This window comes from Condylostylus longicornis, unplaced genomic scaffold, assembly GCF_029603195.1.
Source record: "Condylostylus longicornis isolate FDR11 unplaced genomic scaffold, ASM2960319v2 ptg000232l, whole genome shotgun sequence".
Lineage (NCBI taxonomy): Eukaryota > Metazoa > Arthropoda > Insecta > Diptera > Dolichopodidae > Condylostylus > Condylostylus longicornis.
Genome location: NW_026578199.1, coordinates 53,717 through 197,895, shown reverse-complemented (window position 1 = coordinate 197,895; position 144,179 = coordinate 53,717). Strand labels below are relative to the sequence as shown.

The 144,179-nt window shown below is 31.5% G+C and overlaps 2 protein-coding genes across 5 annotated transcripts; both read left to right on the top strand.

The window, feature by feature from the left end:
* The first annotated feature begins 4,929 nt into the window (after positions 1-4,929).
* Positions 4,930-9,212, top strand: LOC129616507 (uncharacterized). The gene is made up of 3 exons (XM_055532163.1): positions 4,930-5,179; positions 7,735-8,335; positions 8,408-9,212. Exons 1-3 carry the CDS (start codon positions 4,930-4,932, stop codon positions 9,210-9,212), a joined length of 1,656 nt encoding a protein of 551 aa, XP_055388138.1.
* Positions 9,213-30,374: 21,162 nt separating this feature from the next.
* On the top strand, positions 30,375-121,141 carry LOC129616506 (SITS-binding protein). Of its 4 annotated transcripts, none has more exons than XM_055532160.1 (6): positions 30,375-30,506; positions 69,418-69,513; positions 69,565-69,660; positions 69,721-71,116; positions 71,176-71,643; positions 120,791-121,141. In XM_055532160.1, the coding sequence occupies exons 2-6, from the start codon at positions 69,496-69,498 to the stop codon at positions 120,925-120,927; spliced, it is 2,115 nt and encodes a 704-aa protein (XP_055388135.1). In that variant the 5' UTR covers positions 30,375-30,506; positions 69,418-69,495; the 3' UTR covers positions 120,928-121,141. The 4 variants fall into 4 exon arrangements, with proteins under 4 accessions (XP_055388135.1, XP_055388134.1, XP_055388133.1 ...); XM_055532159.1 differs by having other exon boundaries at positions 30,379-30,636; XM_055532158.1 differs by having other exon boundaries at positions 30,379-30,670.
* Positions 121,142-144,179: the final 23,038 nt, after the last annotated feature.

The following is a 144,179-nucleotide window of genomic DNA, read 5'->3' as shown; positions in this document are numbered from 1 at the left end:
AGTAAGGTATGCTACGGTAAAAGAAGTAAGCTCCTATTTTTCTGCGTCTGCGAAATTTGAAAAATGCTTAATTTTGAAAAAAAGTGATTATTAATATCATTCTGTCCGTCGGTCTGTCTGTCCGAGTGTCTGTTTACAAAACTTTTACACCCTTGAAGACAAGAAGCTGAAATTTTATACATATATAGATTTCTAAAATCCGTTTTTTTCAAAATTTTTGATTCCGTTTTTCTCCTAAACCCCAGGTTGCAAATGTCTGAAATTTTAACAGCTTTTAGACACTAATAGAGTTATTTTCGTTAGAAGAAATTTTTTTTCCATCTCTACCCCTCTCTCAAGTTATCGACACTCGAAACTTGTAAAATTTGAATATTGGGCACCTTATAGTTGCGAAACCGCAAGCTTTATCAAATTTCTACAAACATGGGAAGGTAACGGTAGATTCTATGTCATTAAAAAATATAATTATTTTTCTAAACTCACGCAATTAACCCTTAAAATCGACCATTATGTTAATAATTTTTTAATTTACAGAGGGTTTTATTAATTGCTTTATTTCAGAGACTGCAGAAATCGTTCATCGTAAAATAGTTTCGTGTATGCATGAAAATAATTTCAATGGTGTGGTAGGTATACATATATTATTTTTAAAAGAAGTATTTTCACTTGTTGAAGGGAAAAGTGCTACAATACAAACCATTGGTTTGACCCAACTTTGTTTATTATACAAAAATGCAATTAATTTACACCAGGGAAGATCATTTGGTAAATTTTGTTTTCTTCTTATTTTCAAAACGTTTTCTTTTATATAAGAACAAAAGTAAAATTATTTTGAAATACTATAAATAGGATATTCAGTTATTAGTAAAATTAATGTTAAGTTCCTATTTCCTATTTCGACCCTATTTATACAAATATTTTTAATTCATATTCTTAATAATAAGTGTGTATATGAATTTATATTTGTAAATTTTCGCAGTTTGCTAAGATCTATTTAACTGATTAATTTATTGATGAACCCGGCCAATTCAAAGAGGAAGCTACCTAATATATTTGGAATAAGATCGTTTAAAAAACGATTGTAATTTAAAAAAATAAATTTTAAATATTTTGTATATAAAATTGAATCTTAATTGCATGTAAGTTATTTCTAGTCGTAAATTAATGAAAGTGAACATAATCAATGAAATTACAAATGCATAATACTTCAACATTAGTGCTTCAAAAAATATAGTTTAATATCATCGGAAATGTGGCTATTAGTAACTAAAACTAAAACCGTCATCACTTACAGAAGGAAAGGGGGGGGGGGAATAATATTGGTAGTATTAATTTAATATTAATATAAAAAAAAATTTAACAGCTAAAAGAACACAAGTTGAAAAGCGTTACATAAATTGGGAATAAATTAAACAAAATCATTACTACTGTATAACCTTAAGTACATATGTTCGTACAAAAACCACACGAAAACAAGTTAATTTTGCGTTTACATACGCTTCGCTGTCTTGTGCATACCATAGTCAGTACTATGATGCAGAATTGTGAGAAGCTCGACCAACCTAGTAATTTTAGGTTTTAGGGACCCTCCCTGTAAGAAATTCTATCTAATAAAACTGGAGCATTCACCTTTCCCACTCCAAGTTGATAAATGAAAATTATATCGAAAACCACCCTACGACAAATCACGCGACCTTATGACCAAAAACTCAAGCCTACCTTCATAAGGGAGTAATGTAAATGCATCCGACCAATATATACCGCGAAAATCGGAAAGTAGGAAACGCCTCTACACAGCTTCAATACGATCAATATCAACATCAGGAAGAGGGAACCAAACCTGGGATGCGTACTCTAAAACAGGCTTCACTAAAACAACATAACGATAATTCACCACAAAATGATCATCAAACATCTACACCACCTCAAAACAAAAACTAGAGTAGAACACACCCTATTAGCCATCAAATTCAGATGATCCTTAAAATCGGGCCTACAATCTAACTTAGCACCTAGACCCCAAATTTAATCAACCTTATACAAAATTTGCGCATTAAGACTATAATAAAACCTATATTATACCTTACACAATAAAAAATCACCAATTTTTACCGACCGTATTGTGTATACAATAGGTAGGTTATGTGACGGCAACAAATTTTGCATATCGAGTTTTCGGTGGAAGTGCACTTCTCCAAAGTAGGGAAGTGTACTACTCCAAAGTAGGGAAGTGTAAATAAACTATTTTTGGCAACCTGTCGGTCTGTGTGTGCACGCGTGTATTTCAAGTTCTGCTGAGCCGATTTTGATGAAATTTTATATGTAAGTTTATTTTCAACATGGCACGGGTTGATCAAATTTTTTATTATGTCAGGCCTCGGGAACTGTACCTTTTAGCGGGCCTGTTTTACATTTTTGAACATTTTGAAGAAAATATTCAACCGATTTCTTTGAAATTTCATATATAAGCTCAGCTCGACCGTCCGCAAAACTTCCTAACTTTAGGAAGAAATCAGGTGTCAGCAACTGGACGTTAACTACAGGCCAAATATACATTTTTGCGTTTATAAAGAGAAATAATCAACCGATTTCATTGAAATTTAATATTTAAATTCCTCGTATTAAAACAATGAACATATAAATTTCTTGGATAGATCAGGGCTCGAAAACTGATCTGCAGGGCGGTTTTACATTTTTCACCATATCTACGGAACGAATTGATGGAATTTCTTGAAATTTGATATTTGAGTTCTGGTTGTTACCGAAACTAATTGGCGAGCATTTCAGGGAATTCGGGTAGCACAAAGCGAAGCTCTACTAAGAGCGAAATTTACATTTTTCTTGGTATGTTAACTATAAGCTTACTAATGTCCTAAAAATTGGAAAGATACACATTGCGGTCGATTATGTGCTGACCACATCAAATTTTTTTTTTTGCTAAGATGTTAAAAATCATCTAAAGAAGAAGATAGGTTGACTCAATTTTTGTCAGAGCTATTTACAGTGGGGAACTTTAACCGAACCAAAAACGCACCTGTATGGTTATAAACTCCTAAATTTAGTCAATCTAATATTTTATGAGGGAAGGCACCGAAATGCTATCTCAGCACTTTAGGGTAAATAGAGAGGTCATGTTCATTTTAGTCTTTCTGTTCTATTGCTACAGCCCACGTTGAGAGGTCTCTATATTTACAATACATGCTGTTCCAAACGCACCCTATATTTCATGGCACAGTTTCATTCCTTGCAAATCCCTGTGAATGTCACCGTTGCACACGTACTCTATTCTTTTGAAGGAGGCATTGCGCTAAGACCTTGTTCTGCAAAGTTTATATTTGTTTCATGCGTGACTACACTGAACAACCCCATAGCCGTAAACCATACGTACAATGTTGTATTATATAATTATAAACCAACACCTTATTTTTTGTTGACGACCTAGATCTACGACCTAGGAACCAGTAGTATTCGCTATATTTGTTTTCTAATTCTATTTTTTTGTTCTTTACATGTTCTTCCCGTCCGAGCTTAACATCCAAAGTCATACGTATCCAAAATCAAAAGGTATTTCGCTGTTTGGATTGATACTTTAGCACCATTTAAACTCAAATGTAATGGGTTTACTAAATTTTTGTTTTGTGAAATACACATATACAGATTAACTTTCACTTAGCCTTATGTTCCATGTATTTGTCCATTTACTTATATTGTTACTTGCTTCCTGTAATTTTTTTTCAAGTAATTCCACGAATTGCAAAGCTACCAGCTTGAATAATAAATCGTCGTACTAAACTTTATCGAACAAGTGTGCCACGTCCAGAAATATTGTCGCTTATATTTGAAACTTCTTTAGGTTTTTGCATTATAATATTATCAATTCCTTTAATTTTCTTGCCATTCTTAGGTTTTTGTAAGACAAAAGAGCATAGGTAACTAGCAGGGTGTGCCTCGTTCAAGTTGGCACATCTGACCTGAAAATTATCTTTCTTATTACGTTCTGCCGTCATATGATTACCAGCATATTTATCACATTTAGTCCCTTTTTGGAAAAATCTTTGTGTATATTCGAACCTCTGGCATCTCTTGCATCTACGCATTTGAGTGCTCTTTGAATTAGTTCCACTTGATGTGCTGTGGCTCAAATGATGGATGAAGATTTGTGAGCGTTACTTTAATTGACCTCGTCAAATTATTTTCATAAGTATGAAATTTGGCTTTGTTAACAGCTTCAGTTAATTAACTATATTCATTTTTATTTTCAACATTTATTTTTGGTTGATCGTTGTTCATAATGTTTATTGATAATTTGCTCTTTAAAAATCCTTATTAGCTTCATGTAATTATTTATATCACTAACTATTACCGGCGAAGATTTATGTTTTTTAAGTTCAGCATTTCGCCTTGGTGGAGATTTTTCTACTTTAGTGTTATTAAATTCTATTTAATTTAATGAATCTATTTCTGGTGAACTCTTGCCTTTTCTCTTCTTTGAGTTCCTTACGGTTTTATAAATCGAATCAGTTTCCCTAGCCAACTCTTTCTGTCTGTTTTATACGCTGTTTAAACTCTTTCTGTTTTTTGTCTTTCTCGGTGCCATTTGAAGGTGCATACTGCTGTCCCAAAAATATTAGATTTTCTGTCATAAATTAGCAAATTTCTTCTTTCGGGTACTTACGCAGCTTTCTGATGAAACATAGGTCACTTTCCTGATGTAACGAGCCTTTTGCATCACCTTCAGAGGTCTTTTTTGTAGATTTGTAGATTTCAAGGGTAACCGAGTGGGACAGGAGTAACCCCCCAAGCCATTTTTGACTTATTGCAGGCTCCCCAAGCTACCATCTATAATATCCCCGTCCCAACCACAGAGCCGGAGATATCCCTGAGCGAGTTGGACAACAGTTCCCGAACACTTAGGGACCTATGTCCAAGATGATTACAGCGCCGAACAGCCACTGCCGGACAGTCGTAGAGAATGTGGACGACTCATCGCCAACAAAATCTGCACAGGGGGGAGCCCGACTTCCCCGTGAAGAAATTTGTAATAGTGCGGATCCGGCTCCTGCTCATCTCCAGCAACTCTGCTGTGAATCCGCTGGAGTACGCCGAAAGAAACACCTTCGCATGGCGGCACCCTTTCGCGTCCCGCCAGTGACGACCGCATCACGCCACAGGCAGGCAGGCAAGTCTGACCTCCATGGCGGAAGAAGGCAGACCGCAGAAAGGCAGCGGCTGCACAAAGTCAGTCCCACATCCCCTCCGCCGCCGAGAGCAGCGATTAGATCATCCACTACAATGGACCACAGGAGGGGCGAAAGAACCCCGCCCTGCGGACACCCTTTTGCAGCGGAGATGAAGAGTGTATCGTCAGCTATGGTGGACTTAATTATCCTATCCTGTAGCACCCGATTAAACCATCCCTCGTTTGTGCAACGACTCATAGATGACATGATATGGGGTGTTGTCAAAAACTCCCTCTATATCAAGGAAGTAGCCAACTACCACCTCCCGCACTTCCAGTGAGTTTTCTAGGACCTCTACCAGAGCGAGTACAGTAGACCTTCCCGACTGATAGGCGTCCTGAGACTCATGCAAGGGAATGCTTCCCAGTGCGTCGTGTCCATTGCTTTTAATAGAAAAGAAGTACGGCTGATTGGACGGAAAGACCTTCGGTGGTTGCTTGGTCGCTTGCCCGCCTTCGGAATATACGTCACTTTAGCCACCCTCCATGCCTGAGAGGTGTAACCCCATGCATAGCTGGCACGAAAAATTTCCAACAGTGTTCTAGCGATATGTTGAAAACTCCTATGCAAAAACGCAGGATATATCCCGTCATCACCAAGAGATTTGTAGGGCCTGAAAGAGAAAACAGCCTATCTAATCATGCCATCTAATAAGACCAAACGGGATCGTTGCCAATCATCCCTCCTGGGCCAGGATGCCCTCGGTTCAATGAACACATTTGAGTAATTCCGAAGAATCTCCATGTCTGTACCCTGCACTGTGAAGACGCGCACTGCTGGAGAGTTCAGAACGCCCTCCACGAAATTCTTTTCGCTTTCCTAAATTCCTTATTGTATTTCGTGAGTGAGTTTTTATATTCTTCCCACGAACTCGACGCCTTGGCCTTGTTGGATAGCCTTGAAAGCTCTCCATTCCGCCACGGGCACTTCCTATTGCTCCGCCTCGATTTAGCGCGGCAGCTCCCATGATAGGCACTAGTAATAGCCGCCGTCAGGGCCTCGCTGGCCGGTTCGATATCTATCATCGTTCTGACAGAAGCAGGAATGGATACACTCCCATCCAGGAGGAGTGTTTCGAATTGACTCCAATCTATGGATTGGGGCACCCGATACATTTCTTCTGCCAGGCCCCTGGAGACCATGACATCCATTGAATTTGAGACATGCCATCCACTAACCCTACTGCCGATAAACTCAGTGCAAAAGGTGATGTCAAGGACCTATTCCCTAATTTCATTTATGAATGTCGGCCTATTGCCTTCATTCTAATTAATTTATTGCTATATAAAAATTCAAGTGGGCACTCACCTCTTTTGTTTATATTACTGCTTCCCCAGACGGTGTGGTAGGCATTGGTCCTATTCCTATTATCTGTTGGAAGTTCCTCCATCCACAAAAGTCCACTAGATCTTTCAATTGTTCGTCCGGGTAGTCACAGTTTCCCGGGAGGTAGGATGAGCACACAAAAAACTATGTCCAACCCCCGGAAGACTTCACCTTCACCAACGCATCTACCTGATCCTTAGAACACTAATCTGGAATGGGAAAATACGTTAGCCTTTTACTAAACAATATGCAAGCCCTAGGCCTACCTCCAATTGTATTATCATACAATAGCTCACCTGTTAGGCCTATAACCTGATCCTTCACTATGTAAGGCTCTTGGATAAGGGCGATATCGAGGTGATCCTTTATAAATCTATGAGCTAGAATATCAGTAGATGCCCTAGCATGTTGTAGATTTATTTGGATGCACCTGACAACTAGATCATTTCCTACGCATTTTGGTGGGCGCTTGCCCTGCCACAGCCTCTTTTGCCGTCCTAGGCGCCACACTAGCCCTCCAACAGCAAATACCGAAGCAGTTTCGGGATTCCCAATGGGCTTGAGCCGTTTTGGTTCACCCGGTGTGCTTGTATTTGCTGTGCTGGTCGATACTCCTTCCGTTTCCCTTGCCACCATTTTCGGAGAGACTTCAGACTTTCCAATTAGTTTTAACTCTTTTGGTTGGCATGAAGTGCTCGTTGTTGTCGCGTTGGGCGTTGGTTTTTTATTTTGTCCTGCCCCGCCGCCAGCACCTTGAGAGGATTTCTTTCTTTTAATCCGAAAGGTAACATGGAAGAAGTTCAGGAAAAGTCGAAATTCCGCTTTCCGTAGATCTTCCAATCCGGAATCCTTTTCCTTATCCATCCTCAGCACCCTCCAAGAACTCACCTTGAGGCTGGGATTTTGCTTCCCTATCCTGCTTAGAAATTTGTCCCTGGGGAGACTGACGGTTGTCTCGTCCTTTGGTACGTAGGTGACGCAGACATGCTGTTTGGGCATGTTGTTGCCATCCAGTACCACGACGTTGCAGCCGTCCCAAGGCCTGGTGTTTTGGCTACCCCATCTGGACTTCGGATCCAGATTCCCACGAAACGGAAAAAGATTATTTTTATGATAAATTGGAAGAGATATGTAACAATGTAACTGGGCGACTTCAATGCCAAGATAGGCAAGGAGCTCTTTGCCAGGGAAGTTGCTGGCCAACACTCCCTTCATGATACAACATCACCAAATGGGGAAAGACTTTGCCATCTTGCTTCGGGTACATCGACATATATAGTTAGCACACATTTTCCGCATAAAAATATACATAAGGGTACATGGACGGTATCAGGAAGCAGTACTGTGAACCAAATAGACCATGTACTCGTATCTAAAAGATGGATGTCATCAATACTAGACGTAAGTGCCTGCCGAGCTGCAAACTGTGATAGCGATCACTACATGATCCGAATTAAAATCAGACAAAGGATCTCAAACGTTGGAAAGAATAGGGGTCAAAAAAGAAATAAATACGACACAGATAAATTAAAAGACGAGAACACACTCACAAGATATAGAAATAAAATTGAAGAGCAGCTCAACAACATCCAACAAACAGCGCAGGCCAATAACAGTATCAATCAGGAATGGGAAAATTTGAGTAAAACATTAGTAACTTGCACAATGGAAACGGTAGGAAGGAAGCAAATGCAGAGAAATCAAGAGTGGTATGACGAAGAATGTGCCAATGCTATAAAAGAAAAAAATATGGCTAGGGAAATCATGCTGCAAAGAATGACGAGAAGAAACGAGGAAAACTACAAAAATAAGAGAAAAATTGCCGACAAAATATGTAAAAGAAAAAAGCGTACAGCCATAAAAAAAAGAGTAGAAGAAATCAATTCAGCGCATAATAGCAAGAGCATAAGAAAATTCTATGCTAAATTAAAACATGAAAAAGCTGGCTTCCAACCAAAATTAATAAATGTTAAAGACAAGGACGGTATTATATTAACTGAAAAAATGCAAATACTTAACAGATGGAAGCAATATTTTCAAGAGTTATTGAATACAGAATCAAGGGAAGAAACAACACAATGGGTGGCAGCGGGGGATCAGGAGGAACGTGTCGATGAGCCTTCTATGGATGAAGTGCTCAACTCCATTGATTCTCTAAAGGCACACAAATCACCCGGAGAAGATTCAATAACAACAGAGATGATAAAAAACGCAGGCAGTCGGTTTCATGAATCTGTTCATGGGCTAGTACGCAGAATTTGGAGTGAGGAAATAATGCCCGAAAACTATAACGTCGGTATTATTGTACCCATTTTGAAAAAAGGGGATAAAACGATATGTGAAAATTATAGGGGAATTACTCTCTTGAATGCTGCATATAAGATACTGGCTAGTATCATTTCGAAAAGATTAAAAACATTTGCAGAAGGCATTTTGTATGAATACCAACGCGGTTTCAGGGAAGGCAGATCGACTATAGATCAAATTTTTGTGGTGAAGCAAAGTATGGAGAAACTATACGAATATAACCAGGATGTTCATCTGCTATTTTTAGATTTTAAACAAGTATTCGATAGTATCAAAAGGAATACAATTATAACGGCTCTGTCGAGTCTTGGTATTCCATCAAAATTGATTAGACTATAGTCATGATGACACTAGATGGAACCAAAGCCCGAGTAATGGTGCAGAATGAAGTTTCAGAGGTTTTTACGTTTGGCGCTGGCGTCAAACAAGGTGATACTCTTTCACCGACTATTTTTAATTTGGTACTACATTATGCGATTCGACATTTGTACAGAAATGGAAATATAATATATAGATCAACTCAAATAGGCGCATATGCAGATGATATAATTATAATGGCGAAGCGATTACAGGACCTAAAAGAAATCTTCACGGAATTGGAAGAATCTTGTTTAAATATTGGTCTAACAATAAACGAAAATAAAACAAAATATCTTAAAGTATCGCGATCGAATAGTAGAAGAACCGTATAAAATATTGTTATTGGGAGATATAATTTTGAAGGCGTAAGCGAGTTTTCGTATCTGGGTGCTCAAATAAATAATATGAACGACACAAATAGATGCATCCAAAGTAGAATATTGGCAGGAAATATATGTTACTACGCTTATGAGAAATTGTTTAAATCCAAACTACTTACCAGAACCTGCAAACTTCAAATGTACAAAACATTGATTAGGCCGGTCGTAACTTATGGTGGCGAGGCATGGACGCTCACCGTGGCAGATGAGAATATGTTACGTATATTTGAAAGAAAAATTCTAAGAAAAATTTATGGACCCAAGAGGATGATACTGAAAACTACTACATGAGATCAAACGCAGAACTACTTAATCTAATTAGGGGTGAAGATATTGTACGCTTCGTCAAAAGTCAAAGAATCAAGTGGGCCGGGCATGTGTATAGAATGCCGGAAGAAAGACTACCAAAATCAATAATGAGGGCTATACCAATGAATACGCGCAGCAGAGGCAGACCTAGGCTCAGATGGAAAGATAATATAGAACAGGACTTGAGAAAAGTTGGCGTTACCAACTGGAGAAGCTGTGCAGCCGACAGAAATCTTTGGAGGATGATTGTACAACAGGTCAAGGCCCACCCCGGGCTGTAGCACCATATGATGATGATGATCTGGACTTCGGATAGCCTTTCCTCTGAATGTAGTCTATGAGTGATGCCCACTTGACCTGTTCTACTGCATCCCTATAAGAAGTCATTTTCCGGTTTCGTTGAGGAATGTTCTCAGGAACCTTTCTCTCAACATTGCCCTTCATCGACCTCTTTTTTGAGGGCCCTGCATCAGAGGTGTTGCTTTCTGACCTTCCCCCCTCAGCTTTTCTAGCCTGTCCTTCTCATATCTGCGAGCTTCCTCTGGGAACATGCCATCCCTGATATATGCCGACATACGCCGCTTGGATGCACCAGAGAAATATTGTTTTTTTCCCCTCATGTCCAATCTTTTCAGGTCCTCCTCAGTTTGTTGAATAATAGGTCCAAGAGGATCCTGATTATATGTCTCCATCGGAAGCGCCGCCTTTTCCTTTACTGGCGTAAGAAGGAGATCCTCCTCTGCGTTGTTGTTGTCGTCGTTGTTGTTGCAATTGTTGTATTTGTTCTTGTTGTTGCTGTTGTCCCGACCCGACATGCCATGGGAAGGCTTGTTTACACTGGAGGGCGCGTGGTATCCAGAGTACGCATATTAACGACTAAGCTCCCCCTTAGCCATGCAGTTATCGGCATATGCTGTTCCTTCTTGACTTGGGACGCCTGTCGTCAGCTGACGTATAGATATAGGGCTGAAACTCACAAATCGAGAGGTTCGCCGCGAGACATGACCACGACACGATCGTAACTTTGATCGTTTCAATCACCATTTTATCCTCCGCCATAACCGGGGCCCACCACTAGGAGGTGATAGAGCGATTTTTGGTCTCTTCAGAGGTCTGACTTTTGTTCTTTTCTTCAGGCCTTCTCTCTTTACAACATTCTATTTCAACAAGGTTTTTGTTTTAACTTTCCCCCTTTTTTCTTGTTTCTCTTTGTACACGTTATTCTTACACATAATTATTAAATCATGGGGTTAACATACAGAAATAAATATTTCAAATAAACAAAAGGTCTAGGCATAAATAAAATAATATTTTTATTCAAATATATGTATGAAAATATGAATATATTAGAATCGAACATTTAAAAGATTTTCGTTCAAACAATTAAAAATAAAATTTTATGTACAAACATACATAATTATGAATGTACATCTATTTTTTTAAAACTGTGGGTGAACACATAAAATTAAATTTTTCAAATAAAGAAAAAAGTGCACGCGTGTATCTCAAGTTTTACTGAACCGATTTTGATGGAATTTTATATGTAAGTTCATTTCGGCTATGGCACAGATTGATCAACTTTTGGGATATATCAATCCTCGGGAACTACACTTTTTAGTGGGCCTGTTTTACATTTTTGATCATTTTCAAGAAAATATTCAGCAGATTTTCTTGAAATTTTATATATAAGCTTCGCTCGTCCGTCCGCGAAACACCCTAACTTTTGGAAAAATTCAGGTGTCAGCAACTGAACGTTTACTACGGGCCAAATATATTTAAATTCTTCGATAAAAACAATGAACCTATAAATTTCTTGGAAAAATCAGGGCTAGGAAACTGATTTGGGGGGCTATTTTATATTTTTTACCACATCTACGGAACGAATTGGTGGAATTCCTTGAAACTAACTGACGAGTATTTCAATGAATTCGGGTAGCACAAAGCGAAACTCTACTAAAAGCCAAATTTGCATTTTTATACATATGTTAACCATAAGCTTACTACTGCCCCAAAAATTAGAAAGAAATTTTTATATTCCGTAACAATTTCACTTAACTATACAATACACGTGACGCTCGGTTATGTTCTCACCACGTCAGATTTTGTTTTAATATATAACATACAAACATTATTATAAAAGTTTAAGAGAAACTTCCAAACACATTGTTATAATAGTTTGGAAAAATTGTCGAAAATTTTAAATATATAAGCATTTATGTATGAATATTTTTTTAAAAACTTTTTAACTAATTTTTTTAAGCTTTACATATGAATTCAAAACTGCTTCATTCCATTCAAAACTGTGGTTTGGCTTATAGAAATAAATTTTAAGCACATAAATATTAAATCATGAGGGTAAACAATCAAAAATAAAATTTTCAAATAAAAAAAGTTACAGGCATAAACAAAATAAAAGTTTTAATCAAATATATTTATTTATATATGAATGTATTTGAATTTATCATTTTATAGTTTTTCGCTCGAACAATAAAAATGAAATTTTAACTTCATACGTACATAAATTGTGTATCTATATTTTTTTAAATCTAGCTGACGAAACATAATATTCAAAACAATAACAAATGAAACATTAATATACAGTTGCAATAAAACTACTGATGTCTTTGATTAAATCTGACATTTATTTAAGTTTATATCGTATTTTCGAACTTCAAGTGTGTGAGATCATTACGTTATATTTTCGAATATTGTTTAATTCTCGTTTTCGGTTTGTGTTTCTAGTAATATAAAGGACAAAAGAAAAACGTGCTTTTGATATAAAACAATTTTTTCAGAAAATGTTAAAATAGAGCTATTTTAGGGCTTAAAAGTTCCAATGTAAGATTATTCTAGGACTCCAGTGCCCCATGCCTCTAGCCCTTCTAGAAGCGCCCGTTCTTTTTGACACCTGAGAAGTAGCTATATAATATATATAAAGTAAAATAGGGTGGTTTTTTAAAGAGTTTTATGAAATATGAATAAAGGCAAATTCAAGGTACTGCGATGCATTGTGGGTAGTGTGGTAGTCTGATAACCAGAAGAATATTAGATCGACGCTTCATCGATATTGTCGTATTTTTCCTTTTTTGTATTATTTTAAATTTTTTTTTATTGAATTTCGTTTAGGCTGGTGTAGATGCGAAAAAACCACAGTAGAAATGCTTGTGATAAGAGTCCACTAAGATCTAGGACAAATCCAGAAGCGTCTGATCCAGAATGAACGGCTGTCTGGTTTGCGACTGATCCCTGAGGGACTGTAGAAATTGGGAGTTCTGCCTTGCACGAGCGGTTCATTCCCAAAGACTAGGAGAAGTTAACTCCGAAATAAAGCAAAATCAATGAAGTGAACAAAGGAAAAGGGTTTTATACCACACGTGGTAGTCCAGTAAAACTGGAAAATCCAGACTCTTAGGAGGCTGACCTCATGGACTCTGGGGGAGACCAATTATTGCACCCACTACCGATCTTTTAAAAGAATATCTCGGGTCATGCGGACACCACCATGTGGTAAAAGCAAAGAAAATAAGTCCAAAGACAAACAGAAAAATACCAATATGGGTGCAGTTAGTGAAATAAAAGTTCATAAAACTGATAACTGCCACTTTAGAGCTAGAGTGAGCTAGGAGCACTTTGTAAAGGATTAAAAAATTAAATCCAGTATCTAGAGATGAAAATAATAAGTTAAAATTGGAACCAAGCTATGTAAGTACAATAGAAGAAATAATAGAAGTGGAATACTGCACAGATGAGGAGGATCTAGCTCCGATTGGATTCTCAAGAGAAAAAGCAAAAAGCGAAGAGCAGATATGTCACCTGAAATAAGTCCTGAGGACAAGGTGAGCAGAATTGAAAAATCTGTGCAGATAAATGCATTACAAGAAAGATCAAACTCCCTCCTGTTATATTAAGCAATGTGGAGGAATATCCAAAAATAAAGAAGATGCTCAAAAAAGCCAAAATAAACTTTAGATTCAACATGATGAATAATAATCAACTTAAAATCAATGTTGATGAAGAACAAAATTATAGAGGATTAATACAAAAAGGAAAAATAGCCTTACAAAACATAAACAAATAAAAATGATACCAAAAAATGCTCACAAAATTCCCAAAACCCCAAAAACAACTACATTGAATAAAAGAGTGCAGAAAGGGAAAGAAACATATAACCATACCGTATGTAACTATACTGTACATATCCCAAAGAGAATAAAAAACAATGGTCGAAGACAAAATAAGAATTGCGACGTGGAAAAGAGTATATTAAAAATATTCCTAGAGACCCAAAATATTGATATATGTTTATAACGGAGACAAATTTAAAATAGCAAACTGATACAAAAATAAATGGTTGCATAAAACATAAAGCGGGGCATCCTTATAATGAATCAAAAGATGGTTGCACAATTTTGATAAGGAATAATATAAAACATAATGAAATAAGTAAAGTAGAAAGAGATGATAACTAATTTGTTGTTGTACGAATAGAGTTTTATAAACAAAATTTCGACCTTAGTATTCTTCACTGCCCTGCCCTGGACGTGTTATAAACAGTGGTTCATTCAAAGATCTCCTGAATCTCCTGAAAGAAAGGTTTATTCAGGGAGATGACTATAATGCCAAACATATTGGTTGAGATTCTAGATTGACCTCAACAAGAAGAAGAGGGCTAACAAAAGCTGTTAAAGAGATTGGTTGTCACTGTTATTGGTCCACCAATTCACTGGTGGACCAATATATTGGCAAAGTATTAGAAATAAAATACCAGATCTGCTAGACTTCTTTATTGTTGAGAAAATCTTGCCAAATTTCAATAGTTTAGAAGATAACTATGATTTGGATTCGGATTATTCTGCAGCTATATTAAGTTTAACTGAAACAGTTACCAAGAAGCAAAATAAGTCCACGTTGAAAGAAGAGATAGAAAATAAAATAAACTTAAGAATTAAATTACGAAACCTGATTTAGATTCTAAGGTAGAGAATTTTAATAAAATCATACAAAGCGCTGCCTGTAATAATACAAAAAAATATGAATATAAATCCGTGGGTATGACTTACCCGGGAGAAATACTGGAAAAGATAAGTGAAAAGTGAAGAACTAGATGCAGATGGCAAAACTCGCGAGATCCACGAGATACAACGAGGTCTGCAAAAAATATTAAAAAGCCAATATTACATGTCCCCCCTATTATAAGAGCACATGGCAAATGGGCAATATATGCAAATCATCTTGAACAAATTTTTAGGCCAAATGATATACACTTAATCATAACTATTGCAATGGGAAATGTGTGAAAAGAAAACGTTATCGCTCCATTTGCACAAAGAAAAATAGTGGTAGAAATAAAAAGTTGCTCTATAAGTCAAGGAAAGCAACGGGTTATGATTCAATTACCACTAAGATACAGAAGCAATTACCAAAAAGAGGTATAACAATGAACTTTTTTAATGAATTCTGCATTAAGGTTAAAATATGTGCCTAATGCTGTGAAGGTGGTAGAAGTTATAATGGTACCAAAACCTTGTAAACCTTTAAATGAGACGAAGTCTTAAAAACCGATTTCCCTGCTACCAATTTTATCGAAACTTTCTGAAAAGATATTACTAAAAATAATGGGACCTATAATTGAGGGGACGTAATTAATTCTGAACCACAAATTTGAGTTTAGAGCAGGAAATTCAACTACTGATCAAGTTCATAGAATAAAAAATATAAAAATATTATTGAGCAGGAAAACGAAGGATTAATAAACAAGTTAGAAAAATTCTCTCTTCTTATTTAACGGACAGATTATTTAAAGTCAAACAGGAGGGGGACTATTCCACACTTAGTGAAATGAGAGCAGGTGTGCCTCAGGGCAGTATTTTTGGTCCAATATTATATCTACTCTCGACAAGAGATGTGCCTCAAATAGAAAACACAATCGTGGCCACGTGCATCATATAGCATCAAATATTGACAACGCCACAAGAAAGTTGCAGCAGGCAAGCAATAGACTTGATGCATGGACCAAGAAATCGAAAATAAAAGTAAATGAAACTAAGTTTGCACAAGTAAATTTTACAAATAAAGTTCTTGTAAACCCCCCACGTGTTAATTTAAACGGGGTAAATGTTGTGCAGGAAAATGCGGCAAAATATCTAGGAATGACACTGGATGTCAAGCTAAAATGGAAAGAACATGTTAAGAAGAAAAAAGCAGAATTAGAATTAAAATATAAAGAAATGTAGGTGCTGTTCTAGGAGCTGTTCTCGTATAACCAAATTATTAAATCGGTTGGGTTGTATGGTATCCAATTGTGGAGATGTGCCAGACAAATACATGACCAACGAATACAAACGTTTCAGAATAGGGTTTTATGGAATATGGTGGATGCCCCTTGGTATGTGCGAATTGGAAATTTGCACAGAGATCTAAAAATTCCTTATGTAGTTGAAGAAATTAACGAAAGGGCGGTGAGACATGGAGCTCGACTGGAGTAACATGTTAATGTAGAGGCCTCTCAGCTCCTTGTTGTCCGGGATTCTCCAAAAAGGCTAAAGAGGACTTTGCCATCTGATTTAGCGCAAAATGCTCTTCGCCAAATCGGGGAACGTTGAACCTCTTTCAATCTATATTAAAGAAAATGTGATAGTTGGTCTAAGGGGACTAGTATCAGAATATAAGGAGCAGGTTTTGGTGATAAAACACAACTAACTATGGGTTGCCAGGGAACGGAATGTTAGTAGCATCCATGCTTTCCTCCTTCCTTCGATGAAAAAAAATTTTTTTTTGTTGTATAATAGATAAATATTATTATAAAGGTTTAAAAAAATTTCCAGAAAAATATTGTAATAATAGCTTGGAAGAATTCGCAAAAATTTAAAATATATAAACATGTATGCATATTTTTTCTAAAGCTCCTGTATGAATTGAATAATATTCAAAACTGTGGTTTGGCATATAGAAATAAATTTTTCAAATATAGAAAAGACTCAGGCATAAACCAAATAACATTTTTATTCAAATGTATGTATGTATATACATATGAATGTATTAGAATTTAGCATTTTATAGTTTTCAATCAAATGAAGCATTAATTTTCAGATGCCCTAAAACATCTAATGTCTTTGATAAAAGTTGACATTTATTTAACTTATTTCCGTTTTTCAAACCAAAAATATGATAGATCATTATATCTTCAATTATTATTTATTTCTCGGTCTGTGTTTCTAATAACACAACGTATTAGTTAATTCTTGGTTTTTGTTTCTAATAATATAAGGTATAAGAGAAAAACGTGCTTTTGTTATACAAACGTTTTTTCAGAATATCTTCAAAGAGAGCTAATTCGGAGCTAAAAAGTTCCAATATCAGATTTTTCTGGGACCCTACCAGCAAAAGCCTATCTAATTCGTTCGAACAATTAGAAAGTATAAATATACATTATTATGAATGTATACCTTTTTTTTAAATAGAATATTGAATTAAATTTTGCAAAAATAAAATTATTTTATTCAAATACGTGTATTACAAATAAAATTACAAACAAAATTTTAAATACAAAAAAACATAATTATGAATTTATGATGGAATTTAAAATTAAATTAAACTAAATCGATTAATTATAAATAACACAATCAATATTAAATTTTAATTTAACAAGAACATTCGACTTTATTATATTTTGTTGCAAAATATAATATTTTATAATATAATATTTTATAAATATAAATTGTATACGTTGTAATACATCTTAGTTCCAAAAATGATATGATATATATTTTATAATTACAATTGAAATTGAAAGACCGGTTTACATTTTATTGAATTATTATCTTTTAATTTAAATAGGGTTAGGCCAAATAGTGTTGGCACCAGAGTAGTTACTCCACTTTCGTCCATTCTCCTATATCATGCACCTGGCTTGTGGTTGTAGTTTTTGGGTCTTCAACATTGCCAAGTTTTTTTGCAGTGTATCTTCGTATGAACCTAAAAAATTAGCAAAAAGTTTATTATTAGAAAATTTGATTCTTTTTATTGCAACTAGGTCGCCAATTTCGCAATTTTTGTTCTTCTTTTCTTCTCAAATTATAAGTTTTTCGATTTTCATTCTGTATTTTTTCAATTTGTTGCTTTACAGCCATTCGTATTTCTCCTCTTTTATCATCTCATTGATCATATAATTCTTTTGTAATAATGTCTTGTAATTCAATATATTTTTTCTTTTTTATTTTCATACTAAGCAATACCTCAAATGGTGTTCTTTGAATAGCTCTTTGGAATGTATTCTTTGTAGCTCTTTGCACTCTACTTACATTTTGATACAATTTCTCTGGTGATTCTATAGATAACCTCTTTAAACATCAATTATTATTCGGTTGGACACTTCTGCCTGACCGTTTGCTCACGGAACTCCTACAGTAATTGTACAGTAAGGTGTTCAATGCCTTCAGTTTTATAAAATTACCAAACATTTTGAATTTAAAGGCACCATGATTATCCGTTATTATTTGTTTAGGGTTTCCAAAACATGTTTGTTGCTCTTTAAGCTTTTGAACTACTTCTTCAGCTGTTAAAGTTTTAGAAGGATATAGCCAAATGTATTACGAAAACGCACCAACAACTGTTAGGATTTATTTGTATTGTTTAAAAGTTGTGCTCATTGGTCCTATATGATCCAAATGGTAAATTTCTAGAGGTTTGTTTACTTTATTTCTACAATTTAACAAGCCTTCTTTTATACCATTTTTTGTTGGCTAGAATACAAAAAATGCAGTTGTCTAAACAATTTTGTATCATTTTCCATGCATTTAGGTACAACAAACAGTTCTAAAGCATTATCTTCTTTAATTAATATTCCATTTTTTATGAAAAAGTTTTGATATGTTGGTTTCAGTTGTTATGTATTTTTTACCGTTTTGATATACTCGTCTTCTTCTTGGGCTTCTTTTATTTTATATAAAATTTCAGTTTCTATAGTATATATAACCGGAGGTCTACTCAATATATCTATATATACCATTTTTTTCGCAGTTCTACATTCTTCTTCAAAATTATATTCTTGCATATACATAACCCAACGTTGAACTGAAGCAGGTGAATCCTTTTTATTTATTGTTTGCGTAAACGCTATACCGTCCGTTACAACTTTGAATTTTGTTTCTAAAATGTGAATTTGAATTTTTCTAATGCTTTATATACTGCAAATGTTTCTAATACAAAGCTGTGTAATTTTTCTTCTGATGGGCTATTTTTTCGACTATAAAATTGTACTGGATGTAGCTTTTGGTCAATTGCTTTTTGAAACATGATAGCCGCAATACAACTTTTACATGCATCAGTATGTATTTCCACTGGAATATTCGGATTGTAAATGGTTAAAACTGGATCTTGAGTTAAAGCATTTTTCAAATTTATTGATAATGATGGAATTTAAAACCTTGTTGTTCTTTAATTGAAAATTTAAACATGTTCTGTTTTTTAATAATTCTGTTAAAGAATGTGCAATAAATGTGTAGGAGCTAATAAATTTTCTAAAAAATCCAGTTAAACCTAAAAATGCTTGTACATTTGTTATATTTTTGGGTTCAGAAAAATTCTTTACCACTTTTATTTTGTCCTCTGATGGTCTTACATTTCCATTAGAAATAATATGACCCAAAAATCCAATTTTATCTTTAAGGAAACTACATTTTCTCCAATTAAATTCAGTTCCATATTCACTGCCTACTTTCAATACCATATTTAATCTCTTCAAATTCTCTTTTATATTCTTTGTAGGAATTACAATATCATCCATATGTATATGAATTAAGCACTTTATTATTTTTTTTTATATATGAATTAAGCACTTTATTATTTTTTTATTCACGAAAAATAAAAAATCACGTATCTTAAAAATACCGATGGTGACGTTGACAACGCAAAAAATGTAAAATTAAACTCGTATTGTCCTTCCTCAGTGACAATAGCCTGTATTTTTTACTGTTTTCCTTTATTGGTACATTAAAACACCTAATCTTCAAGTCCAATGTTGAGAAAATTTTAGCATCTTGAATATTTTCAATAATATTATCAATTATTGCTAAAGGAAATCGATCTTTAATAATTTTTTTATTAATCCCTCTAAAATCCACGCACAATCTTGGCGAACCATCTTTTTTAACAACAACAACTGGACTCGTAAATGGGGAAGTGGAGATTCTTATTAATTTTTTATCTAAGCACTCATTCACTTGTATTTTAACAATTTCTTTTTCAAAAATTGGCAATTTTTTAAGTTGACAATAAATTGGTTTTTCATCCTCTAGCAAGATTTCTATTTTGAATGGGCATTCTTTATTTTAGGTAGGTTTACAGTTCTCAATTAAATTTTTTATTAATTCTTGATAATTTTTTGGAGCATCAATTTCTTCTGCGTCGTTAATGTTTATGCTCATTATTAAATTTTCTGATTGAGCTTTTTGAAATTTGGATTCTGCTTTGGGAAACTGGCTATTTTGAAACTTGTTTTTATTTTCAAAAGATTTTTTATTATATGCTAAATCTAGTAAATCTAAAAATCTCTCATATTCACTATATTTTTCTTTTAATTAACCTAAATTTTTGGTATTGTATAACATGATTTTATGTTTCTCTCATCCATTTATTCTGTTAACAATATATTGTATTAGCGATTTGTCATCAACGTCCGCTAACTGACCAACGTCCACCAATTTGTACACATACTCACGGAAAGATTCATTTTTCGCCATTCTTTTATCCTATAATTGATTATATATATCAGCTTTACATGTCTCTTTTGGGATTAACCAATTAATTTATTTTTGCATTCTGCGAACGATTTGCATGTAACTGTTCTCACAAAACTTTTACCTGTACCCGATAATTTTTTCTTCATTAAAATTAGTTTTTCAACTTCACTGAATTCTATCGACTCTACAACACTTTCAAAATCAGCTATCCGAGTTTCCACAGCAACATCTTCACCGCAAAATTCATCAATCAAATATTCGAAATCTTTAATTCTAACTTTGTTTACACTCATCTCAGCTTTTTCTTCTTTGAATTCTTCCTCAGCTTCACTAAAATATTCTCCTCCTTGGATAAGTCCACGTGCTTTACCTAACCTCTCAACTAACACAGCTTTATTTATTGAACAATCTAAATTGCGTTTCTTCAACTCTGCTTGTAATTGGACTACTCTTAATTCGTGCAATTTTCCATAATTCATTACAACTTATATAGAAAAAAATATTTTTCTTTTGATGGTTGAGCCCCAAATATGATGGAATTTAAAATTGAGTTAAACTCAATCCATGAATTAGAAATAACACGAATTAGATACAATAATATTCGATCTTTTTTTTATTTTGTTGCAAAATTCAATATTCTATACGGTAAATTTTAAAAGATTAGGTAAATTTTATACGTTGCTAAAAATGTTAGATTAGTTAAAGAAAAGTTGTTAGTTGAAGAATAAAGAATTAAATTTTTCAAGTAAAGAAAAAGTTTAGGCACAAACAAAATAATATTTAATTCAAATATATGCATGTAGATATGAATGCATTAGAATTGACCATTTTAGAATTTTTAGTTCCAAAAATTAGAAAAAAATATTTCGAACAAACAAAGATAATTTTAAATTTATACCTATTTTTTTAAACCTTCTAACGAAACATAATATTCAAAACTGTGAGTGAACATATAGAATTACATTTTTCAAATAAAGAAAGGTTCAGGCGAAAACAAAATAATGATTTTATGCAGGTATATGTATTCATATGTATCTACATATGAATGTATTAGAATATAGCATTTAGAATTTTTCGCTCGAACAATAAAAGTGAAATTTTAAGTACATACGTACATAAATTGTGTATGTATATTTTTTTAAAACTTGCAGGCGAAACATATAATTCAAAACAATAACAAATGAAGCATTAATATTCAGATACCACAAAACATCTGATGTTTTTGATAAAAGGTTACATCTATTTAAGGTTATTTCGATTGGGTCCATGCGTGTAGAAATGGACGAAGAAATGACCGCCTTCCGCCAGCTTTGCCTCGGCAGGACCCATGCTCCGAAATTACTCACAAATGAAAGCACGGGAGGAACCGAATCAATTGACCTTACCTCGTCACCTGTGGGGCTACACGACCACTGTGATGCGGTCCCCAGGCGCATTGAAGACATTGCAGCCATCTGCTTGCTCAGTATATCTGAGGTAGCTGGTGGCCGATGCCCCAACCAATGGCGGATGGCATGCTCTGCCAGGTCGTCCCTCATCATTAATCAATCACTAGTTCATAACAGAAAATGGCGCCCAACGTGGGGCCCCCGAAACTGAGGCTTCCAACAACACCGCGAGGACTCAGGGGGGCACCCAAAAATTATTTTTGTCCCGCGATTGCGCATTGTGTTTTTTTTTTTACTTGAACCCCTTGTCTTGTATTCTTTTTGAAATTCGATTTCTTATGTTCACTTATTTGGGTGCTTTTCTGTCAGACCGCGCAAATAACATGAACACCCTGTGTGAACATTTTTTTTTAGGTTTCTGTTTGTAGGGTCGATTTGGATATTTCTTTTTTGATTACTAGGAATTACTGTTGAAAATTAACTAGATGCAGATTTTACATACCAGGATCGTAGTAGATTTATTTTAGCTAGAATTGAAGTTGTCTACAAATAATTTCGAATTAAATATTGTATTTTGCTACTCGTTTTGGATTACGTGTCTGCTTTAGCTGGAATTACTGTTCAGATCTAGCTATATGATGTTCTGGCCGATACGTATTTCCAGTTCGAGTCGCGAATGCAATTTGGTTGTGAACCGCTGTGAACTCAAGTTTTTGGAGTGTTGTTAGGTAGTGTGTGTCTCTGTACTGTCATTCATTGTGCATGTTTGTTGGACACCCATATTGGGAATTTAATTGTTTATTAAATAATTCTTATTTTTTATACCCTGCACTTCGTGAAGGGTATATTAACTTTGGTATGGAGTTTGTAACTACTTGAAGGAGTCATCTGCGGTATGGACATATACATATATTCTTGCTCAGCGTAAAATTCTGCGTTGATTTAGACATGTCCGTCCGTCCGTCCGTCCGTCCGTCCGATCGCACGATAACTCAAAAACGAATAATGCAATCGACACCAAACTTTCACAAGTTGTTTCTTTTGTGCCAAGGACGAACCCTATTGTTATTGGACCAATTCGGACAACGGGTTCGGGGAGCTGCCATACAACTCAAAGAGTTTATTTTAATTATTTCAAAAACCAATAAAGGTACAAATATAGAATTTTGTATACATGTGTAAAATTATATTCTACATATGCTCTAAAAATTTTAATGAGATAACTGCACCGGTTCGAGTGGCTGCCATACAGCTCCCAAAGCAAATTTTTTATATTCGGCAAAATAATAAAGTCAGATTAATGAAACTTGGCAGTCGTGTGTCCAATTATAGGTCAAAGATATTTCTGAAGTTTTGGTGGAATTGCTTGACAGGTTCGAGCAGCTCCCATACAAGTCCAAAAGCTTATTTTAAATATTTGGAAAAATAATAAAGTCAGATTCATGAAACTTGGCAGTCGTGTGTCCAATTATAGGTCAAAGATATTTCTGAAGTTTTGGTGGAATTGCTTGACAGGTTCGAGCAGCTCCCATACAAGTCCAAAAGCTTATTTTAAATATTTGGAAAAATAATAAAGTCAGATTCATGAAACTTGGATGTTATGTGTCCAATTATAGGTCAAAGATATTTCTGAAGTTTTGGTGGAATTGCTTGACAGGTTCGAGTGGCTCCCATACAAGTCCAAAAGCTTATTTTAAATATTTGGAAAAGTAATAAAGTTAGATTCTTGAAACTTGGCAGTTGTGTGTCCAATTATGGATCAGATATATTAGCGAAGTTTTAGTGGAATTGCTTGACAGGTTCGGGTACCTGCCATACAACTCCAAAAGCTAATTTTAAATATTTGGAAAAATAATAAAGTCAAATTCATGAAACTTTTCAGTTGTGTGTCCAATTATAAATCAGATATATTTGCGAAGTTTTAGTGGAATTGCTTGGCAGGTTCTGGTACCTGCCATACAACTTCAAAAGCTAATTTTAAATATTTGGAAAAATAATAAAGACAGATTCATGAAACTTAGCAGTTGTGTGTCCAATTATAGGTCAAAGATATTTCTGAAGTTTTGGTGGAATTGCTTGACAGGTTCGAGTGGCTCCCATACAAGTCCAAAAGCTTATTTTAAATATTTGGAAAAGTAATAAAGTTAGATTCATGAAACTTGGCAGTTGTGTGTCCAATTATAGATCAGAGATATTAGCGAAGTTTTAGTGGAATTGCTTGGCAGGTTCGGGTACCTGCCATACAACTTCAAAAACTAATTTTAAATATTTGGAAAAATAATAAAGTCAGATTCACGAAACTTGTGTGTTCAGTTATAGATCAGACATATCCGTGAAGTTTCTATAGAATGGTTTCACAGGTTTAAGTAATTGCTATACAACAATGAAAGGTGCAGGGTATAATTCAATCGGTTCATACCGACTGAAACGTTTTTACTTGTTTTATCTTGTTCTTTACGTTATTTTGATTACATCTTCTTCTGACAATCTTTCCTTTGTATTATCAGATTAAAATTTCATTTTGTTACCTTGCTCGTGTACACTCTATTGTTGTATGCGCTTACTTATCTTTACCTTGATTTATTTTGTTTAATTTGTACTTCGTGCAACTGATACTTGATGTTAGCAGGTATAAGTTTTTTAATAATTAAGTTTTGGGACTATATGTCCCAAACGGGTCTTTTGTTTAGCATAGATTATTTTTGAAACACTCTCCATAAGTTTTTTTTACTTAATAAGTGAATATCAATATATTATTACTTTATATATAATATTACTTCATTATTATTAGTTAGTAATTATTATTAATTGCATTATTAATAGTTGAATTGATTCTAATTGGTTGATTTTATATTTAAAATTATTGAATTTATTTCTAGCTTTAGTTTTAATACTTTAATATTTGTTCCTTAGTACAAGGAAATTTTGAATTATAAATTTATTTTTTTGGTTCCGAATTTGGCACCTAAATATATAATTTTTTTTCAGGCATAACTTAGGGTATTATACGGCTTGTAATACTTTCACATATTTCTTTTGGTTATACTATCTAAGTAAATTAGGCTTAAAACTTAAGACATAGTTTTTGGGTTCAGCATTGCGATCCAAAGTATAATACGAATTATTTTATTTTTATTTAGTGGGGTTTTCTTTACTCTAAGCGTTCATTAGTGTAGTCATGCCGCTTCGCCACATTGGTGATAATATGCCAATTTATGCTGGCTCGTGCACGATTTGCCGTGAAATTATTGAGTTGAACTCGGGTGCTCTGAAAACCGTATGCAACCACGTGTACCATTGTAACTGTTTGCTCACGTGGCTCAAGCGTAACTCTACGTGTCCGCAATGTAGGGCAGTGTGTAATAGTAAGGATTGTTTGGCTCTAGCTGTGAGAGCTAATACTCGTTCGCATGCGTAATCTCGAGTGAATGCTTCGTCGGAAAATTTGGCGCAGGGGACCAACGCTGCTCCTGTTGATGTGTCTGGTGGAAACCCTGGCTCGAGTCGTTCGGAATCTGTACCTGGGACGAGTGCGCACGCTGACCCGTCGGCTATGTTAGCCGAAAATTTGGAAGGCCTGGAGGCGCGTATTTCGCAAATTATCCAAGATTATTTGGCGTCCCAGTTACGCGACATCACCGCTCGGCTTCGTGATTTAGAAACTTCGAGTTCCACAAATTAATCCGCAATATATTGATTGGCTGCGTGAAGGTCCAACGTTTCACACTAATGATAGCGGTGGAAACACAAGTTTTTCGCGTTTTGGCTATTTTCGACCTAGTGATAGTTCTCTATCTTCAGGTAGTAGTAAAATTTCAGGACTGATTTCCGGTTGGGATATTAAATTTGAGGGCATCGCGTGACTTTCAGTAGAAAATTTTATTTACCGGTCGATACTCTCGGTGGTAATTTTAACGGGTTGTGTGAACACGTTCAGATTTTATTCGCTGGAGGCTCTAAAGATTGGTAACTGGCGTTATCGCCGTACTGTTGCGCGTGTTACGTGGCCCAGTCTTTGTCAAGCTCTGCGTACACACTATGGGGGGTGTTATTCCGATGCGTATCTGAGAGAAGCAATGCGTGGTCGGAAGCAAGATGCGTCCGAATCTTTTGATGATTATGGCGATGCAGTTCTTAAGATCTCTGAAAACTTGCAGGATACCTTGTCGGAATCTGAGCTGGTTGAGATATTGCGCCGTGGTCTAACGCCGCATGTTCGTCAACAATTGTAATACATACCCATCCATACTTTAGCCCAACTTCGTTTGTCTTGTCTGAAGGGGGAGAAACTTTTGAAAGAGATTGGGAGACATATTAGCGAAGTTGAAGGGAGCGACATTGGTGGTGACGTCCCGGTGCCGGTCTTGCAGCCTACGGTTGAGGCTTTGGCGGATTCCGGATTCAAATTGGTATGTTGGAACTGTCGGATAGAGGGGCATAGTTATCACGATTGTTTGGCTGATAGAAAGGTATTTTGTTACGGATGCGGTTTTCCTAACGTGTGTAAACCAAATTGTCTGAAATGTAGGCCGGGAAACTTGCGAGCTCCCGAGGGGCAAAATAATACCTTAGGCCGAATTAAAACCACCAATTCCTTTTCCTGAGCCTCCGTCCTTGATTTTGTCAAGTATTTCTTCTTATAAACCTATTTTAAAACCGATTATTCCGTACGAGAAAAGAATAAAATCGTATGAAAAGAAAAGGGCTGAAATTTTTCGATATGTAAACGAAATCCATTTTACTCATAATTTTAAGTCGCAATTTTTTGTTCTTGAACCTGCATTTGGTAGGCATTTCCTCTTCTATTTATTATGCGTATTAATAATGTCACTCGTATAATAAACAACAATGATATAAGTATTTATGCTGATAACATGAAAATTTATAGAAGAATTGATTCCGTTGCCAATGCTCTGCTTTGCAGCGTGACCTAAATTAATTTGCAAATTTCTTTTTTTTTTTTTTTTACCGAGAGGAAGAGTAAAAAATCTCGAAAGATACTGCTAGACGAAAAGCAGTAGTGTGGAACTTTAATCCACTAAAAAACACCCTCCTCAAAATAAACCACAAAATTAGTCGGAATAGATTACCCATTAATTTTGCTCTAACCTTTTTGATTATTTACAAGCTTTTGATCTGGCACAATAGCGTACTATGTACTCATTTTTCCAGATAAAAAACTTTAAACTAACTCGAGAGGTCCCGTAGGTTTAAGTCTCCTAACAAAGTTTCGACCAATCGAGCCGCCTCAATGTTGATATGTTTGGATAAACGCTGCTTTTATGATTGGCTGCTTGCTTTTTAATTTCGTCTGTGACGCTTAGGATCGTGAGATCCCTGTGTATATCGACATCACGGACATACCAGGGGGCGTTTACAATGTTCCGTAATACTCTATTTTGAAATATTTGTATAGATTGGATATGAGTCTGCGCAGCGCAGCCCCATAACTGAACACGTAAGCCCAGACAGGCTTAAATATTTGATTATATATCAAAACTTTGTTGTATATTGCCAATTTAGAAAGCCTCCCCAAGAGCCATTCAAACTTTCTGTATTCCTCCTCTAGTTGAGATCTCTTTTTCTTTATGTGCTCCTTTCATCTGAGCTTAGCGTCCAACGTTATTCCCAAATATTTCGCCGTGTTTGCGGACGGAGTCAAGACGCCATTTATCCGAACCGAAAATGAATTGTCAATTTTCCTATTAGTGAAATTTACGTGTACTGATTTCACCACGTTAAGTTTTGTATTCCGCTTTCTAGTCTATTTTGATATCTCATCACTGGGCTTTTGCAATTTTTGTGTAGATTAATTTTCATTTCGTCCTATTACGATAGCTGCTGTATCACCAGCAAATGTAGCTGTTGTCACTCCTTCCGATTCAGGAATATCACACGTATATAGCAAGTATAATATCGGGCCTAATATACTCCCCTGTGGTACCCCCGACCTGATATCCCTAAGCGAAGAGTACTTCTCTTACTGTTTAACTCGAAATACCCTATTAGTCAGGTAAGACTCAAGTAGGTCAACATACTGCCTTGGTAGTAATCGCCTAAGTTTTTTTATTAAACCACAATGCCAAACCTTATCAAAGGCCTGAGCTACGTCCAAAAATATGATAGAACATACTGCTTTTTCTTCCAGTGAATTTTCTATTAGGTCAGTTATTCTATGAATCTGATCTATGGTTGAGTGATTTTTCCAAAAACCAAATTGATGATTCAGGTGTAACCTTTTACTTTCAATTGCAGGCTGAAGTCTTCTCGAATTGCTCGCCAGTTAGTTTGGGTAACAACCAGAACGCAAATATCAAATTTAAAAAAATCCATCAATACGCAAAAATATATATCGGGTAGCTGCCATACAACTTAAAAATTTATTTGGCTATATCTGAGAAACTATAAAAGCTGTGGTATTGAAATTTCTCAAAAACAATTAATATATTATTAGGGCCAATGTGTCTGATAAAAGTCGTTGAAAATACTTGGCTCCTCCGGGTACCTACCATGCAACTTCAAAAGTCTGCTTGCTCCATTTTTCTTCTATACTAATGCTACCTTAACTTTTTACTTAATACTTAAATTTTACGCATATTTCTTGGACATACTAACTTTATGTACAAAAAACTAATTATCAAGTAAAAATTTTTTGAATTACAGTTATTTATGGGAAGTTTCTCTACCACAAGTTAATGTAGATAACGAAAATGCTTATTTTTAAAGTTAAAATTTTTTCTTAAGCCCAAATTTTGTCATTCGCGTGGTTGTCTTTCCGCAAATTTCAATTTACTCTTAATTTTTGTGTTTTATCTTGTCTCCAAGAGGTTACACAAGTTTCGGCTCTCTGATAATAGAATTATTTAAGAGATGAATATTCAGCGTATATCAAAATTGACGCAGGGAGGTTACAAAATATTGGAATTTTGTAATTTTTTTATTTTGCCAGATGGAGTTAATTAAAAAAAATGATATGAAAAATACGATGTTCTAGCTTCAACAGCTTGGAAGTAAGCGATTTTAAAAGAATTTTGTCAATTTTTTTAACTACACAAAACTAACTCTAGAAGTCTCGGTTCTCTTCCAATCTTCCACTCTTCCCCAACCACTCCGATTTTTTTCCTAAAAAACTCTAAGAAATCATACCTCGAGAGCTTTAGGACTAGAACTAGAATGTCCGATACTTCAAGTTACGAAATTGTTTTTTATGTAAATATATAATTATAAAAGCATTATAGTTATAAATTTCAAAATTACGTCATTCACGTGTTTACACTTTTTTTAAAACCTACCAAAACAACCAGAATAAAGTGCATCTTTTTAGAAAATCCTTAAAGTATTATGAAAAAATCTGATGTGATCAAGTTACGTAACACTTTCACTTATTAAAAATATTATAAAAATTCCTGTTAAATACGTCTTTCCAATTTTTAAGGCATTAGTAAGCTTACAGCTAACATACCTAGCAAAATGTAAATTTGGCTTAGTAAAGTTTCGTTTTGGGCTACTCCAATTCCATAAAATGCTCGACAGTTAGTTTCAGTGACAATCAGAATTCAAATACCAAATTTCAAAAAAATTCCATCAATTCGTTCCGTAAATATGGTATCTCAAATCAATTTCCGAGCCCCAATCTTTTAAAATTTTTAATGTTCATTGTTTTAAAACGAAGAATTTAAATGTTAAATTTCAATGAAATCAGTTGATTATTTCTCTTTGTATACGCAAAAATGTATATTTGGCCCGTATTAAACGTCCAGTTGCTGACACCTGATTACTTCTAAAAGTATCGCGGGGGGTTGAGCTTAGCTTATATATGAAATTTCAAATAAATATGTTGAATAATTTCTTCATAATGATCAAAAATGTAAAACAGGCCTGCTAAAAAGTTCAGTTCCCAAGGCCTGATATATCGCAAAAGTTGGTCATAGTCGAAATAAACTTGGATATAAAATTTCATTAAAATCGGTTCTGACGAACTTGAGATATACGCGTGCACACACAGACCGACAACTGACAGGTTATTAAAAATAGTTTGTTTACACTTCCCGACCATGGGGGGTGCGTTCCCAACGAAAACTCGATCGGCAAAATTTGTTGCCATCACATGACCTACCTATTGTGTTCGCAATGCGGTCGCTAAAAATTATCAATTATATTATAACGAAAAAGTTAAATTTTTTTAAAAAAATATTTATTCAATTTGATTATAAAAGATCCCATATTTAATGTTCACATAACTTTATTTTGAATACTAAGCTTTGTGAAAAACAAAACTTATGATAAATTTTTTTTGCTAGGATTGATTAGTTTTTTATTAGACAAATTACGTCATTCTTATGTGAGAAAAATACGAAAGTGAATTTTGAAAAAAAGTGGATATGAATTTTCCTTTAAAATAATACAAGCTCGCTGCATATTAACTAATAGTCATCAAATTTTCGTAATATTTAAAATGTAATTAAAGTTTCTTCAACAAAAACGTAATAAAATTATATATATTTTGCAAACATAAATACTTATATCACCATATAGGTGCATAGCACATATATAGAGTGTGCATGTGTAGAATACGGAATATATAAGCGTATGTATATAATATCTTCTATACAAATACTCAGGTAAAAATAGGAACTAAACTTTCAATTATTAAAATATTTAACATGGTTCATAGTGATTAATCAGTTTAATAAATGTAAATTATCATCCAAATTATATTTAATTTATCTAACGATGTCAGAAAAATGATGAAATTGTAAATTACATAATATTTAAATATAATTTTATAAATATACAATTTTTGGCAACTTTTGTGTTGTGAGTTTTTAAAAGCTACTGCAATCACAAAAATGAAATATGGTATGCCGTTAAAGCCAAAACATTTGAACCATAAAACCATATGAGAGAACTCGCTTAGATGACCTAGGTTGGTTGGTTGAAAAGAAATATTAATATTAATAAAATAATTAGTTAACAAAGAATTACATGTCATGGTTATATGACCATTAGTTGAGTTAAAATATAAAATTACTATCCATTGTTATAAAGAGTAATTCAGAATGGCATACAACAAAGTATGCAACAGTTACTGATGAGAGGAAAAAATATGGGTAATTCTGAAGCGAGTGCCAAAGCTCGAGGATTTCACTGATACTATGATGTTAACAAATTTTCACAAAATTTCTACATCCTTAAATTTTTTTTCTTATAACTTCCGAAAAAGGTAGAACCTTCAAACTAACAGTTTTTGAAAAGGTTAGCAAAACAGTTAAAACCTACGTATTACTTTTTTGTGTTTTATGTAATATCAGAACCACAAGCAATCGAATTTTAAAAAAATTTTAATTTTTTCTATTTTGTAAAAAACCTTTTTGCAGAAAATCAATCGCTTCAGCCGAAAAAAAAAAATCACATTTCAATGTATTTGATTTAATATGAAGTTTTTGCTTATCTGCTTTAGTGTCATTAATTTGCAACCCTCTTCTAAGAAACTCTTCTATATCTTTAACTTAATAGAAACCAATCGGAATATTGATGATTCTACTACCGATGACCTGACCAATGGTGCGGTGGTTATTGGACTGGTCCTTTACCTGACCAATGGTGCGGTGGTTATTGGACTGGTCCTTTAAAAATGGGTCTCGGGCTCAAATCCCAGTCAGGTTACTATAAAAATTATATTTAATATTATATAGCTGTTATATTCAATATTATATTCAATATTATATAGCTATAATGTATATAAACTTTATAATGTATACATACAAAAATTAAAAAAAATTAATATTAATGATTAAAAAAAATTAATTTAAAATTAAAAAAAATAGTATTTTAATGATATCCAATATTAAAAATACCAGCAAAATAAAATAGTAAAATATCAATAACCTTAAATATTTAATACATATAATAAAGTTAGGTCAAACCAATGGTTTGTATAGTACCACTTTTCCCTTTAACAATATTAGTGAAAATACTGCTTTAAATACAGTCTATGTATACCTATCACACTTTTAAAATTATTTTCATTCATATACAAAACTATTTCTATGATTGCATATATTTAGGATGAACGATCTATTCAGTCTTTGAAATAAAGCAAAAATTAATACAAAGTGGGGTTAACATAATGCTCGATTTTAAGGGTTAATTGTGTGAGTTAAGAAAAATAATTATATTTTTTAATGTAATGGAATTTACCGTTAGCTTTTTGTGTTTATAGAAATTTGAAAACGCTTGCAGTTTCGGAAATATAAGGTGTCAAAAATTCAAATTTTACAAATTTCAAGAGGCGATAACTTGAGAGGGGGTGGAAATGGAAAAAAATTTTCTTCTAACGAAATTAACTTTTTGTTAATGTTTAAAAGCTCCTAAAATTTCAAGGTTTTTCGGTTAATTTGAACGGCCATTTTGTTTTTCTAAAGTTTAACTATAATATACCGCGCTAGTGGAAGCAAGCCGCTGCCTTTCTGCGTTTGCAAAATTTCAAAAATGCTTATGGTTTCATTGCAACAAATAGTTAAAAAAGGCCATTTTTAGGGTTTTGGGGGGTATAACTTCTAGAGGGAGGGAGATAGGTAAAAATTTTGTTCTACGGAAATAAGTTTCTAGTAAAGATCTAACGTACAAAATTTCAGCTTTCTATCTTCAAAGGTGTAGAAGTTTTCTAAACAGACACACGGACAGACGGACGGACGGACGGACAGAGTGAAACTAATAAACACTTTTTTTCAAAAATTTTTTGGAAAAGTGCTAAAAACTACGGTAGGCCTGTCATTTACCTAGTAAACTCAATGACGTAATGAATTTGTTATTATCATTATCAATATTCGGTATTGAATTATATGTCTGGAAATCGACTAAAGCACAAACCTATAGTGCTTTACATTTACAAATGTGTAAATCTATAGGTATAATAAATCTATAGGTAAATCTGCTGTTAAGATGTAACTGTTAGCATTTAAAGTTAATGTTAAAGACATTATAGGGTATGAAAAACTAATCCATTCACTAGGATGTAACTGTTAGCATTTGAAGTTAATTTTAAAGACATCGTCAATAGTTTAACAGGTTTTTTAAATAATTTTGATCCTGATATCACAATTTTTTAGTCATTATAAATCTCAGCGTATGAAAAAAGCTCGACCTACTTTTGGCTTTCATTTCTTATCATGTTTTTTCTTGAACTTGTAATTTTATATCAATGAATAAAAAATAACAAGAACAACAAACTATTCATAATTTTTTATTAGTTAAAAAGCGTAAGCATAAATGACCACAATTCTATGTATTACATTTTTGGTACTTCTTATAATTATATGAAATTTTATCACCTAAATATTTCACAACTTCAATTGGTGGTTGTAAGTTTCCAAAACTATAATTTATATCGATATTCATCTTTTGGGTAGCAAATTTAGTGGTTTTATGGAGCTAAATATAATCTAAACCATTTTTTAATTGATTTTAATTATAAACCTTTTCCTCTAAAAGCAATAGCCTCCATAGTTTTATTGTGACGCTCATTTTCATTTAACATCTTCTTTGCATTTTTAGTTTCGTTGACAGCTCTTGCTGTACAAGCAGCACCTCCTGTAAAGCTCTAAAAGCTGAAAGACCCGCAAATATCGGAATTAATGGTAGAATACCACCAGTTTTTGGAACTCTAATTATACGTGAAATTTTTATCGATTTCTTATTTGTACCAATATTTTTAGTTGCTTAAAGTGCAATTTTTATTGCATCTTTTTCTTTTTCAGGTTCATAACCTTTAATAGCAATTTTAACTTCATGGATTAATTTTCTTAAGGGTTGTTTCTTCTTCTTTTTTATCCCATTTCTACAACCCATTCCAGTTTTAACTTTTGTCTTCATTGCGTTTGTTACCAACCAGGCTTTAACTGTTTGCCAGGCTTTTTCTGCTAATATATTATCAGCAATATGACAATCTGCAATATTGTTACTTCGAGGGTATACAATATCATGCTCTTTGCATGCTTTGTCTAATTGATTGATACCTTTATCGCCACGATCTAGCCGCTTTTCAATTTTGTTCTAGGACCACAATAGTTGTATCCAGGTAAATGTGCTTCAAATGGTAATTTATTTATCAAAGAATTCAAAAAAAATATGTTTATTACTGAGCGTCATTCGATCATTGAACTTTATTAAAATTTATTCCTTCCTCGAAAGTAAATCAATTACAAATGATTGCAAGAATATAAATTTGATAATCTTATATTAAATTAAATTAGTAGTAGTTATGAAGTTTATAAAAGTGCATGACACAATAAAAGTAAAAAAATTTGATAAAAAATCGGGTAGCAAAAAGAAAAAAAAACAAGGTGCAATGATTCCAGTTAGTATCAAGAGTTTTATTGTGGATCCCTCCAATCGCGGTAAAACTAACATAATGTTGACTATGTAATTAGATCCGAATGGGCTTAAATTTCAAAATATATACATAACAATTCTAAATCGTTGAATCAACTGAAATATGAATACTTGAAAAAGGTAATGGGTCCTATTAAGGAAATGGGATATAACGAATTTTCAAATGACGCAGGTGTAATTAACCCTGCTTGTAAGTAACCCTGCTGAATCTCAACCTAATTCAATATTTATAGTTGATGATTTTGCTTGCGATAGGCAAGATACCATAAGGAATTATTTTTGCATGGGATGTCATCAAAATGTGGATAGTTTTCATTTATGTCAATATTATGACATAATCAAACAAAATGATTTAAATTTAAAGCATATATGCTCTATAACCAAATTATTTAACCGTTTTGGTTGTATGGTATCCAGTTGTGGAGATGTGCTAAACAAATATATGCCCAGCGAATACAAACGTTCCAGTATAGAGGTTTGCGGAATATGGTGGATGCCCCTTTGGTATGTGCGAAATGGAGATTTGCACAGAGATCTAACAATTCCATATGTAGTTGACGAAATAAACGAAAAGACGGTGCGATATAGAACTCATCTGGAGCAACTTAGCTCATCTGTTAATGTAGAGGTGGCTACTTATTATCCGAGATTCTCCCAGAAGGCTAAAGAGGACTTTGCCTTCTAATTAAGCGCAAAATGCGCTTTACCAAATCGGGGAGCGTTGAATATCTTTCAATTCAATATTAAAAAAAAATTGATGGTTGATCTAAGGGACCAGTATCAGAATATAAGGAGGGGGTTTTGGTGATAAAACACAGAACTAACTATGGGTTGCCAGAGAATGGAATATTAGTGTTTTGAATGCTGGTCACTATAGAAGAAAATTTGGTGAATCAAGCTATGAACATATATGTTCATATATATACATATATACATATATGTTCATATATATACATATATAATTATAAATTATTTCTATAACAAATCAGATTAACCACCGCAACAGATCAAATCAACAACGGCAATAGACCAGATCAGGTGGGTTGCAATTCAATACCAGTTCATTATCAGATCAATAATAGCGATTTCATTGAATAATCATGAATAAAAAAGTATTGAAAGATTTGAATAAAGTTAGAAAAGACTTAAAAAGAAAATACAAATCAATAAAAAGCGGTCAAATTATGCAAGATGAAATTTTGGAAAATACATTCAAACAAATTTTCAAGCCAATTGAAAACTTAACTAACGTTGTGAAATACCAATTTCCCTCCGCATTTATAAAGCCGGAAGTAAAACAGGAAGAATACAGTACTAATAAATTAAATATGACTTCATTCGTTGAAAATAAAATAAAAACACCAAAGAAGGAAAAATCCGAATTTGAAAGCTTTTCAACATCAACTCCTAACAATCACATTAACAAATTCAAAAAGTGGCAAGTCAGAATCATTATTGCCACCTCTACGGCCCTTGTTTTGATCATAATTTGGGAATCAAGAAATTAGGTAATGCAATATTTGGCATAGATGAAGAAAACAATCACATAATTAACAGACAGATCTTTAAGGGAACCGAAGGTTTATATGATTTTATATTTAAGCTGAAACCTGAAAACTATACCGAAAATGATTTGAAGTAATATCAAAAAATATTGGAAAAAACCAATCGGAAAAATTATAATTAATTAAACCAAATTAAAAGTACTAGAGATTTAAATTTCAAAATATTATTAAAAAGCTCTAAATTCATGAATATAATATAAACCCCTAGATATCATCTATGATGTATTGAAAGCAACCAGTTCAATATACCTATTGGGATGATCTTAATGACCTGGTTAATAGATTGAGACTTTTGATTTCTTCGGAAATAGCAGGTAATTATAATCGCAATAATGAAATTAATTCCATAATAGAAGAACTAAGGGAAGCTAATATAATCGAATAATATTTGAATTACGTTGTCATAACGTAACATAATAGAGCTCTCAATAGAGTGATTATTATCCAGAGAGAAGATGTATAGCAACAACTAAGGAGTGAAATAACAAGAGTTTATGGAATGGTCAAGTCAGAAAATAAAATAAATCAAGAACATAACACTAAAATAAAAATATTATATTATAAAATTTAACACGAGACGACTTAACAAACGGAGAAGCATATTTTACGTATTTCATAGAAAAATCGATGAAATTGTAAAATTGTAAAGGGGAAAAAGTAAAATAAATCAGTATACATTGAACAGCAGCGGCTTCAAAATGAATATACTACAAATAGGATATAAATTAAATATTTTTTTAAATAAATATGAAGACATTTTATTGGAGGAGCATTACAATTAATTGAAGGATCATTTCAAATTTTTACTGAAATTCAAAGACTCGTCTCAGGTAGTTGCAGAGGACTGCGGATTCCATTGTACAATATGTCCATATTCTTCACATGACTCCGGTTCCTTACTTGAAACTTGTCCGTTCATATCAGCTGAAAATATTACGATTAGAATTGTAAAGCTAAAGCATTGATTTAATTGAGCACATCAACACACCTGATTGTTGGAAATAATTAGGGAAAGATTTTTCAATTATTAATCAGTAATATGAGTAAGAAAGCTGTTTTTGAAGAATTGCATCAACCTGCAAGAAGAAATTTTAAAAGACGTAGAGTTATTATATAGGACTAAGACGACTTATGGCAAGCTGATTTAGTTGAAAGGGAAGCTTATGCAAAGTAAAATAGGGGACATAAATTCCTTTTGACTGTGATAGATACTTTCTCAAAATATGCTTGGGATACACCAATAAAAAATAAAATTTCTGATGCTATCACTGAAGCTATGGAACTAATTTTCAAAGAAACCAAGAGATATCCAAAAAATCTTCAAACCGATGATGGTACAGAATTTTTTAACAAAATTTATAAAAAGTTAATGAGTAACTATCAAATAAATCATTATTCTACATATAGCTCATTAAAAGCCTCTATTGTGGAACGTTTCAACCGAACTTTAAAAGAAAAAATATGGAAAGAATTCAGCTTGTAAATGAATAGGTATTACTGATAAATTATAGTTATTAGATTTAATTTAATAAAACTTCTTTTATTTGCAAAGTATATTCAGAAATACAATAAAAATTATTAGAAAATTTAAATATTTTAAGATATTTCCATATGATAGGTGATAAATTTAATATTGTATCTGCTGAAGATTGATAATCAGTACTAAAAGCGGTATATGTCGCTAATTCACCACTGCTTGTAATTCTTTTAGCAGTTAGTTACGATATACTCTTGACAACCAATTTTTAAAGTTTTTTCTTGAAAATTGGAATCATAAGAACATCGTATTTTAATATCTTCATCTTCACGATATTCCAATCTGAAATGTCTGTAGGAAACTTGTGCACTTTGTATTATTCCACCGATAGTCACTTCTTTCGCAATTACATCGTTTTTAAAAGCTTGTATTGCTTCTTCTACTGATATAAATTGCGGAACTGAGTCAGCTTTCAAATAGTTATCTGGATCAAAAGATAATTAGTTCTTTTTTTTTGTTATTGTTGTTTTTGTTGCTCAAGATTCAGATACATACTTGAGGAATTGTGCCGATAGATTTACTTTTACAATTTCATTATTAGGGAGAATTATATTGAAATCAGTACCTCCGTTAGCTGAATCATCTAACCTTATATTCGGCGTAGGTGCTGCACCAGTGATAGCCAAAAATAAATACGAAATTAAATAAATGCATCTTGTTTTGTTATTTTAACTATGTTAATCCCTCGAAAATTGATAATCAAATCATAATGATTTTACTTATTTGTTTTTATTTATTGATTTCTTTTGCATGTCTTGATAAATATAATTCTGTTCCTTTTTGAAAACCATCCATATAATCTATATTTTGCTCATTGAATTTTTCAAGAGCTTTTCTTAATTTTGATAATAACTCCCCAATTTTATTATTCTTTTCATTATAATATTCTCTATAGAAAAAATAATACAATATACCTTCTTCAAGTTTTTGTCTAAATGTAGACTTTTTATTTTGATTTCCTTCCTCTTCAAAATCATTCACTGTCCTAGATTCTAATAATAAATTTTTCTTGTTTATTTCATCAGGAAATATATTTGAAATATTGCGTTCAATGACTTGGTTCATTACGAACCAATATTTTGGTTCATTACTGACATTAGATTCATGCAGGGCATAATGTTTTTCTCACGAAACAGGGGTATCCCCACCAGAAACCTCAATTTTTAAATGTTGCCACTTCAGTCTCTCCATAATTTTTCTTTGCGAATCTGAAACTGATTCACCGTTCTTTAATCCTAATACACAAAATATTTCTTAATTATCCCAAAATGTCTTGAGATTTGTAATCTTCATGGATTTCCACCTTTTATCACAAGTACAGTACTGTTGACCATGTGAATTTTTTTTCAATCCAAAACATTATAATTGCTATCAAATTAAAATCTCGAATGAAGATTACTTGTATTTATATAACAAAAATAAAAACAACCAAAAAAAAAATAAAAAGTTTCTTAATAAAGGTTAAGACGGGGAATTGAACCTTAATTAAATAATCACTGCCTGATTATGGAAAGAAATTTTACTTCACAATTTAACCATTAAGAAAATTTAAATACTCGTAGGCTTACATTTTTCTAAGTGTAAACAAAATATTATTATAATAGGTTTTTAATTCTTTCATTCTATATACAGTTTGGATAAAATTTCATTTCTTTTTCAAAACAAAAACTATTTTAATTAAACCAAACCGCAAAAATACTTTCTTATCTCAAAACTTTTTATTTCGCATTTTTTAAAACTCAGTAGGGTACTATTAACAAAATGAACGATTTTCATTTTTATGATGATGAAAAAATGTACTTTCATCAGACAACCGAAAATTTCAATGCCGCTGCTACCGCCGCTAAAACTCCGGCGCTTATCCTACAATATGTTTCAGCTGAACTCCTTGAGTCTTGAAACGTGCTACAACTCTGACTCTCCTTCTTCGGATCCTACAACCTGCTACAACTCACTCTGACACTACAATTTCCTACCATTCAACTTTTCTCACTTTTAGAACTTGCTTGAACTCAACTAATCTGACTCTTAGAACCTGTTACAACTCCGTCGCTCCTATCCTGCCTCCTACAAACTCCAACAGCCCAACTCCTCTGACTCATACAATCTCCTGCCACTCAACTGCTCAAACTTTATCATCATTTCAATCGTCATTTCAATTTCATAATACCCCTCTCAATATTTAAACTCATAATACTAATTCTAATTTCAGCTGTCAAAAAATTTGTGACGTCGTTTGACAGCGCCAGAACCCGCATATCTATACTACTCACGCAAACCCAATAAAATAAAAGCTGTAGTAACTTTGAATATTTTCGCAACTTTTGTTGGTATCTATGTAAATTAAGTAGTTAATTTCTAGAGATAATTTTGTATGTACAATTTTTCTTTATCAGTGTGATGCTAATTTTTAGCACTTTTCCAAAAAATTTTTGAAAAAAAGTGCTTATTAGTTTCACTCTGTCCGTCCGTCCGTCCGTCCGTCCGTCCGTCCGTCCGTCCGTCCGTCCGTCCGTCCGTCCGTCCGTCCGTCCGTCCGTCCGTCCGTCTGTCCGTCCGTCTGTCCGTGTGTCTGTTTACAAAACTTCTACATTCTTAAAGATAGAAAGCCGAAATTTAATACGTATATAGATCTTTACTAGAAACTTATTTCCGTGGAACAAAATTTTTACCTATCTCCCCCCCTTTAGAAGTTATACCCCCCCAAAACACTAAAAATGGCCTATTGTAACTACTTGTTGCAATGAAACCATAAGCATTTTTGAAATTTTGCAAACGCAGAAAGACAGTGGCTTGCTTCCCCTAGCGCGGTATACTACAGTTAAACTTTAGAAAAACAAAATGGCCGTTCAAATTTACCGTTATCTTAAGTCGTTTTTTTCCAAATTTTTGATGTCATTTTTCTTCAAGACCCCAGCCTGAAGAACTTTGAAATTTTAGGAGCTTTTAGACATTAACAAAGAATTCATTTCGTTAGAAGAAAATTTTTTTCCATCTCCACCCCCTCTCAAGTTATCGCCTCTTGAAATTCGTAAAATTTGAATTTTTTACACCTTATATTTCCGAAACCGCAAGCTTTTCCAAATTTTTATAAACGCAGAAAGCTACTGGTAAATTCCATGAAATTAAAAAATATAATTATTTTTGTTAACTCACACAATTAACCCTTAAAATCGAGCATTATGTTAACCCCTTTTTATATTAATTTTTGCTTTATTTCAAAGACTGCATAAATCGTTCATCCTAAATATATGCAATCCTAGAAATAGTATCGTTTATGAATGAAAATAATTTTAATAGTGTGGTAGATATACATAGAGTGTTTTTAAAAGCAGGATTTTAACTTGTTGAAGGGAAAAGTGCTACAATACAAACCATTGGTTTGACCCAACTTTATTTGTTCATCATTATCATTTCATAAATTGTACAAATAAAAGAGTTTTTTTAATATTATTGTTCTTTAAAAACGTATATGATTATGGGTTTACAAAAATTTGGGACCCAAATTTTTAATACAAGCCTTTATTTAATATATTGTTTGAAAGTTGAAAAACTTATTCCATATTGTTATTCCATAGTTCTTGTTAATAAATGTTCTTGTTATTTGCTACTGCAAATTATGAATTTGCATTAAATAGGATCTTTTTTTTTGTAAATTTCACACAACAAGAAATAAATTCCAAAAAAAAATTTGTGTACTTAGGTAGAAAATTCTAATTTTGTAATGAAAAATTCAATCAGTATAAAATTCTAGATACTAGTACTTGATAGTCGAAAAGAAATTCTAAAAGTCATTTCTGTTTTTTTTCGTAATAAGTAAAAAAGTTAATTGTAAAATTTTCATATTTTTAATATCATAATTTAAGGCAAATCTTAAAAAGTGGTATTTCTTTGAAGAAATCAGATGATGTTTTTTATATGTATAAAAATATGAATAAAATTCGTAGTATTAATTAAAATTTTTATAAAAGTATTTTTTTTCCTACAAGGTGAAAAAATCTCGAAAGACGAAGAAGGACGGCAGATAGCCTTTTTCCTCCGACAGTGGGGGAGCGTGACTCCTACCCTAAAACATCACCTAAACTCTGAACGGATAAAACTGGTCCTACAGACTAACTATTACCTCTGCGCTAATTTGGTTTTTCCGTACAGGAATTAAATACCTTCCTTGAGGGAATTGGTATATCGTGTTAAATCGAAAAGTCTTGTTCTAAAAGTATGAATCATTTTACTAATATTTATAAACGTAGTTATTAATTAATAAATTTTTCATTAATATTATAAAATGTTTTACCAATTTCTAACTGGAAAAGTGAAAATATTTTATATCAATAATATTTATGATTTTGTTAATTTATAAAATTAACAAAATATAATATTATTGATTATAAATTTTTTGGAAAGATCAGGGCTCGAAAACTGATCTGTGGGCCGATTTTACATTTTTCACCATTACGGAACGAATTGATGGAATTTCTTGAAATTTGATATTTGAGTTCTGGTTGTTACCCAAAATAACTGGCGAGCATTTCAGTGAATTCGGGTAACACAAAGCGAAATTCTACTAAGAGCCAAATTTACATTTTTCTAAGTTTGTTATCTATAAGCTTACTAATGTCCTAAATATTGGAAATAAGTATTTAACAGACATTATAATATGTTATTCTGTAACCTTTTCACTTAACTAGACAACACATATCGCGGTCGGTTATGTGCCGACCACATCAGATTTTTTTTTTATTATTAACCGGCACATTATCCAAATACATGTTAGTTAAATTATCAAAAAAATTATATAAAGTGAAAAAAGTTAATAAAAAACGTTTCTTCCAATTTTTGCTATGTAACAATTAATAAAATAACATATTTCATAAAAATAAAACAATTAACGCAATTAATTGTTTAAAGTAATATTCTGTGTTGAATTGGTTGATCTTGTTACAATTTAGAATAATGGGTTTATTAAGAGACAGTGATGAAAGTACAAAAAAATCTGAGTTAGGTATGTAATTTCGATTTTTGAAAAAATAACAAGAAAATTATGTAATTTATGCAATTTTAGATGAAGATTTTGACAGTGAGGATTTTGTGCGAGACCCAGATAAAAAATTTGGTAAAAATTACTCAATTGGTAAATTAGTTACATTTCAGGTACTTAAAGAAATTTTTGTTTTGTACTATACATTTTTACGTATACTTTCAGCCTCCTCAAAAAAGTGTAAAGAATAAAGAATTTAAGGAAAATCTTGTATATTATTAGAATATATTATAAAATAATATGCTAAGACTTTACTAAACAAAATCTAATAAAAGGGTTGAAATTTAATTATAAGATGTTAACTTATGATATAGAATTGAATACCTATCATATTATAAAGAATATGTTACAAACTATAGAACTTTAACTTATAAACTATAAACTACTATTTTTCATAGTACTTTTGTTCTAACAAGTAAATTTGCTAAAAACGACAAATTTTTTACCAAATATTTTGGTAAAAGTCTTAAAATTAAAACTTCACACTTATACTAATAAAAATGGTAGGACTGACGAGCATTCATGGTAAAAGTGACAAAAACAAATGGTAACGAGAAAAAATAGAGTTGACCTTGTCAACTTTGCGGTACCTGTACGAATTTGTTATCCTATGTGCGAATAAATATGCTGTAACTGACTATGGGATGGACAATGACTTTAAGTTGCCGTATTACTATATTAATTTCAGTACAGTGTTTTTCAAAATACTGTGTGTGCCAAACTGCTACTAAAGTTGTATGGCAGCTACCAGACAGAGCCAAGCAATTTTAACGAATTTTATCAAACACATCGGCCCTACTAATATATTCGTTTGTGTGAAATTTCAATACCATAGATTTTATAGTTTCTGAGATATAGCCAAATAACTTTTGAAGTTGTATAGCAGGTATCAGAAGCAACTAAGTAATTCCAACAACTTTTATCAGACACATTGGCCCTACTAATATATTCGTTTGTTTGAAATTTCAATACCACAGCTTTTACAGGTTCTGAGATATAGCCAAATAAATTTTTAAGTTGTATGGCAGCTACCCAAACCGGTGCCCCGATCATGTCCAATTTAAATAGGGTTCTGGCACTTACTACAATAAATCATTTGTGAAAATTTGGTCAACTAAGCCTAATTGGTTTTCGAGTTATCGCTGGGACGCACGGACGGACAGACAAAGCTAAATCAACTCAGAATTCGACGGTGATTAAAAACATACACTTGAGTCTATGTCTAAGACCGTTATTTCTTAGCGTTACAAACGGTAAGGCAAATTTAGTATACGCTTCGAACATACGTTCGTACGGGTATAATAATTACCAATACACTTTGGTAAAAATAAAAAATGGCATTGGTAAATTTTACAAGTACATGTGACAAAAAGAACTAGTAATTATTGAGAATATACTTTGGTAAAAAAAAAGAAATGGTTTTGTTAAATTTTATAAAAACATATTGTAATAATGACAACTAAAAATTGTCATTATTACCAAACGTTCTAGGATAATTTGGTATAAGAATCGTCTATTCTTATCTGAAATTATAAAAAATTAAACTATTTTTAGTCATTTACAAATTTAATAAATATTAACTGGAATAATGATGACTATGAAATTTGAAAAATACTTAATAAAACATTTTAATTAGTTGTTTTTCTAAATTTTATTAAATTTTGTAATTTACATTAATTTTTTTAATGAACTAATTATAATTGAGTAGCAGGTCCAGTATTAAAAATAAATATTTATATGTTTGCAAAAATAAATTTTTTAATAAATTATACAAAAAAATGGATTAGAAAAATTAATCTTAACAAATACATACTACAAAAACACTAAAAAATATTTTTCAGTAATTTTACTTCTCTAATTTATTTTATCAATTAGAATGTTAAGTTTACCTTTACCAGATATGCTATAAAAAAAAATTGGCACGAAACTCCAAAACAAGTTTTAATGTTGCCCCTGGATTAGAAATGGAATGTTGAATAAACATAGGTTGAATAGAGGTCTTCCGATTGAATTCATTTTTGAATAAAATCATCAACGTTTTGGTCTGGTCTTCTAATTATCACGACTGCATTTTGTGAATCTCTAAAAATCAATATAAAATATTATACAATCATCACATAAAGAATTTAATATAAAATAATAAATATTGTTGTATGATTACTTACCAGTTTATATCCCAATGGATCTTTATATTGTATTATATAATTTTCTTTATATTTTATAAGAAACTTATAAAACACTTCTTCGTTGAATATCGCTCACGAAATGACGTGTTATAACAAGCCGTTACTTATCGAAGTAATTTGGAAATTATATTGTAATATTTACAAAGTTATTGTAAAATCTACTGAAAGACAATGTAAAATTTATAAAATTAGTGAAATTTATCAAAGAATTATAAAGCAAGTAATTGTTACCAATTTTATTTGGAAATTTTACCAAAAATTGTGTCCTTCTAGTAAAAACCAATAATATTTTACTAAACTATTTTGTGGAAGTAACAAATTCGTTTGTAAGCACGTTACCAATAATTTTTGTCGTTTATACTAAGAAATTTGTTTCCTTTACCAAAACAAAATTTATTTTTCCCAATTTTTTCTGCATAATTTACTAAGCTAATCGTAAATTATATTTCTACCACGTTTTTTTATCTTTTTTACCAAATTTTTTTGTTATCATAACCAAAATTTAGGAAAAATGTGGTAAATTTGACAAAAAAATTGTAAATATTACCAAAAAATCTGATGTGGTCAGCACATAACCGCCCGCATTGTTTATTGTCTAGATAAATGAAAGTGCTATTGAATATTATAAAAATGTCTGTTAAATACTTCTTTCCAATTTTTAGGACACTAGTAAGCTTATAATTAACATACCTAGAAAAATGTAAATTTGGCTCTTAGTAGAGTTTCGCTTTGTGTTACCCGAATTCTCTGTAATGCTCGCCAGTTAGTTTCGGTAACAACCAGAACTGAAATATCAAATTTCAAGAAATTCCATTTATTCGTTCCGTAGATATGGTGAAAAATGTAAAATCGGCCCGCAAATCAGTTTTCGAGCCCTTATCTTTCCAAAAAATTTACATGTTCATTGCTTTAATACGAGGAATTCAAATATTAAATTTCAATGAAATCGGTTGATTATTTCTCTTTAGATACAGAAAAATGTATATTTGGCCCGTAGTAAACGTCCAGTTGCTGATGCCTGATTTGTTCCAAATGTTAGGAATTTTTGCGGACGGTCGAGCAAAGCTCAAATATGTAATTTCAAGTAAATCGGTTGAATAATTTCTTCAAAATGGTGAAAAATGTAAAATCGACCCGCAAATCAGTTTTCAAGCCCTGATCTTTCCAAAGAATTTATATGTTCATTGCTTTAATATGAGGAATTCATATATTAAATTTCTATTAAATCAGTTGATTATTTCTCTTTATATACACAAAAGTGTATGTTTAGCCCGTAGTAAACGTCTAGTTGCTGATGTCTGATTTCTTCCAAAACATTGGAACTTTCGCGGACGGTCGTGCTGAGCACATATATAAAATTTCAATTAAATCGGTTGATTATTTTCTTCAAAATGTTGAAAAATGTAAAACAGGCCCGCTAAAAAGTGCAGTTCCCGAGGCCTGATATATACCAAAAGTTGATCAATCCGTGCCATGGTGGAAATAAACTTACATATAAAATTTCATCAAAATCGGTTCAGCCGAACTTGAGATACACGCGTGCACATACAGACCGACAGACCGACAGACCGACAGACCGACAGACCGACGGACCGACAGGTTGCTAAAAATACTTTACTTACACTTCCCTACTACGGAGAAGTAGGGAATTCCCACCGAAAACTCGATATGCAAAATTTGTTGCCATCACATAACCTACCTATTGTTTACACAATACGGTCGGTAAAAATTAATGTACAGCGTTTTTTACCAAATACTTGGTAAAAATTACAATTATTTTTTTCTTAGTATAATTTAAAAAACTATTTTATTAATCTAAAATAATAAAATGATTAATAATCTAAACTTCATATGTTATTATTATTATTTTCATTCTTATTTTGATTATTATTTTATTACCACTATTATAACTGTTATTATTATTGTTGTAATTACTATGATCCTTACTATTATTATCAAGTTTAATTTTTGAACCTGTCTTTTTGAATTTTAATTGAAATTTAATTTTAAACTTTATTTTGTCCAAACCTTCAGAATAAATTTTGGTAAGTTTGTATTTTTTCTTCCATAATCATTTACATTATTGTTTTTACGCTCTGACTAAAGTCATTGTTTAGGTTATTATTATCACTATTGTTAATCGGTTTTTTATTACTTTTTTTATCCACATTGACACTGCTATTGGTAATATTGCCTTTGGTATTTCTGCATTGTTTTTTTTTTAGAATTTTCCATAAAATTATTGTCATTGTTACTGTTACAAATATTATTATGAATCATTTCTAAATTATTTGTTTTACTAATTATCTGATTTATATTTAAACCTAAATTTAATCTTTTGTTTAATTTTTGCAGTTAACACATATTTTAATTTTCTCTTCTTACCACTCACTTGTTTTATAATTACTGACCGTATTGTGTAAACAATAGGTAGGTTATGTGATGGCAACAAATTTTGCATATCGAATTTTCGGCGAGAATGCACTTCTCCATAGTAGGGAAGTGTAAATGAACTATTTTTAGCAACCTGTCGGCCTGTTGGTCTGTCGGCCTGTGTATGCACGCGTGTATCTCAAGTTCGGCTGAACCGATTTTGATGAAATTTTATATGTAACTTTATTTGCACCATGGCACGGATTGATCAACTTTTGGTATATATCAGGCATCGGGAACTGCACTTTTTAGCGGGCCTGTTTTACGTTTTTGACCATTTTGAAGAAAATATTCAACCGATTTACTGGAAATTTTATATATAAGCTCAGCTCGACCGTCCGCAAAACCTCCTAACTTCAAATCAGGCGTCAGCAACTGGACGTTTACTACGGGCCAAATTTACATTTTTGCGTATATAAAGACAAATAACCAACCGATTTCATTGAAATTTAACATTTGAATTCCTCGTATTAAAACAATGACCATATAAATTTTTTGGAAAGATCAGGGCTCGAAAACTGATCTGTGGGCCGGTTTTACATTTTTCGCCATATCTACGGAACGAATTGATGGAATTTCTTGAAATTTGATATTTGAGTTCTGGTTGTTACCGAAACTAACTGGCGAGCATTTCAGTGAATTCGGGTAACACAAAGCGATACTCTACTAAGAGCCAAACTTACATTTTTCTAGGTATGTTAACTATAAGCTTACTAATGTCCCAAAAATTGGAAAGAAGTATTTACCACACATTTTTATAATATTCTGTAACACTTTCACTTAACTAGACAATACACATTGCGGACGGTTATGTGCTGACCACATCAGATTTTTTTTTGTATATTTTCAATATGCCTCTTTATTTTTGCACTCATTAGACTTGTGATTGAAACCATTACATTTAAAATATATTTCCACTTTAATTGCATCAAAAACTCTACATATTTCCGAAACAGTGCCTAATTCTTCCATGCCCAATATTTTAGGAAAAGATTTCTTATCGACCTTTATAACAGCACTGTGAAATTTCTTATTAAATTTCTTAACCACATGCAAATTAATTATTTTCATTTCTGTCTGTTTTAACATTCCACTTTGATTTTTGATTTTTTAAATAATTAATCTTCACTAAATTTATTGTTCATGTGCACAATTTTAATTCTTTAGGTTTCTTAATCTCATAAACACTGTTTGCTAGTTTAGTTTAACTAGGTATTATTATTAAAAAAAAAATTAAACTTTAAGTATAATTTACATTAACAGTGATTTAAGCAATTAGTTTTATAAAACGAAATGTTTATTAGGTTTCGAGTTCGAAACTTACAAAACGATTATCATGAATTTACAATAAAGTTGAGCCAAACCAATGGTTTGTATTGTAGTACTTTTTCCTTCAACGACTGAAAATCCTTCTTTTAAATACAGTCTATGTATACCTATTACGCCATTAAAATTATTTTCATTCATATACGAAACTATTTCTAGGATTGCATATATTTAGGATGAGCGATTTTATGCAGTCTTTGAAATAGAGCAAAAATTAATATAAAGAGGAGTTAACATAATGTTCGATTTTAAGGGTTAATTGTGTGAGTTAAGAAAAATAATTATATTTTTTAATGTCATAGAATTTACCGTTAGCTTTTTGCATTTATAGAAATTTGAAAAATCTTGCGGTTTCGCAAATATAAGGCGTCAAAAAATCAAATTTTACAAACTTCAAGAGGCAATAACTTGAGAGGGGGTAGAGGTGGAAAAAAATTTTCTCCTAACGAAATGAACTATTTATTAGTGTCTAACAGATGTAAAAAATTCTGGCTCCAACAACGTAGGGTGTTGAAGAAAAATGTGATCAAAAATTTGAAAAAAACTGACTTTAGATAACGGTACATTTTGGCGGCCATTTTGTTTTTTTTTAAATTCAAACCAGCCAATATATTTCTGCGTTTGAAAAATTTAAGAAATGCATATAGTTATACTACAGTAAATAGTTCAAAAATGGCATTTTTAGGGTTTTGGGGGGGTATAACTTTTAGAGAGGGGAGATAGGTAAAAGTTATGTTCTACGAAAATTAGTTTTTAGTAGAGATCTATTAAGGGTATGAGATTTCATTAAATTTCATCGATTCACGAGAACTTGATATACAAGCGTGCACACACAGACAGAGAGACAGACCGACAGACCACACCTCTCTAAAAATAGTTTATTTATGCTTCGTTTATTATGCGATATGCAAAATTTATTGCCATCACATAACCTCTCTTATTGTATCCAATCCGGCCGGTAAAAACAATAGTTATAATGAGAGTCATCTTAATTTCGAATAAATTACTGTATAAAATAAATATAAAAAATAAAAAAAAGACAAAAAATATACGATAAATGAAATCTATGTTATATTATACAAGCCAAATGCGATGGCGCAACCATCGAGTATTTTCGCTTATATTTTTTATCTTCGGAAGAATAACATAGTAAAAGAAAACGAAAAAACTTTTTTTTCAATCAAAGAAAAATAATTCTGAATTCTGCCAACATTTTAGATATGTAAATCATATTATAAATTGCATACAGATTTCTTGCAGAACTTTTTTATTTTTCTGCTATGTTTATTTTCTAATAAGTTTAATAAGCCTTTTACGCATCGCAGAGAACTTTGTATTTTTGTTTTGAAACTTAAGTTCATGTTCATTTCAAATCATTACTGATTGATTCACTATAATTAGCACTGCCGCAATATGGATGTAATTTTTTATATTTTGCGAGCCAACGACAAGCCTTATCTAAGTTTTAGCTTTCCTTCCTTTATTAAATTAATTACTAATATACATGCATTCATAATTTAACACGTTAAGTCTCAATGTATTACCAGTGCGCAAATCCAAAATACCAAAAATGGTGAACATAAGTAAACGTATATGCGTTAAATCGTTGCTGAAGATACGAATAACGCAGAGATAACGCAGAGATAAAATTGATTTCTCCGGAACGAAAGGCTAAAATTTTATATATCTAGCATTTTTACTTATACATATACTCAGTTTCTCTAAATTGTAGGATTAGCTTTGTGTTATAGAGACTTAAAGTAAGTCAGCACTGGTGAACACGGACTCTACGAAGTCTTTTGGAATTGTTTTTAAAAATTTGTTTTCAAAAATAATTAAAATTAGTGCGATTCGCGCTAGGGGCTTCTAGTTATGTGTTACAATTGAACTCAAAATTACTACAATTATAAAGCTATGATGAGTTTCATATTTCTCTAATTTATGATGGCATAATATTTAAAAGCTGAGGTGTGAATAAGTACCCTTCATTTTTTTTCCAATCCAGTTTTAATCCAACAATTGATTTTTTAGTTATTTTCCAGAGAGCATGTTTCAATTATTATCATTCCATTATATCTACTTTCCACATTATTATTTTTTTTTGGAACAACCTTTGTATTTAAGTCTTTTTTGGCTTTGTCATACTTTTGTTTTTTCTTAAATCTCACAATTATTGATAAGGTTTTATTCGGCAAATGACTTCGTTTGACCTACACTATTATTATTTGTAAAAATTTTTAATTTTGAGCACACTTCATCACTTTTATTTTTGAATACACTAGTGAATCATTTAATTTTTCTGTATGCTTGTTGATCACTACAGTTTTTCACTCTCCTTAGTAAAGACTTCGGCGATTGTAACCACTTTCTCCATCTCATTTTTGTCCATTCTTTAAGTCTTTTTATCGCTCCATATATTTTTGTTGAATAGTCTTTAGTAGTCCCATCATTTCATTTAAGTTCCGTTGCAGAGCGTTCTCGAAATCACTTTTATATTCTTTTAGATGTTTCGTATCTCTGCGTACCGCGCAGTCCATTTTTTTAAAAACCGAATCTATATTGTGGATGTATAAAACAAAATCGTCACACAGAAATTTTAAGCTCTTGTTTGTTTCGAAAATACTGCTTTGGTACTTATCTTAACCAGAACATTTTACTGAAACGTGACATATTCTATTACGCACACCGGCACGTCTAATACTTTCACCGTTAATACTGCTTATACACGTGTCACAGTCAGCCATCGTGTAGTTGACGGCAATAAACGTTGCACTAAGACAATAATTTCTACACGCAATTATAATGTAATTTAAATATTATTTTTAATTTTACCGTAATTAAAGTTTCAACCGATGCACTTGTCGATTTAATTAGAACTCAATCTTCAGTTTTGATTATACAATTTTATAGCTGTATGAATAATATTTCTTAACGTTACCGTTTGTAACGTTAAGAAATATTAGCCTGAGATATAGATTCAAGTATATGTTCTTGATCAGTTTCAAATTCTGAGTTGTCCGCCGTCCGTCCATTTCAACTATAACTCAAAAACTAATTGAGCTAAGTTTTCCCAATTTTTAGCCCTATTTAAATTGGATATGATCGAGGTACTAGTTCGGGTAGCTGCCAAACAACTTCAACCACAAGCGCATATATTATTACGTCCATTGTGTTTAATAACAGTCATTGAAATTGCTTGGCTCCTTCTGGTAGCTGCTATACATCTTGAAAAGTTGTGTGGACATATCTTAAAAACTGTTCAACAGTTTAAATTTGCAAAATAAAATACGGTTAAAAAGTTGTTGAGATTTCATAAGAACTTGTAATGGCTACCATAGAACTCCAAAAGATATTTGGCATTATCTCAAAAAATATTCAAGCTATAACAAAGGAATTTCGTGAAAACAAGTGTATTAATAGGGTTGTTATATGTGATAAAAATTGGTGAAATTTCTTGACTCCTTGTGGTAGCTGCCATACAACTTCAATAGAAATTTGGCCATATCCTAAAAAATATTGAAACCACAGTATTGAAGATTAGCATAAATTAATAATATGGCAACTTAAAGTCATTTTCTGTCGGCTATGGCATATTTACTCGCACATAGGATAACAAATTCCGACGGGTATCTCAGGTGAACACTGGTAAAGTAGGTCCTAATAAGCACTATAAATAGGTAAAAATCTAACAATCGGTTTCCTAATAAAAACCATCTGGTTAACAAGCTGACCCACTATCAACTAGGCTAACAGTATCTTGAATTTACTTTTCTAACTCTTTATTTTATTTATATTTATATTTTACATTAAATATAATATAGCTTCTTCAGAAGTGTGAACAAGAAGACCTAAAGACTTGGGGCAAAAGGCATTCGATTGGGTTTTGCGAGTACGGTCCCAGAACAATCTACCTTTCAAACTTTTTAGATCCAAAATGGCCCTATTTTACGATTTTCTGTGAAAATTTTTTAGTATAGTAAAAACACATTTTTCTTTTATTATATACGAGTATACATATTTATTTTTAATAACCTTAAAAACTTCAAAACTAATAAAAATTATTTGAAAAATTCTACAAGTATCTTTCAAATAACTGAAATGAGATAATTATTCAAATTGTTGAAACATACAACATTATATTACTTTCATTACTATCTTTGTTAGCCGAAACTACTCAACTTAATTTATTGGAAAATTCAAAATGTCATAAAAATCATACATCCTGCCTTATTAATATTTGAAACCATACTAATAACTAAACTGAAATATGAATATGAAAGATTGTTGCTTTTTTTCTTTCTCCCTACATTTACTTATTTTTCGTTCATCAGAATTTAAATGGGAAAATTCTTAAAAAATCGTGAGATTTTTAGATATATTAAGTTCTGTTTTACTTAAAGAAAAGGAAAAAAATTATAAAATATATAACGCGATCAATGGAATTTAAAAACAAGAACGACGGCGAAAAAAATCGAAATACTTAAGTAAAATTTGACAATGATTTTTATTACGAGTGTGAATCATAGTTACTCTATTACAATTAACGAATTTCGGAATACAATTCAACTTCTTCGGAATTCGCAATATGAAATTTCGTAATTTCTCCGAATTTCAGTGTTACGAGTCAGATTTGCAATAAGGGTGAATATTTTTCAGTTGTGTCGTTATTCTTTCCAATGCAACTTATATAATTCTTTTTATATTAAAAGTCCATATACTTAATAATTCTTAAGGATATGTGAATTTAGTTACGTTAAAAAAATTTTCATACAAAAAATAAAAGAAATACATATGCATATGTTATTTATGCATGTACATGGCTGACAGAAATACAGGCGTGGATCGTAAGAGAGAGTGACAGTTAACAGCTGACGAATTTACACGTATTCTTATCTTTCTTTTTCTACTTTACTAGTGTTAACATTCCTAAAGTTTTGTGTTATTAAAACATAAAAAAAATAATTTAAATAAAACCTTCCAGGTTCCATTCATTTTATTAAGATTTCAATAATTGCTACACTACTTATCAGGTGCAAAATAAAAAAAAAATTTTTAATATAATCCAAAAAAAAAAAAAAAATACGACAACATCCTAGGCAAGCATTGATCAAATAATCTTCTGCGTATCAGACTACCACGCTACCCACTAGGCCACGCAGTACCTTGAATTTCCCTTTATATATTCTATATTTTATTCATATTTCGTATAACTCTTCAAAACCATCCTATTACATATAGCTACTTCTCAGGTGCTAAAATGTACGGGTAGGGTTTTGCCTCTAGTGTCTCAGAAGAGTCTGACATTGGAACTTTTTAGCCCCGAAATAGCTCTATTTTAAGATTTTCTGAAAAAATTTTTGTATAACAAAAGCAGCACGTTTTTCTTTTATACTTTTTATAATTAGAAACACAAACCAAGCAATAAATGATACGTTTTACGTTATTACGAGTATTAGAAACACAAACCGAGAAATAAATAATATTTGAAAATATAATGATCTCACATATTTTTGGTTAGGAAAATCGAATTAATCTTAACGTAAATAAATGTCAGCTTTTATCAGACATCAAATGTTTTGTTGCATCTGAATATTAATGCTTCATTTGTTATTGTTTTGAACATTATGTTTCGTCAGCAAGCTTTCAAAAAATATACATACAGAATATATGTACGTATATAGTTAGAATTTTATTTTTATTGTTCCAAGCGAAAAACTGTAAAATGCTAAATTTTAATAAATTCTTACGTACATACATACATACATATATTATTTTGTTTTTGCCTAAACCTTTTCTTTATTTGAAACATTACATTCATTTGTACATACGTACATATATTTGAACACAATTATTATTTTATTATACCCGTACGAACGTATGTTCGAAGGGTATACTAAATTTGCCTTACCGTTTGTAACGCTAAGAAATAACGGTGTTAGATATAGACTCAAGTGTATGTTTTTTATCAGCGTCAAATTCTGAGTTGATTTAGCTTTGTCTGTCCGTCCGTCCGTCCGAACGAACGATAACTCAAAAACTAATTGGGCTAAGTTCACCAAATTTTCACAAATGATTTATTGTAGTAAGTGCCAGAACCCTATTTAAATTTGACGTGATCGGGGTACCGGTTCGGGTAGCTGCCATACAACTTCAAAATTTATTTGGCTATATCTCAGAAACTATAAAAGTTGTGGTATTGAAATTTCACACAAACGAATATATTAGTAGGGCCAATGTGTCTCATAAAAGTTGTCGAAATTACTTGGCTCCTTCTGGTACCTGTCATACAACTTCAAAAGTCATTTGACTATATTTCGGAAACTATTAAAGCTATGGTATTGAAATTTCACGCAAACAAATATATTAGTAGGGCCAATGTGTCTCATAAAAGTCGTTGAAATTGCTTGGCTCCTTCTGGTACCTGCCATGCAACTTCAATAATAGTTTGAAAAACACATAGTACTGAAATTTTGCATAAATTAATACGGTAATACGGCAACTTAAAATCATAGTCTGCCCCATAGATAGTTATGGCACAATAGTTATTCGCACATAGGATAACAAATTTGTACGGGTATCACAGAGTTGACAAGGTCAACTCTATTTTTTTTCTCGTTTTTTTTTAAATTCTAAATTTAGCATGGTCGATGTTTTACATTAGTTTTAGATTAGGTTCTCCCAGAACAAGCTGTGAAAATTTGATTTCAAGAAGAATGGTTTACTTTTTGTAGAATGACTCGTGTCACATGAATTATGGTTTTGCGAAATTCTAAATTACGAGTATTTTTTTCATTTTACAACTTAATAAATTTTCGTCAAGTTGTAATTTGAAAATAGATTTTAAATTTTTAATTTTAATTAATTTTTAGGGTCCCGAATTGAAGCACCTAAGTTAATTTGTTCATTTGTTTGAAAACTTTTAAATCTTCTCTAAAAATTATATCAAAAGTTTTTAAGTATTTAAACGTACAGTTTATTTGCACATTTGTTTTACAATGCCACTTACTTAAAATTATGAAAATTAATATTACGGAAGCAAAAATGCAGCTGAGTAAACTAAAGTTTTCATAATACAGGCATTAAACAATACCAAATCACTATTCTAAAAGCATTACAACTTTGTATAAACACGTGTCTGTGATCAATATAAAAATATTTGCAATTTTCTACGCCTCAGAAAAAAACTTAATATAGTAAAATACCTTGCATCTATTTGCATGAATTATTAAAAAAAAATTAATTTTCTGTTTATATAATATTTTTAAGAATTTTTACTCAAATTCAAATATAATTTTTAGCACTTTTCCAAAAAATTTTTCAAAAAAAGTGCTTATCAGTTTCACTCTGTCCGTCCATCCGTCTGCCCGTGTGTCTGTTTACAAAACTTCTACACCCTTGAAGATAGAAAGCTGAAATTTTATAGGTACATAGATCTTTACTAGAAACTAACGGTGAATTCCATGACATTAAAAAATATAATTATTTTTCTTAACTCTCGCAATTAACCCTAAAAATCAAGCATTATGTTAACCCCTCTTTATATGAATTTTAGCTTTATTTCAAAGACTATATAAATCGTTCATCTTAAATATATGCAATCCTAGAAATAGTTTCAGTTTTGAATAAAAATAATTATTATACCCGTACGAACATATGTTCGAAGGGTATACTAAATTTTCCTTACCGTTTGTAACGCTAAGACATAGCGGTCTTAGATATAGACTCAAGTGTATGTTTTTGATCAGCGTCAAATTCTGAGTTGATTTAGCTTGGTCTGTCCGTCCGTCCGTCCGTCCCAACGATAACTCAAATACTAATTGAGCTAAGTTCACCAAATTTTCACAAATGATTTATTGTCGTATTTAAATTGGACATGATCGGTTTACCGGTTCGGCTAGCTGCCATACAACTTCAAAAGTTATTTGGCTATATCTCAGAAACTATAAAAGATGTGGTATTGCAATTTCACACAAGCAAATATATTAGTATGGCCGATGTGCTTCATAAAATTCGCTAAAATTTCTTGGCTCTTTCTGATAGCTGCCACACAACTTCAATAGTAGTTTGGCACACACAGTATTTTGAAAAACATATAGTGCTGAAATTTTGCATAAATTAATATGGTAATACGGCAGCTTAAAGTCATAGTCTCTCCCATAGTCAGTTATGGCATCTTTATTCGCACATAGGATAACGTACGGGTATCACAGAGTTGACAAGGTCAACTCTATTTTTGCTCGTTTTTACCTAAACCTTTTCTTTATTTGAAAAATTTATTTCTATATGTTCACCCGCAGTTTTAAAAAAATAGGTATACATTCATAATTATGTACGTTTTTGCTTAAAATTTTCTTTCTAATTTTTTATACAAAAAATTTTAAAATGTTCAATACATTCATGTACATATACATATATTTGAATAAAAATATTATTTTATTTAAGCCTAAACCTTTTCTTTGTTTGAAAAATTTATTTGTGTATGTTACTCCATGTTTTAATAATTATGAATTTCTATATGCCAAACCACAGTTTCGATTATAATTCATTTCATATAGAAAGCTTAAAAAAATTAGTTAAGAAGCTTTAAAAAAATATACATATATATTTTATGTACTTAACTGTCATAAAAATATTTTTTTGGAAAGTTTCTTTAAACTTTTATAGTAATATTTATTTGTTATATATTAGAAAAAATAAAACAAAAAATTTAAACAAAATAAAACAAAAATTTTTAAAATAATGGAAAAAAAGAAAAATACGCAACATCCAGGCAAGCATTGATCCAATAACCTTCCGGCTATCAGACTACCACGCTACCTGATAGTCACTTCGTGAAGGGTATATTAACTTTGGTATTGAGTTTGTAACTACTTGAAGGAGTTATCTCCGGTATGGACATATATATATATTCTTGCTCAGCGTCGAATTCTGCGGCGATTCAGACATGTCCGTCCGTCCGTCCGCCCGATCGCAGGAGAACTCAAAAACGAATAATGCAATCGACACCAAACTTTCACAAGTTGTTTCCTTTGTGCCAAGAACGAACCCTATTGTAATTGGACTAATTCGGACAACGGGTTCGGGTAGCTGCCATACAACTCAAAGAGTTTATTTTAAATATTTCAAAAACTAATAAAGGGATCAATATAAAATTTTGTGTGCGTGTATCCAATTATATTCTACATATACTTTCAAAATTTTAATGGGATAGTTGCATTAGTTCGGGTGGCTGCCATACAACTCGAAAAGCAAAATTTTTATATTCGGCAAATAATAAAGTCAGATTCATGAAACTTGGCAATCATGTGTCTAATTGTAGGTCAGATATATTTGCGAAGTTTTAGTTGAATTGCCTGACAGGTTCGGGTACCTTCGGGTTCGAGTAGCTCCCATACAAGTCTACAAGCTTATTTTAATATTTGGAAAAATAATAAAGTCAAATTCATAAAACTTAGAAGTCGTGTGTCCAATTATAAGTTAGATGTATTTGCGAAGTTTTAGTGGAATTACTTGATAGGTTCGGGTACCTGCCATACAACTCCAAAAGCTAATTTTAAATATTTGGAAAAATAATAAAGTCAGATTCATGAAACTTGTCAGTTGTGTGTCCAGTTATTGGTCAGACATATTCGTGAAGTTTCTATAGAATGGTTTCACAGGTTCGAGTAATTGCTATACAACAACGAAAGATGCATAGTATAATTCAATCGGTTTATACCGACTGAAACGTTTTTACTTGTTTTTTATACTTTTTATAATTAGAAACACAAACCAAGAAATAAATGATACGTTTTAATGCTTCATTTGTTATTGTTTTGAACAAGCGAAAAACTGTAAAATGCTAAATTTTAATAAATTCATATGTACATATATATATTATTTTGTTTTTGCCTAAACCTTTTCTTTATTTGAAAAATTACATACATATATTTGAATACAATTATTATTTTATTTTTGCCTAAACCTTTTCTTTATTTGAAAAATTTATTTCTACATGTTCACCCGCAGTTTTATAAAAACAGGTGCACATTCATAATTATGTATTTTTGTGCTTAAAATTTTACTTCTAATATATTGAACAAAAATTTTAAAATGTTCAATTCTAATACATTCATGTACATACATATGTTTGAATAAAAATATTATTTTATTTATGCCTAAACCTTTTCTTTATTTGAAAATTTTATTTCTGTATGTTACTCCATGATTTAATAATTATGTATTTCTGTATGCCAAACCACAGTTTCAAATATAATTCAATTCCTATAGAAAGCTTAAAAAAATTAGTTAGGAAGCTTTAAAAAAAATATACATACATATTTATGTACTTAACTATTATAACAATATTTTTTTGGAAATTTTCTTTAAACTTTTATGATAATATTTATCTGTTATATATTAAAAAAAATAAAACAAAAAATATAAACAAGATAAAAAGAAATTTTTAAAATAATCCAAAAAAAAGAAAAATTCGACAACATCCCGGGCAAGCATTGATCCAATAACATTCTGGCTATGAGACTACCACGCTACCCACTAGGCTTCGCAGTACCTTGAATTTCCCTTTATAATTCTATATTTTATTCATATTTCGTATAACTCTTCAAAAACGATCCTATTTTACATTATACATATATAGCAACTTCTCAGGTGCCAAAAAGGACAGGTACTTCTATTATTAGAAATGTTCATTTCTTATTGTTTTGAATATTATATTTTGTTAACTTTAAAAAATATACATACACAATTTATGTACGTATATGTTCTTAAAATTTCATTATTATTATTCGAATGAAAAATTTTGAAATGTTCAATTCTAATGCTTCTGTATTTGTATAAAATTATTATTTTGTTTCTGCCTAAACATTCTCTTTATTTGAAAAATTTAATTCTATATGTTCACCCACAATTTTGAATATTATGCTTCAATATAAGCTTTAAAAAAAGTTTACATTCATAATTATGTAAGTTTGTACTTAAAATTTTATTTCTAATTGATATGACAAAAATGATTGTGCATTAGCTAAACATATAAATCCAAATAACCATTGTTAAAAATTTTACTGTTCCAAATAAAAATAATCAATTAAATGATCGGTTTCAACTAATTCATACACCTGTTTTGAACCGTGTGTCCGACTAGGTTAATTAATTTTGTTTGTAATGTTTAGATATTTAATTTTATATTTTTGTTTTATTTTTACCGACCTTTTCATTGTGAATACAATAGGGGGTTATGTGATGGCAACAAATTTTGCACATCGAGTTTTCGGTGGGAATACATTTCTCCATGATAGGGATGTGTAAATAAACGATTTTTAGCAGGCTGTTGGTCTATCGGTCTGTGTGAGCGCGGGTGTATCTCAAGTTCGGCTGAACCGTTTTTGATGAAATTTTATATGTAAGTTTATTTCGACCATGGCACGAATTGATAAACTTTTGGGATATATCAGGCACTTTTTAGCGGGCCTGTTTCAGGTTTTTGATAATTTTGAAGAAAATATTCAATCGATTTACTTGATATTTCGTATATAAGCTTCGCTCGACCGTTCGCGAAAACTCCTAACTTTTGGAAGAAATCAGGTGTCAGCAACTGAACTTTTACTAGGGACCAAATACACGCTTTTGCGATTTCATCGAAATTTAGTATTTAAATTCGGGGTGTTAATACAATGAACATATAAATTTTTTGGAAAGATCAGGGCTCGAATACAGATCTGCAGGCCGATTTTACATTTTTCGCCATATCTACGGAACGAATTGATGGAATTTCTTGAAATTTGGTATTGGAGTTCTGGTTGTTACCTTAACTAACTGACTAGCATTTCTGGGGAATTCAGATAGCACAAAGCGAAATTCTCTTTAGAGCCAAATTTACATTTTTCTAGATATGTTAACTAAAAGCTTACTAATGTCCTAAGAATTGGAAAGAAGTACAATATTTTACAGATATTTTTATAACATTCTATAACACTTTTACTAATCTAAACAATACATATTGCGGTAGATTATGTGCTGAGCACATCAGATTTTTTTATTTTTGTTTTTATTTTTTTTGTTTGACTTTTAATAATTGATGTGGTAGAGTTTTATGGTTTTGTACATACATATGTGCAGAAGTACATTCGTACATACATATAAATTACGAAAAAGAATTTCTGACAATTGTTCTAATATGTATGATAATTACTGTTCATAAATAAAATTTTATTAGTAATACTTATAGAATTTTTTGTGAAATTTTAAATAAATAAACAAACGATTACAATTGAACATAATAAAAATTGTTTAATTATAAATAAATAAAACGTTGCACAATAAAATAACGAGAATTTTTATAAATAATTTCAAGGATATGTGTGAACCGAATAGATACACGATGCCAAGTTTCAAAATTTGTTTTTGGAGTTAAGTGGCAACTATTCTGTCAATTCATTCCAACAAAACATCAAAGATATATGTTGCATACAATTGGACACATGACTGCCAAGATTCACGAATCTAGTTTTATTACTTTTGTATGGCAGCTTTCCAACCAGTTTAACTATTCTGATAAGATTTTCAAAATATATGTAGAATGTAATTGGACATACCTTTGCAAAATTTGATACTAATATCTCTCTTACTTTTTAAAATATTTAAAAAAACCACTCTGAGTTCTATGGCAGCTACCCGAACGCGTTGCTCGAATTGGCCCAATTACAATAGCAGCCATTTTTGGTAAAAAAAAAAGAACTAGCGAAGAATATGTACATACAAGTCCATACCAGAGACGACTCCTACAAGTGGTTACAAACTGCATATCATTGACTAAAAATGTATGAATAGTATTTGTTTTGTTTTTAAAATAAAAATTTATAGTGATAAGCACGTATAGGAATGTAATGTGTCATATTGTAATTCATATTAGTAACATATGAATTAGTAAAGGGGGTCAAAAGTTGGCATGGGCCCTAGTCAGTCTCACATTTTCCTAACATGTGAGGCTGAAAATGCTAGGAAATGCCCTCTGAAAACAGCAGCTCTGCCAACAAATCCGACTCTCACCTCCTAGAAGGTAGGTAACGTACTTATCTGCCGGGTGTCTCCTGGGCAACTTACTTAGTAAGGCTGACGAGAGCGGGTGAAAGCTAGTACTCGGCGCTTAATCCGGGTTTCGTTGGTTAGGAAGCGCGCGGGCGGTAAATCCAGAAACGTCTGACCTAGAATAGGCGGCTCACTGGTCTGCGTCTGATCCCTGAGGGACGGCAGTTTTTGAATCCTGGCAGTAGGTATAAAATACAGAATTTAATCATTTGTGCAATGGACAAAACAAAAGGATTTAGTACCCCAGGTGGTAATTCAACTACGTTGGAGAATCCACCCTCTTCGGAGGTCGGCTCTACGGATTCTGGGGAGAGCCATTTATTGCATTTGATTAATCCGTTCAGGAGGAACGCGAAAACCCGGCGTTCACCACCTACATCTGATGTGCGGATTTTAGAAAAGAATAGAAATATAGAAGGTGGACTACCGAACATTCATGTTAAGAGGTCTTCAACCCAGTTGTAAACTGGAAGATATAAAGGAAGACCTAAGCTCTAGGGGTTACAAGATCTTAGATGTAACCAATAAAATTAAAAAAATGAAAGAAAATGGGAAAAACATTATGGTGCCTCTACCGCTGTTTATGTTAACATTCTCAAATGAAGAAGAGATGAAAAAAATTTATGAAATCGATTACATAAACAGGATGAAAGTTAGGATAGAGGCACTTCGAAAGGACAGGACCATTCCGCAGTGTAAAAGGTGTCAAAGGTATGGCCATACACAAAAATTTTGCCAGAGAGAACCGAATTGTGTTAAATGTGCAGGCAGGCACTTAACATCAGAGTGTTCCAATTGCTTGGAGGCCCACCCAGCAGACTATAGGGAATGCCTTGTAGCTAAGGAACTGCAAAAACGTAGAAATTTGAGCAGCAACAACAACCTGAAGAATTCTGAACGGCCACCGAGGAAATTCACCTCGAGAATAGTCTCAAAGGATGTAACATATAAGGACGTTCTCCAAACGAAAACTGATGACGGTGGCACGAGCAATAAAACAAGGGCCAGTGACGTGAATGTTTTGTATAAAATGCAAAATATGATGCAGAACATGCTAGATATGATGGACAAAATCTCTCAGAGATTGAGTATTTTAGAGAGCGAAGGGAAAAATCGAATACCAAAAGACCTGGTAAATGATGGCACGAGGTAATTTTAAAATAGCAACATGGAATTGCAATGGTATTGCAAATAAAAGGACATGCTTGAAGTTTTCTGCATACACGGAATATAGACGTGTGCCTCGTAACTGAAACACATATGATCTTAAGAAGCAGGATTCGGTTTCCAGGTTATAGAATTTACAACTCGAACCATCCTGGAAATATAAAATGTGGTGCATTGCGATCTGCACCAGATGCAAATCGAGGGAATGCAAATGACAGCGGTTCAGATCACTTGGACTAAGCAGAAATTTAGAGTGGCTGCATTATATTGTCACCCTAGATTTAAAATTACGGCAGAAATGTTTCAATGCGTTCTGACAGACCTGGGCGATAGATTTATATTGGGGGGTGACTTTAACGCCAAGCACACTGATTGGGGTTCAAGGCATACTTCAACTAGAGGAAGAGAACTTAGGACAGCAATTGGCGGCACGGGGTGCCTTTTTCATTCTACTGCGAAGCCAACGTATTGGCCAAGCAATGTTAATAAGTGTCCAGATTTAATAGATTTCTTCATAACGAAACGGATTGCGAAAAATTTCATCGAGGTACATGATAACTACGATCTTGACTCCGATCATTCGGTGGTTATTCTTGTACTTAAGGAAAATATAGTTATGAAAAGAGCGAAACCTGCGCTGACAAATGGAACTACAGATTGGTCAAGATTTCGCTTAGAGATTGAACGACAAATAGATCTAAGGAAAAGAATAAGAACGACCCAGCACATAGATGAGGAGGCCGAAAACTTTACTAAAATTATTCAAAATGCGGCTTGGAGTAGTTCCAAAATTAACGTTATTAGGAGGGGGGGCATTAACTATCCCCCACATATACTAGCAAAAGTAAAACGAAGCAGGCGGGCGAGAAAAAGATGGCAGCAAACGCGTGATCCTGCTGACAAAACCAGATATAATCATGAATCGCAGCAACTAAGACGCTGTATTAGAAAATGCAAAGATGATTCGGTTGCTGATTATGTTCAAAATTTGACGGCGTGTGAGAAAACCAATTACTCACTGTGGAGGGCAACAAAGAAAATGAAGCAACCTATCAAACATCTCGCTCCTATTAAAAACAAAGATGGAACGTGGGCAAAAACTGACAAGGACAAGACAAATGCGTTTGCGGATCATTTGGCCGATATATTCTGCCCGCATGACAGCCAGGGCGTGGATGATAATGAGGAATCTGCTTTTGTTGGGGATAGCGTGACTATTCCAATTGTCAAGGAAAGAGAGGTCATAGAAGAAATCAGGACTCTTAAACTTAAAAAGGCCCCAGGATTTGACCTAATAACGGCCGATATTTGAAAGAATTACCCAAAAGGGCTATACCGATGCTTACGCGCCTAATAAATGCGTGTATAAGGTTCAATTAGGTGCCTGAAATTTGGAAAGTTGCAAAGATAATCATGCTACACAAACCTGGCAAGCCTAAAGACAAGGCGACTTCTTATAGACCAATCTCATTGTTGCCTATGATTTCAAAACTGCTAGAGAAACTTTTATTGAGAAGACTCCAGCCTATAATTGAAAGTAAAAGGTTAATCCCGAATCATCAATTTGGTTTTCGCCGCAACCACTCAACCATAGATCAGATTCATAGAATAACTGACCTAATAGAAAATTCACAGGAAGAAAAAACAATATGTTCTAACATATTTTTGGACGTAGCCCAGGCCTTCGATAAGGTTTGGCATTGTGGATTAATAAAAAAACTTAGGCGATTACTATCAAGGCAGTATATTGACCTGCTCGAATCTTACCTGACTAATAGGGTATTTCGAGTTAAACAGGAAGAGGAGTACTCTTCGCTTAGGGATATCAAGTCGGTGGTACCACAGGCGAGTATATTGGGCCCGATACTATACTTGCTATACACGTGTGATATTCCTGAATCGGAAGGAGTGACAACAGCTACATTTGCTGACGATACAGCAGTTATCGCAATAGGACGAAATGAAATGAATCTACACAAAAATTGCAAAGGGCCAGTGATGAGATCTCAAAATGGACTAGAAAGTGAAATATAAAACTTAACGAGGTTAAAGTAGAATAAAACTTAACGAGGTTAAAGTAGAATATAAAACTTAACGAGGTGAAATCAGTACACGTAAATTTCACTAATAGGAAAATTGACAATTTATTTTCGGTTCGAATAAATGGCGTCTTGATTCCGTCCGCAAACACGGCGAAGTATTTGGGAATGACGTTGGACGCGAAGCTCAGATGGAAGGAGCACATAAAGAAATAGAGATCTCAACTAGAGGAGGAATACAGGAAGTTCGAATGGCTTTTGGGGAGGCGTTCCAAATTGACAATATACAACAAAGTTTTGATATATAATCAAATATTTGAGCCTGTCTGGGCTTACGGTATTCAGTTATGGGGCTGCGCTGCGCAGACTCATACAAAGATTGCAAAATAGAGTATTACGGGACATTGTAAACGCCCCTTGGTATGTCCGTAATGCCGATATACACAGGGATCTCACGATCCTAAGTGTCACAGACGAAATTAAAAAGCAAGCAGCCAATCATAAAATGCGTTTATCCAATCATGTCAATATCGAGGCGGCTCGATTGGTTGACAATCAAAACTTTGTTAGGAGACTTAAACGTACGAGACCTCTCGAGTTAGTTTAGAGTTTTTTATCTGGAACAATGAGTACTTAGTACGCTATTGTGCCAGATAAAAGGTTTGTAAATAATCAAAAAGGTTAGAGCAAAATTAATGGTTAGTCGTTTTCGACTAGTTTTATAGTTTATTTTGAGGAGGGTGTTTTTTAGTGGAATAAAGTTCCACACTACTGCTTTTCGTCTGGCAGTGTCTGTCGAGATTTTTCCCCCTTCCTCTCGGTAAAAAAAAAAAAAAAAAAAAAAAAATATTAGTAACATTCATGCATACATATTTACAAATACATTTATACATGTGAAGATGTAATATTACCCACTAGAAGCATCTAGTGTGGATCGCACTGAATATTATATTCGAAAATATTGAAATAAAATTGAGACATTAATGTTTATATCACATAAATAATTAATTTAATGTAGGAAGGAAAATTTAAAATTATATCAGGTTGCCGGTACGGCCATACTCATTGTAGTTGGTGTGAAATGATCCATGACGGAGACATCAATACATTTATATATAACACTATATAAATGACTTGTTTAAAAATCGCAAATATACGCTAAAATTTCAGTTTGAAGCTGTTAATACTTATAGTATTTCATTATCTAGCATATTTTATCGGTTTTGTTGTATCGTACAATTTTGACGGTCGTATTGTGTGTTCATGTGCAACCGATCAGTGTTGTACAACGAGAAAAAAAGTCGAAATTGATTTTGTTAATTATTTTTGTCTGATTTATATAACTTAAAGTTTTATGCATTTAGTTTTTATTATTTTTAAAAAAAAATAAAAAAAATTAGTTAACAAATAAAGAATAAATTTTCATTTACTTTTGATTATAGTTTTAGGAAACTGAACGATACTTACAAGAATATACTTATTCGGTTGTTGGGTCTTAATTTCCTTCCTTCAATTCAGACCCAACAACCGAAATTAAAAAAATTTTAAAAAACGAACTATATTGCTTCGCTGATTTTATAAATTGAATAAGTCTGCTACAATTATATTTCCTGACTTCAAATCAAAGTATATCTATTAATAAGTAGTTCGACTCGTTCCATTCCGTTAGTTTTTGTTTGGATTTTGCTTCCAAATTCTTAAAATATTCCATTTTTCTTTAGAAATAAATGGTAATAAGAGGTGTGTAGGCAAGAAAGAAACAAAATATTGTAAACAAACGAGTGTATCAAAAACATTGAACTGAAATAAAATTAAATTAAGTTAGGTAAAAATTTTGTTATTTTTATTTGGATAATAACAAAATTTTTATTTCGTATTTTATTTTTCATTTCATAAAAGTTAGGTAAAAACATTCAAATGTATGAAAGTAATAGTTATAAATGTTAAATTTCATATTTTTTTATACAGTACTTACCTATTCAAAGTAGATACACAATATGATGTAGTAATATGTATTTACCCCGTTTATGTGGCTGCTTAAAGCTTATTATTATCTATATAAACGTTACTTAACCTGAAGCCGGCTTCAATCAAGTCGCTTCCTTGAATTGAAATGTTAATAATGATTTGAAATTTAATAGATAAACGTCGTTTTTAAACTTTTAAAAACGCAGCTTGAGTTTCGAGCTGATTTCACGTCTAAGAACGAAGAAATAAATTTCACGAAGAAATATATGTATATTTCAAATTTTCAAAACAAAATTGAAATAAAAAATTCATAGTTCATATTACAATAAATGTAATGACAATGTTACTAATTACAAATTTTTACTTTTTTGTTAAAATTATTTGTCTTTTTCAAATTATATACAAATAATTTTTTTTTATTTTAATAGTCAAATTTTATTTTTAAAATTGCTTCGCTTTTATAATATGGATACACCATTTCTGCCACCTTGTACTGGAATAAGTTACAGAAATAAAATTCCCGCTTTTTCTTTTCATACGCCTAAGAAAAAAGTTATTTCTATATTATTTACATACATAGGTAATGTACGTAAAACTTTTGTAACTTTTTTTCATCCGCCCTCCCCTTCTCCGCCCTCTCCTGATGGGAGATATTTGTATTTATTTTTGATAATATGAATACTGTAAATTAAGTTCTGCAAATATGAGTTAAAATACAAATTAAAAACTTTTTTGAAAAATTTTTTGAGGTTAATAAAATCAACATTATTTTATATTTCTTTTTCTTTTATATTCTTTTATATTTTATAATTATGCACGTACGAATTTACTTTCGAATTCTTTCCGCGATTTGCTGCAAAATGTGTTAGTAAGCAAAACATAAGTGTACATTAAATTTCTGGACAAGATATTTTTATTAATACATAATTTAATAAGAAAATATATTATTTTTATTACATTAAGATTTTACAAATAGGGTATTTTTAACAAAAAATTTAGCTGTGGAATCTCGCTAATATCGATTTTAAGGGTAAAGCTTTTTCATTTTCATTTTAAATGTGAATAAAATAGAATTATCAATAAATAAAGTTGGGTCAAACCAATGATTTGTATTGTAGCACTTTTCCCTTCAACAAGTGAAAATACTGCTTTTAAAAACAGTCTATGTATATCCACCACACTATTAAAATTATTTTCATTTATAAACGAAACTATTTCTAGCATTGCATATATTTATACACAAATTTCAAGAGGCCATAACTTGAGAGGGGGTGGAGATGGAAAAAAATTTTCTTCTAAAGAAATGAACTACTTGTCTAAAAGCCCCTAAAATTTCAAGCTTCTACAGGCTGGGGTCTAGAAGAAAAACGACATCAAAAATTTGGAAAAAAAGGACTGTAGATAACGTTAAATTTGAACGGCCATTTTGTTTTTCTAAAGTTTAACTATAGTATACCGCGGTAGGGGAAGCAAGCCACTGCCTTTCTGCGTTTGCAAAATTGCAAAAAAGCTTATGGTTTCATTGCAACAAATATTTAAAATAGGCCATTTTTAGGGTTTTGGGGGGGTATAAATTCTGGAGGAGGGGAGATAGGTAAAAATTTTGTTCTACAAAAATAAGTTTCTAGTAAAGATCTATGTACATATTAAATTTCAGCTTTCTATCTTTAAGAATGTAGAAGTTTTGTAAACAGACACACGGACAGACGGATGGACGGACGGACGGACGGACGGACGGACGGACAGAGTGAAACTAATAAGCACTTTTTTCAAAAATTTTTTGGAAAAGTGCTAAAAAGAATTCATTTTCATTTTTCAATTCGCATTTTACAGGGTTTGAACCTGAGATCTTTTGCATAGAAATCGTATTCTATATGCATTTCCCTAACGGTTTGTTCTAATTCTGTGAATCAATTTTGTCATAAAACTTTGTTTTATATAGGGTGTTTCGCATAAGGTGGCAAATAATTTCAGAGATTCTTTGATCAACTTTCGATATAGTCGTTTTCGAGCTTCAGCCTGCTGAAAAAAAAGGGTACAATATTTTTCCTCCATAAATAAATTTTTATATTTTTGGAACCATGCATGATGGATTAACATTAGGGACCTTATTTCACAGGCGATTGATTATTCTTTATTTTCGATTTACAATTAATTTAATTTGAGCCATAGTTTTTGAGATAAAGCACGTCAATATCAGAATTTTGGTTTTATTTTTAAAAGGTTTTCTAAAAAACTCGGAATTTCTCGAAAATTTTTGTTACTTTTTTTTAACTATTTTTAAGACCTCTTCTTATTTTGCGTTTTATTTTATTATTTGTTCAGAAAAAAAACATATCTAACGTATATATGTATATATATTACTGGTGTGTTTTTGAAGAAAAAAAAACAAAATATCTCATACACAACTTTTTGTAAAATTTTTAAAGCAATAAAAACTGTATTTTTATAAGATTAAACTTTTGCGAAGAGGTGAAAATCTTGTAGAAACGAGAATAATTTCAAAACTACATGCAAGCACATATGAATATTTTTAAGTACACCAATTTGAATATGATTTACACGAATCTCATACTCGTACATCATAATCATTAAATGCCATACAATTTTATTAATTCGTCTCGTTTCAGATATATTTATGTACATCAGTAAATACTATTTTTACATGTTAACGCTTGAGGATTACATTAAATGCTTAACAAGGAAAGATGCATAATAAAGTCAAAGTTGGTGTGATTCATGATAATTTTATTGTAGCGTAATATTTTTTATTTTAGCATTTCTCGCTTCACAAAGTACATAGACCAGAAAAAATTAAGGACCTTAAAATCAAAACAGTTATATTTTTACTATTCAGCTTTATAACATGCTTTGTATTTTCGCTTTAAATTACTTTTTATAATTAACATTTTAATAATATTTATTATTTGTAGGTAACGTATTCTTATACAACATATCATTCTAAAAATTTTACATATTTTACTTTTGAAGGTGCTTTGTTAAATAAAAATGAGAGGTATTTTAAGTTTTACAATTATTTAAACGAAGAAATTCTGCGTGGTCAACTGGGATTTGGGATTCCTTTTCCGAAAAAATTTTTTGAGTGCAAAAATGAGTCCAAAATAACTGAGATTTACTCTGGCTTGTGCTTGGAATGGGAAGATGTTGCCAAACTCGCACTTTACCATAAAATTGAGAACACTGCTAATTGTTACTACATTAAATGGATTGCTCTTTCAGAAAAAATTTTGCCAACAGATTGTTACGAATTATCAAGAAATAATGGGATTTGGTTTGGCGCTTCTAAAACCAAAAATTTGTTTTTGCACCTAAATAATGACAATTTTACATTTCAACCTTTGATAAGTGGAGACACAAAGTTGAGTATTTTTGGTAATGGTATTAAAAGATACTTTATAAATTCACTTGGAGTTGCTATTAGTATTGAGAATAAAGTTCCTTTGCACATATCCGTAAACAAAACGTCAAATTTAATTTGTTTTCGAGCTATGAATGATGATTTCGCTTTCGTTAACAGAGCTACTAAAATGCCTCAATTGTCTTATAAAGTATGCACTAAATCAGATGATATTAAGGGTTTGCATCGTATTATGACTCAACAAAACCTTTGGAAAAATTTGAAAGAACCCAATATCAAAGTTTTACATTCTGTAATAGAAGAACCGATATGGAAAATTCCCACAAAACAAAAAGCAAGCATATTAAATGAAACCATCATTTACAATTATTCAGAGAACATTATTCAAATGGGTTACATGAAACTTGGTCACATTCTGGTGAATGAATTTTGGCAACAAAACATTGGAGATCTTACCGTTCATCAAAGCAGGTTTCAGAATTTGAAAAACGTCATTGATATATTACATAGACGTGGATTTAAAATTGTTTTCACTATACAACCTTTTGTTAGTACTGAAAGCTCTAATTTTAAATATTTGGTGCAGAACAAATTATTGGTATTCGAACGTAGTAGCAAGAGAACCGTTCCAGCTTTAACAAAATATAAAAGCATGTTAAGTGCTGCTGTGTTGGATATTACAAATAATGTAACAGTGTCGTGGATTTTTCAAAAATTAAAGCAAATCAAGGAAAATTATCATGTAGACTATTTTTATCTCGATTTGGGTTCTGCTTACAACTTTCCATATTACTACCAATGTCGAAAACCACTGGTTAGTCCAGATTCATACTTTGAAGCCTTTATACAAAATTTAGAGCAAATAGGGTTTATCGGAATTTCAACGGCGTCGTTCACACCTAAGCCACCAACCTTTCTAAGCATTCCTCCTTTAAACTCGTCCTGGGAAAGTATTTGATGACACTATTACATTTTGAAATTAGTACTATAAAAAAACTTGTTATTTCAGGTTTACAAGAATTAATGATTTATATTCTTCTGTACGGTATATTAGGATTTCCTTTTATAATACCAGGCTCCGTGGGTGGTGATTTTTTGTTACCTTATAATAATCAAAAATTTATTAATTCGAATTCTTTTGAACAAGCCTCACTACCCTCACAAGAATTATATATCCGCTGGCTTCAACTAATTATTTTCCTACCAGTTGTTCAATTTGCGCATTTACCATCTGAGTACAATAACAGAACGGTTACAAATATTTCAAAAGAACTGACTGCTATAAGGCAAAAAAGTGTTATTCCGCTTCTGAAAAAATACTCGATAGATTCAATAAATGAAGGTACACCATTAGTACGCCCTTTGTGGATGCTGGATCCTAGCGATTTGGCTTGTGTTAACTTAAATGATGAATTTTCGATTGGAGAAGATTTAATAGTGGCTCCAATTTTAAATCAAGGAATCACTTCAAGAGAAGGTAAGAAATAATATAAATTAAATGGTTTTTAAGTCAGAAATATCGGAATTTCACGTTAAGTCAAATCTTTATAATATAGACAATTAGCAGTTTATTCTCGTATTGAAAAGTGTGTAATATATCACTAGAAATTATTACAAAATTAAGATATATCATGATAATATTGCCTATAGCCAAGGAGACGGCAGTTTTTAATAAATAAGTACTATGTAAAATAGTGTATTATGTAAACATTTTTGTAAACTTTTAAACATATTTATTTTAATGGTGCTCTTATTGTTCTAGTAAACTTAAAAATACTCTTATTTTTTTTTAATTTTATGTCTGAAAAAATTGTATACTAATTAATCAGGCGCGCTACGCTGGAATTTCCGCCAAATTGAAACTAATCAAACGACTAACCATTAGTGTTGCTCTAACAATGCTTTGTGTTTACATTCTGTGAAGGAAGACGCGGATGTGCTGCTACATCACTTTAGGCTAATTCGAGAGGTCTCGTTCGCTTCAGTCTTTTTGTCCCAAGAGGGCTTCCGGGCTAAGTCGGGGAACTTCGACACTTACATGTTTCTTCAAACGTGCTCTATGTTTCATAGCTCAGTTCCTTATTTCCTCACTTATTTATGGGACACACAGTTTCGTATGAATGTCACTATTACGCGTATGCCAGGGAGCACCCATAATGTTACCATGGACCTTGTTCTAGAAAGCTTGTATTTATTTAATGTGTGTCTGCTTGGCACAATCCCATATTTGCAAGCCATACCTCCATATAGGCTTTATCATTTGGTTATGTATCACCACCGTATAGTATGTTAGCAATCCAGACTCCCGACTTAGGAGCCTATAGTTTTCTCTATAATTGTTTTCTAATTCTATTTCTTTCTTCTTCACATGTTGTTTTCATCTGAGGTTGACATCCAAAGCCATACTCAGGTATTTCGCTGGGTTTCGGATTGATTCTTTTACACTATTCAAATTCAAAGTGGTTGATTTACTAAATTTTTGTTTGTGAAATTCACATGTACAGATTTACTTTTATTTTGCTGTATTCCCCCTGTATTCGTTCATTTACTGATATTGTTACTGTTTTCTTGTAATTTTCCTGTAGGTAAATGTAGCCACAGTACACCCGCTAAATCTGGAAAATCACGTATATCTTTATTTCCTTCATTCTTAAAATAATATCACAATTGGTACAAATGTGGATTCAAAAACAATTAAATACTTTTCTTCATATGATAGAAAAAAACCCCAAATACTGCCCAATCTTGCTGGGCGCAGAATACTCCACTCTTCGTCCTGTTTGATACGAAAGAGTCTGTCAGATAAACATGATTCAAGTAACTCAACGAAATGCGGGGGTATCAATTTCTTAAATTTAAATAAAAAACCATCGTGCGAAACCTTATCGAACGCCTGCGCCACGTCCAGAAAAATATTGTCGAACATATTTGTCTTTCTTCTAACACCTTTTCTACAATATTTGATATTCTGCGTACTTGGTTAATTGTTGCATGTTTATACCCGTACGAACGTATGTTCGAAGGGTATACTAAATTTGCCTTACCGTTTGTAACGCTAAGAAATAACGGTGTTAGATATAGACTCAAGTATATGTTTTTTATCAGCGTCAAATTCTGAGTTGATTTAGCTTTGTCTGTCCGTCCATCCGTCCGTTCGAACGATAACTCAAAAACTAATTGAGCTAAGTTCACCAAATTTTCACAAATGATTTATTGTAGTAAGTGCCAGAACCCTATTTAAATTTGACGTGATCGGGGTACTGGTTCGGGTAGCTGCCATACAACTTCAAAATTTATTTGGCTATATCTCAGAAACTATAAAAGTTGTGGTATTGAAATTTCACACAAACGAATATATAAGTAGGGCCAATGTGTCTCATAAAAGTTGTCGAAATTACTTGGCTCCTTCTGGTACCTGTCATACAACTTCAAAAGTCATTTGACTATATTTCGGAAACTATTAAAGCTATGGTATTGAAATTTCACACAAACGAATATATTAGTATGGCCAATGTGTCTCCTAAAAGTTGTTGAAATTACTTGGCTCCTTCTGGTATCTGCCATACAACTTCAAAAGTCATTTGACTATATTTCAGAAACTATTAAAGCTATGGTATTGAAATTTCACACAAACGAATATATTAGTAGGGCCAATGTGTCTCATAAAAGTCGTTGAAATTACTTGGCTCCTTCTGGTACCTGCTATGCAACTTCAATAATAGTTTGAAAAACACATAGTACTGAAATTTTGCATAAATTAATATGGTAATACGGCAACTTATAGTCATAGTCTGCCCCATAGATAGTTATGGCACATTAGTTATTCGCACATAGGATAACAAATTTGTACGGGTATCACAGAGTTGACAAGGTCAACTCTATTTTTTTTCTCGTTTATGTTCTAAAACCAAACTGAGAGTTTTAGAACAGATGGTTTATGTTCTAAAAACAAACTGATGAAAACTGATAAGCCCTTTATTTAATTGTCGTATAATAATGATTTAAAATTTTCTAGTGTTCTTTTAGATGTTTGAGAAAATCTATTCACAATCATTTTATCGTCTGAGCGATAAGACTCTTGCCATTTACGTCTGGCCTTTCGTTTTTGTACTATTAAATCAGTTATAGTCCTAGGATAATTATTTGATACAGCTTTGAACTCAGAGAGTTTTCTATTTTTTCAGGCGGCTTTCTGTATCAGTTTACTAACCAATTAAGAATCTGGTTTACCCTCTAATTCAGAATCGGGTTGATCTCTAGTCGCTCGGCATTAAGAATTATATACCTAATTTGAAGCACACCCAATCTTTGGTTTCGTTGACTAATGGGGCTTGTTCCGTTTGTTAGCTATTTTCCCACTAAGGGTTAGTATAACAGAAGAGTGATGGAAATTCAAATTAAAGTAATTTTCCAAATTCAAAAAATTTAGCGAAATCCTTTTAGATACAAAACTGTCAATACAGTTTTTATATCAGGTTTGTATCAGTAGTTGGTATCAGTAGGCCAATAATTCGAATTGCCAGTGGAATGATAAGAACATGCCAACTCCCGAATGTCCTCCCTTAGTTTTCTACCTCTAGTTAACGTCAATCTAGAGCCGCAATCCATTTATTTCGTATTATATTCACCTCCCAGTAAGAATCTATTTCCCCTCGCACATAGCAGATGCTCAGAAACATCCTTTTTTATAATACATCATGATGATTAATAAATACTTAATTTTAACCACTACAAGTTGAACTTCTTCAGTCTCCATTTTGGATTCCTCATCATGCTTTATGGTTTCCTTAATTAAAAGATCACTACCTCCTCTTGAATGTTTACAAGGGCGGGTTGCCCTATAGCATCTATAACTCAGTACATCAAAGTCCTTCCTCAAGTGCGTTTCTGACAACAGACGTACATCGATATTATTAGCCCTAAGAAAACCTCCGATTCGTGCTTTCTCACTAGAACGTCATTAGCGTTCCACGTACTAATTCGTATTTTATTTACTGACATATTTCGGAATCGCTTCGGGGTGGCTTGATATATAAATGCATCTATTTGCATCAATTTCATTATGCTATCTCCAATTCATTTAGGTTTTGCATTGCATTATTGTCAATTGTTTTATTATTCATGCGTTGTTTAGGTGTTTTATCCAAAAAATATTCTGCTATTTTCTAAGCCATATGTGAGTATGTAACACCATTTTTTACCTTATTTGATGTGAAAGCATTAATTGTTCTTAAAGTATAAACCCGAACTCGTTTAGGCCGATTTCTTTTCATTCTCTTTTTTGTAATTCCTTAGCCACTTTTCACTTCGCCTGAAAATTATCTCTCTTTTTAAACTCTGCGTCATATGATTTAACACATTTAGTCCCTTTTTGGAAAAATCTTTGTGTATGCCCGAACCTCTAGCATCTCTGGCATTGCGGGATGGACCCATTGGCTTGATTAACAGCTTTAGTTAATCGTCTATATTCAGATAATCTTACTATAATCTCAGTCCGTGTTTCACACACGGTCACACATATTTTGTCTTTCTCGGTCCCACTTGAAACTGCCTTAAGTTTTCAGACCTCTCCTTACACAGGTTCTCCATGGTTTTCTTCTAACTTAACCCATAGGGTCATTTATTTCGCTAAGTGATATTTTTTTAACACTGGTAACTTCTCTGAACATCTTGAAAATTTAGCCAAGCTCTTGCCGACAGCCATGGCCTCTGCCGACACTTTGGTAGATATCACTATCGCATTATTGGACATTTCATATTTGTTTTTAATTTATATAGGTACTAATCTAGCCATGGTCTCTTCCCCTGCAGTCCCTTTGGGATCAGATGTAGATCAAGAAGCCGTTCAATCTGGATCAGACGCGCCTGAGTTTTGGGTATTTCTACTCCTAAACCCAGCGTTCGAGCAATACGGAAACCAATTTTTACTATAATTTTTAAGAATTAATTACATATTTACATATATGATTTTGAATGTACACTAATACCTCGCTTTGCGACGTTTCACTTTCACTGAGACGTAAAAAATTTTACATTAAAGTGCAAAAGAAAAACGCGCTTTTGATATCCAAAAATTTTTACAGAAAATCTTAATATAGGAGTTATTTTGGGACTAAAAATGTTCTAGTGTCAGACTTTTTCTGGGATCCTACCCGCAAAAACCTGTTTAATGCCTTTTGTCCCATTTCTCTAGCCCTTCTAGAAGTACCCGTACTTTTTGGCACCTGAAAAGTAGCTATACTCGTATATATATAATGTAAAATATGATGGAAAATGTACGAAATATGAATAAAATAAAGTATTATAAAGGCAAATTCAAGGTATCGCGTAGTCTGGTGTATAGCATGGTAGTCTGATAACCAGAAGGTGATTAGATCGATGCTTGCCCGGATGTTGTCATATTTTCTTTTTTTTTTAATTATTTTGAAATTCCCTTTTTTTTTTTTATTTTGTTTAAATTTTTGATTTAATTTTTTCAATATATAACAAATAAATAAATACTGTTAAAAAAGTTTAAAAAAAATTTAAAAAAAAATATAAGTACATTAAGTGCAAAAATTTCAAGTACATATTTACATACATAAGCATGCATGTATATTTTTTTAAAGCTTGCTGATGAAACAATGTATTCAAAATATATTAATCCCAAAACTACTTATGTATTATATAATTGTAACAGAAATTTATTCAATGTTATTAGCTACATTCTACCCAATAGTGCAATTGATATTTATAAAAAATATACTGAAATATACAATAAAAATAATTCAATTGATAACTTTTTTTTGGTTATTGGTGATTTTAACTTAACCTCTTTTACTTGGTAACATATAAATGTCGAGAATGGTAATATTGAAAAAAATATTGTTAGCAATGAAAAATTTTTCGTAAAATCTAATTTAGGTGATACTTAATCATTGATAACAAACGCGGTATTTTCATTAGATTTAGTTTAAATAAACTTTATTTTCAATATTCTTGACAGATTACTAGACATAATTTTCATTTCTAAAGAAATCTTGATCAATATCTCAGAACATGAACGTCCAATTGTCAAAAAAGATTTATTTATATCATCCCCCTTTATTATTCAACTTCAAATTTATTAATGAAATAACTGAGGAAACTGAAACTATACTAAATTAAACTTCAATGACGGCGTTTTTCTGGTTTAAATGAATATTCATCGGGTATTGGTTGGTCGAACGTTTCACTTACTAACAACTCTCTAGAAAATTGTTACGAATATTTAAAAAAATGATTATTCCAAGGTTTCCACAAAAACCTTCTCCTTATATTCTGATACTAGTCCCTTTACACCAACCATCAAATTTTCTTTAATATAGATTGACAGATCCGCTCTCCGATTCAACGCTCTCCGATTTGGTGAAACGCATTTTGCGCTAAATGAAAAGACAAAGTCCTCTTTAGCCTTCAAGGAGAATTCCTGATAACAAGGAGCCGAGAGGCCTCTAAATTGACATGTTGTTCCAGACGAGTCTCACTTCCCTTTCGTTAATTTCGTCAACTACTTGTGAAATTTTTAGATCTCTGTGGAAATCTCCATTTCGCACATACCAAGGGGCATCCACCACATTCCACAAAACCCTATTCTGGAACGCTTATATTCACTGGACATGTATTCAGTAACCTTGACTTGCGACCTAGGAGCTAATATATGTCCTTATATTTTAATTTTAATTCTGCTTTTTTCTTCTTAAGATGTCCTTTCTATTTTAACTTGACATCCAGTGTCATTCCTAGATATTTTGCCGCATTTTCTTGCGCAAAATTTAACCCTTTTAAATTAATACGTGGTTTACAAGGGTTTTATTTGTAAAATTTACTTGTGCAGACTTGGTTTCATTAACATCTATTTTCGATTTCTTGGTCCAAGCATCTTGGTCAGCATATGTAGTCACAATTGTGTTTACTATTTGAGGCACATCTGTTGTAAGGAGTTGATATAGTATTGACACAAAATACAGCCCTGAAGTACAGCTGCTCTTATTACTCTAAGTATGGAATAGTCCCCTTCCCGTTTGACTCTAAATAGTTTGTCGGTTAAATAAGAAGAGAGAATATCCATATATTGTTTGGTTAATATTTTTTCTAATTTGTATATTAATCCTTTGTGCCAAACCTTGTCAAAAGCCTTGGTCATTAAAAATTGTTGCACAAATTTGCTTTTTCTCTAGGGTTTGATCAATATTTGTAATGCTATAAATTTGACCAGTAGTTGAATGTCCTGCTCTAAACCTAAATTAGTGGTTCGGAATTAATAACCTCAATTATAAGTTCCATTCTGTTTAGTTATAACCTTTAGTGATAACTTTTAGTCAAAAAGTTTCGACAAAATTGGTAGCAGAGAATTTTATCTATAAGACTTGGTCTCATTTAAAGGTTTACAAGATTGTGGTATTATCATAACTTCTGCCAGCTTCCAAGCATTAGGTACATATTTGAACCTTAATGAAGAATTTATTAAAAAAGTCAACACTTTTAAACCCTTTTTTGGTAATTATTTCAGTATCTCAGAGGTAATTAAATCATAACCCGGTGCTTTCCTTGACTTTAAACTTTTTATTTCTTCCACTATTTCTCTTTGTGCAAATGGAGCAGTAACGTTTTCTGCTCTCACATTTCGCATTGCAATGTTTATATTTGAGTGTATGTCATTTGGCCTAAAAATTTGTTCAAGGTAATTTGCAAATATTTCAGCCTTATCTTTATTTTCTATTGCCCCTTTGCCATCTGTTCCCATAATGAGGGGGATATGTGAGAATGGCTTTTCAATATTTTTTGCAACCATACTCTTAATATAACTACAAATGACTCTTCCTTGATTTTTCTTATTTTTCGTTTTAGATTCTGAGTGAGTCGATTGAGTAAAGTTTTATCTGCTAGATCTCATGAGTTTTGTCATCTGCATCTAGCTCTTCTCTTTTCGCTTATCATAATCAGTATTTCTCTGAATTTCATAATTTTTATTATATTTCGCATCATTTGCACTATATTTATAATGCTTTCAGCATTTTTTGGGGTGGTAATTTTCTTCGTTCTTTAGTATGGTTATATGTTTCACCACCCGCCACTTGGGCATATTGTATTTCTTACACTCTTTTACTCAATGTAGTTGTTTTTGGAGTTTTTGGAGTTTTGGGAGTATTTTTTAGTATTATTGTTATTTGTTTATGTTTTTAACACTTTCCAAAAATTTTTTGAAAAAAAGTGCTTATTAGTTTCACTCTGTCCGTCCGTCCGTCCGTACGTGGACACTTTTTTTGTTTACAAAACTTCTACATCCTTGAAGATAGAAAGCTGAAATTCAATACGTACATAGAGCTTTACTAGAAACTTACTTCCGTAGAACAAAATTTTCACCTATCTCCTCCCCTCTAGAAGTTATACCCCTCCAAAACCTGAAAAATTACCTTTTTTAACTATTTTTTGCTATGAAACCATAAGCATTTTTGAAATTTTGCAAACGCAGAATGGCAGCGGCTTGTTTGCCCTAGCGCGGTATACTATAGTTAAACTTTAGAAAAACAAAATGGCCGTTCAAATTTACCGTTATCTAAAGTTCTTTTTTTCCAAATTTTTGATGTCGTTTTTCTTCTAGACCCCAACTTGTAGAAGCTTGAAATTTTAGGAGTTTTTAGATATTAAGAAATAGTTCATTTTGTTAGAAGAAAATTTTTTTCCATCTCCACCCCCTTTCAAGTTATCGCCTCTTGAAATTTGTAAAATTTGAATTTTTGACACCTTATATTTCCGAAACAGCAAGCTTTTTCAAATTTCTGTAAACCCAAAATACTAACGGAAAATTCTATGGCATTAAAAAATATAATTATTTTTCTTACCTCACGCAATTAATATTTAAAATCGAGCATTATGTTAACGCCTCTTTAAATTAATTTTTGCTTTATTTCAAAGACTGCATAAATCGCTCATCCTAAATATATGCAATCTTAGAAATAGTTTTGTATATGAATGAAAATAATTTTAATAGTGTGATAGGTATACATAGACTGTATTTAAAAGCAGAATTTTCACTTGTTGAAGGAAAAAGTGGTACAATACAAACCATTGGTTTGACCGAACTTTATTTAAGGTTATTTTTCCTTTTTTGTAATTCCTCTGCAACTATACGACTGCTGTAATTCGTGGGATGTGCCTCAGAGAAATTTAACCATTTTGGAGTTTCGATTTTTTGCTTACTACAATTTATCGTTAAATGAAGACCAGCACACTTGATACATTGAGCTAGGCGCTGGCAAAACCTCTGTGTGTGTTCATATCTCTGACACCTTCTGCACTAGGGAACTAAATTATTCCTCTACATTATTTGTCCTTAATGACTCAATTTTAATCTTTACGTGCTGAAGTACATCTATTTTGTATATTTTAATTATGTCCTACGAATTTTATAAGATTAACATGATGAGGGAAAGTCGGATCATAGTTATCTTGTTTTCTATATTCTGCTTTCTAATTTTATAAGCGGCTTCCAGAACTGTAAAGCCCCTCTTTTCGCTCATTTTAATATCTTCAGATTGGCATGAAGGACATCACTTTAGATTCATTTATTTTTTTGTTAATTCTCTGTAATCTTGTTCTTAATCAACATCGATTTTAAGTTGATTATTATTCATCATGTTGAATCTAAAATTTATTTTGGATTCTTTGAGCATCTTCTTTATTTTTGGATATTCATTCACATTGCTTAATATAACATGAGGGGTTTGATCTTTCTTGTAGTGCATTTATTTACACAGATTTTTCTATTTTGTTGACCTTGTCCTCAGGACTTATTTCAGGTCTCATATATGCTCTTCGCTTTTTGATTTTTCCCTTGAGAATCTAATCGGTTTCCCGAGCCAAAACCTCCTCATCTGTGCATTATGCCACTTTGTTTGCTGTAACTTTTTTCATATTTTTTTCTTCTATTGCGTTTACACTGCTTAATTCCAATTTTCGCTTATTATTTTCCTTTCTGAGATACAGGATTTCATTTTTTAATTCTTTACAAAGTGCTTCTAGCTCATTTATTCTTATATTTAAGTGGCAGTTATCAGTTTTCGGATCTTTTATTTCATTAACTGCACCCATATTGGTTTTTTTTCTGTTTGTCGCCTTAAGACATGTTTCTTTGCTTTTAACACATGGTGGTGCCCGCATGACCCGAGGTGTTCTTTCAAAAGGGTCGACCGTAGGTGTTTGATGCAATAAGTGGTCTCCCCCAGAATTCGTGACATCAGCCTCCGAGAAGTTTGGATTTTGCAGATTTACTGGTTTACAACCTGGGGTATAAAATCCTTTTGTCTTGTTCATTGCATTGATTTTGTTTAATTTCGGAGTTTACTTCTCCTAGTCTTTGGCAATAAATACCTCGTGCAATTTCTGCCATCCCTCAGGGATATCATACTGGATTTGTACTGGATTTTAGTGTACTCTTACCACAAGCATTCTTACTGCGGGTCTTTCGCACCCGCACCCGCCGGGGATTTTGGATTCTTCATTATACTTTAGGGTTTCCTTAATTAAAATAGAATTGCCTCCTCCTGAATGGTTACCAGTATGAGTTATCCTATAGCATCTATAACCCAGTACGTCCAAATCTTTCCCCAATATCTTCAATTATGGGATCGACCCATTACTTCTATACGATTCAACTTTTACTCATTATAATCGAAGGAAAACATGAAAAAAAAGCAACTTCTTAACAGTATTGACGTTATTTTCATTTATTTCTTTAACTTTATTTATGACATCTAAGCAGTCGTATCCCCTTTGAATAAGTTCACACTTAATATTCTGGTGCTCACATTATGGATGTAGATTTCTGACCATTTTCTTAACTACCTCGTCAATCTATTTTATTATATTTCCTAACAGTTTTAGGTGAGTGTCTATATTCATTTTACTTTTCCACATTTATTTTTAGTTAATCATTGTTTAGTATGTTTACCTTCACGTTAATATTTTCCTCTTTGAGGATCCTTATTAATTGTAATTAGTTATATTATATACTTTTCCTGACGGGGTTTATGTTTTTTAAGTTGATTATTTTTCCTTGGTATGGATTTCTCTACTTTAGTGTTATTCATTTCCTGGTACCGATTCCATTTTTGGCGAACACTTAGCTTTTCTCTGCTTTGGGTTTTATTTGGTTTTAAGAATCCAATCGGTTTCTCTAACCAATTATTCCTCATCTTTGTCATACACGATCATGTCTACTTTGTACCATTTGGAACTGCTATCCAGCTATCCCAGCACTCTTCGATTTTCTACGTTAAATTTGCAGATCTCAACTTTCAACTCCTTACACAGGTTTTCCAAATCGCTTATACGCGAATTGATCATTGGTCCTGATGAAATTACGCTGTTCATATTCCTTTTGGGGGTTTTACATTTGTTGTTTTCTTCAGACCTTCCTAAATAACCTTCTGTAGTTTTCCTTGGAAATTCCTCCATAGCGGGGTATCTTGCAACCCTTGAGCTCTTGACCTACATCTTGTGCGTGGGGTAACAGTACTTTCCGTGTCTCTTCACGTGTTAAAAATGCACCACGTCTTAACAGTTAGGATTCTAAATCTCCGCTTAGTACTTTATTGCCAGGATTCATTAGACCAGAGGAAAATTTGATTCCAGAAGCTAAATCTAGAGAAGGTCTTGAAAAAGTAAATCGGGATATGGTTTACAAGTTGATGGAATATAAAGAGCGTGTCCACTAGTCATACGTCCACAAGATATTGGTGTGGAAACGGGAAAATAGCAAATTGAAAAGACATGTAAACGTACTCGAAAATAGGCTTGATAATATGGAACAAAAATCTCTCTCGAACACTATAGACGTAGCAAATACAACTAGTTTAGAAAATCCGTATTTTGTGGTAAGTAATTAAAAATGGAAAGAACACTGGTGAAACGACAAATAATATCGCGTTATAGAGTCACCACCTGCAAAAACAAGTACTTGTGTTGATCACATTTTTATTAGATTGCGTAATAATATTAATTATTTAGATAATTACTATAATACCGGTGATAGCATGACTGCTTTGAATTCGCGTTCGGGAATTGATCTTTTGGAAGAATCGGAAAATGTTTCGAAACACAAAATAATAAATTATGTTAAGTTAAATAGTTTATTGGAAATCAAGAATTCGGAAAGTATTTATAATGAAATAAAATTTTCAACAGACTATGAGCTTCTTGTTAAAAAATTAAATGCTACATATTTCTAATTGTTACAGTAGTGCAAAAGTGGTTAACGGAAAAAAAAAAAAATTAAGCAATAGATAGGTTAACGGAAAAAAAATTTTATACAATAAATTAGAACTCAAATGCAAAACAGACATTTTAAATATGGAGATTAAAGAATATTTTAAAGATATATCCAGAGAAAAAAAGACAAAAGCATCTGCTCAAAATTATTGCTACTATTCTGAATTAAATAAGCACGGTGGTAATTCCAAAATGGAATGGGCCATTGTTTATAAAGCTCTAAATACACCTACGGCTAATGTTTTGATACGTGAGATTGAAGTTGAAAAAATTTTATGTTGTCAGCACATAACCGACCGAAATATGTATCGCCTAGTTAACTGAAAGATATTTATTCTTATAAAAATGCCTGATAAATATTTCTTTCTAATTTTTAGGTCATTAGTATGCTTATAGTTAACATACCTAGAAAAATTAATAAAGAGTTTCCGTTTGTGCTACTCGAGTTCCATGAAATGCTCGCCAGTTAGTTTCGACAACAACCAGAAATCTAATATCAAATTTCAAGAAATTCCATCAATTCGTTCCGTAGATATGGTAAAAAATGTAAAATCGGCCCTCAGATCAATTTCAGAGCCCTGATCTTTCCAAAAAATTTATATGTTCATTGTTTTAGGAGGATGTAAATACTAAATTTCAATGAAATCGGTTGATTATTTCTCTTTATATAATCAAAAATGTATATTTTGTCCGTAGTAAACGTCCAGTTGCTGACGTCTGATTTCTTCCAAAAGTTAGGAGATTTTGCGGAGGAATGAAGCTTATGTATGAAATTTCAAGAAAATCTGTTGAATATTTTCTTCATAACGATCAAAAATGTAAAACAGGCCCGCTAAAAAGAGCAGTTCCCGAGGGCTGGTACATCCCAAAAGTTGATAAATTCATGACATAGCCGAAATAAACTTACGCATGAAATTTCATCAAAATCGGTTCAGCCGAACTTGAGGTACAAGCGTGCAAGTTTTGTATGTTACTTTTTAAGTACTAATTTTATTTAAGGAAAATGAAACAAATAAAAAGAACTTATTTTGTTCTTTTATTTAACCTTTTATTACCAAACTCGATGAAACCATATCTTAAACTAAACTTTTTACTTTCTAAAATCTTATTACAAAAGTATTCAAAAATCAAATCGATTTTTGTTCAATTTCTTGCATAGCAACATTAATTTATTAAAACAAGAAAAAAAAATATAATTTACGTAATATTCTTCTTTTCAAATGCAATAAATTTTGTTTCTTGCACTTGAAAAGGAAATTGTGAAACAAATTTTTATTTTGCCGTTTTGTAATACGATCCTTCCATTTTAATGAACGAAAAAAATAATTTCATGTTTTCGTTTTCATGTAATTTAATATTTCAGTTAATGAACTTGAAAAATAAGTGTGTTGAAATTTAGTTTTTTATATTTTAATTGTTTGTTCAAAATTGGGATAGGTCAAGTACTTAAATAATAATGAGAATAATAAAAAAGAAGAAATCGAGAAGAAATCGCTATTTTAAACTTATGCACAGAATTATATTCTAACAGAAATTGTCACTGATATTAAAAAAGCATTTGATACAATTAATAGCAGTATCCAAATACAATTAATCAAGGTATTAATAGGACAGTTATATAAAATTCGCTTGTGTGAAATTGCTTGCTTCATGTCAGATTTTCTGAAGTCATACAGATAGAAATCAAAAAGTAAAATTTAATAATATTTTAAGTGATAGCTTAACATTCAATAAACATTCAAAAGTCTGAAATTTTAGTATTTAGATATTCATAAGTAGTTCAGTTCGTTAGAGGAAATTTTTTCCACCGAAAGAAAACATAAAAAGTATTCCACAAACTGTGTATGACATTAGTTTATATCGATTTGTAACATTTATTGCAAAATATTATAGTTTGCTTATTATTGTATGTATAAATATATTATAATAATAAAGTTGGGTCAAACCAATGGTTTGTATTGTAGCACTTTTCCCTTCAACAAGTGAAAATTCTGCTTTTAAATACAGTCTATGTATACCTATCACACTATTAAAATTATTTTCATTCATATACAAAACTATTTCTGGGATTGCATATATTTAGGATCATGAATATATGCAGTCTTTGAAATAAAGCAAAAATTAATATAAAAAGGGGTTAACACAATGCTCGATTTTAAGGGTTAATTGTGTGAGTTAAGAAAAATAATTATACTTTTTAATTTCATGGAATTTACCGTTAGCTTTTTGCGTTTATAAAAATTTGGAAAAGCTTGCGGTTTCGAAAATATAAGGTGTCAAAAATTCAAATTTTACGAATTTCAAGAGGTGATAACTTGAGAGGGGGTGGAGATGGAAAAAAATTTTCTTCTAACAAAATGAACTATTTGTTAATATCTAAAAGCTCCTAAAATTTCAAGCTTCTGCAGTCTGGGGTCTAGAAGAAAAACGACATCAAAAATTTGGAAAAAAAGGACTTTAGATAACGGTAAATTTGAACGGCCATTTTGTTTTTCTAAAGTTTAACTATAGCATACCGCGCAAGGGGAAGCAAGCCACTGCCTTTCTGCCTTTGCAAAATTTGAAAAATGCTTATGGTTTCATTGCAACAAATATTTAAAAAAGGCCATTTCTAGGGTTTTGGGGGGTATAACTTCTAGAGGGGGGAGATAGGTAAAAATTTTGTTCTACGGAAATAAGTTTCTAGTGAAGATCTATGTACGTATTAAATTTCAGCTTTCTATCTTCAAAGGTGTAGAAGTTTTGTAAACAAAAAAAGTGTCCACGGACGGACGGACGGACAGAGTGAAACTAATAAGCACTTTTTTCAAAAAAATTTTTGGAAAAGTGCTAAAAAGGAATGTTTTCAAATGTAAGAAGAGTTGGGACAAGGCATTTTGTATGAAAATATTGTAACTCTTTACAAAAATTTAATACTTTGTGATTATTATTGCAACTTTAGTTAAAACTTATTTTTTTTCAAGCAATATAAATGTAAGTCAACATAAGTTTTACGATATCTTATCAATGTAAATCACTTTACAATGATGTTCCAGAAACTTAGCTTTTGCAAGTGCAAATACAATATTTAAGCCTCTTGAACAACTTACAACAAAATTTTTTTATATTTGTGAAATTTCTATTAAAGCTAGATTTACAAAAATTTGAAATTTGAAAATTTCAGGAAAAATTTTTATTGTATGTGTACTTAGGATAGTTCTATTTGGAGCCGTCGCGAATTATTTTATGCGTATACAGCTATTGATCGCTTAAAGTGATTATTGTCAACAGCAAATTACGATTCGGCATAACAAAGCGATGTTCTAAAGTAAATTACTCAACAAATGTTAGATCTAAAAGGAGCTAATTATTTATTTAATTACAATTATTTGAGAAAAATACAATTGATTGTATTTTGAAGAATGATAAAAGTTTGGTGCTTTGAATCGAGAAGTATGATATAAATATGTCATACCAAAATTATATACCTAGATTTGTGTGAAATGGTGTTCTGATAAATTTCTAGATATGTTTAAGAAATGTAGAAAAAAACAAAGTATTTCCTAAAAAACTGCTATTTGCTATTTTATTGCATATTTTGTTGTTTATATTTCTGCTGCTCTAATTGAACTTGCATATAACCTATATGATTTAATTATCCGACCATAGGAAACTTCCTTCTTTTAATAATTAAAAAGATTTGCCACAAAAACTGTTTCCGTACATCCGCTTATTTTGTTAAGCGGATGTACGAAAAGATAAAAAAACCAATAACGTTTTTCTAACTAGTTTAAAGTGCTATAAAAACTAAATAGGTCTTAATAATTTTGTATCACTATTAGTTTTAATCTTTTATCATGCAATTTGAAGTTTTAATATTGATTAAATAAAATAAAAAAATTTAAGTTATGGAATCGATAATAGCTCTGCACTATAACACAGTTATAGAGGTCTCCCAAACCTTTCTAAAAGCATTGTAAAACTTTAATAAGCTAACTTTAGTTTTAACAAAAAAGGGCATTTTTCGAAATGTGCCTTTTTTTTAAAATTCTATTTTGTTTTAAAAAATAATTCAAATTTTTATTTTTGTGTTTTGTTTATTAAACTGTAATTTTCATATTAAAATAAAAAAGAATATCGAAATATTTAGTCACTTGATGTATAACTAAGTTTTTGCGAGATTTTACCAAACTGCCTCATCATCAATCTCTAGTCTTAATAGTTTCTAACAGCACTTGTAAATAAAATGCTTTTAATTTTTTATTTGGGCATATTTTTGCTATTTCCTCCATAAGTAGCTATTTTTCAATAACTCTTTAAATATTTCTAAATAAATTTTTCAATATTTCCGAACTAAAGAAAAAATCTGATGTGGTTAGCATATAACCGACCGCAATGTGTATTGTCTAGTTAAGTGAAAGGTTTTAGAATATTATAAAAATGCCTGTTAAATACCTCTTTCCAATTTTAGGGCATTAGTAAGTTTATAGTTAACATACCTACAAAAATGTAAATTTGGCTCTTAGTAGAGTTTCGCTTTGTCCTACCCGAATTCCCTGAAATGCTCGCTAGTTAGTTTCGGTAACAACCAGAATTCTAATATCAAATTTCAAGAAATTCCATCAATTCTTTCCGTAGATATGGCGAAAAATGTAAAATTGGCCCTCACATCAGTTTCCGAGCCCTGATCGTTCCAAAAAATTTAGAGATTCATTACGTTAATACGAGGAACTTAAATTTCAATGAAATTGGTTGATTATTTCTTTTTATATAATCAAAAATGTATATTTTGCATGTAGTAAATGTCCAGTTGCTGACATCTGATTTCTTCCAAAAGTTAGGAGGCACTATTTCTGATCTTCTACAGCAAAATTTACGTGTTGTGGAAAGGTGGTGCAAAGGCGTTGAGTTAAATATAAATCCAAGCAAGAGCACTTTGGTCGCCTTCACCAGACGCAGAAGCAGGGACAGATTAACGAGCCCAATTCTGTTTGGTGAACGTATTAGTTACTCGGGGGAGGTGAAGTATCTGGGGGTAACCCTGGATGATCGTCTCTCTTTGAATACCCATATCGATAGAGTTATCGGGAGAGCTACGGCGGCCTTGTGGACGTGTAGGAGCTTCATCGGGGGGACCTGGGGAATTAGTCCCAGAATAGCACTGTGGTTATATACGGCCCTTGCTAGGCCCATCGTCACCTATGCGTCGATTGTATGGTGCCGTAAGGCTCAGCAGGCGGGTGCGCGGGCCAAGCTGGAAAAGCTACAGAGGCTGGCCTGCCTGGGAGTGACCGGGGCGATGCGGACGGCTCCCACCGCTGCATTGGAGGTGATGATCGGATTGCCGCCACTGCACCTCCATATATTGAAGGAAGCTCGGCTGGTGACTTACCGACTTCTCTCTGGCGAGGACGGGGCAGGGCTAAAGTTGGCCCACACCACTCACAGATACTTCATTGAGAGCGATCCGATTCTAAGAAAAACCATGTCGGATGCCTGTCTGCCGCGGTACAACTTCGACCACAAGTACAGGGTTCTGTTTCCTGATCGATGGACGTGGGATCGGGGTGGTCCGGTACTTGGGTCGGGTTCGAGCGTGTGGTATGCGGACGGGTCCAAAACGGAGTCGGGTGTGGGCTCGGGCGTATACGGTGTCCGCCCGGACACGCGTGTATATGCAACCCTTGACCCGTATTGCACAGTGTTCCAGGCCGAAATACATGCAATAGAAATCTGTCTGAGAATCAATTTCGAAAGGGGGTATAGAAACCGCACCATCTATGTGTTCTCAGACAGCAGGGCTGCACTGCTGGCGCTCCGTTCAGCTCAGGTTACATCCAAGCTGGTCTGGAGCTGCCTTGCTGCACTTATGGAATTGGCATCGGAAAACAGAGTGATGCTCATTTGAGTGCCGGGCCATAGTGGCCATGCGGGCAACGAAGTTGCCGATGAGTTGGCGCGGAGGGGATCTGGGGCTGCCTTTGTGCAGCCGCTGCCTTTCTGTGGTCTGCCTTCTTCCGCCGTGGGGGCCAGGCTTGCCTGCCTACTCGCGGCGGAATGCGGTCGTCACTGGCGGGACACGAAAGGGTGCCGTCATGCGAAAGTGTTTGTTCCGGCGTGCTCCGGCGGATTCGCTGCGGAGTTGCTGGGGATGAGCAGGAGCCGGGTCGCACTATTGCGAATTTCTTCACGGGGCACTGCCCGGTGAAATACCACCTGCATAGGCTGGGGAAGTCGGGCTCCCCCCTGTGCAGATTTTGTGGGGATGGCGATGAGACCGCCGTGCACATTCTCTGCGACTGTCCGGCACTGGCTGTTCGGCGCCGCAATTGTCTTGGACATGGGTCCCTAAGTGCTCGGGAACTGTTATCCAACTCCCTTAGAGATATCTCCGGCTTTGTGTTTAGGACGGGGATATTATGGGTGGGAGCGTGGGGAGGCTACAATAAGTCAAGAATGGCTGCGGTAGCTTGGAGGGTTACTCCTGCCCCACTCGGTTCCCTTAGAATCTACAATCTACAATCTAGGAGGTTTCGCGGAAGGTCGAGTGGAGCTTATATCTTAGAAACTTCAAGTAAATCTGTTGAATATTTTCTTATTCTGGATTTGTACTGGAGTTTAGAGGGCTCTTACCACAAGCATTCTTACTGCCGGTATTTCGCACCCCACCCGCCGGGGATTTTGGATTCTTCGTTATACTTTGGTTTCCTTAATTAAAATAGAATTACCTCCTCCTGAATTGTTACCGGGATCCTATAGCATCTATAACCCAGCAGATCTAAATCTTGTCTTGTATCATTTGCATTATACTACCGAGAATTTCTAGGCTTTTTCATATCATATTTATTATCAATTTATTTAGTTTTCATGCCTTTCTTAGGTCTTTTATATTTTCAAGGGACTAAACACGATTGTAACACGATTGTAACAAAAAACTGTATGTAACACGATTTTTTACCTTATTTGATGTAAAACCATTAATCGTTCTTGAGGTCTTTTCATAATTGCCAAGGGTTCGTTTAGGCGCTTTTTATTTTCCGTTTTTGTAATTCCTTTTTCCACCAAACAGCCTTGGTGGATAACTAGCCGGTTTTGGCTCGTTGCAATTTGCACACCTGTCCTGAAAATTACCTTTTCTATTACATTCGGCTCTCATATGATTACCAGCACTTTTAACACATTAAGATCCTCTTTGGCAAAACTTTTGTGCATGTCCGGACAGCTGGAGTATCTTCAATTGCGGGATTAGCCCATTACTTATATAAGGTTTAAATTTTACTTTCATGTTCTGAAAACATTCCATTTTATATATTTTATTTATGTCCTCAGTATAATCGAGGACAACATGAAAAGGCGCAACTTTTTAATTGTAATCACGACATTTTCCTTTATTTCTTTAACTTTATTTATGACATCTAAGCATTTAAATCCCCTTTGATAAGTTCACACTTAATACCCTGGTGCATTATGGACGTAGGTTTCTGACCATTTTCTTAACTGGCCTCGACAATTTATTTTATCATATTTCCTAACAGCTTTAAGTGAGTGTCTATATTCATTTTAGTTTTCCACATTTATTTTTAGTTGATCATTATATATATAGCTACTTGAGCTATATCAGGTGTCAAAAAGTACGGGTACTTCTTGAATTATTTTTATAATTCTATATTTTATTCGTATTTCGTATAACTCTTTTTTACATTATATAATATATATAGCTACTTCTCATGAGTCAAAAAGTACGGATACTTCTAGAAGGGCTAGAGACATGGGACAAAAGGCATTAGATAGGGTTTTGCCTCTAGGGTCCCAGGAAAAGCAAGAATTCCACCCACCCTCCGCCTTCACCCCCTTCCCAAGATGCTTTGTTACCGCTTTTTACAAAATGGCACTAAATCCTGTAGGGGTCAATTTTTTATTAATTTTGGTGGTATAAATATTGTATGTAAATTCATATTTGGAAGTGTGAGTTATAACAATAAAGTTGGGTCAAACCAATGGTTTGTATTGTAGCACTTTTCCCTTCAACAAGTGAAAACACTGCTTTTAAATACAGTCTGTATATATCCACCACACTATTATAACTATTTTTATTCATAAACGAAACGATTTCTAGGATTGCATATATTTAGGATCATGAATATATGCAGTCTTTGAAATAAAGCGAAAATTAATATAAAATGGGGTTAACATAATGCTCGATTTTAAGGTTTAATTGTGTGAGTTAAGAAAAATAATTATATTTTTTAATGTCATGGAATTTACCGTTAGCTTTTTGTGTTTATAGAAATTTGAAAAGGCTTGCGGTTTCGGAAATATAAGGTGTCAAAAATTCAAATTTTACAAATTTCAAGATGCAATAACTTGAGAGGGGGTGGAGATGGAAAAAAATTTTCTTCTAACGAAATGAACTATTTGTTAATATCTAAAAGCCCCTTAAATTTCAAGCTTCTACATGCGGGGGATTAGAAGAAAAACGAAAGCAAAAATTTGAAAAAAAAGGACTTTAGATAACTGTAAATTTGAACGGCCATTTTGTTTTTCTAAAGTTTAACTATAGTACACCGCTCTAGGGAAAGCAAGCCACTGCCTTTCTGCGTTTGAAAAATTTCAAAAATGCTTATGGTTTCTTTGCAACAAATAGTTAAAAAAGGCCATTTTTAGGGTTTTGGGGGGGAATAACTTCTAGAGGGGGGGAGATAGGTAAAAATTTTGTTCAACGAAAATAAGTTTCTAGTAAAGATCTATGTACATATAAAATTTCAGTTTTCTATCTTCAAGGGTGTAGAAGTTTTGTAAACAGACACACGGACAGACGGACGGACGGACGGACAGAGTGAAACTAATAAGCACTTTTTTTCAAAAATTTTTTGGAAAAGTGCTAAAAAGTGAACACTTTCTTAAGAAAATTATAAAGATTTGATAAAATCTACATTGTTTTATACGAGTAATAAGTATGTACGTACGCATTTAGTTATGTTATCTTTTCGCGATCTGTGCAAAATGTATTAGTAAGCAAAAAATAAGTGTACATTAAATTTCTTGACAATATATTTACTTCTATTGCATTAAACTCCCTATTTATATAGGATATTTTCAAAAAAATATTTAGAACAGAAACTCGCTGATATTGATTGGTGAGGGTAAAGCTTTTCTAATTTCATTTTAAATAAAAACTAAAAAAAATAAAATTATCAATAAAAAAAAGTTTATCTGACAAATTTTTTTAAACGAATTGCATTTTACAGGGTTCGAACATGAGACTTTTTGCGTAGAAATCGTATGTCATATACGTTAGTTTTAGTGTTAATTGATTACACATTCACCAATAAACCCAAATACATATGTGCATGAATTTTAGTAGCGAATTATTTTTTGTGTAAGCAGTAATAGAACGCTTAAAGTGCTTATTGTCAAACGTGTTTTACAATTTTATGCGACATAACTCAAAGCGAGGTTTTGAAATAAATTACTCAAAAGATATTAGATCTCAAGGTAACTGATTATTTGCTTAATTATTTACTTTTTCGTAATTAGTTTAAGAGCTTTCCTTATTTTAAGTTTTATCTAATAAAATATTAGGAAAAAAACATATCTGTATCTATATTACGGGTATGTTTTTAAAGAAAAAAAAGTAAACTTAAAATATCTCACACACGGAATGGAACCCAATTTAAAACTAAAGGCATAATACTTGCAAAACACGACTAGTTGTTTAGTATGTTTACCTTCACGTTAATATTATTTTCCACTTTGAGGATCCTTATTAATTGTAATTAGCTATATTACACACTATTCCTGACGAAAGTTTATGTTTTTTAAGTTAAGTATTTTTCCTTGGTAGAGATTTCTCTACTTTAGTACCGATTCTATTTTTGGCGAACACTTAGTTTTTCTCTCTTTTGAGTTTCTTTTGGTTTTAAGAACCCAATCGGTTTCTCTAACCAACTATTCCTCATCTTTTTCATGCACGATCACGTCTACTTTGTCTTGGTCGTTGCCATTTGGAACTGCATTCTGCTGTCCCAGCACTCTTCGATTTTCTGCGTTAAGTTTGCAGATCTCCTCTTTCAACTCCTTACACAGGTTTTCCAAATCGCTTATACGCAAATTGATCATTGGTCCAATTGGGATGTTCATAATCCTTTCGGGGGTTTTACGTTTGTTGTTTTCTTCAGACCATCCTAAATAACCTTCTGCAGTTTTCCTGGAAATTCCACCATAATGGAGTATCTTGATACTCTTGAGCTCTTGACCATACATCTTGTGCGTAAGATAGCAGTACTTTCCGTGACACTTTCACGTGTTAAAAATGCATCACGTCTTAACAGTAGCATACTAAATCTCCGCTTAGTAATTTATTGTCAGAATTCATTAGACCAGAGGGAAATTTGATTCCAGAAGCTGAATCTAAAGAAGGAATCCATATTTAATTTCATTAAATATAGTAATTGTTAAGTTTTTAAAATTTAATATAATAATATCACCGGGTTAATTCAAAGTATTGAGACTCAATCTCCTTGTTGTATTCTAGTAATTGTTTTTTTATTTCGAGAGGAAAATAGTAAGTAGAAAATACATGTAAACATACTCGAAAATAGGCTTGATAATATGGAACAAAAATCTCTCTCGAACACTATAGACGTAGCAAATACACCTACTTTAGAAAATCCGTATTTTGTGGTAGGTAATTAAAAATGGAAAGAACACTGGTGGAACGACGAATAATATGGCGTTATAAAGTCACCAACTACAAAAAGAAGTACTTGTGTTGATCACATTTTGATTAGATTGCGTAATAATATTAATTATTTAGATAATTACTATAATACCCGTGATAACATGACTGCTTTAAATTCGCGTTCGGGAATTGATATTTCGGAAGAATCGGAAAATGTTTCGGAACACAAAATAATAAATTATGTTAATTTAAATAGTTTATTGGAAATCAAGAATTCGGAAAGTATTTATAATGAAACAAATTTTTCTTGTTGAAAAATTAAATGCTACATACAGATTTCTAATTGTTTCAGTATTGTAAAAGTGGTTAACGGAAAAAAAAAAAATAAGCAATAGATAGGTTAACGGAAAAAAAAATTTATACAATAAATTTCATACAATAAACTCAAATGCAAAACAGACATTTTAAATATGGGGATTAAAGAATATTTTAAAGATATATCCAGAGAAAAAAAGACAAATCGATCTGCTCAAAATTATTGCTACTATTCTGAATTATATAAGCACAGTGGTAACTCCAAAATGTAATGGACCATTGTTTATAATGTTCTAAATATACCTACGGCTAATGTTTTGATACGTGAGATTGAAATTGAAAATATAAATTTTCGCAAAAAAAAAAATCTTATGTAGTCAGCACATAACCGACCGCAATATGTATTGCTTAGTTAAGTGAAAGCATTACAGAATATATTTTAGAGAATTGGTATGCTTATAGTTAGCATACCTAGACGGGCGAGTGAAGCTTATATATAAAATTTAAAGTAAATCTGTTGAATATTTTCTTCATAATGATCAAAAATGTGAAACAAGCCTTTTATATCTCTGCCTGATATTGATCAATCCGTGCCATAATCGAGATAAACTTACATATAAAATTTCATCAAAATCGGTTCAGCGAAATTTTAGATACACGCGTGCACACACAGACTGGCACACCGACAGGTTGTTAAAAATAGTTTATTTACACTTGCCTACTTTGGAGAAGTGCATTCCCTCAGAAAACTCGATATGCAATATTTGTCGCCATCACATAACCTACCTATTGTATTTACAATACGGTCGGTAAAAAATTATTGTTAACTTTATGTGATTTTACATCGGAAATTTATTTCCGTCGTTCACGTAGGAGGAAATCATTTTATTTTTAACCAACCGCATTACATACATTAAGGGAGATTATGCGATGGAATCGAATTCACTGCACTTCTCCATTATAGGGAAGCGCAAATAACTCGGGAACTGGAAGCTGGTCTTTTTGCGGCTGATTTTATATCTTAGCACATATTAGGAGAAATAATCAACCATATTCTTTGAAATTTAATATTCAAACTCTGAGTATTAAAACAATGAATTTTTTGGAATTATCACTTTAAAAATGGAATTTCTTGAAATTTAATATCTGACTCCAGCTTGTTACCGAAACTTACTAAAGAACTTTTAAAGAAAGACGACACTTCATATTCGTTGTCTTTTTCTTATAAAATTTAATAAAATTTTCCTTAAATCAAAAAAAAATTAGCTCCGGTGAGTTTAGCAATTCTTAATTTTCTTACTCTTTTTATTCTGATTTATTTTATCAAATTTGCATAACAACAGTAATTATTTTATGAAAATGTTTTGGCGTAAAATTTTATACACACTTAAAATAATTAGTGCTTCCAAGCTAAAGTAATTAATATTTATAAAATGATTTTAAGCTAAATACTGTATTCATAGTTAAGTTAACTTTAGATTAAGACGGACAAATTTACCTTTACTCTGATGAATAAAGTTAAATGTAGAGGAACTCCAGGCATTGTGGACCACCCTTTATATTTTGCCATTTATCTTCAGCAATTTTAAGCTTTCACAGTTCAACTATGGTTTTTCGAATTGTGTAGATATTTAAAAACGCAATGACATTAAAAAATTTATTAAGTTAGAAATTAGCAGAAGTTATAAGAGAATAAGTGGATGAAGTCCAAAGTGACTACTTTTGATTTTGGAAGGGTTTGATTGTGTTTGGGTAATTTGGACTACTGGTTTGGGTAATTTGGACTAAAATAATTTCATTAAATATAGTAATCATTATATATAATAAAATTAAATGTAATAATATCGCCGCGTTAATTCAAAATATCGTGACTCCATCTACTTGGTGTATTCCACTAATTGTTTTTTTATTTCGAGAGTAAATACTGGTTTTTACGACCTGGTTGAAATGTAACAATAAAAAGGGATAATTATCATTTTACTTAAGAAATTTGCAAGAGGCACAACCATTATGTTTTGTCCTTGGGACAGCAAATATTTTTGAATAAAGCAAAAACTCCATTTGTCCTTTTTTAACAGCTATTGTTGCTTCTTATAAATTCGAAAAATGGGATTTTTTACTTTCTTTGGCATTTTCCTAAAATATTAAAAATTTTTAGCATGATATATTACCATTTCGGGTAGTATGGACTAGTAGTCCAAAATACAAGAACCGCAAGTAGTTCACATTGCCCCTCAACACCATTTTTTACCATTTTAAAAAAACAAAACACGAAAATGTGTCTATTCGTTTTGTTGTATTGGAAAGAGAAAATTTGGGGCTACTTGGATATGTAAACAAATATTCACACAACAAAAACACTAATGAAAAAATAGTACAATACTCACACATTAATTTTTACACATTACCTAAATTTGTAACTAAACTGAATTATGATACATACAATTGCAATTTTTTCATATTGGGACATGTTTAATTCGGTTGGACGAATGTTAATTACTGAGAAACACTGGTCGAACTCACAAAATAATAATAATTTTAAATTTATTAATCTCATAATACTATTTAAAATAGTGAAATTTCTAAACTTAAACTATGCATTAGATTATAGATTAATATAAATTTGGCCAAAAAACTTCGTTTTCTTTTTTTTCTTTTTATTTTAAGAGCTATGATCTACCCAAATTCCATTGGGAATATTTGTTCACAGTTCAAAGGGTTTCGTTCGTTTAAGTCGTCTAACAAAATTTTGATCGTCAGCTAAACGTGTCATTTCTTCGTTGGCGTGTTGGGAAAGACGGATTTTATGGCGTGCAGCCCTTTTCCTTATTTCGTCTGAAATGAAAGGAATCTTGAGATCCCTATGAATATTAGTATTACGAACATGCCGGGGGGCTCCGACAATAATGTATAATACTCTATTTTGAAACGTCTGACTTATTTGAATATGAAGTTGCTTTGCACAACCCTAATCTGAATACCGTCCAAACCGGCTTTAATATTTATTATAAACCAAAAATTTTGTTGTGAGTGGAGAGCGAAGATTTATTGCCAATTAGCCAATTTAGCCCTGCATACTTCACTTCCAGTTGAGCCCTCTTTTTCTTGAATGCTGCTTCCATCTCCATTTCGCATCTAGTGTCATTCCTCGGTATTTGGCTGAATTTTGAATTTGGCTGAGTTATTTATTGAAGCCCGGAGAGGCGTTTCTATTTTTTTGTTCGTAAAGTTGACGTGTGAAGAGTTGAATTCATTTATTTTGATTTTCCAACTCTTACACGACAGGAAAATTCTATCTTTGACCCTTTGTAGTTTATACGCGGCTTCGTTACGTTTTTATGCAACTGCTAGAATTGCTGTGTCCTCTACAAAAGTTGCCATCGTTGAATCAACCATCTCCAGGATATCACTAGTAAACAGCAGACACAAAACAGCTGGTCTTTATACTGCCTTGAGGCACACCTGCTTGTATGGTTTTCAACTCAGATCTATATTTTCCTTGCTCGATGTAAGAGACTCTTTCTGCCAAGTAGGATTCTATTATTTCAACGAAGTTTTTTGGTAAAATCCTATACAATTTGTAAACAAGACCTTCATACCATATTTTATCGAATGCTTGCGCCACATCAAGAAACACTGAGGAACAAATATATTTTTCTTCTAAAACTTTTTTCAATAATATCCGTTATTCTAGGAACTTGTTCTATCGTTGAGTACTACCCTCTGATGCGCTGGACTTATACTGCCATTTTCAATCGCAGGTTGCAATATTCTTAAGATAGTTTTTCAAAAAACTTCGAAATAACTGGAAGTGACGAAATTGGTCTGTATAATATGGTTTCGGTAAGCTGCTTTCCCAATTTTGGTATCATAATTATCTCAGCTACTTTCCAAGTTCCTGGAAAATGTCTTAGCTTGACTATAGCATTCATTATTTTAGTTAGAAATGGTATCGCCTTTTTAGGTAATTGCTTTAATATTTTGCCGGCGATTAAATCAAATCCCGAGCTTTTTTTCGCTCGTAGAACTTTTATTTCCTCTAATATTTCTTTTTATTGAAGAATATTATATTATGCCTGCCTAGAATATGAGTTGATCCTAAGCTCAAGTTGATATCAGATACGATGTAGTTCGGTGTCAACGTATCATACAGATGATCAGCAAATGTTTCCGCCTTTTCCTTGTCGCTACGCGACCAAGTTCCATTCCTGTTCCTGATTGACGCCGAGTATTCTATTGGTCTTTTCAATTTGCTTGTTGCTTTCCAAAGCGAGTATTTTCTTTTCCTCGTAGCAGTTAAACCTTGTAAATATTTCTTTACAGAAGCTTCTTTCATATCTTTGATAAATATTCTTAAGTTTTGTGATTTATTATTTAATACATTCTTAAATGCTGGATATCGTGTTTGCTGCCATCTTGTCCTGACTCTACGTTTTTGGCTCATCATGTATATTATTTGGCTGAGATAATTGTAATCAGATTTTCATTCTGTGCTGTACATTGTGCTTTAGCATGCTCCATTTTGTATATCTGTCGCGAATTTTTCTACGGCTGCTTCCAAATCGTCTTCTGTGTACTGCATTTGGGTTTATTCTTCCTTCTTAGTTTAGCTTAAAGCTTGCCTAGTCCGTAGTTGCGTTAGAGAAAGAAGGTTTCTTTTCTTTTTTCAACACCTTAGATTACCGTAGAATGATGGAATTGAAAATCTTAGCTGTCCTCGACAAAGGAGATATTTTCTGCCACTCTTTTTATAATAAAGATCTCCAAAATATCAGGTGTTTTGTTAAGATCTGTGGGCCAGTAGGTCGGCTTACCTGTGGAGTGAAATACACATCCAGTTTCTCTTATGGCTTGTCTAAGCTGTTTGTCTCTTGTCAATGTCATCCTGGAACCACAGTCACTGTGCTTTGAATTGAAATCGCCTCCAAGAATAAATCTCCGCAAAAGTTAAGTAACTTCGTTGAAAATTTGTTTCTTTATGAAATACTTAGTTGAGCAATACATTGCTCCTACCTGAAGGTTTTGCTTTTTCGCTACTATCTTAATTACATTCAGTTGTGTTTCCTTATTTTCTACCTTGCAAATTTCGATTAGCTGGATTTCTTTCTTAATGATAACTGCACTAACGCATTGCGATGGGTTTTCGAGGTGCACTGCCGAATAGATTTTGTAACCGTTGATTTTCATTTCTTTGCAATTGTTGCATTCTGACATAAGACATATATTTATATTTTTTAACTTTAATATAGTTTCTAATTCTAATTTTTTAATGAGAACACCGTTGTCGTTTTAAGTTAGGATGTTAATATTGTCGCACGTTGTTGATTCTACTACGCGATATAAGTTGGTATTGCTCGCTATTCCGTTTTTCAATGCTGTCTAGTCTTAGGCTAATTTTATCTAAGACAATTGGTATTTTAAATATTGTCTGCCAAGCCGAAAGCTGTTTTATATCTTTTCTCATGTTTCTTCTTCTTTGTAGATCATTGGCTACTACACATCCACTGTAATCAGCTGGATTCGATTCTTTGCAATTTGCACATTTTGGTGCGGCTCATTTTAGTTTTGTGCAGAAATCTGTCAGGTAATTTCTTGCACATTTACCGCATGTTACTTTTCTACTGCAAAACTTCGTAAAATGGCCATAGTCTTAACGTCTTTGACATTGTGGTATCTCTCTGTTTTTTCTGGGAGCCTGCATTTTAACTTTTGTATTTCGGATATTTGTGATGTTATAAATTTTTTTCGTGTCTTCCTCACTGTCGAAAGAAAGCAAGAATAGTTGAAAAGAGATTAATTCCCTTTTATCATATTCTCTAATTTTTTTAGCAAGATTAGATGATGCGTGTATTTTGGAGTTCCTTTCTTTTAGTTCCTCTACAATGTCTGCTGGCAGACAAGAAGGCTTGGGTGAAGACTCCTTGCAACCACTTTAATTGGATTTGTAAGTTTGTTTTCGTAGGTATTGCATTCGAATTTCTTTTCGTTTATTGTTTTAGTAAGGTTTCTGTAATCTGTTTCTTTTTCCACATTTATCTATAACAGTTTGCTGTTTAAAACTTTCACCTCGTAGCGTATATTTTTTTCTTTAGAACACTTTTCACTGTGTTGTAATTGTTTATGTTACTTAATATCACTGGTGAAGGCTTGTGTTTCGCTCTCTTATCAGGCTCAGGATATGATGTCACGTTGAGTTTTACAGTTGTATTTTCTGATGAGTTTGGTTGATTGTTGTTACCTATCTCTGGAGAGCTTCCTACTTTCTAAAACCAATTTTAAATAAAAATAATTCAAGAACATTTTCAAGAACAATACCGTTTCAAGAACATTTTCAAAAATATAAAAAGTGATTATTAATTACTAATAGCCTAAAATCAATTAACTAACAAAACTTTTTATAAGTGAAAGTAATTAATTTAAACATTTTATAAGTGAAAGATTCTTAGTTTACGAAATACCATCAATAAATTAGAAATGGGAACAAAAACCGAAAATAATAAAATCATAGAAATTTCCATTTTAACAAACGAATTACTAAAGGATATACGACGCATCCATGAGAGGAGATGATGGGTATGCTTTATCCTAATTTATCAAAGAGGTGGATACGATACGAAAATATTATAACTATGGCAATAGCTCAAATAACAAAAATTAATTTAATCGTACAAGAAATGATAAAAAAATTTAAATGTAAATCATAAATTGGTAATTTTAATTCTCTAAATAACAGATATCAAACCCTCTCAAATTATTCCGGACAAAAAGACAAAATTCTAGTAATTTTAATTATAATATTAATAACTTTACAAATAATTCTAACTCTGCACGGTCAAGTCAAAACCCAAATTCTAACAATTATTTTAACAATTACAATAATAATTATAACGACTCTAGACGGTCGGGACAACATAACAACTATGGAAATAATAATAATTATTAAGAATCTACGGAAGTTGACCATATATAGGATGAGAAAAATTTTCTGAACAAAAACGAATTCACCGATAATAGAACCTACAATGGGTAATGAAAAGCTCAGATGCCTTATAGACTCTGGCTCTTCGACAATAAATTCCCTAGATATAAGAGAATAAATATTAGAAAACCAATCCCTTTTGACATTATTAATAAAACAATTTATATTACAAAGAAATAAAAACAAATCATTCCTTAGAATTCAAGAAAAACGCTGGAGTAATGTGGAAATTAACAAGGCTGGACAGTAAAACTGTTGACGGCATTATAGGCCAAAATATTCTTAAGCCTCTAGGAGCTGTAATTGACATGAAAAATAAAGTACTGCAAACAAATATTAATAAAATAAAATTTTTAGGTAGTTGCCCCTATAGTCTAAAAGAAATATACCAACTAGAGTATAGTAGTATATAATGATGATTTCGAAAATTTAACAAGGTCTTTGAATACTGGTTTTTGAAAGAAAAGAAACACTTGAAAAAATTACTTCATAACTACTCGTACCTCTTCTTTAAAGAGGGCGATTATTTGACTAGTTCGACTGAAATTCAACACCAAATAATAACAACTACCGAAAGGCCAATATATTCTAGAATATATAGATACCTGCAGGTTCATGAACGAGAAACAAATATCTGACATGGTCGAACAGGAAATAATTTAAGAAAGTAATTTGCCTTATAATAGTTTTTGTGGATTATAACCAAAAAGATCGACAATTTAGGACAGAAAAAATGGAAAATCGTGATCGACTTCCATAAGCTCAATGAGGTAATGGTTACCCATAAGTTCCCCATTCTAACATCAAGGCAATATTGGACAAACATTTGCAGGGCCCAATATATTACCACCCTTGATCCTGCCAATTGCTTTTACCAAATTTTGGCAAGGGACGAAAATAAAAAGAAAACAGCTTTTTCTGCTCCTCAAGGGTATTATGAATATAAGGATGCCTTTCGGTCTGAAAAATGCACCAGCAACTTTTCAGCGCCTAATGAATTCTATTCTTACAGATTTAATTCCAAATATTTTTTGAAAACAAATTTTTAAAAACAATTAAGAAAGACTTCGTAGAGTCCGTGCTCACCTGTGGTGACTTACTTTAAGTTCTTATATCACAGGAGTAATCCTACAATTTAGAGAAACTAAGTATATGTATAAGTAAAAGAGCTACATATATAAAATTTTATCCTTTTTTTCCGGAGAAATCCAATTTATCTCTGCGTTACTTATAGTTGCGTTAGTTATTCGTATGTTCAGCAACTACTCAATGCATATAGGTTTTTTTAAGTTCATCATTTTTGGCATTTTAGATTTGCTCACTGGTAACACATTGAGACTCAACGTGTTAAAATATGAATGCATATACATTAGTAATTTATTTAATAAAGGAAGGAAAATTAAAACTTAGATAAGGCTTGTTGTTGGCTCGAGAAATATAAAAAATTACATACATATACCCGCAGTGCTCATTTTAGTAAATCAATAAGTAATGATTTGAAAAGAGCATGAACTTAAGTTTCAAAACAAAACTACAAAGTTCTATTTATACTACACATTAATCACATGTTAAGTATAAATAGTTTAGTAATGCTCTGCAAGAATAAATTTATACTGAAATGAAGCTAAACATACAAAATGTAATATACATATTAAGGTCTACATAAATTTAACATATTAATTAACATTATAAGTTATAGTATTTTTTGCAAACTTTATGTTGATTTACATCAACAAAAATCTGATACGAACACATGATCACAAGATATTGTCCAGTTTAGCTAGAATGTTGCATGAGACTACGAAAATGCCTTTTTAATACTCCTCCCAAATTTTAGGGAGATTAGTACGCTTTTAGTTAACATACCTAGAAAAATATAAAATTAGCTCTTATCAGAGGCTCATTTTATGCTAATCATTTAGTCCCTGAAAAATTAGTCAGTTAGTTTCGGCAGCAAACAAAACTTAAATTTTTAATTTTAAGAAATTCAATCAATTAGCATCATAGATATTATAACAAATCCCCTTGTACGGTTTCGGAGCCCTGACATTTCCAAAAAATTTATAAGTTCATGGTGTTGACCTCGAATCTTAACAGTAGATTTAACGGAAATTGGGTGATTTTTTCTCTATATACGCGCAAAAATATAAATTTAGCCTGTATGTTTTGTTTTATTTACTTTATATTTGCATTATGCCGGATGTGTCGAACACCGCGGCTGAAATTGAATTGAAATTGAATTGATTTACACATTTACATATACATTATTTTTCTTATAAGAAAATAAACATAACACAACAATAAAAGAGTTCTGCAACAAATCTGTATAGAATTTATAATACATGATATACGTACCTAAAATGTTGACAGAATTCAAAATTATTTCTACCTATCGTATTTTGTATACAATAGGTAGGCTATGTGATGGCAACAAATTTTGCATATCGAGTTTTCGGTGGGAACGCACTTCACCATGGTAGAGAAGTGTAAATAAACTACTTTTAACAACCTGTCGGTCTGTCGGTATGCCAATCTGTCGGCCTGTCGGTCTCTGTGTGCACATGTGTATCTCAAGTTCTTCTTAACCGATTTTGATGAAATTTTATATGCAAGTTTATTTCAATCTTGATACGGATTGATCAATTTTTGGAATATATATGGGGCTTCGGGAACTGTACTTTTTAGCGGGCCTGTTTCAGGTTTTTGGCCATTATGAAGAAAATATTCAACCAACTTACTTGAAATTTCATATATAAGCTTCGCTCGACCGTCCACAAAAACTTCTGACTTTTGAAAGAAATCAGGCGTCAGTAAATGAACGTTTACTACGGGCAAAATTAATATTTTTGCGTATATAAAGAGAAATAATCAACCGATTTCATTCAAATTTAATGCTTAAATTTTTCGTATTTAAACAATGAACATATAAATTTTTTGTAAAGATTAGGGCTCAAAAACTGATCTGCGGGCCGATTTTTAATTTTTCACCATATCTACGGAATTGATGGAATTTCTTGAAATTTGATATCTGGGTTCTGGTTATTACCGAAATTAACTGGCGAGCATTTCAGTGAATTCGGGTAGCACAAAGCGAAACTCTACTAAGAGCCAAATTTACATTTTTCTAGATATCTTAACTATAAGCTTACCAATGTCCAAAAATTGGAAAGAAGTATTTAACAGACATTTTTATATTATTCTGCTACACTTTTACTAATCTAGACAATATACATTGCGGTCGGTTATGTGCTGATCAGATTTTTTTTTGTTTTGAAAAAATTTTCTTTTTCTATGCTGTTCTTCCGAAGTTAAGGAATATAAGCGAAAATATTCCATGGTTGTGCCATCGGAATTGTCTTGTATAATATAGTATAGATATTAGTTATTTTCGAATAAATTAGAAATGTTCATGGTGATTTAGGTTGTTTGAAAAATAAAAACTTTTAAATACAAAATATATGTGTACAAAAATTATTTTATTTTCTTTTTAAATAACAAAATGAAATTTCATGCTTTTACAAATTGGAATAATGAGTTATAGGTAATAAAACAGGTTTTAGGTAATTTTTGAATTCACTTTTTTTATTAACTACATAACATATTTACATAAAAAATAAAATTTTGAATCTCTTTTTTTAAAGCTAATAACATACTTATATAAAAGTATTTACGCTCTCCTTTTCTCCTAAACTACTGTTTCTTATAGAAATGCAACCTTCGACGCTACATCTTCGTTGCATTTCTATTTATATAATAGTAGTAAAATACATTATTATATTTTATTTAAATATGCATACGAGTACAATAAAAACTTTAAAAAATACACCAAATCTTATCAATTTATTAAACAATTTTTATTTTCAATAAACTTTAGTAATATTTTTTCAAAAGCACCTTTATTTTATACTAAATATTATGAACAAAAGACAAAATTTAATTAATATAAATTATAAATCTTCGATTTATTTAATAACACAAATAATAAATATTCACAAAATTATTCACTAAATTTAAATAAAATTTTAAACGACAAATAAAATTATTTTACCCCTTAGCGATCCGGGAATTATTTTTATGAACTGCTACTGGAAAAACGCCTGTTAAATCTTCTTTACAATTTTAAGGGCATTAGTAAGCTTATAGTTAACATACCTAGAAAAATGTTAATTTGGTTCTTAATTGATTTTCGCTTTGTGCTACTCGAATTTCCTGAAATGTTCGCCAGTTATTTTGGGTAACAACCAGAACGCAAATATCAAATTTCAAAAAATCTAATCAATACGTAAAAATATATACCGGGTAGCTGCCATACAACTTAAAAATTTATTTGGCTATATCTCAGAAATTATAAAAGCTGTGGTATTGAAATTTCACACAAACGAATATATTAGTAGGGCCAATGTGCCTGATAAAAGTCGTTGAAATTACTTGGCTGCTTCTGGTACCTGCTATACAACTACAAAAGTTATTTTCTTTTTTGTTTTACCGAGAGGAAGGGTGAAAAATCTCGAAAGACACTGCCAGACGAAAAGCAGTAGTGTGGAACTTTAATCCACTAAAAAACACCCTCCCCAAAATAAACTATAAAACTAGTCGAAAACGACTAACCATTAATTTTGCTCTAACCTTTTTGATTATTTACAAGCTTTTGATCTGGCACAATAGCGTACTAAGTACTCATTGTTCCAGATAAAAAACTCTAAACTAACTCGAGAGGTCTCGTACGTTTAAGTCTCCTAACAAAGTTTTGATTGTCAACCAATCGAGCCGCCTCGATATTGACATGATTGGATAAACGCATTTTATGATTGGCTGCTTGCTTTTTAATTTCGTCTGTGACACTTAGGATCGTGAGATCCCTGTGTATATCGGCATTATGGACATACCAAGGGGCGTTTACAATGTCCCGTAATACTCTATTTTGAAACCTTTGTATAGATTGGATATGATTCTGCGCAGCGCAGCCCCATAACTGAATACCGTAAGCCCAGACAGGCTCAAATATTTGATTATATATCAAAACTTTGTTGTATATTGTCAATTTGGAACGCCTCCCCAAAAGCCATTCAAACTTTCTGCATTCCTCCTCTAGTTGAGATCTCTTTTTCTTTATGTGCTCCTTCCATCTAAGCCTCGCGTCTTGCGGACGGAATCAAGACGCCATTTATTCGAACCGAAAATGAATTGTCAATTTTCCTATTAGTGAAATTTACGTGTACTGATTTCACCTCGTTAAGTTTTAAATTCCACTTTCTAGTCCATTTTGAGATCTCATCACTGGGCTTTTGCAATTTTTGTGTAGATTAATTTTCATTTCGTCCTATTACGATAGCTGCTGTATCACCAGCAAATGTAGCTGTTGTCACTCCTTCCGATTCAGGAATATCACACGTGTATAGCAAGTATAGTATCGGGCCCAATATACCCCCTGTGGTGCCCCCGACTTGATATCCCTAAGCGAAGAGTACTCCTCTTCCTGTTTAACTCGAAATACCCTATTAGTCAGGTAAGATTCGAGCAGGTCAACATACTGCCTTGGTAGTAATCGCCTAAGTTTTTTTATTAATCCACAATGCGAAACCTTATCGAAGGCCTGGGCTACGTCCAAAAATATGATAGAACATATTGTTTTTTCTTCCAGTGAATTTTCTATTAGGTCAGTTATTCTATGAATCTGACCTACGGTTGAGTGGTTCTGGCGAAAACCAAATTGATGATTCGGGATTAACCTTTTACTTTCAATTATAGGCTGGAGTCTTCTCAATAAAAGTTTCTCTAGCAGTTTTGAAATCATAGGCAACAATGAGATTGGTCTATAAGAAGTCGCCCTGTCTATAGGTTTGCCAGGTTTGTGCAGCATGATTATCTCTGCAACTTTCCAAATTTCAGGCACGTAATTGAACCTTATATACGCATTTATTAGGCGCGTAAGCATCGTTATACCCCTTTTGGGTAATTCTTTCAAAATATCAGCCGTTATTAGGTCAAGACCTGGGGCCTTTTTAGGTTTAAGAGTCCTGATTTCTTCTATGAACTCTCTTTCCTTGACAATTGGAATAGTCACGCTATCCCCAACAAAAGTATATTCCTCATTATCATCCACGCCCTGGCTGTCATGCGCCCTGTCCCTGGCTGTCTACCTGTTTCTCGCCCGCCTGCTTCGTCTTACTTTTGCTAGTATATGTGGGGGATAGTTAATGCCCCCCCTCCTAATAACGTTAATTTTGGAACTACTCCAAGCCGCATTTTGAATAATTTTAGTAAAGTTTTCGGCCTCCTCATCTATGTGCTGGGTCGTTCTTATTCTTTTCCTTAGATCTATTTGTCGTTCAATCTCTAAGCGAAATCTTGACCAATCTGTAGTTCCATTTGTCAGCGCAGGTTTCGCTCTTTTCATAACTATATTTTCCTTAAGTTCAAGAATAACCACCGAGTGATCGGAGTCAAGATCAAAGTTATCATGTACCTCGATGAAATTTTTCGCAATCCGTTTTGTTATGAAGAAATCTATTAAATCTGGACACTTATTAACATCGGTTGGCCAATACGTTGGCTTCGCAGTAGAGTGAAAGAGGTACCCCGTGCCGCCAATTGCTACCCTAAGTTCTCTTCCTCTAGTTGAGGTATGACTTGAACCCCAATCAGTGTGCTTGGCGTTAAAGCCACCCCCCAATATAAATCTATTGCCTAGGTCTGTCAGAACGCCTTGAAACATTTCTGCCGTTATTTTAAATCCGGGGTGACAATACAATGCAGCCACTCTTAATTTTTGTTTAGTCGAAGTGATCTAAACCGCTGTCATTTGCATTCCCTCGGTTTGCATCTGGTGCAGATCGCAATGCAGCACATTTTCTTTTATTATTATCGCCGTTCCGCCCTTCGCTATATTTCCAGGATGGTTCGAGTTGTAAATTCTATAACCTGGAAACCGAACCCTGCTTCTTAAGGTCATATGTGTTTCAGTTACGAGGCACACATCTATATTCTGTGTATGCAGAAAAACTTCAAGCATGTCCTTTTTATTTGCAATACCGTTGCAATTCCATGTTGCTATTTTAAAATTGCCTCGTGCCATCATTTACCAAGCCTTTTGGTACTCTTTTTTTTCCCTTCGCTCTCTAAAGTGCTCAATCTCTGAGAGATTTTGTCCATCATATCTAGCATGTTGTGCATCATATTTTGCATTTTATACAAAACATTCACGCCACTGGCCCTTGCTTTATTGCTCGTGCCACCGTCATCAGTTTTCGTTTGGAGAACGTCCTTATATGTTACATCTTTTGAGACTATTCTTTAGGTGAATTGCCTCAGTGGCCGTTCAGAATTCTTCAAGTTGTTGTTGTTGTTATTATTTCTACGTTTTTGTAGTTCCTTAGCTACAAGGCATCCCCTATAGTTTGTTGGGTGGGCCTCTAAGCAATTTGAACACTTTGCTGCAGTACTCTTTGGCTTACTATAATCTGATGTTAAGTGCCTGCCTGCACATTTAACACAATTCGGTTCTCTCTGGCAAAATTTTTGTGTATGTCCATACCTTTGACACCTTTTACAATGCGGAATGGTCCTATCCTTTCGAAGTGCCTCTATCCTAACTTTCATGATGTTTATGGGATCGATTTCATAAATTTTTTTCATCTCCTTTTCATTTGAGAATAATAACATAAACAGCGGTAGAGGCACCATAATGTTCTTCCCATTTTCTTTTATTTTTTAAATTTTATTGGTTACATCTAAGATCTTGTAACCCCTAGAGCTTAGGTCTACTTTCTAAATGTTATTTGGCTATATCTCAGAAGCTATAAAAGCTATGGTATTGAATGTTCACACAAACGAATATATTAATAGGGCCAATGTGTCTGATAAAAGTTGTTGAAATTACTTGGCTCCTTCTGGCAGCTCTGGTACAACTTCAAAAGTTATTTGGCTATATCTCAGAAACTATAAAAGCTATAGTATTGAAATTTCACACAAACGAATATATTAGTAGGGCCGATGTGTTTGACAAAATTCATTAAAATTTCTTGGCTCTTTCTGGTATCCATAAAACTTTAGTAGCAGTTTGGCACACACAGTGTTTTGAAAAGTACTGCACTGAAATTAATGTAGTAATACGGCAACTTAAAGTCATAGCCCGTCCCATAGTCAGTTACAGCATATTTATTCGCACATAGAATAACAAATTCTTACGGGTATCGCAGAATTGACAAGGTCAACTCTATTTTTTCTCGTTTTCGTCTAAAGTCAACTTGGAAATGCCTGTAATATTATTCAAAAGTCTATTACTCGTATTCATAATTCAAACCATAAGCTGAACAAATTTAAGATATATGCTTAGCACTTAATAATTCATTACAAATAAGAGGACCAGTATTTTTCGTTAAATATTCATGTGCCAATTTTGTATGACTATGTCTTAGTCTCGTAAATATTATAAACTGTTTTCGCGTTAATTTATTTAAAAATTTCAAATATGGTAATAACAATGCTCCAAGGTTTGCTAATAGGTTCCTGATTATCCCAAATTAGCAAAAATTTATTGGAGTTATGATCAATAATACTTTCCTTAAAATCTATCAGACTAAATTTATAACTCCCAAGTAAAGTGCCGCAAACTATATCCCACTTATGCAATCATATCCGCCATTTCATTGCTAATTATATCTACATGTGATAGGACCCACAAAAAAGCAAAACAATTATTTGTATCATCAAATTATAAGTAATTCCTTTGTTCATAAAGCGAAAGGATTTGAGGGAAACAATTTAATAATTACGTGTAAAACACTAATGGAATTTGTGCAAATAAAAATATTTTTATTTGCAAAATTTTAATTTGAGTACTTTACTGCTTCTAATATTGCAAATAATTCCTTTAAAAAAATGCTACATCGCTCAGAAAATGTAGCATTTGTAGAAATATGTGGTTTAAATGAAACCACATTCTGTGCCAATTTTACTTAGAAAACCATCACTAAAAATTTTTTTAAAATCCTTGTATTCTATATTTATTTTTTCTTGATATATTTTAAGTTTTCAATGTGTGTTTTCATTCTTACAGATGAAGAATTAATATTTTTCTTTTTATTTTTTTATAAATATTTTGTATTATTTATTAATTGATATAAAGGATGTTCATGTATCAACATTACATTTACTCCGTAATTCATCATTTGCTTTTTCCCTCTTAGGTTTGCAGCAATTTTCCACTATCTAAATAGAAGGACAAGTGTTGGAGTTGTTCTGAAGCTCTAGTTGCTATTCTCATACCAAAATTTAGAACTAGTTCAAAGAATTCAATAATGTTTTATTAGCTAATGCTTATATACCTTATTCTAATACCTTATTCTAATTTAGATAGTATTATAACATTTAAAAGACGTAACAGTAATTTACGGTCAAACTCGTAAGAAAAATTACTTAATATTTTTTAAATATTAAGATCTCTCTGAGCCCTCGTCTTTTAAAATAAGACTTTTCAATTAAAATTTTTACCAAAAAGCAAACATAAAAGCTTTTGTGATTGAACATATTAATTGTTAGTAACTTTAATAAAAAAAATCTGATGTAGTCAGCACATAACCGACCGCATTGAGTATTGTCTAGTTAAGTGAAAGTGTTACAGAATATTATAAAAATATCTGTTAAGTACTTCTTTCCAATTTTTGGACATTAGTAAGCTTATAGTTAACATGAAATACTCGCCAGTTAGTTTCGGTAACAACCAGAACTCAAATATCAAATTTCAAGAAATTCCATCAATTCGTTCCGCAGATATGGTGAAAAACGTAAAATCGGCCTGCGGATCAGTTTTGGAGCCCTGATCTTTCCAAAAAATTTATATGTTCATTGTTTCAATACGAAGAATCTAAATATTAAATTTCAAAGAAATCGGTTGATTATTTCTCATTATATACACAAAAATGTATATTTGGCTCGTAGTAAACGTCCAGTGGCTGATGCCTGATTTCTTTCAAAAGTTAGGAATTTTTGCGGACGGCCGAGCAAAGCTTTTATATGAAATTTCAGGAAAATCGGTTGAAAATTTTCTTCAAAATGTTCAAAAATGTAAAACAGGCCCGCTAAAGAGTGGAGTTCCCGAGGCCTGATATATCCCAAAAGTTGATCAATCGTGCTATGGTGGAAATAAACTAATATAAAAAATTTCATCAAAATCGGTTCAGCAGAACTTGAGATACACGCGTGCACACAAAGACCGACAAACCGACAGGTTGCTAAAAATAGTTTATTTACACTTCCTTACTATGCAGAAGTGCATTGCCACCGAAAACTCGATATGCAAAATTTGTTGCCATCACATAACCTACCTATTGTATACACAACACGGTCGGTGAAAATCAAAGGAACTAATCGTTTTTCTACCTCCATTAAGAATCATATGAACTGTTTTAGTTACCGAAAATTTTTGTCTCCTTTTGTTACTAATTTTTTCATCATTTTTGCCTGTAATAAATGTGGTTAAGTCATCTGCCAAAATGGAGAATTTGACTGACAATATTTTCTAAAAGTTTATAAGTACAATATATAATTTATATTTGCTGTAGTATTATATTTGTTTAAAATTGGTATTAGAGTTGATTTTCTCTAGCTTTCAGGAAATACACCATTGAGCCATTGTACATATCGAGTTATACTAACTTATTACATTCCTCAAGTTTTTTTTAACATATTATAATGTACTCGATCTGACGCCGTAGCGTCTTCCTTACATTTTCCAAACAATTTTCTAATTCCTCAGAAAAAGAAGGTAGCATTCAGTGGTAGTAAATTTATATTATCAGCAAAGGCTCATGTGGTTTATAGAGATCCATTGAAGAGATTGAAATCATGAGAGGCGTACGGCGGGGATGCACACTATAACTTCTATTTTTTAATATTTACTCCGAAGCTATAATTATAGAAGCAATTGAAAACAATAATATTGGCAATTGAAAACAATAATTACATATAACATTCTTTAAGAACTTTTAAGCTCAAAGAATGACCTTTGCTTAAATATGAACACTTTTAAAACCAGGTTTGGCTTAGTTTTAATCGTGAACAACAAAACGATTGAGAGAGTTCCAAGGTTTAAGTATTTAGGAGGTTGGTTGAACGAGAACTGGGACTCAGATATGGAAATTAAATGCCGAATTGAGTACGCCCGTAGCAGTTATAAAAAATATAAAAACATCTTTTGTAACCGACATATTGGTCTAAGTAGTCGCATTCGTTTTGTAAAATGCTACGGTTCTCCTCTACGGAATGGAAGCATGGACACCGAAAGTTTCAACAATGAAGAGGCTGTAAGCTTTTGAGATGTATCTATATCGAAAAATGTTAAAAATACTGGATAGATAGAGTTAGTAACACAAAAGTTTTGAGCAGAATAAATGGTGACCGTCAGGTGTTATTAAAAATTAAAGGTAGAGAAAGAGCATACTTGGATTATCTAATGCTCAACGGAAAATATCAAATTTTGCATTTAAACCTGCAAGGAAAACAAATGCCGCGGTTGCGAAATATTCGGCAATGGACTGGCCTTCAAGCAATCAGGCAACTAATACATACCACACAGAATAAGGAGAGCTTTAGCAATGTAATCGCAAATATTCTGTAATGAATAAGCAGGTGAAGAAGAAGAATTCAGTAGCAGACAACAACGAATGTAAACGTTTGTTTTTCTAAATTTTGAGAAATTCAGCCTCATATTCGCTCGAATCAGACATCTTTATAAAATGGTCCAAAAAGTTGTTTATAAATATTACTTCTTTTATTTACGATTTAGTCAATTCAAATTTGAGTAGTTACTTTTCTACACTGTCTCTCACCATTAATAGCCCTAATTTTTTGAAAAGCATCACCATTTAGTGTATTACTATTAATACTCAAAACATATTTTTCCGAGCCTACTTTTTTGTAATATCTAATTAATTTACGTGATATATAGAGCTAGCCACCAAAAATTCTCCATAGTCTGTTAACCCCATTCTAAGTTTGTATTTTGTTATTAGTTTCCTTCTATTCTTTATTGTAATTTTGATATCTTCATCGGAATAAAGTGATTCCGTGGCGGACAACGTAAGCTGTTTTTTAATTTTGCTAAAATTAGTTTCAGGAATACCTGTTTTGCAGCCCCCAGTACACAATTCCTAATATTTTCTTCATATTTACTAATTGTAAAATAGTTAATATCAGATTTCCTCTTAAGTTTGATATAATTTGAAAATTTCTCCCAATTAGGTTTTTTCATAAACCATATTCGTTTCTCCGTCTTATGGCAGTTTTCTCCGTCCAAAGCAAACTTATATCATTTTGAATTTTACCCATATGAAAAAAATTTGATTGTCTACTAATTTCAATAACAGGTATAAAATATAAATATGATAACCAAATTTAATTGGCTTTATACTAATACTTGTATATACAAATAGTATTCAATATAATTCAATTTAAAATATTATTTGGTAATTTGATTGTTATGTTTTTATTGTTGCTGTCTTTTATAAATTATTATTTTATTTTTTTTGTTTTTAATTTTATTGCTTTAATAATCAAACTCTTCATAACAGAACTGTTTGGCTACTCAAATATCAATATTAATTAAATTAAATTCTAAATTAAACATCAATTTTAAATTCTATTATAAGGTAAATTAAAAAATTATGAAGTCTTGGTAAATTAAAAAATTTTTAATTTCCAACCTTTTCTGTCTTCCAAATAGAACTTAAATAAAGTTGAGTCAAACCAATGGTTTGTATTATAGGACTTTTCCCTTTAACAAGTGAAAATTCTGCTTTTAAATACAATCTACATATGTATACCTACCACATTATTAAAATTATTTTCATTCATATACAAAACTATTTCTAGGATTCCATATATTTAGGATGAATGATTTATGCAGTCTTGGAAATAAAGCAAAAATTAACATAAAAAGGAGTTAACATAATGCTCGATTTTAAGGGTTAATTGCGTGAGTTAAGAAAAATAATTATATTTTTTAATTTCATGGAATTTACCGTTAGCTTTTTGCGTTTATAGAAATTTGAAAAAGCTTGCAGTTTCGGAAATGTAGAGTATCAAAAATTCAAATTTTACAAATTTCAAGGGGGGATAACTTGAGAGGGGGTAGAGATGGAAAATAATTTTCTTCTAACGAAATAAACTATTTGTTAATGTCTAACAGCCTCTAATTTCAAGCTTCTATAGCCTGGGGTCTTGAAGAAAAACGTAATCAAAAATTTGCAAAAAAAAAAGACTTTAGATAACGGTAAATTTGAACGGCCATTTTGTTTTTCTAAAGGTTAGCTATAGTATACCGCGCTAGGGGAAGCAAGCCGCTGCCTTTCTGCGTTTACAAAATTTCAAAAATGCTTATGGTTTCATTGCAACAAATAGTTAAAAAAGGACATTTTTAGGGTTTTGGGAGGTATAACTTCTAGAGGGGGGAGATAGGTAAAAATTTTGTTCTACGGAAATAAATTTCTAGTAAAGATCTATGTACATACAAAATTTCAGCTTTCTATCTTCAAGGGTGTAGAAGACGGACGGACGGACGGACAGAGTAAAACTAATAAGCACTTTGTTTCAAAAAATTTTTGGAAAAGTGCTAAAAATAACAAAAATTTTTGAAAAAGAAACTGGCAAAAAGAAAAAAATAATTATCACAATACATAGTATTCCGTATTATCAAGAACAAAGTTTAGAAATCGATTTTAAGCCGTATCTAAATCCAGAACTAATCAATGACACTGAACTGTCAAACAAAGTTTTTTTAACATTACGGGGTACAAATTTTTCTTTTCTTTTTAAATTGACATAATAAATAAAATTAAAAATATTATTGGGATCATCTTTAAAACTTGCAACCTATTATTAACTTTGTAAATCAAAGTCTACGCAAAAAGTAAAAATTAGGGCTATGTCGATTTAAATATTAACTAAAGCATACTGGTACCACGTATCGTTAAAAGCTTGTAACAGCATATTCAGAATTTTTTAAAACTATTTGCTTTTAACATTATAAATTTTTTATAGATACGATATGGAGCGTGAAACATCGCTAACGTTTGCGGTGTTTTGCAATACAGAATACTGCAAACATTACAAATGGATTTTCGGTGTTTACAAGACTGTATATTTTGTATTATTTCAATATGAAATACTTATATTTTATCAATATAAAATACTTATATAGTTATATACTTACCAATAGTTAATACAAAATATAATGTATTATGCCAACATCTGCAGTCGTGTCATATTATAATATAATATTTACAAATACATTGATGTTGTTTCGTGAATGATACATTGATGGTGATTGACCATATCGATTATAAAAATATTATCTTGTTGAAATCTAAAAAATTGATGGGTTCTAAAATAGATCTGATTCAGATTTAACATGGTGTGGATAATCCGAATTCTGTTGAAATAACTGGACACGCCAATTAATTTGGGAACTAGTAAAAAGGACTTATACCTCCTTTTCGATGTCCAGAAGTGGCTATAATAAGCTCACATAACCTACTAATTGTATACACAATGCGATAAATCGGTAAAAAAATGTTGATCTTAAAAGATTATCATAAACCGTGCAGAATATCAGATTGGTATCCGAAAACTCTAGGTTCGATCTAAGAAAGTTAAGAAATTTAAAAAAAAGTTCTTTTAGTGAATAACTTTACTAAAAATAGTGCAACCAATAGTTGCTAAATCGGCTAAAAAAATTATTAGATCCGTAATACATATTATCTAATTTCATTAGATAATATTATTTTCATACCTCGAACAACTTTCTTCTAAAGAAAAAGAATTTTGAACAGCGTATTTTAACTCGCACTTCTAGAAATTGATTACTATAGAGCATAGTATCAAAAACAGGGAAGACCCCTGCAAGATGTAGTGCCGTTTTGTAAAAAAATTTTCAAAACCAACTTGGGAGTGGCGGGTGGTAGAGTTCTTGCATATTCTGGGACCTCACTCGAAAAACTCTAGTGCAATACCTTTTGTCGGAAAAAGTATCCGTTCTTTTCCTCATCTCAGAAGTTTCTATCTGATATATATATGTATGTATAATACACTAATTATAGCCAGATTTATGATAAAAAGAATAATGTAACAAAAAAGTTTTCTTAATTCTCATCTTACACATAATAACTATGTTATACATATCGTATTCGTAAAATTGTATCGTATAAAGCGTACACATGTTTTGCTCCCTAATTGAATAAGTCTGCTACGCTTACGCAGCAAATGGCGTTACATATTATTCATTTTTAACTTAATATACATACATATATTAATATTATTGTTATTTTAATGATATTTGAAGTTTTCTCCAAACTAAATAAAATCAGCAAATCAATATAATTCGTGAATGATTTATACATATGCAAGCATATGAAGTAAATTTATTCTGAAAGATGAGAACGGAGTAAATCTATTTTACTTTTTACTTATTGTGATTACAATAGGTAGGTTACATGATGGTAACAGATTTTGCATATCAAGTTTTCGGTGGAAACGCACTTCTCCATGGTAGGGAAGTGTAAAAAAACTATTTTTAGCAACCTCGCGGACTGTCATGAACCGATTTTCATGAAATTTTATATGTAAGTTTATTTCGACTATGGCACTGATTCATCAACTTTTGGGATATATCAGACCTCGAGAATTGCTATTTGTGGCGGGCCAGTTTTACATTTTTAATCATTATGAAAAAAATATTCAGGAGATTTACTTGAAATTTCATATATAAGATCGCTCGACCGTCCGTGAAACCACCTAACTTTTGAAAGATATCAGGAGTCAGTATCTGAACGTTTACTACGGGCCAAATATACATTTTTGCGTATATAAAGAGAAATAATCCACCGATGTCATTCAAATTTAATGTTTAAATTTTTCGTGTTAAAGCAATGAGCATATAAATTTTTTTGGATTTTACATTTTTTACAACATCTACGGAACGGATTGATGGAATTTTTTGAAATTTGATATTTGAGTTCTGGTTGTTACAGAAACTAACTGGCAAGCATTTCAGGGAATTGAAAAATTTACATTTTTCTAGGTATGTTAACTATAAACTTACTAATGCCATAAAAATTGTAAAGAAGTATTTAACAGCCATTTTTATAATATTCCGTAATATTTTCACTTAGATACGCAATATTATCTTACACATAACTAGGCAATAATTGAATCATATTCAAAACTGTGCATATGGAAATAAATTTTAAACACATAATTATTAAATCAAGGGGGTAAACATACAGAAAAAAATTTTTCAAATAAAGAAAAGGTTAAGGCATAAATAAAATAATATTTTTGTCCAAATGTATGTTATGTATGCACATATGAACGTATTCGAATTGAACATTTTAAAATTTTTCGTTCCAACATATGAACGCATGTATATACTCGTATTAATGGATTAGAATTGAACATTTTGAAATTTTTTGGTGGAAAGATTAGAAATAAAATTTTAAGTACCAACATACATAATTATGAATGTATACCTATTTTTAATACCCGCACGAACGTATGTTCGAAGGGTATGCTAAATTTGTCTTACCATTTGTACCGGTTCGAATAGCTGCCATACAACTTCAAAATTTATTTGGCTTTATCTCAGAAATTATTAAAGCTGTGGTATTAATTCAATTCACTCACACAAGTGAATATATTAGTTGGGCTACTGTGCCTGATAAAAGTCGTTGAAATTACTTGGCGCCTTCTGGTACCTGCCATACATCTTTAAAAGTTGTTTGGCCATATCTCAGAAACTATAAAAGCTATGGTATTTAAATTTCACACAAGCAAATATATTAGTAGGGAAAAGTGTATTAGAATAGGGAAATGTATTAGAATTTAACATTTTACAGTTTTTCGCTTGAACAATAAAAATAAAATTTTAAGTATATACATACATAAATTGTGCATGCATATGTTTTTAAAGCTTGCTGACGAAACATAATATTCAAAACAATAACAAATGAAGCATTAATATTCAGATGCCGCAAAACATCTGATGTCTTTGATAAAAGCTGAACATTTATATACGTTAAGCTTATTTCGATTTTTCGAACTAAAAATATGTGAGATATTTTCAAATATTATTTATTTCTTTCTAATAATAACGTAAAACGTATCATTTATTTCTTGGTTTGTGTTTCTAATTATAAAAAGTACAAAAGAAAAACGTGCTTTTGTTACACAAAAATTTTTTCAGAAAATCTTAAAATAGAGCTATTTCGGGGCTAAAAAGTTCCAATGTCAGATTTTTCTGGGACCCTGGAGGCAAAACCCTATCTAATGTCTTTTGTCCCATGGGTCTACCCCCTCTAGAAGTACCCGTATTTTTTGACACCTGAGAAGTAACTATATATATATATAACTAGTCGTGTGTGCTTGCATTGCAAGTTTTGCAAGTATTATGCCTGTAGTTTTGAAATTGTGTTCCATTCTGTGTGTGAGATATTTTAAGTTCACTTTTCTTTCTTCAAAAACACACCCGTAATATACATATAGATATGTTTTTTCCTAATATTTTATAAGATAAAACTTAAAATAAAAAAAGCTCTTAAACTAATTACGAAAGAGTACATAATTAAGCAAATAATTAGTTGCTTTGAGATCTAATATCTTTTGAGTAATTTATTTCAGAACCTCGCTTTGAGTTATGTTGCATAAAATTGTAAAATACTTTTGACAATAAGCACTTTAAGCGATCAATTACTGCTTACGCAAAAAATAATTCGCTACTAAAATTCATGCGCATATGTATTTGGATTTACAGGCGAATAAAATGCGTGAATGTGTAATCAGTTAACACTAAAACTAACGTATATACTCGTAGGTAATGCGTATGACATACGATTTCTATGCAAAAAGTCTCAGGTTCGGACCCTGTAAAATGCGATTTGTTTAAAAAAATTTGTCAGATAAACTTTTTTTTATTGATAATTTTATTTTGTTTTGTTTTTATTTAAAATAAAATTAAAAAACCTTTACCCTAACAAATCAATATCAGCGAGTTTCCGTTCTTAATATTTTTTTGAAAATACCCTATTTTTAAGAAGTTTAATGCAATAGAATAACATTTTCTTATAAAATTTTGTCCTAAAAATATATTGTCAAGAAATTTAATGTACACTTATGTTTTGCTTACTAATACATTTTGCAGCAGATCGCGAAAAAAATACATAACTAAACGCGTACGCACATACTTATTATAAAACAATGTAGATTTTATTAAATCTTTACAATTTTCTTAAGAAAGTGTTCACTTTTTGTTATAACTCACACTTCCAAATATGAACTTACATACAATATTTATACCACCAAAATAAATAAAAAATTTCCCGCTACAGGATGTAGTACCATTTTGTAAAAAACGGTCACAAAGCATCTTGGGAGGGGATGAAGAGGAAGGGTAGGTGGAATTAATGCTTTTTCTAGGACCCTAAAGGCAAAACCCTATCTAATGCCTTTTATCCCATGCCTTTATTATTATCTCTAGCCTTTCTAGAAGTACCCGTACTTTTTGACACCTGAGAAGTAGCTATGTACATATAATAATTGTTTACGTAGGGTGATATACGCACCAATATCTTGATTTTGTTTTAATATCTTCAATCATATTATTTGAATTTAGTGCGAATCTGGCCAGAAAATTGTGGCCAGATTTGTGATAAACAGAAATAACGTCCACAAAGAGAAAATGAAGAAAAAAACATGACAAAGAGGAAACGAAAAAATGTCTCAATGCTTATATGTATTATGTTATAAAATTGTATCGTATAATGTGTATACAGTTTTTGTTCACAAATTGAACAAGCCTGCTAAGCAGTAGAAGGCTTTAGATATTATTCATTCGTAATAAATAGCGTTATAATATTGTTATTTGAAATTTTTACAAAACTAAATTATATCCGCAAACTAATATAATTTGTGAATGGTTATTAATGCATACGAAATAAAGTTATATTCAAAGATGAGAACAGAGTGTATTTTTCAACTTTTTTTATTCTTAATTTTGTTTACGAAATTAAGTGTCCAAAAAAGTTTTGAAGAACTTTTCCAAGAAATGTCATTCAAATAAAAAGAAAACGTACATCCTATGATATTACGAAATCTTGGAAAATAATCGTATTGTTGAGGATGGGGAGGGTGATAGCTTTGATGCTGTTGAAGCGTTGTGTTTGGAAAATATTTAGTTAGAAAAGTTATGTATCGAAAAATTTTAAAAGTAGATGCAGCGCATCGAGCAAAAATAACGGGCTTTAGTGAGATATTTAGCGTTTTTGAAAAAAACATATTTCGAATACATATTTTGAATACATACCAAAATTTATGCGAAGTATTTTTTTGCAGTATATCTACCTCAAGGTGTGTGGAAGGATGGAATAGACGGAAGTCTTAGGAAAGGCAGTCGATGGATCCATAGTTACAAAGTTCCAACGGAAAAAGTAGCTTACTTTGTCAAAATGCCGGACAACACTAGATTTTGAAATAAAGTTGGCAGAATTATTTAACACAAGGATCAATACATTTTGAAAATCAATAGTTGTAATATTTTAAAAGACTTGTATGAAAATGATATTAAGTAGATGGTTATTTTCAAACTGACCTAAATGGAATATTGCTCCACTTGGGCTTAAAATAACGGCAAAAATTCAATTAACTGTAATTCAATAAAAAATTCAATAAAAAGATAACTTCAAAATAAATCATCCAGATTTAAAATTATTTATATTAGTTGTAATTTTATACATAGTATTTATAATAATTTATGCTTCTCTATATTTATATTTTTATCTTTAATACATTAGAAGAACGTCACAAAATATTACTTGACCATGAATCCAAAAAGGAAAGTAAATGGAAACTAAAGTACTCTTTTTCAAAAACATGTACGTAATCAATATTCCTTTCATATGCCGTTTTTTATATACACAGAAAAAAAACGCATACCTAATGAGGCTATAAAACATTACGAAGGTCATATTTCTGCTTTGAAAATAAAATATTCCATAACTCGTAATATTTTTACTCAAAGTAGAAATAATTTTTATCTTTACATATATGATATAAACATATTTCAATGCTTCATATAATCAAACGCGCTATAATTATTTCATGGATATGGATGAAATAAAGCTATAAGAGATATAATGCATAGCAAATTCGTAAAAAAACCAATTTTGATATATTATAAATGTTGTAATAAAGATATAATAATAACTCTTTTCAAAATAGATTGTAGCTGAATAAAAAATGTTTTGATGAACACAAGCTTATCGATATTCAAATAAAAACAATAGCAAACGAGAACTTATTTATTCTTAATGAAGCATGGAAATTATGCTAAACTTGTTGCAATATACCAATACGTACATACATACACGTATATGTAAATATTAGGAATAAAATAGTTTTCACAGGTTTTTCTAAATAGTAAATATACGTATATGTACATACATATGTCATAAACTTGTAATATATAAAAATGTAAATGAAGTGCAGCTCCCAAGTACATACTAATAGTCTCAAAAAAGTATTTATAAATATTGTAAAGAGCTACTTTTGTATTACTTTCTACATTAATTCGAAAATATATATAAGGTAATATTAAAATATGAAATAAAGTGTACACTTTGAGATACACTTTTATATTTAAAAACGACATTATTGTGGCCCATTCAGAAATATTTTTTATTCTAACTACATAATTTATTTTCATAAGTGGCTCAAGTATTGCTTATTTGGAAATATATTTCTAAAATTGTCTTGAATTATATTCAAAATAAAAAGAAACTGGTAGGAAAAATATTAATTTCAAAATTAGCTATAAAATGTGGTTGTCGTGATTTCGGATGTAGTTTGCGTCTATTCTAATTATAAAAAATATCTAATTAAGATAAAACTTTTATCAGTGTGGATTTCTTACATATTCGAATTAACCTTCCCATATGAAACATAAGTTTATCTCTGCGGACATTCCATTTTTTTAGCATCCTTTTTACAGTATTACAGTATTTTTTCAGCATCCTTTTCTCAGGAATTTTCACCTGTCTGAGCTGTCTCTTTCACTGCCGTTTTGTTTTATATCTTAGTCTGTTTCTTACATTCCCTAAATAATGTTCCTTGCTGTTAATTAACACCCGCTCCTTGTGGGTCATTGCATTTTTGAAAAAGGAATTTCCTGTTTCTTCTTTTACAAATGTATGTTCACTTTTAGTAACAATTTTGTTTGCGTGTTTCTGCAGGAGCAAAATACCGTGTACTTTGTTGCGGTAAATATGACCCGAACATGAAATTCCATATTCTACCTTAGAGTGGAAAAGGACAAGATAGATCATGTCTCGCAGAATTCCTTATGCTAAAATACATATGCATAGGTAGTTAGTTTTCGGGCCAATAGTAAGTTTACATCTTCAAAACATCATTCATGTCAACGACTAGTTCAAAACGGGTTGAGCAAGTGTAAGAAAGAGACATATTATCTGCAAAAGCCGTAGGATTTCCCTTAAAAGGTTGAATGAAAAGTGAATTAATGAAAATAAAAATAAGATTGGCCCAGGACAAAACTCTGTTAACTATCAACGATTTAATACAAATATTTTTAATCCTTACCTTTTGTATTCTGTTTAATAAGTAACATTTAAGTCCATGAAGGCTAAAGCCCCTAAATCCAGCCCTGAACAATTTATCAAGCAATAGTATATGATCAACCAGGTCAAAGGTCTTAAAAATATCCGCAAAAAACATGAAACAAGATAGTTATTGTTTTAAACCTCATAAATTTCTCTACAGAACCTAAGTAAAGCATACTCAATTGATTTCTCTCCCAAAAACCTAAAATGACAGTAACAAAAAAAGACTGTTCTATTAAAAAATTTAAGCATTCTGACTTTAACAATTTTCTCTAAAATTGTGGCAAAAGAAGACAGTAGAGAACTAGGTCTATAATTTGTAGGCTCAAAAACGTTATACTTTTTGAAAAGTGTAACCGCCACTGCAACTTTCATATTCTCAGGAAAAATACCAGTTTTTTAGTCAGATAGTCATGTCTCAGTTTCACTGCGTCATAGAGTTTTTAGCTAGGTGACTTATCTACCGTAGCTTTCCCTTTTGTATTAAATATTTAAGGTTAGTGATATTTATTGTTTATTTTTCTTAGTTTTTTAATATCGAATATCATACATATAGGAAAATTGTATATTGATTTTTTTTATCTTTAGTTATAATTAAATAAAAAATATAAAACAACACATCAGCTACATATTAAGTACTAAATTCTTTTAAGCGCATTACTAGATGCCAATCCGTTTCCGAATAAAAGTTATGCAAACGTATTATAATTATATGGATTTCAAGAGAAGAAACTGATTTAAAAAAAAGCAATCACGTTGACTGGGATAATCTCTAACAGATAATTCATCAATAGAAGGAGAATTGGCAAAAAAAATTATTAAAATATTCAGCAATAATACGTGGTTTAAAAAGACAAAACTCCATTTACTTTAAGTTGTATATCAACTACAGATGAAGTTCTCTTTAACATACAGTCAACCAGTTGTCACTCCTTTTTATCGACCGCATTGTATTGACTTGAGTAAACAATAAGGTAGGTGATGTGATGACAACAAAGTTTGCATATCGAGTTTTCCGTGGGAACACACTTTTCTATGGTATTGAAGTGTAAATAAAGTATTTTTAGCAACCTGTCGGTCTGTCTGTCTGTGTGTACAAGCGTGCTTCTCAAGTTCGAGTGAGTTGAGGTGAAATTTTAAACATAAGTTTATTTCGATCACGACCATTTCGGCACTATCAACTTTTGGTGCATTGATCAACGTTTGGCATTAAATCTAGATATGTTAATCTAGACAATATACTTTATGTACATATATACGATCTGTTATGTGCCGACCACATTAGATTTTTTCTATTACTACTAGAACTCTTAAATTTATTGGCAAAATATATGGAGCTTACATTCACTTACATCAACCTTAGTATTTTTACATAATTTTTTATATAATAAATTTTCACACGAATCAGGCCTACGTTTTACAAATTTCCAGATCTTATCACGCCTTTTTAGTTTAGAAATAACTCGGTTAGATATTCAGGGTAAATTGACACTCTTGCATAAAATTTTTTTTTAGTTTTATATAATTTATTTATTTTCGTCTGTTCTCTTTAAAAGAAATATCCAATATACATAAGTTTTTTCTCAAATTTAGGATGACAGGATAGCAAAATAACTTTAGACGAAATTTCAACTTAGTCGGGGGCTGGAGGGATTAATTACGTAGGCAAACGGGAAAGCTAACACTCATTACCCTTAGCGAAACCACCCGCAAAAACTTAATTACAACAGTCAGTCGATCTATAAAACTGTTGGTTACAATTTGCATTCCCATAGCGATTTTTGTTTTTATGCTTTGGTTATGACTTCTTAAAAGATTGTATAAAAAAGTATAGATTCGTTTGTATGGTAGTTTTTCAAAATAATTTTTACCGACCTCATTGAATGCATTAGTGATTTCCAAAGAGGCTTATAAAGACCCAGGAATCCTTAAAGATCTTATACATAGTCTATCAAGTGAAAATGCGAGTGTACGAAATGAAAATGTGGGGTTGAATATCACTAAATTAATGACAAACATTTATAATTTATTATCAAACCATCAAATTCATCCTTCCCATCAAATTATTTTTATTTTTTATAAATCTGAATGTGATCTATTTCATAAATACGTGATAATATTGACTTGTATCAGATAAGTATAAGATTTGATTTATTTTTTGTTATGTTTTACTCATGTAAGAACTACTTCAGTTTTATTTAAATTTAAAAACTAAATTAATTAAATTTAATAAAGTTAATAAAAAAATAGGTGTACATTGCTACTCTTAGAAAATTAAATCTATCAAAAAAGTCTATCAACAGTAGTGGGCCGTGTATCTTAACTTCAGCTGAACCGGTTTAGAAGTAATTTTATATGTGATTCTGTATTATATATTTTATTTTGATTAGACATGGATTGATCAACTTTTGGGATACATTAGAACTCGGGGACTGGATCAATTTTACATTTTAGGCCAAACGGGAAGTTGATTTTACGTTTCTTACCATATCTGTGGATCGGATTGATAGAATTTCTTGAAATTTAATATTTGAGTTCATGTTACTACTGGAACTAACTGGTTTTTTTCAAGAAATTTGGGTGGCATAAAGCAAAATTTTTCTAAGAACTAAATTTACGCTTTTCTAAGCATCTTAGCTAAAATCTTGCTTACTTCCTTAAAATTGAAAGGAAGTTTTCATAATGTGCTGTTAGACTTTCACTAAATTTGGCAACGCACTTTGCGGTAGATTATGTGCTGATCACATCAGATGTTTATTTTTACCGACCGTATTGTGTATACAATAGGTACATAGGTTGTGATGGCAACAAATTTTGCATATCGAGTTCGGCTGAACCGATTTTGATGAAATTTTATATGCAAGTTTATTTCGACCATGGCATAGATTGGTCAACTTTTGGGATATATCAGGCCTCGGGAACTACACTTTTTAGCGGGCATGTTTTACATTTTTGATCATTTTGAAGAAAATATTCAATAGATTTCCTTGAAATCTCATATATATAAGCTCAGTTCGACCGTCCGCAAAACTTTCAAACTTTTGCAAGAAATCAGGCATCAGCAACTGGACGTTTACTAGGGGTCAAATATACATTTTTGCGTATATAAAGAGAAATAATCAACCTATTTCGTTGAAATTTAATATTTAAATTCTTCGTATTGAAACAATGAACATATAAATTTTTTGGAAAGATCAGAGCTCGAAAACTGATCTGCGGGGCGATTTTACATTTTTCACCATATCTGCGGAACGAATTGATGGAAATTTGATATATGAGTTCTGGTTGTTACCGAAACTAACTGGCCCAAACTAAATATTTCAGGGAATTCGGATAGCACAAAGCGAAACTCTACTAAGAGCCAAATTTACATTTTTCTAGGTATGGTAACTATAAGCTTACTAATGTCCTAAAAATTGGAAAGAAGTATTTAACAGACATTTTTATAATATTCTGTAACACCTTTACTTAACTAGACAATACACATTGCGGTCGGTTATGTGCTGACCACATCAGATTTTTTTTAATTACTATACTTTCTTATTGGAAGCATTTAAAACGAAATTGGAAAATATTATCAAAAATATAAATAGATTATTTTATTTATTTATTTTTTTTATTTTTATTTCATTGCATGTGATGCCTTAGAGATTTCTCTCATAGCAAGGCCTTATAACAGAAGTATGCTAATATTATACAATACAATAGGAGTTTCAATACATTGTAAAGTTTAAGTAGTTCATGGCTTTAATAAGGTAAGTTAGAATAAGTATATAAAACGCAAAAAAAAGTAAGATTTTGAATTTGAAAATGATTACAAAAGTGATGATGATAAGATAACGTATGATATAGTACAAATATAATTCAAGAATTCAATAAACCATTTTATACAAATTATTTTGTTAAGCGACATAGTTATTTAAAAACGTTTCGTATAAATTTTTTTTTAGTTTATGTGTAGTTAGTGAATTTAGAGTGATGTCTAAATTATTATATAACTGGACCGCTCTGTACAATGATGTTGAAGTGCCGTAATTTGTTGTACTTTTGAAATCCAGGTGAATAAGATTTTTACTTCAAGTGTTGTAGTTGTGTTTACTTTTTCTTTTTTCTACCGCTGTTGTCGTATGTATTTGAGATGTTTCAATTTTGTGAATTAGTAGTATTAAATTTAATTTTATTATGTCTTTTATCATTAAAATATTGTATGTTTTATGTATATATTGGATTCTTTCCAGCCAGTTGAGGTAATATAAGTTTTTTATGGCCTTGTTCTGTATTACTTGCAGGTTTTCGGTATATTTAGAGCAAGCTGCTGCCCATATTTTGACACCGTAACTTAAACGACTATTAAAAAGTGCGTAGTATATAGTTTTTTTGACACTAGTGGGTATACAATATGAAATTTTGGCAAATATTCCAGCTACCGAGCTTAATTTTTTACTCATGCTATTAATGTAAGCGTCCAACTTTAGGCTTGAGTCAATCCAGAATCCAAGGTACTTGTATTCAGTGACCCGTTCCAGTTTATGAGATTTAATGTGTATTGTGATCGCTGGGGGTATTTTGTGAATTTACATAAACTTGGATTTGGTCGGATTTATGGTTAATTTCTGCGACGTCACCCAATCATTGATGATACCCAGCTCTTTATTCATTATATATTCTAGGTTCTGAAAGTTAGTGGCGTGGAACACAAGATAGATATCATCGGCGAACAGGTAGGCATCAGCATTGTCACACAGTTGTAAGATGTCCCTCTATGTACAGTTTGAAGAGCAGTATACCTAGTATGCTTCTTGGTGGTACCCCGTACCTTAGGTTTTCTAAACTGCTTCTAAAATTGTTTACTTCTGTGTACTGCCATCGATCACTTAAATAGGAACTAAACCACTTATATGCCACACCTTTAACACCATAACTATATAGTTTTTTCAACAATATTTGGAAGTCAATTGTATCAAAAGTCTTATTAAGATCAATGAACAACAGAAATACAATTTTGCCCACATCTTTCAACTTCTGCACCTTATATATCATGTCAAATAAGGCCGTCTCAGTAAAACATTTTTTCCTGAAACTATATTGTCTTTTTGATAATAAGTCACCATCTTCTAGGAACTGGTTTAGTTGGATATATACTTATTGACCAGAATGACAATGGGTTCGCACAAGTGTTTATTATAAGCCTTCAGCATTTTGGTATTCATGTTCAAAGGATCAATTGACCTTGAGTTATTCAAGTTTTTTATAATGTTACATATACCTGCTTTGTCGACTTGTTTCAATTTGAAACATTTATCTGTTTTCTTAGAGCTAAAAAACCAGAGGCTTGACAGGTTCGCGCTAAACAATCACCAATTTTTGCAAAGTGAGGGTTAAGTTCATTAATTTTTATATTTTTTTGTTTGTCATACAGATGGTTTAGTAGGTATTGGTCCTGGTCTTTTTTGTTACCGTTGTATAGAACCTCTTTGATGCAACTCTAAGTTTTTCCAGTGTTATTTTTACTTTTTGCAAAAATTTTCTGAAAATACATTTTTTTCTTGTTTCTACGTAGGCTGGTAACCTTGTTTCTGTAGTAATTGTACAAACGTCTTAAGTCTGTGTTTATGGGGTTTCGCATTAGTTTGTTATACCAAAAATTTTTTATGTTAACTACTTCAACTAACTCTTGGTCAATCCAAGGAACCTTATTATTATTTATTATAGTTCTTTTAAATTGACTTCTTGATGCCTTTTCTATCTTTTCGGTGATATTTTTAATAAAATCTTTATGTAAATCTTAAATTTTTCGTTGCGTTTAAAGAAAATGGCTCATTTTGCAATATCCAATACAATTTTTCAGTATCGATACAATTGGCTTTCAACCCATCGCTATGGTGAGATACTCCATACTTGTTACCTATTGGTGATACTTCGATCACTATTGCATAGTGGTCTAATATGTGAACATTGACACACATACGACAATGACAGTTTTTCGTTAAGGTTATTTGTTTAAAAGTGATCAATACAAGTGTCCGATACGTGTCTCGTTATGTTACCTTCGTTGCAAATGTACTAAGAATTCATTGACATAATGTTTTTATATGTGCTGTTGCGAGTATTATTTTCAAATAAATTTAAGTTAAAATCATCCACAACATACGTTTTTTATTGCAGTTGGTTTTGCTCAGACATCTGACTAATTCTTCGAAAAAATTTGTGATTCTGGTGCCCGAGTCTGAAGGTACATTGACAACATTATTAAAATTCCATTTTTGTTTACAATTATGCTTAAAAAACTATCATTATCATCACTATATACAACATAATTTCCTGAAACAAGTGTTTTTTATTAACTAAAACTTCACAACCTCCACAATTTTTATTGCCGCGACATGCATAATTTGGTGAGAACTCAACAAAGCTATAAAAATCTTTTTCTTCTTCATGCACCCAGGTTTCAGTTATACATACTACATCAATCGCATTGTTTAAGAGTTAGATAATAAGTTCGAAATCCTCCATTTTATTCTTAAAATAACGCGCATTCAAATATAATATTTTGAAGGAATCATTGGGGTCAAATTTTATTTCATTAAAATGATTAAAGTATATATTGCTTGGGTGAACTGATAATAAATTGTTCGTGCTAATTATAGATTTCATTTAGTGTTTTTATATTGTGCAAGTGAATTATTTTGCTTCCTTGCGAATCAATATTTTACCATCAGCTACCCATGCAAATGAAATTTTATTTTCCCTTTTCAGGTCTCGAGCTCTTTTAAATATCAGATTGTAGTAGTTAGTAAGGCACTCATTAATAAAAACTGGATGTTTAGTGCTATCATTGAGTATCATGCCTGTGTGAAGATATTATTTTTCCTTCTTTAATGTTTTTTAATTTGACAGCAAAGTGATTTGAGAATCCTTTTTCATAAACTCTATTATGATGGGAGTAAGACCCGGGGATTTAAATTTATCATTATTTTTGCGGTATACATCTTTTACCAAGTTCATATTAGGATGGACATTTAAATTGCTCAAAATATTGTTAACAATAAGGTTTAGATCCTCGTTTTCATTTTTTGTAACACCGCAAACCTGTATCGTATTGTTTAATTTTCTTTGGTTGGTTTTATGAATTTCAGTTTCAAGCTTGTCTAATTTTGTTTTTATAATTTCTACTTCATTATTAAGATTAATATTTTCAGTGACCAGATAGTCATTGATAATTTTAAAATCATTAATTGTTTTTTTTAGATTTTTTACCTCATTTTCTAATGATGATTTTTTAAGATGATTATATCTAATTTTACCCTTAGTGATTTTAAACTATATTTGTTATTGTCTATATTATTACTATCGTTATGCATTAATTTTTCACAATATGAGTTAATATTTTGATTATCTAAATTGGTTATCGAACTATTCTTTTCTATATTATTTTGAGAAAAATTCAATGTTGTGCGGCGCTTTTTCGCGAAACCGTACAATTAGAACAAACCAAATTGACTCCGCTTTTTTTATTTCCGCGAATTTTTGGATAGATAATCCAATACAATTTTTATGAAAAATTTTTGCATTCACCATCACAAAATAAAAAATTATTCCCGGTTAATTTGCAATTTTTATTGCACCTATTACTAATCATTACCTTATCGTTCGACATCGTAAACATTACACTAGTTGCCAAAAAAACAAAATTGAACTTTCTCATTCGAAAAGGAAACTATTTTTGAAATAAAAAAATTGTTGCGAGAGAAAACGTTAATGAATTCTTTCAAATTATTCATTTTTTCAGTAATTATTGTGACAACTAATGTAAAACTTTTTATGACCTTTTAGCAACCTGTCAGCCTGCCGGCTTGACGGTCTGTCGGTTTGTGCGTGCACGCGTGTATCTCAAGTTCGGCTTAACCAATTTTGATAAAATTTTATATGTTAGTTTACTTCGACCATGGCACGGATTGATCAACTTTTGGTATATATCAGGCCTCGGGAACTGCACTTTTTAGCGGGCCTGTTTTACATTTTCGATCATTATGAAGAAAATATTCAACAGATTTATTTGAAATTTCATGTATAAGCTTCATTACGTACGCGAAACCTCCGAACTTTTGGAAGAAATTAGATGTCAGCAACTGGACGTTTACTAGGGGCCAAATACACATTTTTGCGTATATAAAGAGATATAATCAACTGATTTCATTGAAATTTAATATTTAAATTTAATTCAATGTAGTTAGACAATGAATCTATAAGTTTTTTGGAAAGGTCACAACTCGGAAACTGTATGATTTCATATTTTGTACCATGTCTACGGAACGAATTGATGGAATTTCTTGAACTTTGAAATTTGAGTTTTGGTTGTACCGAAACTAACTGGCGAGCATTTCAGGTAATTCGCATAGCACAAAGCGAAACTCTACTAAGATCCAAATTTACATTTTTCTAGTCATGTTACCTAAGAGCTTAATAATGCCCTAAAAATTGGAAAGAAGTATTTAACTGTATTTTGTAATATTTATCAACACTTTCACTTAACTAGACAATACACATTGTGATCCACTTCAGATTTTTTTAATTAAGTTAATATTTTTATGAAATTTATGAATTTATGAAACAATTTCGTCTTTTTCTTTCTTTTTTAATTACTGCTTTTATTTTTATACTCAGTCTTATTACGATAAATGACGAAAAAAGAAGAAAAAAGAAAATGTTAAATAATTTTACATATAATATTATACATCATCAAAATTTAAATTGTTGTAGTAGTTGTTCCCCATTCTTAATTGTTGTTAATTGTTTTTGTTTATATCATACTGATAGTTGTGAATGCTCTGGGGTTTTAATCTTACATCAAAATATATCAAAAGGGTGGATCAAAATGATATCGGAATTCTTGTATCGAAGCTATCTTGTGCAAAATGGTTTCTTGTATCGATCATATATTCATTAGATTACATACGAATAATAAAACAAAATTTACCGCTGATTCATTTGATATGCAAATCACCGATCACCAAAAAATTGTAATTCAACTTGATAGTAATAGTAAAAGGGAGGTTTCGACACTTCATGTATATGCCACATCACAAAAAATTGATTTTGCGACGTGTTTGCTGAAGAAAATCCTGCAAGAGCGTTTAGTATATCTTTAGACGAACTTTTATTCTATATTCACACTTGTAGTTTTACTTAGAGTCACAAAAATGGCGATAGATTCCTTAAATTATAGTTGACTTACTGGCTCTAAAAAAAAATTAAAAGAAAAAATAAAATTAGAATTCGCTTAAAAAAGGTCGAGGAATACCAGATTATGTAAAGTTTATAAAAAATTATGCGCAGGAATTAAGTCGGATATAAGGAACTGTAAAAATAGATTCTGTATTGAAAAATTTGCTGAAAGTAAGGGTGATGTTAAAAAAGTTGGCTCAAACCAACGGTTTGTATTGTAGCTGTTTGAGAAAGTGAAATTACTGCTATGAACAAGTGAAATTACTGCTATGTATACCTACTCGGCGCACTAGTATTTTCAAATAGATATTTCTTCGTGAACAGCGTGTGATCCAGACTCAATCTGCAAATTTTTGTTTCTACAAATCTGTTACCTATCTTGTATACCAGAGGAGCAGCGCGCGGCCGATGGCATCTAAGAAAGCTACCAGAGGTACACCAGCTCTCCTGTTTTTTGGTATCTATGTAGTTTCTAATTTCTTTTGCCTTGGTTGATCGAAAATAAATAGATCTATTGACGCAAGGACTACGCATTTATAAATTAAAAATGGAATTTTACATAACTATAATTGAAACATATACTATATGTATGATTTAATGTAAAAGAAACTGACATAAATAATAGTTTTTGTAAACATATATTTTTGTATGATTCAAAGCAATTCTTTGGATTCAAATTCAAAGCATTGCAGTTTACACTATGCTTATCTAGCATTTATTCTATATCAGCTGTCAATGTATATCTGTATACACATTCTTATACATGCATATACTGTTTTTCCACTGTTAAAGTGAATAACAAATTATAGCATATTTTCCTATCTCTTTAAACCAAATTTGTTTTTGAGAAAAACCTAATTATAGCAACTATACATGATTATTAATAAATATATGTAGTATTCTTGACATATAAATAGCAAATGTAATCGCAAACCTAGCGCTGGTAAAGTGTGTGAAAGCAATGTTTAAGAAGCAAACTTGTTGCTTTGTAATAAATATAAATTTGCTTATAATTTGCATTTTGGATAAGAATTTGAGCATTATGATTAACGTCATAGTTATTATTGTCATATAATTTTTTTAATACTCGTATATATATTACAATAATCTTCATGCTTTTTTAATTTACTTACCTTTCGATTTTTTAAAATTTCAAAGACTCAAAAACACTTTACCAAATATCAATGCAAACTAAAAAAATTTATCTGCCCTAGAAGTACCAGCTTGTTTTACGCTTGTAAAATCTGAAAATGCAATATGGATCATATAACATTATCAACATTTTTAGGTTTGTAATTTGAATCTTGTCACATTGCTTATTTTACGATTTATTTGCAGGTATGTGCGTGTGTGGATATTAGAAAAAATAGAGTTGACCTTGTCAACTCTGTGATACCCGTACGAATTTGTTATCCTATGAAAAATAAAAATTATGTATTGTTATGTGCGCAACAAAGTCTCGAAAAAGATGATTAAACTTCTTCGTTGCGCTGAAGTATACAATAAGTTATGTAAATTTATTAAAAAAGGAAAAACAGTAAAAACAAAAAGTTAAAAAAGATTTTTCTTTTCATTTATATTGATAACCCATTAGATGTTTCATTAATATCTGATGATTCAAATATTAGTTATATCTTAGAAGTAGATTTAGATCTTCATGATCTTCAAAATGACTTACCCTTTTGTCCTGAAGGGGTACTAACTCCAAATGAAAAAACAAAAAATTATTAACTAATTTAAACAATAAGAAAAATTATGTAACCCATTATAGAAATCTTAAGAAAATGGATTGATTTTGAAAAAAGTATATAGAGTTAAAAAAATAAATTAATTTAAATATTATAATTAATGAATAATTTGTGTTTGGTAAAACCATGGAAAATGTTGATAACAGAAGAGTAATGTATATTGCTGATTCATGGAAAAGCAAAAGAAGACACTTAGAACTTAGAACTCTAGTACCAAAACCTAAATTTAATAGCGTTTCTATTTTTCAATCTAATCCAGCAGCAGTAGAATTAAATAAAACAAAACCAAATTGCAATAAACCAATCTATATAGGTTTTACAATTTTAGGTCAATCGAAAATTTTAATGTATAACTTTCACAATAATTTTATGAAACCAAGGTTTCAAAATAATTTAATGCTTAATTATATAGACACTGATAGTTTTATTTACACAATCACTACAGATGATTTTTATAATGATATAAGGCCCATATTTAACAGATTATTTTGACACATCAGGTTATGAAGAAGATAACCTATTTAATTTTCCAAAAGTAAATAAAAAAGTATTAAGTCTATTTAAAGATGAAATGAGTGGAAAAATTATAGCTGAATTTATAGGGTTAAGGTCGAAAATGTATTTTATTGAAGCTCTACAAAATAAAAATATTAAATAAGCAAAAGTAGTTAAGACGTACATATATAGTTAATAATTTAAAGTTAGAAGATTACAAATCTGCTTAACTAAATAATTTAATAATATATAGAAATATGAAGCTTTTCACATAAAATGATTCTAAACCTTACAAGCTTTAAGAACTTTTTTAATCTTAAAAAGATTTTAAATTTAACGGATTTCCTTTACCTCCCAATATAAAACACTTAATATATTGCTTACTTTTAAATTTAAAAAATTTAAATTTAACAGCTTTCTTTTTAATCAAGACAAAAAGCTTAAAATATCACATAAAGTTTTTCAAATTTTGAAAAGATTTCAAATTTAACGTCTTTTTTAAGAAACTTACAATTTTAACTGCTTTTAACCGAGGGCACAATCACTCTACAAATATTGCATACTTCATTTTAAATATTGTATACTTCATTCTAAATATTAAATACTTCAATCAATATTTAAAATAAAAAAAATTTTTCTTACTTACAATTTTACCTATTTTTAACAGAGACAACAACCTCTCTTCAAAGATTGCATACTTCATTCTAAATATGAAATACTTCAATCAATATTGCATTCTTCATTCTAAATATTAAATACTTCAATCGATATTTAAAATAAAAAGATATTCCTTACTTACAATTTTAACTACTTTTAACAGAGACAACCACTCAATATTAAAAAACTAATTCACACGCGTAACGTCGTGGCGCTATCTTATAAATTAAACTAATTCTATTCGCAACATGGCGCTCTACTATCAATCATACTTCAAAATCATTACTTCCATTTTCGTCATTGCATTCCCGTGTCACACTCTCGCTTACTTTTACTTAAAGCGACAACCAGATTTGCTATCCGAAACGTATGCAATAATACCATATCTAAAACCCCATATACTCTATATCTACAACCTCCATATTCATTATTACATACCATTAAGACTACACTTTACTTACAATTTTATCTACTTTTAAACGAGACAACAACACCTCCACAATTATTATAATCACACTTCCGCATACTTTTACATAAAACAACAACCACATGTACTATCCCAAACGTATGCAATAATACCACATCTAAAACCCCATATATTGTATACATATAACCTCCATATTCATTATTGTATACCTGTAGGATTAAACTTTACTTGCAATTTTTCCCACTTTTAACTGAGACAACAACTCCTCTACAAATAAACAACAACCACATGTGCTATCCTAAACATATGCAATAATACTACATCTAAAACCCCATATACCTTATACCTACAACCCACATATTCATTATTGCATACCTTTAGAATTACACTATACCCACAACCCACATATACATTATTGCATACTTTTATGACATCAATTTATCTTGAATTCCCCTTCATAATTCTATACTTTATTCATATTTCGTATAAATCTTCAAAAACCATCATATTTTATATTATATATATATAGCTACTTCTCAGGTGTCAAAAAGTACGGGTACTTCTAAAAGGGCTAGAGACATTGGAAAAATGGCATTAGATAGGGTTTTGTCCCAAGGGTCCCAGAAAATTCTGACATTGGAACTTTTTAGCCCCGAAATAGCTCTATTTTAAGATTTTCAGAAAAAATTTTAGTATACGAAAAGCACGTTTTTTTTTATACTTTTACACAAACCAAAAAATAAATAATACGTTTTACGTTATTATTAGCAAACACAAACCGAGAAATAAATAATATTTGAAAATATAATGATCTCACATATTTTTGGTTCGAAAAATCTAAATAATTTTAACGTAAATAAATGTCAGCTTTTGTCAAAGACATCAGATGTTTTGTGGCATCTGAACAATAATGCTTCATTTGTTGTTGTTTTCAATATTATGTTTCGTCACCAAGCTTTAAAAAAATATACATACAGAAAATAATATATGTATGTACGTATGTAGTTAGAATTTTATTTTTATTGTTCCAAGCGAAAAACTGTTAAATGCTAAATTTTAATACATTCATATGTACTCGTACATACATATATTTGAATAAAAATATTATTTTATTTATGCCTAAACCTTTTCTTTATTTGAAAAATTCTTTATGTATATTACCCCCATGATTAAATAATTATTATGTGTTTCTATATTCCAAACCACAGTTTTGAATATTATTCAATTCGTATAGGAAGATTAAGAAAAAATTAGATGGGAAGCTTTAAAAAAAAATATTTATGTACTTAACTATTATAACAATATTTTTTTGGAAATTTTCTTTAAACTTTTATAATAATATTTATCTGTTATATATTAAAAAAAAAATAAAACAAAAAATTTATACAAAATAAAAAAAAAATTTAAAAATAATCCAAAAAAAGAAAAATACGACAACATCCCAGGCAAGCATCGATCTAATAACCTTCTGGTTATGAGACTACCACGCTACGCAGTACATTGAATTTTCCTTTATAATTCTATATTTTATTTATATTTCGTATAACTCTTCAAAAACCATCCTATTTTACATTATATATGTATATTTATAGCTATTTCTCAGGTACCAAAAAGTACGGGTACTTCTAGAAGAGCTAGAGACATGGGACAAAAGTCATTATACAGGGTTTTGCCTCTAGGGTCCCAGAAAAAGCAAGAATTCCACTCGTCCTCCCCCTTCACCCCCCTCCTAAGATGCTTTGTAACTGTTTTTTACAAAATGGTACTACATTTGGTAGGGGTAATTTTTTATTTACTTTTGGTTGTATAAATATTGGATGTAAATTCATATTTGGAAGTGTGAGTTATAACAAAAAGTGATCACTTTCTTAAGAAAATTGTAAAGTTTTAATAAAATCTACACTGTTTTATAATAAGTATGTACGTGCGCATTTAGTTATGTATTCTTTTCGCGATCTGTTACAAAATGTATTAGTAAGCAAAACATAATTGTACATTAAACTTCTTGACAATATATTTTTAGGGCAAAATTTTATAAGAAAATGTTATTGCATTGCATTAAACTTTTTACAAATAGGGTATTTTCAAAAAAATTTTTAGAACGGAAACTCCCTGATATTGATTTGTAAAGGTGAAGCTTTTTCAATTTTAATTTAAAAAAAATAAAATTATCAATAAAAAAAAGTTCATCTGGCAAATCGCATTTTTCAGGGGTCGAACTTGGGACCTTTTGCATAGAAATCGTATGCTATACGCATTACCCTATATACGTTAGGATTGGTGTTAACTCATTCTACAGTCACGCGTTTTATTCGCATGTATTATAAACTCCAAATTCATACGTGCATGCATTTTAGTAGCGAATTATTTTATGCGTATACAGTTATTTATCGCTTAAAGTGCTTATTGTAAAAGGTATTTTATGATTTTATGCGAAATAACTCAAAGCGAAGTTCTAAAATAAATTACTCAAAAGGTATGAGATCTTAAAAGAACTAATTATTTGTTTAATTATGTATTTTTTGGTAATTAGTTTTAGAACTTTTCTTATTTTAAGTTTTATCTTATTATTTATTAGGAAAAAACATATCTATATGTATATTACGGGTGTGTTTTTGAAAAAATAAAGTAACCTTAAAATATCTCAGCCATAGAATGGAACACAATTTCAAAACTACAGGCATAATACTTGTAAGGCTTGCAATGCAAGCACACACGTCTAGTTATATATATATAGCTACTTCTCAGGTGGCAAAAAGTACGGGTAGAAGGGCTAGAGACATGGGACAAAAGGCATTAGATAGGGTTTTGCCTCTAGGGTCCCAGAAAAATCTGACATTGAAACTTTTTAGCCCCGAAATAGTTCTATTTTAAGATTTTCTGAAAAATTTTTGTATAACAAAAGCACGTTTTTCTTTTATACATTTTATAATTAGAAACACAAACCAAGAAATAAATGATACGTTTTACGTTATTATTAGAAACACAAACCGAGAAATAAATAATATTTGAAAATATAATGATCTTACATATTTTTGGTTCGGAAAATCGAATTAACCTTAACGTAAATATATGTCAGCTTTTATCAGACATCAGATATTTTGTGGCATTTGAATATTAATGCTTGATTTGTTATTGTTTTGAACATTATGTTTCGTCAGCAAGATTTAAAAAAATATACATACATACAGAATATAATATATCTATGTAACTATGTGGTTAGAATTTTATTTTGTAAAATGCTAGAATGTTAGAATTTTTTTATATTGTAAAATGCTAAATTTTAATACATTCATATGTACATACATGTATTTGAATAAAATTATTATTTTGTTTTTGCCTAAACCTTTTCTTTATTTGAAATATTACATTCATATGTACATACATATATTTGAATACAATTATTATTTTATTTTAGCCTAAATCTTTTCTTTATTTGAGAAATTTATTTCTATATGTTCACCCGCAGTTTTAAAAAAATAGGTATACATTCATAATTATGTACGTTTTTGCTTAAAATTTTATTTCTAATTTTTTGAACAAAAAATTTTAAAATGTTCAATTCTAATACATTCATGTATGTAGTTAAAATTATATGCAAATGTAAAAACATGCAACTTTGGCAATTTAATTTTCGAATTCGTTTTATAATGTAAAAACAATACTTTACAAAATGTTTACATTGCAGCAGTCAAATATACGTACGAAGGTGAGAAATATAAATTATTTGGAACCATTTTATATGTATGTATGTCTGTATAATTTTCCAATTTTAGTGTAAAAGCGAAACCAAAGAAAGCGAAAACGGCAAACGATTTACGTTGGCAAACATTCCGTTGAGATGATTTCAAGAAAAATCGCAAGCGATGAAACGACATTTTTGTTGTATTTTGAATGAGCTTTGACACTTCGCGCAGGAAGTCAACTTTAAAGACAAAACAAGCTTCATCAACCTACATTATATAATTTTCATTCCCTGTAGCAATTTACCGATATCTATGTAAGCTTTCAGTTACATGTCAAACTAAAACTACGATTTGATAAGCATTTACAAATCATATTCATTTTCTACAATGTGTGTGAAACATTTGGCACCAAATATTTATATATTACAGCCAACACTTATAAAACTATCAACTGACAACATAAAGTTAATAGAAAAAATGCTGATTTTTAAAAATTTATTTTCCGACATATCATTTTAATAATCTGATAGAAAATCTAATGATAATCGGATATGTTTCCATTTTTTCATCAGATTTTATTTGATGCTAGACTCCCATTGTACATCAGATATTCATCAAACTCAGATTTAACCGTACATTAAATTACAATTAATTATAATTATATAATTAGTTATAACGAATTTCAGTTAATTAACGAATTTATCCTTATACCATAAATCTTCCACAAGATCAACCTTTTTCAAATTCTTTGTTAGAAAAAATTAATATTCAAGCTTTTCCTATTGTATAAGTGTTAACATTTTACTAGTTTTGTGTTTTCTATTGTATAGGTGTTAATATTTCTATAGTTTTATGTTATAACATTAAAAAGTTGATTTCAAAAAAGCATTCCAAACTCTGTTCTTTTTTTAAAGGTTTCCACAAATACCGTACTAAGAGAAAAAAAATCAGACTTATTGCTTTTGTTTGATGTATTGAGTTGATTTTTCTATATTTTTAAAAATTCCTGAAAATATACATTTGATATTAATATTATGTATGATATATCTTCCACTCATATAATCACATATATCAATATTATGTATGTGTTTTTCATAACACACTATATTAGTTATATTTACATATCGCACATTTCCGAGGACAATGATATTATATTTTAATAAGAAAAGTTCTCTGTAACAAAATAATACAGAAAATTTGTTCATATATTTGTAGAATAGTTCTATACCAACGTTTTTTAGCCAATAGTAATTTTCACTCGAATATAAATATTTTAAATTCCGGAAGTCGCTTCTACTACCTTTAAATCTCACTCGTAAAATGCTACAAATTTCAAATTAAATTATACACGTAGACTTTTGAGTAACTGCAAAAATCTCTCGTAGAGATTGTGAATCTGCAATGGCAACATTATTTTTTGCAGTTTCAAAATCGATTTTTTATTACAATTGTCAAGTGACAATATTTAAACTTTTCAAATTTCATAGATCTTTAAAAAAATAATAGACATTTCAAAAAATAATAGACATTTCAAAAGACATTACACAATTAAAAAAAAAAGTCTAATTATGAACTCGTTTTCCTTCAAGAAAATTTTAATGTAATATAAATAAAATTAATTCTACTAAATACTTGCAGTTTCATCTTTTACATAAAAAAAATTTAACAAATAACAAAACATAAAAAAATTAAACGACCACTCTTGAATACTGGCTTTCTACGTTTGAAAATTGCATTAGTAAAATTTTGACAATGATTTTTATTACGAGTGTGAATCATAGTTACACTATTACAATTAACGAATTTCGGAATACAATTCAACTTCTTCGGAATTCGCAATATGAAATTTCGTAATTTCTCCGAATTTCAGTGTTACGAGTCAGATTTGCAATAAGGGTGAATATTTTTTAGTTGTGTCGTTATTCTTTCCAATGCTTCATAACTTATATAATTCTTTTTATATTAAAAGTCCATATACTTAATAATTCTTAAGGATATGTGAATTTAGTTACGTTAAAAAAATTTTCATACAAAAAATAAAAGAAATACATATGCATATGTTATTTATGCATGTACATGGCTGACAGAAATACAGGCGTGGACCGTAAGAGAGAGTGACAGTTAACAGCTGACGAATTTACACGTATTCTTATCTTTCTTTTTCTACTTTACTAGTGTTAACATTCCTAAAGTTTTGTGTTATTAAAACATAAAAAAATTAATTTAAATAAAACCTTCCAGGTTCCATTCATTTTATTAAGATTTCAATAATTGCTACACTACAGGAAAAAAAATAGTGCAATTTTTTTTTCGAAGTATTTAGTTGAACTAAAATGAACTGAAAATTTTCTTTTCAAATTTGAGAAAATGTACATTTGATATTAACGAGTTTACTAATTTTGTATGATATACATATCTTCTACAATGCATACTTCTGATATAATTACATTCATATCTATATTTTTTTTATGTGTATACTCATGTTATATGCTCCACAATTCATAAAAATTACTGCACATGTGAATTCTTTTTGTATTAAGAGTTCATATAACTTTTTAGGTATGTATATGATTATAGTTTTATTAGGAATTATTCTCACATTATTAGTAAGGCTAATTCGTTAATTTACCTAAACTACCACATCAGAAACTTTAGAACTTATACAACTTTCTTTATAATTTTTTTATTATGTTTGTTATTACGAGTATGTTCATATAGGGGACAACTTGAAACGACGTATCTTTTATAATGGTTAAAAGATTTTAAAAGCACTTTCATAATTATAAAACTTAACATCAAATAATTACAAACTTAAGTTTTTATTAACTTTATTTTAAGTCGTGTATTCTAGACTGAAAAATATAGCACCAAATATTTTTTAGTTCACTGTGTTATAATTTTTTACTCTCAATTTTCTCAGATAAGTTGTCAGACATGGCGGTACAAAAAAATGCGCCAAAAACTCGAAAATATATTTAATCACAATTATAGTTAAAATTTTGAGTTGAAATTTGAAGTTTTGATATGTTGTTCAGAAAACTCCAAATTTTAGTATAATCATTTAAATATAAAAATTTTAGGTTTTAGTTAACTTTTCTTATAGAAAACTCGAAATGAAAATAGGCAAAAATCATAATTTTTCGTAACAAATTAATAAAAAATCATAATTAAAATATGTATGTAATTTTACAAATACAAAAGCCTTATTTTTTACCAACCGTATTGTGTAAACAATAGGTAGGTTATGCGATGGCAACAAATTTTGCATATGGAGTTTTCGGTGGGAATGCACTTCTCCATAGTAGGGAAGTGTAAGTAAACTATTTTTAGCATTTTATGGTGGAAATAAACTTACATATAAAATTTCATCAAAATCGGTTCAGCCGAACTTGAGATACACGCGTACACACAGACCGAGAGACCGACAGAACGACAGACCGACAGTTTGCTAAAAATAGTTTATTTACACTTCCCTACTATGGAAAAGTACGTTCCCACCGAAAACTCGATATGCAAAATTTGTTGCCATCACATCACCTACCTATTGTTTACACAATACGGTCGGTACGAGAACAATTACAAGAAGGAAAATTATTATTGGAGCCCAATTCACGAAATGCAGAAGTAAAGTATTCATTAATTAACGTAACGCGATTTCTTTCTTCGCACATTTGCATAACTTATTATATCGCAACTTCAATCTAGCATTATTTGGGCTCCTATATCAAAAAAGCCTTAACTTATATTTCCTGTGGATTTTTCTGATTTTGCTTAAAAAAACCAAACCTGGTAAAATTATGGCATACGAAGTAGTTTTGATTTAAAACAAAACAAAAACACATGTTTTCTTTGCAAAATTAAAAACTTAATAAAATTAGAAATTATGAATAAATTAATTAAAGCACTATTGAATAAATATCTCTTTTAATTATTGAAATGAATAGCATTCACATGTAAGTACATGGTGCAAAAAAACTATTTGTTTTTGCAAATGGGAATAACTATTTAAAACTATACACCTTTTTCTTTTTTAGCAACTTTTTTCCTTTTTTTACTTGTTATAATTTTTTTAAGTGATTATTAAATATTTTAAGATTTTTTATTTACAAATAAAAAATCTTAAAATTTATAAATAAAAAAACAATATCTTCTTTGCTTACTTTTTATATGGCAGCGCGTAATTTTCTAAGAAAAAAAACAACATTTAATGTTAATTTCAGTTTAACAATTCTCGGAGCAAAAAAAGAGACTCACTTGAAGTTTTTGGTTTCACTATGTTTTTTTTCAAGATACGATTTTTAGGGAGTGTAAGCGAGATAGAAACATAGATGCTTCTTCCTTTACAATTTCTAATTGGTAGTGTCAAGTTGGAAAAATAATTAATGAAAGAATCATTATTGATATAAAAACATAACAAAGAAAAAATATTAAGAGGGAATTAGATGATAATATCTAAGATAAATTAAATATTAATTTTTAACACAAATTTGTTCTAATTCAATTTTTATTTGAGAAAGATTTTAAAAACTTACATTAATTATCTAACCATCAAAATATTTAAATTGTTTTGGAAAAGACAATCACATATTTTTATGACCAGATTTGAATATTTTGTTAAATTTTTCAAAATAAATAGTTTCTTAGCGAATGACTCAAATATTTCGATTGCAAAATGACAGGTACGTACGTAAATTTTCGTATATTTGCATTTAGAATTAAGAAAGGTGATATAACCACAGTCAAGGGCATTTTGTAAATATATAACTTTTTCCTACCTGTTAATAAATATGAAAGAACACAAAAAAATTGTGCAAGCGCAATATATAATGTGTTAAACTAGTTTAAAAATAATTATGTACAAAAAAAAAT

Coding starts and splice junctions, on each gene's coding strand:
- LOC129616507 (XM_055532163.1), top strand. CDS start 4,930: ATGATTACAGCGCCGAACAGCCACTGCCGGACAGTCGTAGAGAATGTG. Junction 5,180..7,734: donor ATCACGCCACAGGCAGGCAG/GCAAGTCTGACC, acceptor ATGCCAAGATAG/GCAAGGAGCTCTTTGCCAGG. Junction 8,336..8,407: donor ATGGCTAGGGAAATCATGCT/GCAAAGAATGAC, acceptor AATATGTAAAAG/AAAAAAGCGTACAGCCATAA.
- LOC129616506 (XM_055532160.1), top strand. Junction 69,661..69,720: donor TCAGCTTTATAACATGCTTT/GTATTTTCGCTT, acceptor TATTATTTGTAG/GTAACGTATTCTTATACAAC. Junction 71,644..120,790: donor AGGAATCACTTCAAGAGAAG/GTAAGAAATAAT, acceptor ATTTTTTTGCAG/TATATCTACCTCAAGGTGTG.